The sequence below is a fragment of the Neovison vison genome, chromosome 1, assembly GCF_020171115.1.
Source record: "Neovison vison isolate M4711 chromosome 1, ASM_NN_V1, whole genome shotgun sequence".
Classification (NCBI taxonomy): domain Eukaryota; kingdom Metazoa; phylum Chordata; class Mammalia; order Carnivora; family Mustelidae; genus Neogale; species Neogale vison.
Genome location: NC_058091.1, coordinates 289,752,068 through 289,857,421, shown reverse-complemented (window position 1 = coordinate 289,857,421; position 105,354 = coordinate 289,752,068). Strand labels below are relative to the sequence as shown.

At 41.8% G+C, this 105,354-nt stretch overlaps 4 protein-coding genes across 6 annotated transcripts; 3 read left to right on the top strand and 1 right to left on the bottom strand.

The window, feature by feature from the left end:
* The first annotated feature begins 298 nt into the window (after positions 1-298).
* On the top strand, positions 299-45,887 carry TTC23L (tetratricopeptide repeat domain 23 like). The gene is made up of 13 exons (XM_044232918.1): positions 299-433; positions 1,725-1,799; positions 5,283-5,463; positions 7,383-7,506; positions 17,219-17,375; positions 18,859-18,984; positions 21,443-21,620; positions 23,538-23,646; positions 33,178-33,305; positions 33,610-33,759; positions 35,465-35,547; positions 43,523-43,629; positions 45,813-45,887. The coding sequence occupies exons 1-12, from the start codon at positions 342-344 to the stop codon at positions 43,602-43,604; spliced, it is 1,485 nt and encodes a 494-aa protein (XP_044088853.1). The 5' UTR covers positions 299-341; the 3' UTR covers positions 43,605-43,629; positions 45,813-45,887.
* Positions 45,888-49,013: 3,126 nt separating this feature from the next.
* RAD1 (RAD1 checkpoint DNA exonuclease) lies at positions 49,014-57,054 on the bottom strand. Of its 2 annotated transcripts, none has more exons than XM_044232908.1 (6): positions 56,925-57,054; positions 56,200-56,442; positions 55,232-55,340; positions 53,679-53,937; positions 51,661-51,759; positions 49,014-51,320 (listed from the first exon to the last, which is right to left on the bottom strand). In XM_044232908.1, the coding sequence occupies exons 2-6, from the start codon at positions 56,392-56,394 to the stop codon at positions 51,137-51,139; spliced, it is 846 nt and encodes a 281-aa protein (XP_044088843.1). In that variant the 5' UTR covers positions 56,395-56,442; positions 56,925-57,054; the 3' UTR covers positions 49,014-51,136. The 2 variants fall into 2 exon arrangements, with proteins under 2 accessions (XP_044088843.1, XP_044088838.1); XM_044232903.1 differs by having other exon boundaries at positions 56,200-56,463; positions 56,925-57,053.
* Positions 57,055-57,123: 69 nt separating this feature from the next.
* Positions 57,124-66,776, top strand: BRIX1 (biogenesis of ribosomes BRX1). The gene is made up of 10 exons (XM_044232895.1): positions 57,124-57,397; positions 60,278-60,389; positions 61,608-61,651; positions 63,611-63,681; positions 63,953-64,002; positions 64,111-64,184; positions 64,337-64,387; positions 64,533-64,634; positions 65,951-66,079; positions 66,327-66,776. Exons 1-10 carry the CDS (start codon positions 57,239-57,241, stop codon positions 66,594-66,596), a joined length of 1,062 nt encoding a protein of 353 aa, XP_044088830.1. The 5' UTR covers positions 57,124-57,238; the 3' UTR covers positions 66,597-66,776.
* Positions 66,777-70,273: 3,497 nt separating this feature from the next.
* On the top strand, positions 70,274-91,037 carry DNAJC21 (DnaJ heat shock protein family (Hsp40) member C21). 2 transcript variants are annotated; one of them, XM_044232878.1, is made up of 12 exons: positions 70,274-70,432; positions 76,051-76,144; positions 78,031-78,154; positions 78,445-78,567; positions 78,959-79,263; positions 80,064-80,215; positions 82,196-82,283; positions 84,914-85,072; positions 85,496-85,538; positions 88,747-88,919; positions 89,997-90,072; positions 90,555-91,037. In XM_044232878.1, the coding sequence occupies exons 1-12, from the start codon at positions 70,336-70,338 to the stop codon at positions 90,717-90,719; spliced, it is 1,599 nt and encodes a 532-aa protein (XP_044088813.1). In that variant the 5' UTR covers positions 70,274-70,335; the 3' UTR covers positions 90,720-91,037. The 2 variants fall into 2 exon arrangements, with proteins under 2 accessions (XP_044088813.1, XP_044088819.1); XM_044232884.1 differs by lacking the exon at positions 70,274-70,432 and adding an exon at positions 71,589-71,666.
* The last annotated feature ends 14,317 nt before the right edge of the window (positions 91,038-105,354 follow it).

Here is a 105,354-nt window from a genome sequence, read left to right as displayed (position 1 = left end):
TCCCGACTCTGCCGGCGGCGTTCCGTTCCCATGGCAACCCCATTGTCTCCCGAGCCGGAACCTGGGCAGCCGGCGCGCCAGGCCTACCGCGCAGAGAGCCTCGCTTCCGCCACGCACCTGTGCGGCGGCGCCCTGAACGAGGTCCGCTGAAGCCAGGACGCGGACGCCGCGCGAGGAAGCCGAGCTCTCCGCTGAGGGAGCCGGAAGGCTAGTTCCGGGGCGTGGCTTCTCTGCTCTCGGCCAGCGGGGCGGCCCACCGGCAACGTCGCTGCTCCCCGCGGGTGCGTTTCCAGTTGGAGCCTGTGTGGCGAAGGCACCACCCTCAAGAAGGAAGCCTCGGGATGCTCGCCTGGGCTCAGAATGTGGCGTCTGGCTTTACGAAGTTGCGGGGAAAGGAAGAAGGAAGCGATTTGCATTTGAGAGAGGGGCCAAAGTTTGGTGTTATAATTTATTCAGGGCCATATGGCATGTCAAAGAACAGAATTTAGGAGGTTGAGAACGCAAAACTACTCGCCCTGGCCATAGGGTTTTTTTTGTTTGTTTGTTTTTTTAAGATTTTATTTATTTATTTGAGAGAGAGATCACAAGTAGGCAGAGAGAGAGGAGGAAGCAGGCTCCCCGCTGAGCAGAGAGCCTGATGCGGGGCTGGATCCCAGGACCCTGAGAGATCATGACCTGAGCCAAAGGCAGAGGCTTAACCCACTGAGCCACCCAGGCGCCCCTGGCCATAGTTTTTAAAGTAGAGATTAGAAAGAGAAATTAATCTTCTGGTGTTTGGATTGTGGATGTTCTGGAGCCTGTGTAAGAGCTACTGAGAGCTCAGGTGGAAATGATTCTGCAGGGTGAGATGAAGAGTGACTTGGTGGGTGTTGATGGTCAGTACATAACTATGCATTTGGTTTAGATTTGATTTAAGTGATAGGGAGAGCTGTGAGAACTGAATTTCGCAAATAATTATAAATAGGATTTTTGTCCTGAGGTTTCAGGCATTTCCCCCATCAGCTATGGACAATACCCAAATAGACGCATGTGTGTTCCTTGACTAGGACTTCTTATTAGTAGTGGGATGGCCCTAGGGACAGGGAGAATTTACTGATATCATTCATTTGATGCTTCGAACTGGTTGGTTTGCTTGGCTCCATCTGGCAGAAACAATATCCGACTTGAGTAGGAGAACATAGTCCCGTCCCCCCCCCCACCAAAAAATCTCAATTATTCATCTGGCAGACAGGTCACAAGTAGGCAGAGAGGCAAAGAGAGAGGAGGAAGCAGGCTCCCCCGCTGAGCAGAGAGTCTGATGCCAGGCTCCATCCCAGGACCCTGAGATCATGACCTGAGCCAAAGGCAGAGGCTTTAACCCACTGAGCCACCCAGGTGCCCCAGGAGAGCATAGTCTTGATGAATCGGGAGTTGTAAATATAGTGGCTTTTAGGGGGTAAAAAACAACAACAACAACAACAACAACAAAAAGTCAAGGGTTTTGGAGGTACAGGAATAGGAATTAGGAGAAAGAAATTTAATTCAGAGTTTTAATATGACAAATGCCTTTAATTTCTGCCTTCTAGGTATCTCTGTACATGCGTGTGGAAAGTCTGTTTATTTATTTCAGATGGGTTATATATTTGGGCAGTTTCAATTTAATGTTAATAGCCTCCTACAGAGAGAAAATAGACTTCTAAGTCTTTTTTTTCCCTAAAGCCACTCTGACTTGTGGTTCTTGGCAGTAAGAAGATGAAAGCCAGCCCCATCCGCATTCCAACTGTCAGCAATGACACCGACTGGGACTTCTGCTTCCACCTGTAAGTACCACAGAAGCTTGACATCACCCACAGTTACTGGCCTGGAATACTAGGACCTCCCACTTAAGGCAAACCTGGGCTACGGAGCTTTGCATGCATATTACATTGAAGAGGAATTTGAGCTTCTGTGGTGTGGTTTAATTAACAGTTCTGCTATGTGATTCATTTGTACTTATGCAAGCCATGCAAGAAGGAACATAATTGTTTTTCCCAACCGAAGGGAAATTTTATTTTTTATAGATAGGTTAATTATAACAAGAATGATGAAGTCATGGAGAATTAACTACAATAAAGATAATGAGGAAATTTAAATTGTTTCATGAAATATGTGATAATAAACTAAAACTTTCACATAATAGCTATTACTTACTGAGCAAATACTATGTGCCTGGCACTGTTCAAAGTACTGACATGTATTAAGTTATCTAATTGCCCCAATATCTCTGTACCGGTAGTACTATTATACTATTATAATTTTGTAAATAAGGAGTATGAATCAGAAAAAGGTTAAGTAATTGACCCCAAATCCCACAGCTAGTGATTCAAACTGTGTACCCGGATTGCAGAGTCAATTCTTTAACCATTTTTTTATACCCGGGTTTTTTCTATACCAACCTTGGCACTGTTGACATTTTCAGTTGGCTAACTCTTTGTTGTAGAAAGCTGATGTATGTATTGTAGGATGTTTAGCAGCATTTCTGGTCTCTACCCAGTAGATGCCAGTAGCACTGTCCCAGTAATGACAAACTAAGATGTCTCCACACATTGCCAAATGTCCCCTGGGGGCAATATCACCCTTGGTTGAGAACGATTGATCTATACCAGTGTTATCAAATAGAAATGTAATACAAGTCACAAATGCGAGCCACATATGTAATTTAAGTTTTCCAGGAGCCATAGTAAAAAATAAAAAAGAAATAGGTAGATTGAATTTTAATACTAACTATATTTATCTTAAAATATCTGTGATATTTTATAAAATAAGTAGTGAAATATTTTTTTCTTCTTCTAAGTCTTTGAAATTCAGTATGTATTTTATGCTTATAGCATATCTCATTTCAGATTAGCCACATTTCATGTGCGTAATAGCCAGGTGTGACTAGTGGTTACATTTTAGTAATTTTGTACCACCTCATAAAATATCCTGAGGTTAAAAGTTGTATAACTTCAAAAATTGAAGTTAAGAAGTGGCATTCATGTAGGGTATCTTATACATGAATTGGATAATTCATACTTGATATTACTAGTCTGAATTCATATTTATGATGGCATTATAAGAATAAGTTATAAACCTGGCAAGACAGACCTTTCATTCAACCTGCCTATTCTTTTTATTCTATTATTTTATCTTTCACATGAGCTGACTGGTCAGTATTCTCCAGTTACCTTTCTTATCTTTCATGACAAGATGTTCAAAGCTAGTTTAGGGCTTTGCATTCTCAAGTCAGTAGTCAAGATCTCAATGTTTCTCCTTCTTTTGAGGTTGCTGCTGTTGAAGCTCCTGCCTTTGGAGTCAGCTTAATTTATCGAAGCCTGAACTTAAAATATTTAGGGCTTATAATTTTTAAGATCCATGATTGGCAGTCCTTGGTGATCCCAGGAGACTGAATTTCTGTTTCAGGTCTATGAAATATGAAGCCTAGGCAAAATCTTCTATTGAGGGACTCAAGTTTCTGTTAGTTTTCTTGACTCAGGATCTGTTGCCACAGATTCCCTCTATCTTCAGTATTTTTCAGGTGTTCTAAAGACTGTGTTTTCTTTTTTCATTCATTTGTGCATTTAATAAGCCATTATTTATTTTTATGGTAAGGCAGATGTCAGGGTTTCAGGAACAAATGAGATTTAGCCCCAGCCCTGGTAGAGATTATTTTGCGGAGTCAAAGATGACTCAGAAACAAAACGAATGAATTTTGAACATATGACTATAACGTGATTTGCACTGTAGTAGAAGTTTGGAGGAAATTTTTGCAAGTCCTTTGGAGGGTGTCTCTACTTTGCTACTCTAGTACGGGACTCCAGCAGAGGTGACATCTGAGTTGGGAGCATGGAATTCGCCAGGTGGAAAGGAGGCAAGCTTAGCACCCACCTTCTGATTGCCTTGCATCAGCCATGTTCTCTGGCTTTTCCACTGAGTTTGCATGTCTTCTGAAAGCACACTTTTGTTTGTGGGCAGAAGGTTTCTGGGCCTGGAGAAGTGTTGCTTCCCTTCCATGTGACCCAGTTTGCTCATGTGCCTCTGGGTAGGTTATTTAGAACAGGAATTCTGAATGGATATTAACATGTCATTTTTCAAACCTAGCGTAAAAGATTACACTTGACATTTGTTTTTCTGCTTTTTTTTCTTTTTACAGTAAACATCTATTACTTATCTAATCAGTGGAAAAGGGAAATAAATATTATTCTTAAAACTATGTAGTGGTTGAACTTTTAAAAGTCGTATAACTTTTAAAATTGTGTGTACAAAGGTGATTCATTTGGAAGACTTGTTGATAATTAATTAAACATTCTGTTGCCGCTCTCAAGTTTTCAGAATTCTATTTTTTCGGGATCACTTTGATTTTTCTGGCGATGTTAAGACATGGTTATGCCTTTTTTTCTGTAAGATTACCTCCTTTGACTTTTATCTTTACCATTTCCAATTACCCGTTCATAATCATGTTCAGCATCAAAGTTAGAGATCTACATTGTGTATGTGAGACAGGAGAGGGGGCGGGAAGGAGAGAGAGGAGGGGAATGAGGGGGTGGGAGGGAAGGAGAGAGGTAGGAGGGAGGGAAACAAGTGTGGAGGGGGTAGATTTTCAGCCACTCAGCTCGTTTTCAACACATTTATTTCAAATACAATTGGGAAGGCCATTTTGCTTCGGAATATATTCTTGACCTGTGGGGTTCCTTCCCCTCTCCTTGTTGGGACCATATCCTCTTTAGTTAGCCACTACTTATAAGAAACATGAAAGAGGACAGTGAAGTCTAGTCTCAAACTATTAATTCCCTTCCCATTATTTCATTATGTTGATTTTCTTTCCTGGATTGGATCAGAATTTTAGAATGTAAAAGATCTTTGAGATCTTCCAATTCAACACCTTTGTTTTGTAGAAGAAGAAACCCAGTTATGGAGCTAATAAAATAAAAGTAGCTAATATTAAAATAGTACCTACTAAATAGCTAAGTGATTTATGAGTATCATCTGATTTAATCCAGTCACCTCCTCTGATTGACCTTATTTTACAAAGAAACAAATAATAACTTGCCTAGGGTCATGTGGTTAGTAAGTAGCAGAGTTGGGACTCTGATGGAAGTGGGTGGTTTAACAAATGTTTCATCTGAATCACACATTGCTGTCCTGATTCTGGGCTTCAAGGGGGAACATGAACTTATCTCCAGACTTTATTCCTTCAAGTTTCTGTTAGAGCACATATCCCTACCCCCCTGCTTTGAGATACTCAGAGGTAAATCTGAATCCACATCTCTCTCTGGTATCTACAGGTCCCAGCAAGCCAAGATCCCAGCATACCAGCAAAGAGACGAATTGTGTTCCTCTAGCGGGTCTGGAGAGAGTGAAGAAGACACTACAACCAAGGAGAACGCTGTAGGCTGCATGTCTCTTCCTAAAGAGAAATTAGCCCAATCCCAGAAGAAAATAGCTCAGCTGATTAAGAAAAAGATGGTAAAACAAAAACCCCACGAGGTTTTAGTTTCCTTTTAAAAATATGTCCACAAAGACAGAAGCTCTGCCTTCAGTGGACATTGAAGGACTCAAAGTAGGGGAAGTTGTTGTATTTCTTTGTAAGTGGAAGGGAACAAGGCAGAGCATAGTGGGGGAGCCGCCCTGCCCTTGGGTTCCACACCTGGTTCGCTCTGCTTTCTTCCATGGAGGGTTTGTGCTCCTGGCTTTAAACTGAAAATGTATATTTTGTTTTTTGTGTTGATGTTTGATTACCTTTCATTTTTTAAAAAAGATTTTATTTGTTTTTCGGACAGAGAGAGAGACAGTGAGAAAGAGAACACAAGCAGGAGGAGTGGGTGAGGGGGAAGCAGGCTTCCCGCTGACCGGGGAGCCTGACATGGGGTTTGATCCCAGGACCAGGGGATCATGACCTGAGCCAAAGGCAGACGCCCAATGTGCCTGAGCCACCCAGGCACCCCCTGATTACCTTTAATTAAAAAAAACTTTAAAAAAAAATTTCTCCTGAGAGGTTTCAGAATGAGATTTCTTGGGTAACAGAAAGGTCAGGATAGTGAGGCAGGAGACTGAAAACAAGGGCAGCCAAGCTGAGGCCCAGGCTCGGATGCCAGGGGTTCAGTGGACTCATAAGCAAACTAAACCACCAGAAAGGGGATGTAGCAACAGAGGTCAGAGTCCAGGGGTGCATTTCTCAGAGTGAGGCAGAGACTTGGTAACTTGGACCTCAGGGCAAGTGCTCTTAACTCTGTACAGAAGAACAGGATCAGAATGTTCAAAATCCAGGAGCCTGAGACAGGATGACGGTGGCCATCATTTTTAGAACACAGGCACCAACACGCTCCCGGAGCGTGATTCATCCACTGAGGAATTCATACACCGACTTCCTGGCCAGGGGAAAATGAGCTTAAAGTCGGGTGTGGAGAAAAGGTGTGTAGATGGTTTTGGGAAAGGCCAGGAGACACCTCACAGGCAGATGACAGAAGATGATACCCCTCTTGGGTATATCTATAAATGTACCTTTGTAAATCATCCAGAGGCCTTGAGAAGACAGTTGTCTTGGCCTGTACCCATTCCTATTTCACAGAGCCAGGCTAGAACGTTTGCTTTTAGAAACAGAGAAGTACCATCTGCCATAGAGGACAACTGAGCGTTTTTAAGGCTTGACAAGTCCTCGGCCAGTTTGAATAATGACTAGATGGAGGCGGAACCTACAGATGGAAAGGGATTCAGGAGACTGATGTCAGTGCGTGGACAGGCGGACTGTAAAAAAAAAAAAAAAGATTTATGAGGTAATTATCAGACTTATGAGAGTAGATACTGAACTTTACAGAATTATTGTCAGTATTTGGTGAGAGTGGTTTTCCAGTTATAAGGCTAAGTCCATGTCTTTGGGAGACACTTATGGGATATGAAATGATTTAATATCTGATTTTTCTTCAAAATAATAGAGAGGGTGGTAGATGAGGAGGGTAGATAGGAAACAAAATTGACCATGAGTGGATACCTTATGAAAGTAAGTGAGCCCTTCTTCATGCTATTTTTGTATATTCCTGAAGTTTTTCACAATAAAAGGTTAAAAGAAGTCCCTGTGGCTATGAGGTTGAGTAGACTGGGGGAGGGGCAAGAGTGGGAGCAGTTGGGAACGGCTGTTTTGGTCAGCCCTGTGGAAGGTCGGGCGCTCTGAACCACGTACTCATGGCAGAAGCGAGGAGCAGAGCTTAGTGTGAGGGCCTGGGAATAAGGGACAGCCACCAGGCCTTGCTGGATGGGTCATGGGATGGGAAGGGGAGAGAAGAGAAAATGATAAAAGGTGAATTCAGTCCTATATTCCTGTGAGAAGAGCCTGGGCTAGAGCTTTCTTTCCTTTCCAAAAAGCATAATGACGTCTTTGCTCTCTGCAGAATACCCAAGCAAACAAGGAGCTGATACGCTGTGTCATCCTTTCTCGGATTATTTTTGGGGAAGAACACTGGAAATGTGCACAGGCCGTGGCCAGCCTGGCTTATGGCTACCTGACACTGAGAGGTACGTGGTTCCCCCCGCTGGGTGTGGTGGAGCAGCCCTCGAGAGCCAGACTACCCAACCTACAAGCATGGTGGGGTGGGGATGGCGGGGGCGGGGGACGTGGGGAGGGCCCTTCCTGCCCCCAACTCACACCTCAGCAAAAGGCGGGGAAGTCCGTGGATGAAGCAGGCAGTGTGGCAGGGATCTTAGAAATAAAGGTAATGGTGATAGGTGATTTATTGAGTACTTAGCCTGTTCCAAGCCAGTCTCATTTAGTCCTTATAATATCCCGTGGAGGAAGATAATGTTAATGTCCATAGTGTACACATGAGGCCACAGAGACACAGTGGGCTAGGGACGATATCAGAAGTTCCAGCCACAGGTCCACAGGGGAAGGACAGGCAAGTGTGGACACTCAGCATCAGGGCGAGTGCCTGTAACAGGACCTGAGTGCCCCAGTAACAGGACCTGAATTCCGTGGACAGAACTCAAGTTCCTGGAAGGTGTAGCTGAGGAAAAGAGCAAGCCCTCATCCTAGAGAAATGGTGCTTTCTGGAAGGTACACTGTACGGAAGAGCAAGATGGGGATGCATTTGCTAAAACAGACCCAAGTGTAAGATCCACGAGGGCAGGAACGTGGCAGTAGAGGCTCCATAAATACTTGTTCAGACTGATAGAGGCACGAACATGTTTTGGAGCCAAGGACAGGGTCAGCACAGGGCTTTGTGCCCTGTGGCCAGCCGTGGCATCCCGCACGGACTGCATACACTCCTACCACAGATCTCTTTGTACACGTTCATATGTGCTTTGTTTACATGTCTGTGTCTCTGAAACAGAAGCTCCCTGGGAGCAGGGACTAGGTCTTCCCGATAGCGAACACAGTCTCTGGTACACAGTATGGATCAGCAGATGTCACTGCTTGACAGAACTGAGCCACTGGCCTGGGACTTTTTCAAGTATCCTTTGGACCTGGGTCTTCAGGTGGGGCCTAGCTTACCTAACAAGGAAGTGATTTAAGGGCTTGAGATGGTTTTGAGGGCTACAGGGGAAGGGAACCAGTGTACCTAGGCCATCAGGAACCTAGATATCCGAAACTGGAGCTTTTGAAAAAGTTAAAATGGAATTCAATTTATTATTAATTAAATCTGTTAACTTCTTGCTTAGGGCTCTTTGGGACTTTTTTTTTTCCCCCCCTTGGGACCTTTTGAGTTCATGTTTCTAATGAAATTTTAGATTCACTTGGCCATTGATGTGGCAAGCCCATGAGTGGTTGACGTTGGGGACGGTGAAGCAGTGGGCCACAGTGAGGCCACAGTGAGGTCACAGCGGGGCTCTTTCAGGCCTTAAGAACACATCTGTTGTATTCTGAGAGAAGGCTGACATGGCTAAGGGGAGGCGGGAGTCCTCCCTTCCTGGCGGAACAGGCAACCACTTGTCTGTGAGACTTAAGGGACGTCAGGAAGGCCTTCAGCAAAAGAAAACCTTTGAATGGAGCTACGTTATTCTTCATTTGGAATTTCTCTGTTTCAAACTTGCTGCCTTCATAAGAGTACAAATTTAGCTTTTTGCTAAATTTGCCATTGGAGCACTTCAGGAGCTCCTGTGAAAAGTCTGGTGGCATGATGCTGGACAGTTGTGATGTGTGAGTGAGCACTGCCAGTCCCTGCCCTCTGGAGACACGGCATCCTGTAGTAGGCAGGGACAGATGATCGTAGAGGCAGGAACACAGTTCTGGGGAAGCAAATGAGGGGGATCAGGGGTTCTGCCACTGTCAGGGAAGGCTGCAGAGAGACGGTAACATGTCTTGTCTTTGAAGCATGAAGATGAGTTTACCGAGTAGATTTCAAGGGGAATGGTAGAGAACCCTGCGCTGGGCCTCCACATGTATTGATCTGAGGACTGGGAGCTGAGAGGGCCTCTGTGAGACTCCTCACAGAACACTGTAGTTTCCCTTTGGACCCATGAGGTTAGGGTTGGACAGAAGGCACCTCAGGACAGACTGGTCTTGCCTGGTAATGGGATTGGAAGGTTAATCTGGGCCCAGGTATCCAGGAATTTTAGGAGTTATTAGAAGGTTTTGAGTGAGGTGGTGACGTACTGTGATGTTGTGAAGTGAGAAACTCAGGAGGACGGGTTGGACTGATAGACTAAAGGTGCCGAGCACTCGGGCGGTTATCCTGCCAGACAAGAAGCGCTGAGGGCATTGGCCATGGTGGTTGGAATGTGGCAGAAATGACACGCAGAATTGGTGACCTGTAGTGGAGAATGGAGTGAGAAGCTGAGGGAAGGGCTGAATTGAATAGGGCATGACCTGGAAGGGTAGCTGAAACAGGGAGCTAAGAGGAAGAGCAGGCTGACGGGGGAAGGGAGGAGAAGCTGCAGAGTTTGGGCTCAGAAGACAGGCCGGATCATTGCCTGCGGGAGGTGGCCACGAGCGTCACGGTGAGGTACTCGGCAGCCAGCTGGGAAGTGGAGCCCAAGCTCAGGAAGGCAGCCGGTTTGCAAGGATCCACATACACAGGGGCAAGCTGAGGCTGCAGCAGTAGATGCGCTTGTTCAGAAAAAGTAGAAAGAGAGGGAAAGAGGGTAGAAGAGGGAAGAGGGGAGAATGAGAGCATGAGGATCATGACCTGAGCTGAAGGCAGTCGCTTAACCAACTGGGCCACCCAGGAACCCCACAATACCCCTGGATTCTTGTGAAATAAATTTTTTTGAGGAAGTGAAGTAACTATTTTTTTAAAGATTTTTATTTATTTATTTGACAGAGAGGTAGAGAGAGAGAGCACAAGCCCGAGGAATGGGCTAAGGAGAGGGAGAAGCAGGCTCTCCATTGAGCAGGGAGCCCAATGTGGGGCTCTATCCCTAGGCTCTGGGACCATGACATCAGCTGAAGGCAGATGCTTAATAACTGAGCCACCCAGGTGCCCCTAATTCTAGACTTTCTGAAACCTAACATAGAGTTTTTCCGGAGTAGATTATGATCATGACCTTTTCTTGAGAATAACCTCTTTCTTTATTAATTTATTTGATTTTTTTTTTTAGGATTTCTCTGTTGTTTTTATTTTCAGTTTTTATTGTATTAGGTTAGCCACCATACAGTACATCATTAGTTTTTGATATAGTGTTCCAAGATTCATTGTTTATGTATAACACCTAATCCTCCAAGCAATCTGTGCCCTCCTTAATACCCACTACCAGGCTCACCCATCCTCCCACTCCCCTCCCCTCTAAAACCCTCAGTTTGTTTCTCAGAGTCCATAGTCTCTCGTGGTTTGTCTCCCCCTCCGATTTCCCCCAACTCACTTCTCTCCCATCTCCCAATGTCCTCCGTGTTATTCCTTATGCTTCACAGGTAAGGGAAACCTCGTATTTCAGTTAGAAGACTTACCCAGTCTTTCCCTGTAAGTTTTTTTTTAAAGTCTTTGGTCCATAGAATAAAACAACCCAAGCTTTGAAATATCACAAACCTCCACGAGGGATGAAGTGCTTGCCGAATTCCACTTAGTTTTTTTTGTCATTGATCCTCAACTGCTTTAAAACGGGCAGAACTTAGGAGCCAGCCTTCTGCGTAGACGGATGGATGTGTCTGTGCGTGTTGCTGCCTCCTTGTGCGTATGTGTGTTTTGTGGCCACCAGACCTCCTTGCCTCATTTCCTTGTGAGCCTCTGCCAGCCCTGGGGAGTGCGAGTCAAGCCAAAAGGCTGCTTTCTCTCAATAACCAGTCTTCCAGTGAGTTTTACTGCGGGACTTTGGGAAATACAGCGTACAGAGGCACAGTCTTTGCCTTCAGAGAAGTCACAGCCTCGGGTGGGAGGTGAGCTACATACAGACGGAAGGCACCACGAGGCAAATGCCATGTGATTGATTTAAATACAGGGCTTCGATCTAGATGTATCACAGCTGATGACAAATGGAATGGGTGAGAAGCTAAGGATTTAAGCATCTCGGAAGGACAGATATGTTCATCCTTTATCATTCTGGGAGTTTTTCTTAAGTACACACTTACAAAATAACCAGGGTAAGATCATTCTTTGCAGCATTGTTTATGACCAGTGTCCCCATCACCAGAGGACTAATAACCCACAGAAGACTTTATGCAGCTTTAACAAGGGCATGGGAAAGCACCATATACTAGTAGGGGAAAAACTCCAGAATGCATCGTCAGGCAAAAGAGAATGTACAACACAGTATGGGGTTTAATATGCCTTATTTTATGTAAGAAAGAAGGGGAGAGAATTTATGTTTATATTGACATAAAGAAACACTGAAGGATACATAAGGCAGAAGCAAAAACCAGTTATCTAGTGGGGCCTTTCAGTGAAAGGGAACAAGAGAGGACATGAGACCCTTCAACATTGACCTTGTCATATAATTTTAAGTTCTGAACCATGGAAATGTATTACCTATTTACAAATAACCTTTTATAAAAAAGACTGTGAAGGAAGAATTGGCAGGACCTGATGTTCGATTTGAAGTTGAGGAGAAGTGAGGCCCAACAATGACCATGAAGGTCATGCCCCTGCGGGTGCCATAGAGACACTAGTTAGGAAGGTGGGAGGGCACAGGGGAGAGGAACGGCGGGTGCAGGTTTTGGTGATTTTGAGTTGCAATAGAGAAATCCACTAGCACATTTTTACCCCGTGCTTGGAAATTTGGGACTAGAACTTTGGGACTAGGAGGAGTGTCGCAAGCATGGAGGAATATTCGAGAGCAGAACTGGGGAGGGGAAATGGAAAATTACAAGCATGGAGGCTAAGGTGGGCATGCTAGGGATTGTTAGAACTTCTGAGAGGGAAAGAGAGGAGAAAAGGAAGAAATGGAAAGTCAGACCCTTGGAACCCTCGGAGGGAAAGAACCCTCGGAAAGAGTTAGCAAAGAAGCAATGAGCGAAGGTTCAGAAAGGAGAACCGAGTTGGTGTAGTGTCGTCGGAGCCAAGAGGAGAAGCCAAGCAGGTCAGGGCATCTGACTGAGAAGCTGTGACTGAGTGTATTTAGTAGGAGGTCTCTGGGGGCCTCAGCAGAAGAGTTTGTGCAGAGCAGAGGGAGCAGAAGCCGGTTCCCAGGCGTGAAGGAGGGGAGCTGAGGCCAGGAGGCCAGACTGCGTGCGCTACTTACTGTGTATTGAAAAGAGTGAGGGAAAATAGGGTCACTGGCGAATACAGAAAAGTCACGTGAAGATAATTTTAGGAGAGAGAGAGACTGAGACAGTTTCAGGAGTGAGGAAGGAGCCCTTTCAAGAGAAAGTTTGGCAGTTTGAAGAAATAGAGCAATTGTTGGAATGGGGTTCAGGAGTCAATAACACAAGAGAACATGGGGCCTTTGCAAAGCAGGGCGTAAAGGCTGCTGGTTGCGAACTAGAGGAAGGCAGCGGAAGTGGGACTCGGTGGCCCGAATGAGCCCAGTGCTTCAGTGGCCGAGCAAGGGCAGCTACAGAAACAATAAGGTGTTTTGTCACCTTGTGCCGGACTGTTGTCCAAGAGTCCAGGAAGGACAGAATAGTGACACGGACAAGCAGTCTCCTGGTCTGTGGCTTATTATTAATGAAGCAGTAAATGAGTCAGCCTGTTATTACTGGGAACTTTCTAGGGATCCTGGGCTCTATTCTCAGTGTTGCAAAAGCGTAAGAATCCTATGTTCTCTGTCCACTTGGTTGAAAAGGACAAAATTGGTGCAGGAATAACAGGGAATGATTACACCTGGGTGATCTGACCTGCAGGAAACCATTCATGCTTGCCAGCAAGGAGGTTGTGTGTGACAACTCAGCCTTTTGTGGAGATTCTAAGCAGCTCGATGACAAAGGTCCGGAGTCAGGGTAAATATAATAAATTGCTTAACAGAATGGACCTTAGTGGTGGCAGTAGCAGTAGTAATGATGATGATGATATCATGATGGCTGATATCTACTCAAACTCCTTTCATTCCTGTGTGCCGGAATTTTCACAAATTAATTTTCACGAATTAATTAAATTAATCCTTACCAACAACCTACAGGGAAGAAAGTATCTTCATTACCATTGTACTGGTAACTAAACGGTGACACAGATAGATGAAGTAACTTGCTCAAGGCCACAGGTAGGAAGCGGCTAAGGCAAGATCGGTATCTGGGAAATCAGGCTCTAGGCCCTGCTTTTAATCGCTGTCTACGTGAACTTCTTAAAAATAGTTGACGATCAAAGGTGACAGCAGCATCTCCAAAAACTGGGTGGGTATCTCCGAGCAGATTCTTTCTGGCCTGAGTCAGAGTGACAGATGTCAGTGGTGGGATCTTATCTCAAACTAAAGCAAAATGATTTGATATGTTTGGTGGATGATACCAGGGCCCAGTTTCCAGTTCATCCCTGTCATTTCTGAACCTCAGGCTCCAGACATCCAGACTAGGGCCTGATTTTGACCTCTGTGCTTGGTGCACTCTTGGTGCTGGGAGAAGGTGTCCTTGGCTTGGGAGAAGGGCAAGTCAAGGGAAATGACTTGGTCTCCGAGTTGACACTGGAGCTGGGGAAGTGGGACTCGGAGTTAGGGAATGAGAGCACAGATGTATGAGCTTCTTCTAGAGACAGTTAGTGTGAGACTCGTGGGTATACGTATTTGCAGTGTTATCCTTACATGAGAAGAGCATGTTCTTACAAATCTATTTCAAATGATTACTGATACTGATTCACACTACTGTCTGTCCTCATGAATTTTCTCATGTAGGAAATGCCATAAAAATATCACAAAGTAAGGAATTTTTTGAAACATAAAAAGAGCTCTCTCATACTTGTAAAGGTTGGGAAACATTGTCCAGGGCAGTGATCTCTCAACCCTTGAGAATTAGCTCCCTCGTCACTTCAGATAATTTGAGCAAACTCCATAAATGTGCATTTATTATAAATTATGTCAGTGATACTAATCTATTATGTAATATTATAACTTCATGAAAATAGAAGATAAAAATTGATATGTTTGTCTTTTCTTTCCTACACCATTCTGGCATCTTGCGTGATGTAAGGGGCTATGTGCCCCCCACTTTGAAGACAAGAGTGGATTCTGGGAGCAGTAGTGGAATGGCTTTTTTCCCTTAGGCCTGACTTTGAAGTTTAATGAGCCATTTTCAGTCAAGAGCCTAGTTCTGTTTGCTCAAGCCCAAGGGTCACGAGCTCAGCTTTTTCACCGGAAGGACCAAAGTGTGGGGCGTGATAAAGCAGAGACAAAGAACCCTATAATTCATTAGCTGCTGAGCTTAGGGTAGAAGTGTTCTGCTGGGGGGTCTCACAGCCCAGTACTGGGCACTTGGGGGGTACTTGGTAGGCAGACTGGCAAAGCCTCAGGGCAGCTTTCTCATTTGTTTTCCACTCAGGAGTCCAGAAGCAACATTGTGCTGACTCAGGGGTGGTTTTCAGTGGCTCAGCCAGTTTCACTTTTCTCCTTCCTACAGACTGATGGGAGCCTCTAGACTGGACTCCTGCACTTCTTTCTGACACACTCCCAGGGGCCCACCTCGTTGTGGGAAACAGCCTGTTGGCTAAAAAGTCTTTCTCAGTTTCCTGTCTTATTTTCTTGGTCTGATGTCCTTGGCAACTTCAGTTGCTGCTCCCTTCCTCAAGACCTATAAAGACTCCCCATTACCTAATATGGAATCCAACCTCCTCATTTGGCATCCAGGACTCCATCTTATTTTATTTTTAAAGATTTTATTTATTCATTTGAGAGAGAGAGAGCACGAGCTGGGAGTCGGCGGGGGTGGCAGAGGGAGAAGGAAAAGCAGGTCCCCCCTGCTGAGAAGGGTGCCCTGCATGGGGCTGCATCCCAGGACCCCAAGATCATGACCTGAATTGAAGGCAGACACTTAACTGACTGAGCCATCCAGGGACCCCCAAGACTCCATTTGACCCATCCAATTCTAACCTTACGTGTGTTTACATGTAAACCTCTCCTTCAGTCAGGCTGGTCTCCTTATGCCTTGACACTCCTACATACCCCACCTCCATCCCACCAGTGTGTGTGTGTGTGTGTGCGCGCGCGCGTGCGCAAGTGTGTGCGCACACACAGGGTTTTTGCTTATTCTTTCTTTATGGCCTCAAGCTGATTACCCCAAGTGGACATCCTTCCTCAACCTTCTCCGTCAGTCAAACTACCTGCTCTTCAAAAATAAGATGAGATCTTCCTCTTGTATAGAGATTTTACCAAATGCTTCTCCACACATGGTCCTTAGACGGCCCGCATCACGTCATCCCCTAGAATAGTGGTTAGGAATGTGAATCCTCCGTTCTCACCTCAGAACCTGTGAACCACAACGGGAAGCAAGCCCAGGAATCTGCATTTTATGCGGGTGTTTCTGGTGTGCAGGGCAGTCTGAGGGCTGCTGTTACCTGGTAACTTGGGGCACAGACCTCTCTTTTGCCACAGACCTGCATTTTTCTCTTGAGTTAAGACCTGTGGACAGGCACGTCTGAGTGTTCTACAGTGACTTCCTGGCTTTCAGGTCATTTGTAGCCTCTCCCAGGGAAGCTCTGTTCTTCCTTCCACCTCCTTCTCCCTACCCTGCCCCTTGTGGCAGCTTATTAAGGAGCTCCTGCACATCCGGAATGTATCAGGGCTGGAGGCCTGAAGACTTCAAGTCATCTTGATGGCCATTGACCATACCTGCACTGAGAAACTGGGCTCCAAAGGCTGAAGGAAGAACAGACTGAGGGCTGGGAGTGTGAAGTGGGAATTAGGGGCACAGTGGGTCTCCCTGATAGGACTGAATATGTATACCAGCCTGCAGAGAGGAGAGCTGAACGGGAATACCAGCCATGCCTGTCTGCAGTAGAGTGGAGAACTCCTAGGATCATGAGCTCTCGGCTGACCTTCCTCTTTTCTCCAGGCTTTCTCTTGTCCCATCAAGGATCCCTGGACATGAGCTAAGTTGGAAGATGAAGAATGAGGTCTAGAAATTGGGTGTTGTCAAGTCTACCTCTGTCAGCCAACTGGACAAATAGCAATTCCAGTGGGTGCCCAGAAACTCTAGCCTCAAGTCAGGAAACAAGGGAAAGCATACTGAAATTTCTGTCTGGCTGGAGTTTGGCGTTCCCTTTGTCATCTTAGCGAGGGGCCTCACTGCATTCAGGAATTGGATTCTGTGCATGTGCGTGTGTGACCAATTAGTATAACCAGCCTCATCTTGGATTCAAAAAAATCCCCAGATGGAAGTAATTGTATTCATAAGCCCTTGTATTTTTAGAATGCCTTTTCCAGAAAGCTCAAAGCATAGCAAACACTCTGTGGCATAACCTAGTTTGTTTCTGGACCATCTCCAGGTATTTGGTAAAGGAGCAGCTTCTATAATTACTGTCATTTTACATTTGGCGGATGGAGAAGCTTTGTGGGTTGAAAAGGTCACATGGCATTAGGGGCAGAACTGGGAACAGGACACTCAGCTTCTACTCCTGTCTCGATCATTGATTTCTAAACGGGCCCACAGATTCCTGCTGTGATGGCTGCTTAAGAAGCACGTGTGGAATTAATTAAAAATATAGATTCCTGGACTTCCTTTCTCTAAAGATTCCAACTCAGTAGGTCTGGGGTGGGACCCAGGAATCTATATTCTCTACCAGTATTCCAGATGATTCTGATGCACCGCCAGCTCTGGAAATGAGTACTCCGGACCATATGCCAACCACACTACCCATGTATTTCCCCCCAGAAAGGTCTTTGACTGAAACATGCCTTTTTCATGTTTTTCGTCTTGCCACCCACCCTCCAACTCCCCCAGGCCTCCCAGCTCAGGCCAAGAAACATGCTGAGTCTGCCAGGAACACGCTGCTGACCTGGAAGGACAGCACGACCTCAAACAAGGAGAAGAAGGAGATCCTGGACGCTCTGGTCATGCTGTACTATACCCTGGGGGTGGCCTGGCTCCTGCAGAACCGATATCCTTCCTTTCCTAGTGTCTGGTGATCGGGGCCCGGGGCCCCCTGCGCCTGCCAGACGGGCTGTCTCACCCAGGAGTAAGGGAGATCAAACCAGGCTCCGTGGCTCTGTCCCAACAGCCAGCCGCCTCCTCCCTCGCTAGCCTCTCATCTCCATCCAGATAGGTAGGGATGTCCCTCCTCTGTCCGTTCATGTGAACTTGGAGTTGAGCCATGGGAGGGATCTCACTGGTGACACATTCCCTAGCCAGGTGAAAAGTTTTCGGCATCTGTCCTACCTTTCATTGAGCACCAAGAGGATCAGTATTGGCAGTGAAGACGCAGCCGATGGTGGTGGGAGGAATGGCAGGAAGAGGGAGAACGGGTGGTAATTTACAGCACTGCGGGTCATGCAATCCTCTGGGTCCCCTGAGGAGCTTTAAAAAGTATTGCTGTTTGGGTCGCACCCCAGAGATTGTGACTTAGGAGGTCTGGGGTGCATCCGTTTATTGAAATTTTTAAAAAGTCCCCCAGGCGATTGTAACATGCAGCCAGAAACCTCTGATTTAATGGACTCTTGATCATTTTTGTTTTTCTGAAATGCTGTCAAGAATACTACTCGGGAAGCTGGAAGCCAAGCAAAATAGCCAAAAAAAAAAAAAAAAAAAAAAAAAAAAATTATTCTCTATATCCCAGGGCGAAACGGTTACTCTGCCAAAAGTTTGTGATTTTGACAGCCTTTTGGTACCATCTCTTATTGAGAACTGTTAAGGGTGTTTCATGTTCATGTAAACCACAGTTGGAATGGTACAGAGATGAGCGTGGCCTCTGCGGGGTGGGGGGGGGTGCCACACACATTTGTAAAACATTCCTTATTAAAAAATAAATTAATCATGAATTGTCTTTGAGACCGTGTGTCCCTAGTCTCCCCTCTTTACACATCCCTGTCTCTCTACTCTTTTGGTCTTGATACTCAGCTTTCAAAAACTGATCTCTGGCCTTCCTCTGTGATGCCCTTAGGAGGGGCTACTGAAAATGCGGGAAATAGAAGTATGTTTGGGAATTGAGGGGACTTCCTGTTGTTTGCTTCTTGCCAAAAACCTGCTTTGCTTGGACTTTCTAAATGATCCAGAAAGTCCCTTTCAGCAGACTTCGTTCCTTTCTTTTATCATTCATAGGAACCAATGCGGGAAAACTGCATGGCTCTTGCCCGCGGTGGACGCCTGCGCAGGAAACATAGCCAAGGGTACGGTTTCTGTTCACGCCTCCCATGCTCACCACCCACCCCAGCGCTGGATTCAGGCTACAGCATGGGAAATCCGGGGCTCTGTTCATTTTCTAAAGAATTCTTGACGACATACCATAAGGAAAATAAAGAACACAGTAAAGTGCCCATTTTCAAATTCTGCTTTGTTTTCCCAAAGGGCCCTTTTATTTCCTTGTCACCTGCTGTCCCTGGCAATGGGGGAGTTGGTGTGCCTGGCCTTTTCCTTGACTGTGTCACTGGCAGAGAGGCTTATTTCAACCTGCAGAAGGCAGAGAGAAACATGAAGGAGCTGAAAGAATTATTTAAGGGAGGTGTTCGCAAATCCCAAGTCTCGGAGAAAGACCTGACCATTGCTTTGGGCAGGTAAGATCTGGGCTTTGAGATGCTTAGGCTTTGTGAAGGAGGCCTGGAATTACATGATGGTTCCATGTTCTCTCTATAGAATGGGAGAAAAATACTCAGGATGAAAAAAAACCTAGAGCCTCAAATGTGGTAAAAGAGGCTTGTGTTTCTCAAAAGTACACCCCATGGTCCGAGTTTTGTGGGCAGTGCCCTTTAATCCTAAAATACCACTGAGGTCCGGTCCAGCACAGTCATGATCTCAGTAGACAGAGGGCAGGCTGAGAGTAAACATGCTGTCCACGGTGATGAGCTTTAAGTGTTGGACCCATGGTCTGAACTCAGGGACTCCATGGGATTTCTTTAAGTCAGAACCAGACTTAGCTGTTTTGCAGCTGAGTTAGGTATCCTTAGAGAGAATCATATTTACATACGAGAGTGGGCCCATCAGATTAGCAGAAGAAAAGACTAAAAGGCTTACAATTACCTATACAAATCTATTCCCTAGATTTCAAAAGTATCTTCACACCCTTGAAAGCAATCTGTTTCCAAAACTGTAAGCGCTTGGCATGGTAGGGAAGGTGACTGAAGGGCAAGTATGTGAAATACATGAGTCATGTCTGCCTGCTCTAACCATGAATCTAGAAATCAAATGGGAAATGGAGGGGAGGTGTTGGAATGCCCAGAGCTAATCTAACAAGGGATGTAAGTCCACAAGGCCATAAATTAGAATGCAGTGGATGTCTGCTGCCATCACATGGGTCAGTGGCTAAAGTTTTTGTGCCTCATGGGAAAGATAGCCGTGTTCCTTTTTCAGAGTAAATTCTAGTGCATAGTTCATTCATTCATTCTGCGATATTTACCTAGTATCTATTTTGTACTTGCGCTGCTCTAAGTGTTAGAACATTTATTAGGTATAACTGTATCCAAGACACTAGTTTTTTAAGTGCTTCACATAATTTATTTACTTCAATCCTCTACTATAAGCCCATGAGGTAGATATTTTTATTTTCATTTCACAGATAAGAAACTTAAGGCACAGAAAGAATAAATAGAGGAGACGGCATGTAGATGGGGCATCTTAATCCATAGCTCACCTTCTGTACTGCATCTAATTATGTTTTAGAGTGAACAAATCTGTAGTAAATCCCTCTTCTCATTTTAAAGGTAGGGAAAAATAAATAAATAAACTAAAGGTAGGGAAAATAAAGTGTGACTGTACAGGCCAGACATCTTGGCTAATATCTCCCTACACGCTCTTGGTGAGAGACGTTTTCATTCTGTAACTTCTGCTCTTATGGTCAAGGGGTAGTGGTCTGATTCATAAAATATTTTGGTAAAGAATTATCACATAACAGGCCAGTACTCTTTTGATGGTTAAATTATAAATTGCAGAATGCCTTACCTAAAATAATTTTATACACACATTTTTTTTTCAATTTGGAAATAAAAAGATGGAAGCAAAATGTGAGGGGGAGGAATATTGATTGTGTATCTGCTATATGTTAAGTGATTTCATGTATAAGTTTTAACCTAATCTTGGGTATTCTTAGCCTTGTTTTATTTGGAAGAAAATATAAGCTATTGGGGTTTGACTGTTAAGCCAATAACTATTGAGAAACAGCTTTGAACTATCATGTTCTCCTTGTATCTTACTGTGTCTAGAGGGATAAACCTGAATGGGATGCTATTTTATTCTCATTTTTAAAAATTCTATTTTGTTTTGGAAGCTTTGAAAATACAGATATGAAGAAGAAAATAAAAGTTTTAATTTCACCCCCTAAACATAACTGCTATGGGCATTTTAGTTAGATATAGATATAGATAGATATACATTTTAGTTAGAGATAGGTATATAGATAGATAGAAATATATATCAAGGTCAATTTCTAGTATAATCCTATCACTTTTTTATAACTTAGCACACTTAATTTTTGCCCATATTACTTAGTCTAAAAAAGAGGCATGATTTTTAAAGTCTGAAGTATTTTATTGTATCACATGTCATAATTTATTTAACCACTGCCTTTTGGAAGGGATAGTTACGTTGTTTTCTCTTTCCTTTCTCATTTTTAACTGAGGAGGACTAAACTAAACTAAATCAAACAAGACAAAGCATTAATTTTGCATTGGTTTGAAAGAGAGGGAGCCAGAAGTAATCAAATTTTATTTTGATTTTAGAAAATCTGTGTTTATGAGTAAATTATCCCACCTTTGTGAATTGCTGGAAGCCGTTTTTTCCATTTGTTTTTTTATAAAATTAGACTACAGCATGCTATATGCTATATGAATGGAAGCGAATGGTAGTCAGTGGAATCTGGTTGGCGAAATGCAGGTTAATAGGAGTTTGTTTCTGCAAGACTGGATTTTCAGCTAGCCACTGAGATGATTGGCCTATGAAGGCCAAATTGTTTTGTTCTTAGAATCAGTTCCTTTTGTGACTGGACAATTCTCTGACTTTGCATCTTTGTCCCTCTTATAGGGCCTCCTTGGCCATCCACAGATTGAACCTCGCTCTGGCATACTTTGAAAAGGCAATTGGCAATGTTATTGCTGCGGAGGGCAGTAGGACATTGGATCTGGTCAGTCTATATGAGGAGATCGCTCAGATTGAGCAGCTGAGGAGGAACCACGATCGGGCCATCCAGTACTTGCAGCAGGTTAGTAAGTTGGCTGGACCCCCAGCCTAGAGGCTGTGTTTGGCCCCAGGCCCTAGTCTCAGGGCCAGGGAAGCTTGGGCTTCTCAGAAGAACAAGGGGGTGGGATGGATTTCCTGCCGGATCCACAAGAGCCCTTCCTCAACCTTAACTACAGGGTCAGAGAACACTGACTCGAGGGTGGGTGTATCTGCTCTTTGACCTGATCTGAGACCAGATTTCCCATCCCAGGCCTCCCCTCAATTCTGTGGGTACTAGGAACAGGTAACCAAGTGAGTCTGCTCCAGGGAGAAAAGCCATAGGGGCAACCAAACTTAAGTCTTTAGCAAACACAAAGGGCTTTTTTTTAAATGAAAAAAAGTCGTGATATTTTGGTGTAATGATGTCATTTGTCCTCTAGGCTAGTCTAGCTGTTTGTATCAACAAGTCTAAACTTAAACTGACAAAAATGTTTTTCACTTGGAGATCACTAATTTGACAAATGCTCAGGGGAAAACAAAACAGAACCGGAAGGAATGTTGAATATATTATAATGAAAACAGTGTAAGGCATTTTTACCTATCATGTACTTGAAACTTGCCTTGAAACTGCTTGTTGAACTCACCTTTTCTCTCCTCAAATGAGAATCTGGCCTGTGGCTTCAGGTATCTCCCAAAGTCAAAAGTGGATCAAAATATCTGATTTTCTGTATCATAGAAAACATCCAAAACAATTCAATGGAATATATGAAAACAGGCTGACATTGTAGCAAAGGCATTGCAGGTAATCCCACAATCCAAAGTTACTAGTATCATACACTGGAGAAATGTTAGGGAATGCAGCTCTGTAAGCATTGGTCAGATAAGAATAGACAAAACAACGTATAATCAGTTTCCCAGCAAAAAGTAATAGTTAACATCTGTGGAATGCCTTTACTATGTGCAATTGAGGATGTAGCTGTTTAGTCCATGCAGTAACCCTGTGCTGTGGAGGCACTATTATTATTTTTATCTTTTTTACGGGTGAGGAAACTGAAGCATAAAGAGTCATAGCTAATTCAGCTGAAGTTGTGTGTCTAACAAGTAGGAGAGCAGGGATTTGAATTTAAGAAATCTGAGCCCTCAGAGCCTATACTCTTAACAGCTCTGAACTGTCTTAGCTCCATAGTGTTGTCTGATAATCACTGGAGCTTCTGAAATACCTCATGGTGTTCACCCTGTGAACTGTGAAGCTTGGGTGGTTTTTGTCTTGCTGGTGGAAGCGGACCAGATGGTTTCTCTCTTCTTTCTCCTTCCATTTTAGTATGAATGATAATAGTAATAAAATCACCACTTCTCTCATGCTTATGACATTCCAGGTGGTATTCTAAACACTTCACATATATTCATTCATTTAATCTTTTCAGCAACTTTTTGCAAGAGTCATTTGCGAAATTCCTATTTTATATTTGAAGATATTAGTGACTTGCCCGATGTCATAAGTGGCTGATGTGTGAAAGGAACCCAGGCAGGATGGCTTTCCCATCCACGTTCAACTCCCCTGCACTTCCTTTGATAACAAGCCTTTGAGAGGCAGAACTAAAGTTGTGATTGTAATTTTGCTATGAAACTTAAGAAATAATAATAGCTAATGTTTATCGAGAACTTACCATGTGATGGTACTATGTACGCCCAGTGCTTTGCATGTGCCGTCTCATTTAGTCTTTTCCAAACCCTAGTCGATGGAAGCTGTGTATTTCTTCTACGTGTGAAGGTGAAGTTACTTGTTCAAGACTCACAGCTCACAGTAAGGAAGTAGCTGGGATTCAAACTCATCTCTCTTGTAACTCCATGATTGGGTACATGCAGCTCTCAACTAGCAATTTCATGAGAGCTATTAGAAAATCCTCAGTAAAACACTGTTGTTTGGGTACTTCCTTGATCATGATTTTCTCTATTCCAGGCCTATTCTATCTGTGTTTCTTTATTCACTGAAGTCAGCCCCCAAACTGCAGAGGCAAGCGCGTTACTAGCCAAGGCTCATGCCATGTCTGGAGAGGCCCAACACCGGGGTAGGTGGAGGGGGTAGTTGGCAGTTATCCTCATTTCCCTTGGGAGGGAAGCACACTGGCAATGGTCTATCTATCAATATTGACAGGTTATAATCAGCTATTTATGACTGTGATGGAAAATTAGACTGGATGCCATTTTGTATGAAATCATTCACACATGGATTTAGGCACAATATCTCCACACATTAGTTGGAGCATCAAAACCAATAAAATCATCTGATTTCTATTTCCTTTATTCCCTTAGAATCTCAGCAGAATTCGCCTGCATAAAGAGTAGAGAGCTCATACATGCTATGAATGTGACCTGTGGCATATCAGTTGATGAGGAAATCTAGTGATAAAAGACAAAAACATGGGCTCCTTCTCCCTCCTCCTCCGTTCTCCGCCTCCTTGACTCTTTTCCTCTGGTTGACAAGAGAGAGTGTTTGTAGCAGATAGAATTTTCATGACCTATATTCAAAAGTGAGGTACTGGGGGTTCTGGAGGAAAACTAAGGCATGAATTCACCCATTGGCAGTAGTCCTTTCTCAGGCAAGGTCATCCTTTGGAAAGTTAATAGCTTTGGGAAAGACACAAAAGAACTGGTGAGGAAGGCCTGCAGCCCTGCTTAGATGAGGTGACTGAGTCAGATTAATGATGCTAATGGATTCAGTGGCCCATCAGGAGAAATTTGGGATTTCTGAAGAATATGTGAAGAACATTTAAAAATGTTGATTTTCTCTGCTTATCAGAGGAATCCATTTAGGTGTACATTATTTTCCAGTTGTGTATGAAAAAGAAACAATTATAGGAAAAGTTTTTCATCCTACTTTTTTCTATTCTTTATATTTCCCCATGCATTAAACAATTTTGTTCAATTTTCAGAAGTTATTTGATATTTTGGTTATTCTTTTCTTTAACATAAGTGTTCATTGAAGACTTTCTGATTCTGTGTTTTCTAGCTAATCATCTTCCTTCTTTAAAAAATTTTCTTGTGTATACTAACAGTATTTGTACTCTATCTATATGTTTAAATTTTTAAAAATAGTCTTCATGGTTAAAAACACGTTTAGTCTCTATTTGAATATTGAGTAAAAATTGATGAGTAAAAATTTTGTTCAAATAAGAAAATTTTATGCTTCTGGAGTTGGGAGATTCTAAGGCCGCCTTATTATTTTCTTGTATACTGATTTTTAACTTTAAAGAAGATTTGGATCTTCACTTCCTATCATTCACTAAATTCCAAATGGGTCCCATTTTAACATCAAAACTGAAAATGTTAATTATCCAGAAGGAAACACAATATTGAAATCAAAATTTCTAAAACTAAAAACTGGAAAAAAACTGTCTGAGCACATGAAGTTATACTAGAAAAGAGGTTGGTAGCTTTAAAAGATCTAAAACTTGTGTCTGTCACAAAATACCACAAATAAAATGAAAACAAATAACATAATCCAAGATGAACAGAAAACTCGAATAGGCCCTTACTTATTTAAAAAAAGAATCTGTAGTTAACTTTCTGAGAAAGAAATATCAACGTCCATATGATGTCACTGGGTAATTCTACTTAACATTTAAAGAAGGATTAACATCCATCCTACAAAATCTTTTCCAGAAAATTGAAGAGGAGGGAACATTTCCCAGCTCATTTAATGAGGCTAACAGTACCCTAATACCAAAACTGGGTAAAGACACTACAAGAAAAAATGAAAACACAACTATAAATACCTTCATGCACATAAATGCAAAAAGTCCTCAAGAAAATATATAGCAACGTATAAAAAAGAATAATATACCATGATCAAGGGGAGCTTTTTTCTTGAGAATATCAGGCTGGTTCAGTATTTAAACCTGAATGAATGTACTCTACCGTATTAACAGTCCAAAGATGAAAAGCATATAATCTTATCAGCTGATGCAGAAGAAGCATGTGACAAAATGCAACATCCTTTCATAATGGAGGGGAAATTTCTCAATCTGATAAAAGGCATGTGCAAAAAACCTACAGCTAACATCATGCTTAATGGTGAAAGAGTGAGTTTTTTGCTCATAAGATTGGGAACAAGGCAATTTCATTCTCATTTCTTTTAACATAATACTGGATGTCCTAGCCAGTGCAATAGGCAAGAAAAAGACATACAGCTTGATTGATCTTAAAAATTTTGAAGTTTATTTAAATATGGGGATTGAACTCATGACCCGAAGATCAAGAGTCCCATGCTCTACTGACTGAGCCAGGGAGGTACCCCTGAGACATATAGCTTAAAAGAAATAAAATGGTCCACATTTGCAACAATACAGCTGTTTCTGTTGAAAATTCCATGAAATCTACAAAACTCCTAGAACTTATAACTGAGTTTAAGGTTAGCAAGATCACAGGATATAATAAGGTCAACACATAGAACCCAGTCATATTTCTATATATTGGCAATGTACAATTGGAAACTGAAATTTTTGGAAACAATAGCCACCTCCTCCCAATGGAACAGTTAGATGTAAATCTAACAAAATATATATAGTATATGAGTGCTGAAAACTACAAAACCCTCATCAAAGAAACCAGAGATGACTTAAATAAATGGAGATATAATATATTCATTGATGGGTGACATACAGTAAAGTTGTTACTTGTATAAAAATTGGAGTATTGATTTAACATAAATTAATCAAAATCCCAGCAGGAATTTTTGTAAATATAGACAAGCTGAGTCTAAAATTTATACAGAAATGCAAAGAAATTAGAACAATTGAAACAATTTTGAAAAATAATATAATTGGAGGACATACTACTTGATTTAAGGTTTACTATAAAGCAACGGTAATCAAGAGAGTTTGGTATTGATGAAAGGACAGAGTTCAGAGTCACTGGAACACAACAGAGAGTCTAGAAATAGACTGAATAAGTATGGCCAATTAATTTTTTTTTTTTAATTTACTTGACAGACAGAGATCACAAGTAGGCAGAGAGAGGAGGAAGCAGGCTCCCCGCTGAGCAGAGAGCCCGATGTAGGGCTCGATCCCAGGACCCTGAGATCATGACCAGAGCCGAAAGCAGAGGCTTTAACCCACTGAGCCACCCAGGTGCCCCTGGCCAATAAATTTTTGACAAAGATGCTAAGTTCAGTGTGGAAAGAGTATTTTCAACAATGGTATTGGAACAGTTGAAACAATGGTATTCACATGCCAAAAGAAAAAAGAAAAGAAAACCCACTTTCATAAATATATACAAACATTAACTCAAAATGGATCATTGTCCTAAATGTAAGAGGTAAAATTTGCATTTATTTTACAATAGAAAAATAGGGGAAAAAATAAGACTGAACATTACATAAAGAAAACAAATGGCCAATTAATCACATGAAAAGTTTCAATCATAGTAATAATGAAACAGCAAGGATACCAAGTTTCTTGTCAACACTGCAAAAAATGATAACATTTAGGATTGATGAGAGCAATTTGATACAAACTCTCAAATATAATTTGACAGAATGTTACACATCTTAAAATGATACATACCTTTAAAATCAAGTTTTCACCCGTCCTTTGTAAAAAAATTTTAAATATGAAAATGTCTATTGTGGGAAAACAGGTCTGTTCATTCATAGATGGTGGGAGTGATAGTATAAATTGATAGGAAATTTGCAAAACAACCTGATAATACCTAGTAAAATCAAAAGAAAACCTATATATGGATGTTCACTGTGGCACTGTAATTATTAAAAAAAAAACTGGAAACAACCTAAATCTTTATCAGTGAGTGAAAGGAATATTTGGTATGTTAGTGAGATGGAATTCTATAGTCTTTAAGAGGATTAGACTATAAATAAAAAGGATTAGAAACAACAACATTAAGGAGAAAATACCTTGCATTTGTAGGACATATATGTGGATATATATAAGCATGACATCCCTACTTCAGAGTAGGCGAAACTGCATCAAAATGTACATACAATGGTAGAGACTTTGGGCTCTGCCTTCACAAAGAGGTCTGTGAATCTTTCAACACACACATTAAATAAAATGGTCAAAAACAATCATTTGAGGGCACTGGAAATAAATAAGCATTTGACAAATGGCAAAACATTCTTGAAAAACTGCTAGAGCTTTGTGTAAAGAAAGACTCTTCTTGGCCTTTCTGCCTGAGGCTGCTCGCACCCACCCACTGCACCCCTGCTCTCCCAATCCCACCCCCAGTCCATGAGAAGACCAGTTTTATTAGAATGGGGCTGCGAAAAACAGCAGCTTTGTGGTAGAGACCTCAGACTCAGTTCAGAGCAAGGGGCAAACAGATTCATCATCAAAGCCTGAGTATTTGGTAGCCCAAAGTTGCTGTCCTGGTTTTTTAGTAATTAGAGGCCACTCAGAAATGTTAACAGGAAAACCTGGAAATGAGAGCCAAGAAAAGGCCACATAAGCCCTGAGCCCACTGGAAAATGACATATATGGGCAGAGGAGATGTGGAAAATCATGAGCGAAGGAGACTTGAAATGCAGCAGAGCTTTGAATGCACACCTCAGTCTACATACAGATCAATTGATAGAGGATAGAAGACAAACACTGTAAAGGTTTTTGAGCACAACCTCTTTCCGAGTTAGTCAGTTGGATCAACACTAAACTGGGCAGGCAGAGGGGTAATCCCAGGAATCCAGATCAAAATTTTAAAAAATAAGCATTAAAACACAAGCAAAGATTCTAGTCTGGCATGTAGGAGCTTGGAAGCTGTCGCTCCATCCTAACGAAAAGTAAAAAGCTGAACAAACTGGAAAACCAACCACTCTTCTTAGATCTGGCAGAGAGGTGAGGTCACAGGGCAAACTGCTGCCCCTAAAACTAAAGAGAGCCAAGAATCCAGAGAACCCCAGTTTGCCTGAGTGGATGCCTATCTCTACTGCAACCAGTACTGGGGTAGGAATACCTGACCTGTAACTGATAAATTTCTGGAAGCTCAGTGTGGACAAGACGGAGAGTTAAAAATTCCAAGTACCTGGTCATAGAGGAGGATTCCACACGTTTGTGAAATTTACTTCCAGAAGCTTGACCAGGTTCTCAAAGTGAAAATGGAGAAAAATGCCCCCTTGCTTCCAACAGGGAGAGGGGATAAGTAACCAATTAAAAATATGCTAGAGCTTGCTTCTCAACAAGGCCTGTCCTTAAGACACTATTTCACCAGAGTCTAAAGTATTGGGCAGGTTGTTCAAAGCCGAACGAGACTGGGGGAAGGAAATACCCAACTTCAGCCTCCTCTAGCCATCCTATCTTACCCAAAGGAAAAAGGGACTTAGAGGGCCTTGTGAAGTTCACAATTCAGAAGCAGAGGCTCACTGAAAGACAGAGCTAATCGTAAGACTAGAATGCTTTCTCGCCACTGCCCTCCAGCCCCAAATCTTACCACCAATTACTGGAGGCCTATTTGGAACAGTTTGTTTTACCCAGCACATCATGTCCACCTATTAAGGACAATTATAAATCATGGTAAACAAAAACAAAAAACAAAATCCCAAAACAAACAAACAAACAAACCTAAAAAAGCACACAGTTTGAAGAGACACAGCAAGCATCAGAACCAGACTCAGATATAGTAGGGATATTTGAATGATCATACTGGGAATTTAAAACAAGGATGTGATGTCCAAAGGCAGGAGATAGGCATCCCAGCTCAAGATTAGGAAGAGAGACTTCACCCTTCTACCTTTTTTTGGTTTCTTTTTAAATTCTGTTTGAACCCTCAATGGATAGAATGATGGCCACTCATACTGGTGAGGGCAGATCTTCTTTACTCAGTCTGTGGATTCAGATGCTGATTTCTCTTAGAGACACCCTCCCAGATGCACTCCAGAAATAATGTTTTATCAGCTATTTGGGGATCCCTTAGCATGGTCAAGTTGACACAAAATGAAACATGACAAGTCCACTCCTTGTCAGCTTGATCCTTACAAGCATCTCCTCAAACATACTTAATTTTCAAATAGAGATATAATTGTGTTTAATATGGTATAACTACCCTGGGTACTACTGGAAATGTACTAGTTACCCTTTCCCAGAAGAGATAAAGTCCTTCAATGGTGTTTACTCTTCTGATATCCCATAACTTGAAAACTATGATTAAAATGAATAATACTTATATAGTGATATAATATCACTATGTCTTCTGTTCCATGAAAAGGGAATAAAAGAAGAAAAATAAGATATTTGCTTAAATGGGCATATGTACACACAAGCGTATTTATAACAAAATGAGGAAATACTCACGACAGTTACAGTCCTCAGTTCTCTAAGCGGTCATCTGGTTGTAACTGCTGTAACTACCATTTTGTACTACCTATCCTTGTTCTCTTTGCCTTTAACAACCACCTCACCTGGTAATGATTTTTTACTTTGGTGGGATGACCGAAGAAGCCTTCATTCCTGAAGTGAGTTCCTTGATCCAAAGCAATGCTGTGTGGAAAATACCATGATGGTGGGTGAGGCATTTGTGGGTTATGGATGGTAGTTCTGGTGGACGCATTGCACACAGGGAAGGCAAATTTATATCCAGAGTAGATACCTCTTCTACTTAGGACCATGAAGAAAATGGTTCAGTGTAATCAGCTTGCTACCAGGTAGCTGGCTAATTACCTTAGGTAATGGTGCCAAAACAGAGGCTCAGTGTTGCTTTCTGCTGCTGGCTGATTGGGTACTCAGCCATGGATTTGGCAAACAAATGTCTTTGTTTTCAAGCTTGCTCCTGGTATCAAAATCTGTATTAGTCAGGGTTCTCCAGAGAAATATAACCAATGGGAGTAAAGGGAACACTGGTAAGTCTCAGAGTCCAAAGGCCTAAGAACCAGGAGCTTCAATATTTGAATTGTATATTCAGGAAAAGATAGGTTTTCAGCTGAAGAAGAAAATTCACCTTCCTTTGCCGCCCCCCCCTTTTTTATCAACTTGGTGAGGACAGATCTTTACTCAATACTAATTCAGTTGTTCATCTCTTCCAGAAACCCCTTCACAGACACACCCAGAAATTGTTTTGGCAGCTGTCTGTATGTGGGCAAGGACATATGGGAAATCACTGTACCTGCCACTCAGTTTTTCTGTGAATGCAAAACTGCCTTAAAAAATAAAGTCTACTTTAAAGAAATCAAACATCTGAGCAAAGACATTAACATTCAGACTCCATAGGAGGAGGTAGACTACAGTTAAGTCTAGGCAACTCATTAAAACCAAACCAAACGGGGCGCCTGGGTGGCTCAGTGGGTTAAGCCGCTGCCTTTGGCTCAGGTCATGATCTCAGGGTCCTGGGATCGAGTCCTGCATCGGGCTCTCTGCTCAGCAGGGAGCCTGCTTCCCTTCCTCTCTCTCTCTGCCTGCCTCTCTGCTTACTTGTGATCTCTCTCTGTCAAATGAATAAATAAAATCTTAAAACAAAACAAAACAAAACAAAAAACCTCACAAAAATATATCAGAATCTGTAGTTGCTACTATATAATGTCTAAAATGTACAGTTTTCAACAAAAGAGAAGCATACAAAGAAAACAACCCATGGTTACATCCAAAAAAGAATAGTCAGTATGTCTTAACTCTGAGTGGGCTACATGTTGGATTTAGCAAAGACTTAAGAGCAGCTATAAAATATCTTCAAAGGATTAAAGGAAACTGTCCAAAAAATTAAAAGAAAATACAATGAAACTAGGAAGTCTCAACAGAGAAATAGAAACGATTTAGGAAAAAAACAACCAAATGGAAATTCTAGAGTTGTAATATACAGCAACTGAATGAAAATTCTTTAAATGGTCTCAACATCAGATTTGAGATGGCAGAGGAGAGAGTGAGATAGCTCATAGGTATGGCACTGGAGATGATCTCCAAAGAGCAGAGAAAAAAGGTATTGATTTAGAAAAATGAACAAAGCATAAGAGATCTGTGGGACAATGCCTGGTGTATCAACAGACACGTAATAGCCTCAGAAGGCAGAATGAGGCAGCAAATTATCTGAAGAAATAATGACCCCTAACTTCCGGGGTTTGTTATCTACAGATCCAGAATTCTCAATGCCAAGTAAGATAAGCACAAAGAGAATCACAACTAGGCACATAGTCAAACTGCTGAATGACAAAAAGAAAATCTTGAAAACAGCAGTGGAAAAGCAGCTCTGTTCAGGGAAACAATGATATGACGAATGGCTGATTTCCCCTCAGAATAATGGAGGCTAGAAAGTAATGGAAAACATTCAAAATATTGGAACAAAATTCAACTAAGAATTGTATATTCAGGAAAAACTGCCCTTTGAAAATGAAGGTGAGACTGACTGGCTGACTGACTCAGTCACTCTGGCTCACTGACTGGCTCAGTCAGAAGAGCATGTGACTCTTGATCCTGGGGCTGTGAGTTTGAGCCCCACGTGGGTGTAGAGATTGCCTCAATGATACTTTACAAAAAGAAAAGAAAATGAAGGTGAGATCAATATTTCCTGATAAACAAGATTTGTTGGTAGCAGTCTTGGCTTAAAATAAATACTAAAGGAAGCCCTTAGGCCGAAAGAAAATGGGAGCACGTGTTAACTCAAATCCACAGAAAGGAACAAAGAGAACTGGAACTGATATGTGGATAATAGGGTATAAACACAACCACAAATATTTATCAACTTGTGAATGGTAAACAAAATGTGTATCTACTCCGCAGAAGGAGGAATAAAGTACTAATTCACGCAAGAACATAGATGAACCTTAAAAACAGCATGATGCATGAAAGAATCACAAAAGACTACATGTTATATGAATCCAATCATATGAAATTTCCAGAAGAGGCAAGAACAGAGATAGAACAAAGATCAGTGATTGCCAGACAGATGAGAGCAGGCGTTGCTTGCAACCAGCCATGAAGACACATTTTGGGGGTGATGGGTATCTTTTAAAACTGGATTTTGATCATGATTATGTAACTACAAATTTGCTAAAACAGCTTCAGACTGTGTACTTACAATGGTTGAATGTGTGGTATGCCAATTATATCTTAATACAGTGGCAAAAAATGTTAACAGTGCCTGCTTCTGAGTAGTGTGCATGGAGATGATTGTCATTTTCTTTTTGCTTCTATTGTATTTTCTAGACTGATTACATAAACATCTGTTATGTTTGGAATAAAAGACAACATTAAAAGTAAATTTTTAAACAATAACAACTCTATTTAAAATACTTTTTGAAACAAAAACACACACACACCCCGTTAGCAGGAATCCGAGTAAACAATACTCTCAATCAGAGTTTAATTTAGCTAAATATATAGTCTTTCATTGCCTTGGGAGTTTAATATGGTAGTTATTTGGGGTCTTAGGATAAGGCATGAAAGACATGGCTTTCTTTTCCTACAGAAAAATCCATACCCTTCATCAATAGAATAAAATTACATCAACTGATACCATCAAATTATATCTCAGACTTTTTGAGGGTCTTTATGAGACCTGGAACAAAAACAGGCAATGACTTTAAATATGAAATGTCTAATTGAGCCAAAGCTGTATTACCTACTTGTAAAGGCTAGCGGCCTGCCTTCAATGTTCTCCTTTTTTGGCAGATGCTGTTGAGGTATATTTTATAAAGAGTATCAATGCATATCAAGCAACATTGGGCCCAACGGATTATGAAACACTGACAACCATTGAAGAATTCTGCAAATGGCTTGTCCAGAATGGGGAAAAACAGGTAAATCTGAACAGGTAAATCAACAAGAGGCAGTGCAATCTTGAGCCAGGGCCTTAGATTTTATTTGTGTCCATTCCTTCATCTGTAAAACAAATATGATAGGCATGCATGAATTAACTGTTATTATTAAATGTAAGCTCAGAATGTTAATTCTTCACAGAAGCACATGGGTCACAGTCACAACATCCTGATCCTGGTCAATCACATCAGTGTATCGTATAATGCCTCCTCCATAGAGTTAATGGACTAGAACTCCTTCAGAATTGCCAGGATGATTATAAAACTCTTTTCTTTAACTCCCCAGGAGGCTTATAGACTGCTAAAGGCTGCACTGAAGTCTCAGGTCATCAGCTATGGTGACTGTAGTGAAAAGGTGGCTGAAACTTTTTACAACATGGGCAGGATCTGCTTTGCTAAAGGACAGCTCAAAAAGGCGATTCAGCTGTTAAGGAAGGTGAATTCTGGCTGCCTTTTACATTTTCTCCCAGACCCCTAAGCACAACGTGTGGAGTGATGCGCACGTGCACGAACGCGCGCGCGCGCGTGTGTGTGTGTGTGTGTGTGTATTTTCATGCCCCTCCCCTCCCTCCTGCTTCCCTTTGCCTCCCTCCCTTTCTTTCTTTCTTTCCTTCCTTCCTTCTCTATTCCTTTTTAATTTTTAAGTAAACTAAAAATTCACTTTCTTAGATGTGCTAAGGGAGAACATCATACACAAACTTGTTGTGCCCATGCCTGGACCAGAGTCTTTTATATTTATTTTATTTATTTTATTTATTTGACAAAGACACAGTGAGAGAAGGAATGCAAGCAGGGGGAGCAGGAGAGGGAGAAGCAGGCTCCCTGCTGAGCAGGGAGCCCAACATGGGGCTTAATCCCAGCAGGACCCTCGGATCATGACCTGAGCCAAAGGCAGCTGCTTAAACACTGAGCCACCCAGGCGCCCCTGATTTGGGTCTTTTAAAAAAATGTGTTTTTCATGTCTCCCCTTAATTTTTCTAATACATGATTAAAGTTACAATAACAGTTTTAATATATTTCTCTGCTAATTCTAACATCTGTATCAGTTTGGGGTTGATTTTGGTAGATTTCTCTCACTATACTATCTCATGTGAATCACGCTTTCCTGCTTTCTTACATGCCTTGCTATCTTTGTTTGGATGCCAGACATTGTATATTTGACCTTATTCGTGCTGGATATTTTTGTATTCCTGTAAGTATTTTTGAACGTTTTCTAGAAGTTAATTTATAGTTTGGTCTTTTTAGGTCTTGCTTTTTAAGATTGAGTAGATGAGACGAGAGCAGCATTTAGCCAAGGGCTAATTATCCCCCATTCCTGAGGCAAAAGACTTCTGAGTACACCACCCAAAGGCCCGAGAAAGATGAACCTTTCCAGATTGGCTGGTTGGAAAAAAGCACTGCACCAAGCCCTGTTCCCTCCAGGCCCTTCAGCTGATTGTTACCCCAGTGTTGGCAGTTTTCTCACATGGATGTGCTCATCAGGACTCTGCTGAATACTTAAGGGGGACCCACTGCAGATATTCCTGGATCTTTTTCTATGTAGCGGTCTCTTCTCTTTTACTGTGTTCTGAAAGTCTCTTGGGACTCCCAGCTCCTCCTCCTCAATCTGTGGAGTCTGCTGAGCCTCACTTTGTTCCTTTCCCTGCATCATGGCCTGGAAATGCTCTCAAAGCAATAATCTGGGGGCAGTCATTGGCTTTATCTCACTTGTTGCCCTCTCTCAGGGACCACTGTTCTTTCTTGGCTGATGTTCAGCATCTTGAAGATGCAATGCAAATTTAGGACCCTACACAGATTTCATTTATGTCCATCCACTTGGTCATAGCTATTTGGAAAATCCTCATGGAAACCATACTGCAGCCATGCTTTGGCCCTGTCACTTTGGTGATCCGTAGCCACATATGGCAGAGGGAGGTGCAATGAAGTAGAATGATACACATAGAGCATGGAAGTGTGCACAGCCTTCAATTTAGGCTCTTTTTCCTCCATGGTTGGGAACCAGGAGGAGATGCTGTGCAGAAATTTGAAATGTAAACTTGTGATATCTCAGTTCTACTAGTGCTCTCCTGAGTTTGGTTTATCATGAAGGTGCTTGTCTCCTGATACTCTTTAACCTGCTATGTTTCTCAACTTACCTACAGTGTCTGATGATTCAAATCCTCTTATATGGAAGTGAGCACAGTAAAAGCAGAGACACAAGAGACCTCCTTACCCTATTGCAGAGGTGAGTTCTGGCTCTGGTCATCTACCAGGCATCTGTGTGGGTATGTGGGTAGTATGGCCCAATTCATTCAGTTAGGGGCGATCACCTTTTTTGTTCTTGCTAGTAAGGCAAAATGCCAACTTGTACTATGGATTTGGCTAAATCCTTTGGAGGTAGCCAGTTGACTTCTAGTAGTGCCTCAGGAACCAGTTTATGGGGGTCTGCTGCAATAATACTTGGTATTTATAATATCTCTTTCAACACTGAGCCTTGGAACCAAATCCCACAAGGTAGTGTCTCAGCTGACAACTTGTGACAGATCCAATATTGACATATACAATGTAAATGAATACATTAAACTTGTTTTTTTCTTGCTGAACATACAAAATCTAGGTCCTTTGATATAAGGCAAGTTTTTTGGCAGGGGAGATTTAATTATCTCCAGAGTTAGTAATAAAATAGTGTTTTGTGTAGACTTGCCCCCTTCTTTATCTTTGGCATATCATTGCTTTTTGTTCATCTCAGAATAATGTTGACCTTGAACTATCCTTTTCAAAGAAGGAAGATAATTAAAATTTGTTGGGTGTAAGCACCTATAACTGAGCTAGGTCATAGTCATGAAGTACTTAATCCTCACAAACCCCTAGTATGATAGCTCTCATCTGACAGGAGGAAGCCCAATGTTCTGCAAAGGAACTTGCCTGCATTCACTTAGTCTTAGAGGTTTGGGCCTAGGCAAGTGTGGCTCTAAAGGCCATGTGCTTTTCTCTTAGCACCTCTAATAAGGAGGGGCATTGCTATGGAGTAAGAGTCAGGACCCTGACTGTAGTTCACTGGAAATGGCTCACAATGAATACATTTCTCACCAGGCTGGACTGGTGAGGGACAAGATGAGCAGAGAGAACACAGTCAGTCCATCCTATCCCCACCCATGAGTCAGAGCCACACTTAACTAGGCCCAACAGAAGACGGTGTCCTGCTCTATTAGTATCCAGAAGAGGGTTCTCTAGCCTCTCTAGTAATGCCTACGTAAGGACGGTATATGGGGAACTTTGCCCCCTTCCTGCTAGTGGGTATGAAAGTATATTTTCCTGGTCAAGAACCATAACTATATATATATATATATATATATATAGAGAGAGAGAGAGAGAGAGAGATGTATTTATATAATTCATTTCAGAAATGACCTTTCAGAAAATAATTATATATAGTTATATAAATATTTAAATATATAAAGTTCAGAAGTGAACTTTCAGAAGTTCATATGTGTGTGTGTGTGTGTGTGTAGTATATATATATATTTTTTTAGGAGGGGGAAGGGCAGAGAGAGAGAAAGAATCCCAAGCAGGCTCTGCACCCAGGATAGAGCCTGACTTGGGGCTTGATCTCACAACCCTGAGATCATGACCTGAGCTGAAATCAAGAGTCAGATGCTTAAGACTGAGCCACCCAGGTGCCCCCATAACAAAATAATAGGTGTAATATAGAACTCTTTCCAATTCCCTGGCATTATAAAATATATATACTGTTTCTAACCCTCAAATAATCCTGTTAGGTAGGTGTTTTATCTCCCATGTTCAGGTGATAGAAACAGAGTCAGAAAGTTTGAGTATCTTGTTTAAATCACCTAGCTGGTAAGTGTATTAAGATTTGAACGCACATTTATCATAGTTCAAAAATGCACTTCTTTTTACTACGGAATAGGGATTCTGACTTTGATGCATTTGAGAATACATATGGAGACACCTGGTTAGCAGTAAGTCTCCAGAAGTGCATTTTACATGAGGAGAAACTGAGGACTGGTATTTGCCCAGGAAGAGGCGGAGCTGGGATTTTGAAACTCTAACAGCGGAATGTGCTCTTTGTAGGCAATGTAGCTTACTGTCTGAAGGCAGACTGTTTGGATTTAAAACTCGTGCCCCAACCTCAGCTCTCTGACCTGGGTGAAGTTTTTAAGACTTTCTCGGCCTCTGTTTATTTATTAAGAAAATAATAGTATCTTGCTCAAAAGGTGGCTTTTCGGAGAGTAAGTTTATATATACTATAGCATACTTAGATCAAGTCCTGGCAGACCTTAAATTCACAGTGGATACTAATTATGATGGTGATAATCTTTCTGAGACGCTGGAGGTAATAGGTCTGAATGTTTAAGTGAGAAGCTTTTGTATGTCATGCAACTATTATTATTTTATTTTATAAGTAGTGAGTAAGGAGTATATATTAGTGGATTCATCCCTATCACCTTAACCTGCCTCTGCCACTTACAAAGTATGTGGCCTGGGGGGAATTACTTAACCTCCTTAAATCTTGGTTTCCCCATCATTAAAATACAGATAATGATATACCACAGCCGGTTGTTGTGAATTTTTGATAAAATAATGTGTAGGACTTGCATAGGATGGTGCCTGGCAGAGTCTGTGCTCAGTCAGTGTCTGCAAAACAGCCTCCCCTGACCCCTTCTCCCTCAAAACTGGAGCTAAAGTTCTACTCAGCTTGTATTTAACAAGAGAAATTTCGAAGTAGCTGAAGTGACTGTACTTCCTCAGTAGTCTCAGGTCTTCCTTCCAGTCTCTCACTGTTCCTTGTTCCTTGTCTGTGGTTTGAAAAAAACAAGAGGAGGAGGAGAAATTAGGAGGGATTGGTCTAACCTAATTCAGACCCCAGGTAGTATGAATTTCTTCAGGTGCGTGGAGACTGATCCTCTCTGTAGATGACAGTGAGACCAGGACCTGCCAAGAAAATCTATTAAAGAGGAAAAGTCTTTTGAAGGATCCTGCTGTAGGAGAAATGGAGTCAGTGGAGGTTTTTCTTCCACAGAAACAAGCCCATATCTCATTCCTCAACAACTGCTGAGCAAAGCCATAGGAGTAGCTGCCAAAGTGCAGATGTCAAAAAAAACCAGTACCAAAATCATTCTCTTTGCTCGAGCATCTTGCTGGAATAATTAATCCCAGATGTCCTGGAACTCTGCTCATTTTCCAATGTGCTCTTGTGCTTTCTACCCCACCTCCTCCGGAAACCCCATGACAACACTCACTGAAAGTTTATTGCCAGGAGCCCAAATTCTTGGCTTTTAAAGTCTCTGCAAAGAAGTGAAAGCAGACATGGCCCCTTGAAGTAGGAGTTAATTCTAAGATTAAATGATAGTTGCGGGGCGCCTGGGTGGCTCAGTGGGTTAAGCCGCTGCCTTCGGCTCAGGTCATGATCTCAGGGTCCTGGGATCGAGTCCCGCATTGGGCTCTCTGCTCAGCAGGGAGCCTGCTTCCTCCTCTCTCTCTCTGCCTGCCTCTCTGCCTACTTGTAATCTCTCTCTGTCAAATAAATAAATAAAATCTTTAAAAAAAAATGATAGTTGCAAGCCTCAAGTAAGATTTTAGTGTCTTAAAAAGGCAAAGAACATCTCAGATTTGGGAGTAAACTTTTACCTAAATCACAAATGTACCTCAGTTTTAATTATTTACACATCAAGCTCCTCCTAAGCACTAAAAATACTGATATGTTTCAGATAGAGTCCTTTCAGAAAAAGAGACACACGTACCTAGATGACTAGTCTGTAGTAAAACATTAATAGAAATGTAATAAAGAGGACAAGTAATAAATTGGGAGACCAGAAATATGGGTGGAAACTGTGCACACCGGGGGCAGGCTGCTGGGTTTTCAAAGAATAGTAAAATATCAGCAGGTAGCAGAGAAGCCAGGGGAGGGCATTTATGTAGCATGAATAAAAGCAGGGGCATGGAGATATCTGATATTTCTGAGGAAACACGAGTGACTGAGGGTGGTTGTGTACATGAGTAAGAAAATGCTGGAGATGAGTTTGGAAAGATAAATTAGGGTCAAATTATGTGATTTTTCTGTGCCATGCTAAGGAGTTTAGAACGTATTTAGTAGTTAGAAGGATTTAAGCAAGATATGACATCATCAGTTATTGACTCTACAACATTAACTCTAACAGCGATGGAAGAAGAGATGGGACCTAGGGAGATTTTAGAAGTAGGGAGATCAGTTAGGAGGCAGATACAACAGTTCAAGGGGGAGGTAGTGGTGGGAACCTTAATTATCTAAAGCCATAGTAGGAGGAAGTTGGGGAGGAAGGATTGAAAAGCAATTTATGATCTGTTCTAACAAGACCTTAGCACCAATTAGATATGATGTGTGATGGAGGCAGGAGTTACAGAAGGCTTTGAAGTTTCTAGTGTGGACCATTGGATGAATGGCAATGCTACTAAATGAGATAGTGCTGACAAGTGGAGATCATCCGGAGGATGTCTGGAGGGTCTGAGGAAGATGATGATTTCGATTCTGGATATGTTAAGTTTGAGGTACCCACAGTGCATCCACTTGGCAATGTCTGGTAGGCTGAATGGTCCAGGAGCCCAAGAAGATAGATTCTGAAGTGAAGAGAATGGATAAGAAACCCATGGAATATGTATATGTGAAATGAAAGGGCTTGGGAGGGAACACTTACACTTATTTTAGAGATAATATATGCACTGTGATTTAGAATCAAAACAGGACTCAAATTTGAGCTTTCCCATTTGTAGTGAGACTTCCTGTGTCTTCCTTTCTTCATCTGAAAAAAACAAACAAACAAACAAAAAAACTGAAGGGGCACCTGGCAGGCTCAGTTGGTAGAACCTATGACTCTTGGTTTGGGTATTGTGAGTTTGAGTCCCATGTTGGGTATGGAGTTTACTTTAAAAAAATTAAAAATTAAAAAAATAATCTTAAAAATGTGAATAAAAAGAGCACTCTATTTAAAGTGTTTTACTTAATGTTTGGCATTGTGAAATGTTTGGCTTCTGTGAAATGTTAATTATTGTCATGACTAATATTATTTTGGAGTCATACAGAAGGAAGACCTTCTGTCTTCCTTTTAGATTTTACTTTTAAGATTTTGTTTATTTATTTATTTATTTATTTATTTAGAGCTTTGGGGAAAGTGGGGACAAGCAGAGAGAGAGGGACAAGCAGACTCCGTGCTGAGCAGTGAGCCCAATGCAGGGCTTCATCTCATGAACCTGAGATATGACTTGAGCTGAAATCAAGAGTCAGAGGCTAACCTGGCTGAACCACCCAGGTGCCCCTAGATTTTTTCAATGATAACAAAACAGTAGGAAAAACTTAAATGTCCACCAGTAGAAACACTAGTACATGTTTATGGTCAATATGATGAGGTCCATGTTTATGATCATATAATACAGTCATTCAAAAACATGAAGTAGAGCTTTGAAGAGTTGTAGAAAAATATTGCAGATATATTATTGGGGTAAAAACATGAAAAACACATATTAATGAGTATTATATGTAGTATCCCCCCTAAATATATATAAATATGTAGTTAGTAAAGGTAACAGGAGTTATCTCTGGAGATAAGATTATGGGGAACTTTCAACTTCTATATTATATATTTGTGTTACTTGACTTTTTTTTTTTTACAACAAATATGTATTATACTTGTGATAAAAAGATATATTTTGGGGTCGCATGGGTGGCTCAGTGAGTTACTCTGCCTTCAGCTCAGGTCATGATCTCAGGGTCCTGGGATCGAGCCCCACATCAAGCTCTCTGCTCAGCGGGGAGTCTGCTTCCCCCTCTCTCTCTGCCTGCCTCTCTGCCTACCTGTGGCCTCTGTCAAATAAATAAATAAAATCTTAAAAAAAAAGATAAATTTTAATTTTTTAGAGATTTTATTTATTTGACTTTGAGAGTGAGTACAAGCAGGGCAGAGGGAGAGGGAGAAGCAGACTTTTGCTGACCAGAGAGCCCAATGTGGGACTCGATCCCAGGACCTGGGATCATGATCTGCGATGAAGGCAGATACCCAACTGACTGAGCCACCCAGGTTCCCCTAAAAAAGATAAATTTTTAAAGTGTACGGCATGTGTGTCAAATATTAAGAGACAAGATAATGTAGTGTTGAGAGAATGGACTACAGACAGATGTGTGGATCATAGTCCCAGCTCTGTTATTTATTAGTTGTCTGACCCTGGACACGTCACTTAACTTCTCAGTTTCCTTATCTATAAAAATCTATACAATGTGACTAAATAAATTAATGTTAAGTAAAACTGCTCAGAAAGAGTCCTGGCAGTGTATGTGCTGATTAGAGGTGATGACGAAAATGATGATGATGGTAAGAGAATGAGGACTAATAAGAAGCCATTATGCTGGCAGATAGAGAATCACTAGTGTGATTAGAGCAAGCTATCCTGGTAGAGCAGATTTTTGAGATTACCCCAGTAATCCAGTACCTGATTAAACATCTCCCCAAATCAGGAACTGACTCATTACCTGTCAAAGTGGCCCTTTTCAATCCTAGACAGTTCTAATTGTTAAAAGAATATAACAGCCAAGGTCATGGACTTTAGAATTAGACAGACCTATCTTGGAATCCAGGCTCTGCCATTCTAAGTGTCGTTCTATGTGCCATTCTATGTGTCATTAGGCAAGTTATCCTAAGTCTCCGTTTCCTCCAGTGAGGACTAGAACAGTATCTGTAATATGGAAATGTAATGAAGAACAAATAAGATTTTACATAACACACTTAGCACAGTATCTGGCTCATGGTTAATAAATACTAGCTCGATAAATAAATAGTCAATAAATACTAGCCACTTTTACAACTCGAGCTCGTCATCCAGACATATTGGAAGGATGAGACTATGGAGCACCAATTTCATTTTTGTTATTTTTAAATGTTTCTAGGACAGCCACATGGCAAAAAGCTATTTCAGGATTACTTTTGAAGGGTCTTAAGATGTAGAAGCCAGGAGAAGCAGCAGGGAGGGCCATCCTTTTCTCTTCACAAGAGGGGAAAGAAGGAATGCTCACTGATCAATTAGTGGTCTGCTGTCCTCTTGGCCATATGACCAGACCAGAACAGCCTCTTCTGGGCTGAGGGGCTAGGGAGGGAAAGCCAAGGAAAGTAGGATTTGGGGATATTATCTCCAGAGAGAAGTGCGGCAAGGCAGAGAATAGCTCATGTGCTGCGTCGGCCAGACCAGCCTTGGTCAGGCCTTTCGTGATGAACTTTATGCTGCATCCTCTGGTTTCCTGGCCACTGCATTCCTATTCTTTTCCTATTGTTTATCAATAAATGTTCCAACATTGCCCCTACAAAATTAGGGGGCAAATATTTGGGCAAACCTTGGTGTATGAATGGGTGGGAGGCAAAGCTGCTCTTGCATCCTGGTGCCAAAGGGCAGTAGCTTGTCCAAATCAGGGTGCTGGGAAGAGCTGGGGGCATTGGGGCCAGTGGGGAAGTGAGCCTATAGCTCCTCACCTCAGGGCCTCCCCGAAGAGGAACAGAGGCTGCTAACTGACAGAGCGCTAGTTTGGGGAACCTTGTCTGTAGCAAAGCAGGGGAAGAATTCTACAGTCTACAGCCTTCTGCCACGTCCACAAATATGGATTGATAGGAAGATATAGTGTGGAATAGGGCAAGGAGATCAAATATTTTTCATCTCACGGGCCCACTCTCTCAGTCCTAGAGTGATGCTTGAGGTTCCTGACCAAAAGGCTGGGTTTGGTGAAGCTGATTTATCAGTATTGTCTCGGTGTATGGGCAGGGGAATGGCTGACCCACTGTCACACCTTTGCTATTTGGGCATAACGACAAGAGCAGGATACTCTTGAGTGAGGGGCACCTCATGTGTGAGGACCAGCTCGGCTGTGAAAGAGTCACGTGATCTTTGGTTCCCTGAACATTCTGAGTCTCTGTCCTCCTCTTCATTCATTCCTTCAACAAACACCTCATGAGCACCTGTGAAGTGTGAGGTGCGGTTGAGATGAGGGCACTAATAACGATAAATAAAACACGGTCATTACTCTTGAGACAATAATCAAGTAGGAGAGGCAACCATGAGAAATAATGACAATATGAGAGAGTCCTGTAGTAGAAATCTCAGTACAGTGCAAGTGGAAAGGAGAGACAATCTAGGAAAGCTGGAAAAAGACTTCACTGAGAGGGTTACATCTGAGTTGTTTCTTGAAGGGCGAGTAACAGTTCATCCAGGTGGAGAAGAGAAACCATTCCAGGAAGAAGGAACTGTATATGCAAAGGCCCTGAGGCGTGACAGAGGACAGTGTATGGAAGCAGTGGTAAGTTCTTTGTGGCTGCCATACAAGGTAGTATTTCCTGGAGGGTCTCCCAGGGACTGTTGATTGTAAGGGATGAGGCAGGCAGTGGCTTTGAGGGGGAGGGAGAAAGACTCTGGAGCAGATCAGTTTAGGAAAAAACAAACTAGGGTAAGCAAAGTGACAAACGTTCATTTCCTGGATTTCTCAAAACTTTTAATATACTAAGGTTCCCTACTGGCATGTTGAGAACAAATTAACTTTTAAAAAAAAACAATGTATTCATACCTACTGAAATGATCAGTGACTTAAATTTTGGCAAATAAAACACAGTCTCTAGAACCAAAATAGCAAAATTATCTAAGATTTGGTTTTATTATTTTTTATTTATTTTTAAAAGATTTTATCTATTTATTTGACAGACAGAGCTCACAAGTAGGCAGGGAGGCAGGCAGAGAGAGTGGGGGAGGCAGGCTTCCTGCTGAGCAGAGAGCCCGATGTGGGGCTCTATCCCAGGACCCTGGGATCATGACCTGAATCAAAGGCAGAGGCTTTAACCCACTGAGCCACCCAGATGCCTGTAAGATTTGGTTTTATTTTAAAGCAAGGGTACATGTAGCACATGCTTGAACCGAGGGTACAAGAATGCTTTTGTAGTTTAGTTAAGAATTTGGGCCCCACTTCAGGACATAGTAAAGTCTGTGAACATGGCTAACCTCACCAATGAACTATTTTATCTGACGACAGAAACATGACCTCAATACGTCCCTATGAACCAATTTTCCTTTATGGTTCATGGTGGTTGAAAGCTGAGTCTGGAGACAGACAAGCCTGGGTTCAGACCCCAGAAGCACCACTTTCTAGCTGTAGGTAACCCTGGCATCCTCATCCACAGAATGGAGATGAGAATAGTGCCTGTCTCTCAGTATAGCAGTGAAAATAAAATGTATGCAAAGTGGTTGTCAGGGTGGCCCGCCCTTCAGTACTCATGTAATAACAACTACTTTTACTTTTACTGAAGTAAAAATAAAAATAAAAATAGGCTTTGAGTCTATTACCCTCCAGTTACACCATGGGTGCATGGCACAAAACGAGAAGGTTAATAACTGTTGTTGGTGAAAAGCTACTACCAAGCTGGAGTGGGAAACATTTTTCTGGTTAACATCTCAAAAATGAGCTGAAGCTTATGAGCCCTTGGAAACAGACAGTCTGACACCATTACTTAAACCCAAAGATAAGTGTGTCCTGTGGATGGAAGTCGTGTCCTTTCAGTGACCTGAAGATTTCAGGCAAGGAGAATCCTGCCACCTTGTGGCAGGAGGGGAGCAGGCCCAGGCCGACTTCTAGTTCCTATCACGAGCAGAGGTCTCTCAGATTTTGGCCCGCCTCTGAGTTTATGAGACCCTGGGCCATTGACTTAATTTGCGCCTAGTTCTTCTTCAGATTTGAAATCACATTATCTCGTGGTTTACTAAGAAGGAAGTTAAAGTGCCAGATAGCTTTCTGTATTTTATGCAGTCAGTAGTAGAGAATGAATCAGTCTTTAGTGGAACTTGCATGTAAGAAAAGTCTCATAAAATTTTGCATCTCGTGTTTCTGTGGAATAAATACTTTTTTTTTCAGGCAAATAGGGGTTATGAAAACCACACTTTGCACGCTTGAGGTCTAAATAGAAGATGACTGAAGAACACTTAATAGAAACCAGGTTTCTGGACCACATTTCTTTTGGACCAGATTACTTCTAACTCCAGCCTGACTTCTTCAGTATTAGGAAATCAGAGTGTGGGAATCTTAATGGCTGGATATGGGGAAGAAAGATCCTCTTTGTAGCACTTAACAGGGCTTCTGAGCTCTAAGATCTGTGTATTCACAGGAAGAGACCACCTGAAAATTATGAACAATATAAAAGACCCTAAATTCTACAAATTTTTCAGCTGTGATTAAAAGCAATCCAGATATCTAAGATATCCTTGGCTGCTATCTGAACTGAAGGAAGAGCTCTGCTCTTTAGGGAGAAACACCAAGACTCTAGAATCATTTTAGAGGCCTATTAGAAGAGTCAGCGTTTTAGGGGGATGGGCACATCTTGAAATCGTCCATTGCCTCAGACTCAGTCTAGACTTCTAGCTTAATAAATTAGTGATCTGGGTCTGGAAGAGATGGCAAAAACAAAGAAAATGCACAAATGCTTTCCTCCCTTCCTTTAGGTCTTCTGTTATCGTTAAGAGAAAAACCTCATACTAAGATAGCCAACAATAAAGCCAACCTGTTGATAACAAAAATTCTGGACCACAAGATATATTTATTAACACTGATAGCAATGACAGATCAAAGGTGGAACTAAGGACTGTAAAGAAAAACAAAAACAAAAACAAAAACAAGAACCAGTCTACCAAGCAGCAGCATTACAGGTAAAATACCCAGGGGCTGTTAGAACACATGATCCTGATCGATAACTTGGGGTGGGGAGGCGGGGGTCAGAAATCTTTTTTAGCCTGATGCTTTTAGTTTCTTAGTGACTGGGATTCCAATACTCTTCTTACTTCCCTTTTATAGCTCAAATTTCATTCTTTTCAGTTATGGCTTTTAAAGAAGATTCTGCAATATCTAAGTTGTTGGTGGATATTTTAATATACTGTTTGGAAGTAGTTTTAGTCATAACCTGTTTCAGGTCACTAAAACTGCCCTGTGAAGAAACAGTTGATCTTCTGGAAACATTCGCCCTGGTTTCATGCCACGTGAAGGGTCAGAGGGTTGTTTTGTGTTTTTTTTTTTAATATTTTATTTATTTTTTTGTCAGAGAGAGAGAGAGACAGACAGACAGACAGTGCACAAGCAGGCAGAGGCAGAGAGAGAAGCAGGCTCCCCAGCGAGGAGCCCGATGTGGGACTCGATCCCAGGACCCTGGGATCATGACCTGAGCCGAAAGCAGTGGCTTAACCAACTGAGCCACCCAGGCATGCCCAGAGGGGGTTTTTTGATTCTTATTATAAATGAAGAAACTAGGGATAAGAGAGACTGATTTGTTCAAGGTCAGCCTGGTGATTATAAAGCTGACTTCCTGAATCATAGATGATTACATCTTCTATCCTATTCTGCTGCCCTCAACCCCAAACTGGATTTAAAGAGAAGGAATGTTCAAGGTGCTTAAAAATAAAAATCCTTACCCCCTGAACAAATGTGTATCTAGGAAAAGAAATCAGCAATCTCAGATTATATTCTTTACTGTCTTCTTCACCTACTTAGGGAGAAAAATCAGATTCCTGTGAGTTTACAATATAAGAAACTTATTTTCCCTTTTCATCGATTCTCGGTTATGTTGGCAGATTTAATGGAGCTCAAAGACTGTCTTTGGGGATCCAAGTGTCTTCTAACAACATCTCTCCTTCACTCAGTGCTTATAAGAACATTTTGATTCTTCATTCAGAAAATTATTATTTTTAAATTTCAGTCCTTTGTTCAGTCTGACCTCACAATCAACCAGACCCCGAGCAAGGTATAGTAGAGAGTAGTGTGCTACGGCCTAAGCACACGTATAGCAGTTGATCCAATGACTTGTCTATCGACTGGTAGTCTCCCTCCTGCAGCTGTGTCCTCCTTTAGCTGATTCCCACAGAGTTTTCAGTTTGGCACTCAGGACTAAGGCCTCAGACTGCAGCCCTGGCTGGAGACGGCTATCGCCCACTGACCTTTACCGCAGTGCTTGTGAACTGGTCACACAATCTGTCCTTGCTAATTTTAGTCCTGTCTGGAGACGGGCCTGCTGTTCGGACCCAGAATATTCTGGACTAAAGTTGCCTTAGATGAGTCGCTTCCATTTTTACATATCCAGATGAAAATGGGTTTACAACAATGACTGTGATAAAAAACAAAAGTACCAGACAGAAGTGGCAATTTGGACTCCATTTTGCATGTCACTAAAATTTTTAGAATTAATATTTTGGGAGACCCCAACATCTTTTTAAGATCTTGACTGACACACCTGTATCAATAAAACATTAGCATGAAGTGTAACACTGCAAAATAAAATGTTATGGTGCAATCCTGTTATTGCGTTTGAAATTAGTTTTAAATATTTAAATATTTCCAGTGTTTACTGTCAGTGTAAAGTTGCTAGTAGTCCATTTTGTGAGATTTTGATGTTAAAATGTTTAATGAAATGGTGGTGATAATGAATGGTAGCTATAGTTTTAATTCACAACTTTTAGATTCTTTTAAAATTAGCTAACAGGCACTGAAATTTTTGAGGTGGTTGGGGGTTAGCTATTTCCCTACTATCTCTGCAACAAATTAGAAAAGGGAAAAAAAAATGAAACCCAGATCAAACTGCCCCACATACAGATTTTAATAAACATTTACCAACAAGCATACATGCAACCTATTCCTTGAGGTCAGTAAAGCCCCACTTCTCTCTTTTGGTAGCTCACCCACCAGTTTCCATGGAAGGCCCACGTAAGGCAAACTTGACAATATTCCAGAGGTGAGACTGTCCTAATCCAGGCAGCAACAAGCAGCCAGAAGTGTTTGGACAAGATGTCAGGAAGCAAGACCCTTTAGGGGTCAAGCCTTAGGCACCAAGCCTAAACGTACAGGCTACAAGCCTCACTAGATTCTTATGTGCTTTCCATGCATGCATGGGCAACTACTCTGGGGGAATTTAATCATTCCACACTTCCTGGATATCTCTAGTTTTGCCAATGAGAGCCACTACTGTTATCTATTATGTTGATCAACAAGATATTAATTTCAAAAGTAACACCAACTTGAAACATTTTACTAATCATCAAAATCTCTGGAAGGGACTGTGCTGTGGACAGCACAAGCACGCGGACCAGCTGCCTAAGGCATCTCTGAGCAGGACACTAGCTGTCACTGCTGGAGATGGAAATGCATGTGAGAGCTGTCTGCTGCCACCGGCTGTGCGTGGAGCCTGACCTGTGTGTGCAAATGCTACCCATGACAGAATTAGGAGAAGAAAGAATATACCATTTCCCCAGTTTTTCTGGATCCAGTAGATTTTGTTTCACATGGGGAGAAGGGGAAGTCAGTGTGATGACATGGAAGGGAAGAAGGGAGAACATCGTTCAGAAAGATTCCCCAGCCTAAACTGTGAACACCTGCCAGACGCCGCCCTCTCAGCAACTAACGAATTCTTACCAGCACTACCTGATGCACTACAAAAACTCTGTGGCTTCTTATACAAGTGATTGTGTTACAAGATCTATTTTTATTAGAAAATCAGAATTTTAAAACTCATTTTTATTTTGAACCATTTCATCAATTCCGGGTGGAAGCACACCATCATCAAACAGGGAAAAACATTAAAAATAGAGAAAAAGATTAACTACTCATTCCTGTAGTAAGCACAATTTAATAAGAAAATGAGATAAACTTCAAAAAGGCAAAACTAAAGGTCTTAAAAATAAGATTTTATTTTTCTGTGTGTGACACATGAAACGAATTTGCCATCACCCACGCGTCCTGGTCGGGCTGCAAAAGCACCCCCCCTAGCGGACCGTCACAGGAATTTGAACAAGTTAAACTAGTAAATTCCTAGGTCAGAGGGAACACACTAAATAGGAAATTGTTAGATCAGTACCTTTCCGTCAGTGTGAGAAAAAATTACATTCCTTAGCTTATGAATTCTAAAGAGCTAAAGAAATGTGCGGCTAAAATGATGGTCTTCAATGTATTAAAAGTTGATCTTTCCCTATTAAGCCAATATATATTTTAAATCCTTCACAGGTCTAACTTTTAAAACATGTTGGATTAAAATCAATTCAAAGCTAAATAACTGAAATGACAGAGACTAATAAGATGCTAAAAGATAATCTGAAATGGAGGTTCTTTCATCTAACAAGTATTTGTTAAATAGGTTGCATACAAGGCCTGTTGTAGGTACAGAACATACCAGTGAACAAAACCCAAAAATAACTGCCCTATTTTAAAAGAAAATTATAGTCCTTGAAATTGACTGATTAAATATTTCATAACTAGGTTTTTATATTTGTCCTGTTCTTGATGTTCATCTAAAAAAATGTGTGCACAACATTTAGTAGATTCATCCATTTTCTTCTTGAACATGTACCATACTTTATAAAACTCCCAACTCTTCTTGCACCTGCCAGTATCCTGAGATGACTTGGGGGGCTCAGAAATTATCAGGGAGTCACTCTGGGCTCAAAACCCAGAACTGTCCATGTGCCGGGGAGCAGAGCCCACAACTGTTCTGGGGGAGCGTTTCCCTGAAGTGCTTTGCTGAACTACTCTCCAAACCAATCTCCTCTCATGCCATGTGGCCTATTTTAAGGTAGGGCATTCCAAATATACCCCTTGATGAATGTTTTCGATGAATATTATTCAATGGTTCTTAACCATCAATAGCCGGGATGGGGATCACAGGTCACAAGGATTGGCATTAGTGGATATGGGCCAGGGAGGCTAAATAAATCCTACAATGGGGTGAATTTTTTCCCCATGAAGAACTGTCCCACCCACAAAGGCCAACAGCGCCTGCCCAACACTGAGCTGTATCACACGGTACAGGACCTTTATTTATGTAATTTTTTTCTACTAGAAATTAAGCCAGATAATTTTAGTATTTCATTTTATTAAATATCTACATGCCATAAAAATTGATGGAAAACTACCCAAGAAAGTGCAAAATCACTTATTAACTGGTTTTCTCCATGTTGGTTTGGATGAGAAACTTTTATAAGCTAACAGAAGATATCTAATAAGTACTTACTATAGTACTTACTGCACTGAACAGTTGCAGAGAACAAGAAGAAATCCTCTAACTCTGGAGACTGTTTTATATCTTGTTCATTGACTTGAAAATGTATACTTTAAAACTAAATCATATAATTACTCAGACTTGTTTGGCAAAGCCTAAACTTCAGAACATCAGGGAAGAAATCACATGTAAAAGTAATCACTTCAGTGCAATTAAATATTAAAACAAACAAAAAAAGCATCCTTCAAAACAGTGGTTCTCAAACATTAGCATGCATCAGAATTTCCTGCGGGAAAGTTTGCTTAGGCTACAGATTGTTGCCCCACCTTCAAAGTTTCTGACAAGCTTCCAGGTAATGCTGAATGCTGTTCTAGGTGCCACACCTTGAGAACCACGTTTAAGATACATTCTTCGGAATTCAAACTAATAAGCAATGCCCATACGTTGATGCTTTTTCTAATAGTAAATAAATAAAAGAATATTTCCGGTATGGATTCATCGAACTTTAAATTTTTAGACTCTTGAAATGTCTCACTTAAATAGATTATTCATCTTGGCTCATGATGAGAAGTTCAAAAGACAACCCCAGGACAGTCCAGTAGTGGGTAATCTATGATTACATGAAAACATTTACTTAAAAAATATACAGCAACTCTTAGAGTACATGAACCTTATTCCCATCTCCTTCATGCTTCTTTCCTTTAGAAAACCCAGTCTCCTGGAGATGCTATATACCCAGAATGAGAAAGTGACCTATCATGAATGTTCGGGTGGAGGTTACAGGGAAGGCCATACTTAAGACTCTGATTCTGGAACTTCCTCGTCAGGGCAGCAGTAATATTCCACAAAACATATCTGTCCGTCTTCATTTCTAATCATATACTGTAATGAGAGGAATCCTCGGTTATCTGTTCGAATAGATACCTTACAAGACAGGACTAAGGCCTTTGTAGAAGGTTTCAGTAAAGAAATCTTGTATCTGTAGAGGAGTAAATAAAAAGCAGTTGTTATTCGGACACGTTTGAAGCAGTGCTCATAACTCCAAGTAAAGGACAAAAATTAGCCAAAAACTACCAAGTAACAAACATAAGGATAAAATCAAATACTTATCCAATTTGCTAATATCTTTTGTTTATAATCTTTTGTATATATCTTTTGTCAATCACTGTCACGACCCCAAGTCCCCAAGTAAACCCAGTACCCTACTATTTATATCTTTAGGATGTTATACCTTTAGCAACAGATTGAAAGTTTTACGTTTATTTAATAGATAAGTGATATTCAACCTCACGTTCACCACCAATATATTAAGAACTGACCTGTTGACCTGGGTCTGGTTACAATGAAATGATTCCATCAAATCAGAATCTTTGGGATAATCAAGGTGGGAGCTTCCTGCATTCCCAAAAGTAGATAATCTATAGTTTAAAAAAAAAAAAAAAAAAGAAAAAAAAAGAGCAATTCATTTATTCATTGGTCCAACAATAAGCCACATTAGGATCTCAGTAAAGAAGACACTTCCTTAAGAAGCATTCTGGTGAATGAAAGAGATACATAAACAAATGCTCACAATACACTACCAATTATAGCAATAAAGATTCCCGCAGGATGCTGTGGAATTCAGAAGATCTAGCAACTAATAAACAGCTTTGGAAAAAATCAACCACCAAAGGAATCCAGGGGTGTTTGCCTCAGTTTCATTAGCTTAATTCTACTCTTTACACTCACGTTTCTTCATCCTTAAATCAGAAATACGTAAAAGGAGAGAGAGTTTGAGGAGTGATGGCAGACCCGGAGCGGAATCACCGGCAAGCCTGGGGTCCTGTTCGCCATCCTCACCACCACACCCCAGAATTCTGGCTCTTCTGTATCTTACACTGCTCTTTAGGCTGTTGCATGCTTTTCCTTGCGTGGCAGGATCAGCAGTTTGTGTTCAGCAATTTGTTAATGTTTGTTTGTTTAATCTGCAAGAATTTTTCGATCATTTTTTATGGGGTTAACACATTGGTAAGTACCGTGTGAGCACAGTGACAGAAGACCTCGGTGCTGGTCTTCCTCAGGTTGCACCTTTTCTCTCCTCTAACTAACCTCTTCTCTGAGCCATCTCGTCCATAGCCAGCTTGGATGATGCTCCCACATCTCAACAGCCATCCTAGACTGACGTCCTGAACTCTGTACGTCCAAGTACTCCCTAGGGTCTGAGACACCTCAAATTTAACAAATCCAGAAAAAAAATGGCAACTCCTAGTTCCCCACCACCAAATCATTTCCCATACGGGAGATGAAAGATACCAAGATCTATCTAGTTACCTATGTGGAGAGATATCCCTTAGGTGGGCATCTCTGAAATATACTGTTTAAGTGCCCAACATTTTAATTCCCATCAGTGCTTAAGTAGAATTTCCATTTTGTTTAATATTTTAACCAGTTTTGAGCCAAATTTTTAACTGCTGCATGTCATGATAAGGGCCTGCTGTTTTTCTAGAGTACATGTAAAAAGAACACACCTCTCATCCCTTATGTATTTTTAGCTCCTTTATTCTTATTCTTTATTCTTTAATATTCTGATGTAATTCAAAAGAAAACTATTTAAATCCCCTTTCCAAATTGACTCTGATCCTGAAAATTTCATAACTTCTTGGTTCAAAACATTAGGAGCAGCTTGAGAGTTTCTGACATTGTATTTCTGCTGAAAATTGCCCTCCCTTAGGAAGCCTGTAGCGATCAATTCCCCCGTCAGTACTCAGTACTGTTCTCTAAGCGTCTCTGTGCATTATTTTGGTACTTAGTGGCACACAATTCCGTTCCTCCTATGCTGTTTCACTTATATTCTCTTCACCTTGATTTTAAGCCATTCCTTTCCAAAGTGCTTAAAAAGGTAGCTATGCACACAGCAGGTGACTAATAGTGAATGAACCATGTATAGAAAACATTGGCTTCCTTTTGCATCCTATACTAACTTGAAAGGGAAGAAAAAGATACCACATGATACAAACACCTTTGCCAAAAGTTTAACCCCCAATTTTCCTCATGACGTCAATCTATAAGCAGTAAGCGGTAAGCAGTACAATGAAAAGACCACTAGTTTATGAAGTAGGAGACAGGGCTATTCACCTACCAACCAACACTACCTAACTATGAAGCTTTAAATACTGAGTTAATCTTCCTGGACCACAGGTTTCCTGATCTATAAAAGTATGAAGTAAGAGTAAAAGCTCTCTAAAGATCTGAAAACTCTAAGAGCCTGGAAAATAAAAGTTCTGCATCCTAAGCAAATGTGTAAGCAGGGAGAGAGAGTAGACTACGTATTAATTTTAATTGCCTTGTGTTCAAGTACCTGAAATAAGGCTTGTCGGGAGACATGGTGATCTGTAGCACCTCACTTGTCATATCCAATTCAGAAAATGCTTCACGGAGCCCCTCTGACTGCAGAATAATCTTATTGATAACATTGGTGCTGCAGAAATCAAAATCCAGAGTCTCCTCAGGCTCCTGAGTATTGATTTTACAGACTGTCACCACTCCGCCTTCTTCCAGAAATAGCATCAAAGGGTAACCATAACCTTGGTAACACATCCGAAGTGCAGTTAAAGTCCCTGCAGTGGAAATAAATCATATGTTGGGCTCAGCTTTATAATGCAGGTTCCACTTCTTCTTAAATGATACATAAAACTCCTGAAGATTATTTTACTCTGCCCAATTTCTAGCACATATGTATGCATCTCTTTCTAAAAAGGGATCATATGTAGACAGTTACATGTAGACAATTCAAACAATAACTAATAAAACTGGCAAAGAAAACAAAACACAACTCTTTGAATCATTTTCCAGCTTGCCAAAACACCTCAGAAATAGCTTACTGATTTTATATATGTCCAATTTCCAGGATGAAGATTCTACATGGACCAATATTGCAAGTAACAGAATTACTGCAGAACAAGCTATGCTCTTTGTCAAAGGTGCAAGGTGTGCAACAGTGGACTACTTTGATATCGTCAGTCCGATAATATCAGTGTATTCACTGTGATAAGGATCCTTCCAATCTTTCCTATTGGGAGATATTATGTACATTTCCTCCAACTAGGAGAAAAAGACAGGGTGGTTAATGGTGGTATGGGTTTTAACACTACAAACCACTAGAGAGGAGGAGGAATAGGACTAGACATTCTAGCTCCTTTTCTCCTATTGGATGGAGAGCCACCATGAGGAATGAGGGAAAGCAGATGCTTTTATGAAAAACCAGCTAGGGAACGCTGCATTAGGAAAATATAAGATAATGGGATTTTCAGTACAAAATTAAAATATATTTTCTAAAGAACCATACTGAGCTTTCCCTAGCTAATGTCTAGATTCCTGTGAAATAAAATCATTCTTTGGGGGATTCCTTGTAGTTTTATATCCATAGCAACTGAATTCACTATTCCTAAAAAAATGAAACATATATTTTAAACATTTCAGGAAATAGACAATTTATAAACAGGATTAAAGAAATAACAGCAAGCACATTCTGAACACAGTAAACTAGGTGTGAGGAGAATTGGTTTCTCTCTTTCTTGGCCACTAAACTGTAATCCTGAACAGGTTAGAAAAAAAAACCATTTAATACATATTTTGCAATGTTCAAGTTAACACATATTCAAAGTCTTCTCTTGGTCAATTCAAATTTAAAACCCCCAAACTTTGTAAATTATAAAAAGATTACTATAAATACTTTTGCAAATAGGAAAAGAACTATAGTTTCTACTATACTTTCTATTAATGTGAAAAGTTAGAATCCATGATTGTAACCAGTGAGAAATGAATTCCAAGATATGTTTCTTACTTCTAATAACCTTTCCTGTATTTTTCTGAGCATTTGCTTTTTGTCATTATGATAATAAAATGGTTCACCTGGCATAGGACTTGATCCGAAAATTGATAAACAGTCTAAAAGGACAGTTAAATTTATTCGAAAAGTAACAGACTCTTCCTGAACTATAAACTCTTGAAATATTCCAGCCTGTGAAGAAAAGTAAACATGAAAGTGCATATATATTAATGAAAACTCACAGACAAGTTTCTAGATTTCACTTTGTTTTAAAAATAATATTGTGCTGACCCCATGAAAATAATTTCTGATTACCCATCAAAACATCTTCAGCTTTTTCAACTATTACCATTAGAATGCTACTACTCAGTAGTTAAAGGTGTAACTGACTTCAGTACCATGCAAAACTTTATGAAAGGTCTTTGACCTAGCTTCTTGATCTAAACTGTTGCCCACAGGACTTTCCCTTGTCTCATCTTTTGCCTGTCAACAGTGCTAAAAGTCATCTGGAAAATAGCCAAACAATTTGATAATGCATGAGTGATACTAGTTTTCAATTTCTTTTGAGGACAGGAACCATGTCTTATCTATCCCTCTATACCTGAGGGTACACTGTGCACTTTGGTGTTCAAAAAAATATTGGATTAGGGGCGACTGGGTGGCTCGGTTAATAGTGGCTGCCTTCTGTTCAAGTCATGATTCCAGGGTCCTGGGATTGAACGCCCCCATGGTATCTGTCTCCCAGCTTAGCAGGGAGCCTGCTTCTCCCTCTCCCTCTGCCTGTCACTCTACTGCTTGTGTGCTCTCTCTCTCTCTCTCTATATATATATATATATCAAAAAATAAAATCTTAAAAAAATTTTGGATTAAATCTGAAATCCTATCTGAACCATACATATATTGCTTTGTAAGGGCACATTATAACCAATAAAATGGAAATACTGGTCACGAGCATATACTGGAAACAAATGTTTGGGTTCTTATCCCAACTCAGCCACTTGCCAACTGTGGGACTGTTGGCAAATCACTTAAAAGATGCCTATTTCCGTACCTGAATGAAAGCATTTGCTTGCACACACTTTGCATTTTCCACTGTAACCTTGATTCCATTTTTAGTAGCGAAGCACGTAGCATGCTCTCGGAAATGAATAGCCTTCAAGATAGTGGAGAGATTCCTAACGTTGTCAAGGCTGGCCACTAAGCTGTAGTCATTCTCGTCTTGGATCTGTGGGGTTAGGAGGGGCATCGTCCACTGCACATTGGTCCCAAAGGATGCTCCCGGAGCCAACACTTGCTACCGAGGAACACGAAACACCTGATGAGATTCGACAATAAAGCTCCGGTCAATGCGGGTAAGGCCCGCGATGTCAACCCTCGCTGAGGCGAGGCCTGGGCATCGAACTCCGCCGGTGGCACCCCATTTCTGCCTCTTCAACTCTCTGTAACTTTGGGGGGAAATTACTCTTCACTCTAAGCTACGATTTCCTCGCCTTTAGTAAGGGGCCAGTAACACAGAAAAAGTTGTGAACAATGAGAACAGGTAACTAACGAGGTAGCTCTACTGGGGGGGCGGTCCCCCCAAACTTGGATTACGTGTCCCCGCTGAGTCGGGTTTGAGCTGTCCGGCACCCCTAACCTTGCCCCTAACAGAACAGGCGGCGGAGGGCGGGCCCCCATTCTTCGGGAGATCCTGGAGTCCCACACAGTCCTGTTCCCCAACCCGTCAAGAGACGGCATCTATTTCCTGACCCCGGGCTCCGGGCACGGAAACCTTACCTTTCCAGCGGGATCCGGACGCCCGAGAGCCCTTCGCAGCCAGGCCACCGAAGAAGCCAGCCGCGCCTCTCAGGTAGCTTGGGGAGAAAATGCAGCGGATCCCGCCACTCTTTTCAGACCAGACGGCCGCCTCGGCCACCGTCACCATAGAGATAGAGACGGCCTAGAGAGCCGCGCATGCGCCATCAGAAACCGGAAAAAGGTACCATCGAGCCGGGGGACTGCGGAGCCGAGCGCTCTGTACGATAGAGATCGGAAAGGGGAGCGAGCGGCAGAGCCGGAAGGAAAGCCAAGACCTGAGGCGTTCAGGCAAGATGGCGGCGACCAAGAGGAAGCGGCGTGGGGGCTTGGCGGTTCAGGCGAAAAAACCAAAAAGGAATGAAAAAGATACCAAGCAGCCAGCTAAGCTGCGCGACATGGCAGAAGAGGCGGAAGAAGAAGAGAGAGACCGTATCCCAGGCCCCGTTTGCAAGGTAGAGCTTACATCCAGGTTACACCTGCGGCTCTACACGCCTTCCCTGGGGCTACCTCCCTGATAAGTGCTTTGGTAATTTCGGAGTAGCCTGTTACCGGAGCTCGGTTTCAGCTCTCGTCCGGGTCAGACAGGCTACCGCGCTTAGAGCTAGCTCTCATGCACGTGGCCGTCTTCTGGAGGCAGCGGCCGAGGAAGCGGGCTGGCTTCCGAACGGTTCACAGGGAAGCAACCTTTGGGGTATTCAGTCCCAGTGTTGTGTCTTCTGATTACTCCATTTCCCCCATTTGGGGTGGTATTACTTTTCCCTAAAGTTAGTTCTCGCTATTGAGTATATATCTTCCAATGGCTACTAGTCCCCCTATTCCGCCATAGTTAGCTTCTGTCATTCTGTGATCCTGAAGCTTGTCAGGCGGTCCTTTTTTAAAAATTGCTGCCCTTGGGATAATGGCTTTGACTTGTCTGATCAGGTTTTTAACTCTTAAGGGTTGATGAAAGCTAGACGAGGTAAAATGAACTTTTTTTGTATTCAAATATTTTTATATATGTCAGGTACTGTCCGAAGTTAGGTTTCCTCTGGTTTTGGAATTCTAAACTAGAATAGGACTTTCTTTCTGAAGTGTTGGGAGATTAGAAGAAAACTCAGAAATGCATGTAAGTTCATGGTTTGTATTCAGAAGAAGGTGAACACAAGTTGTTGGGCCTAACTTCCATTCCGTAAGCTAGATCCAGTACTTTGGAGACAGAGGTGGTCTTTGATTTGTTTCTGTTTTTGATTCTATTTCTACTTTCCTGGCCCTTAGCATAGTACTCTAGCAGGTAGTAGGTGATAAATGACCATCTGTGGTGGAAAGCACTAGGAAAGGAGTTAGCTCTGAGGAATGAAAGATGAGTTTAAATTCTAGCTTTACTGATGGTTAATGTCCATGTTTTGAGCTCTTTTGTCATCTGCAAATTAAGAGGAAGAAAATGTGCTTTACTTTTTGAGAAGAATAAGCTGGACTGCTAGAGGATTTTTAGTAAATGTTAGTGCTCCCACTCTTCCCTTAACCTGGAAGGAAATACAATAGTATCTATGACCTGGGTCATTGTATGAAAAATTTCCTGGAAGTACAGAAGATAGAAATTACTTTTACCCTTGGACAGTCATGTAAGGGATCATGAAGGATTTATTCCTTGAGTGGATTTCAAAGTAGGGGCACATTTCCAGTATTCAGTATTCAAAAATGAGAGGGAACTATATGAGGGCAAAGAAGAAAAAGTGATCAAAGGCATTGATGTGGAGGGAAAAATGCTGAAAATCTAAAAAATAGAGCCAGATTAGCTAAAAGGTAGGGTTGATTTAGGGCAGTAGTGAGGTAGAAATAGAAATATATTTTAGAATCCAGTGTTAAAGCTATGTCATATTGGAGTGTGTTTAGAAAATCCTGGTGGGTTAAGGATGTGATTGAAACAGTGCTTTAAAAAGACAAAGCTGGTGCTAGTCTGCCAGACCTATTGGAGAAACTCTTGTCCAGGAAGGCTAGCCATTTTAGGAGATTTAAGAAAATAAGAATCTGAATGTGGGCACTGTGAATAGGAAGGCATTAAGAGAAATTGACGGCATTTAGTAGTGCTTATGATATAGGAGAAACAGGCAAATAGATAATTCAAAGCCAGGGGGATGGAAATGATGGTTGCATCATTAGAAAAACAGGAAACTTACTAGATTTAAGATTTAGTATTCTAGAGTTGAATTTGAGGTATTAAGTCAAATACTTGGATTATTAGGAGTGGAGAGAGTTCCTTACCTTTCTATAGATTTGGCAATTAAAGTTACGGAATGATTATGAGAACTCTGTAGTGAGACTGAAACCAAAAGAGGACTAGGAAAGAGTTTTTCAAGTCAGGAGGAGGAATCGGAGAGGTGGAAGAAGAAAAACCAAAAATGAAGAAAGTCAAGGAAGGTATTTCTGGGAGGGAGCCGTGGTCAGTAAATACCACTGAGAGATTGTCAGAATTGTTTAGCCTGTTACCTGGAAGTTTGTAATGAATATTATTGTGTCTCTACTTACTTACATACAAGGAGTTAACTTTTCCATTGGCTGTGTTATTTTATCAGAACCATGGGCTATCTTTAGCTTGTTTTTTAGATAGGGGATCTAAATTTTGAACATTAAGATAAAATGGGAACTTTTCAAGTTTCCTTTTTTGCATCATCACATGTTGCCATGATGCTTTACCATTTCTATCCTATCCTATATGACAGATATGTTGTATTATCTGTCATGTAGAATAGAAATGGCAAAGCATCTCAGTAAGGGTTTTATGCGGTTCTTGCCTTTGTGTCTTTATTGATTTGCTTGCTTGTTGACTATCTTCCCACATAAGAACAATGACTGACTTCTGGTAGGAACCTAGTAAATATTAAATTAATATTAAAGTTTTCTTGTGAAAGGAATATTGACTGAGGAGTTTGTTCTGGGTTCAGGCGTGGAAGAATTCTACGTATAGTGAAACATCTCAGTTCTCTGAATTACACACATGGGAGAGAGGCAGAATTAAGGATGTAGTCTTGATACATTAGAGGGTGATGGAGTATTTAAGAATTAGATACTTCTAAAACTATCTTTAAAAAAAAACAAGGTATGGGGTGCCTGGGTGGCTCAGTGGGTTAAATCCTCTGCCTTCGGCTCAGGTCATGATCCCAGAGTCCTGGGATCAAGTCCCGCATCGGGCTGTTTGCTCCTCTCTCTCTCTCTGCCTGCCTCTCTGCCTACTTGTGATCTCTGTCTGTCAAATAAATAAAATCTTTAAAAAACAAAAACAAAACAAACAAACAAACAAAAAACCAAGGTATGAGTATGAGATTTTAAAATCTTAACATTTTCTTTTTCTTTAGGGCAAGTGGAAAAATAAGGAACGGATTCTTATCTTCTCTTCTAGAGGAATAAATTTCAGAACGAGACATTTAATGCAAGACTTGAGAATGTTGATGCCTCATTCTAAAGCAGGTGCCTTTATATCATATACTTTTAAAATTCTTATTTATAAACTTGTCTCTATATTCTCACTTTAAGTCATTGTTTAACCTTGTCACTTGTTCAGCCTAATCAGGTAAAGAACTCTTTTGCCTCAGAACAATGACAAGATTTTTTCAATTAATATTTTGTTAGAAATACTTTATTCACTAAACATTCCCTTCACTTTCTTAGATATCCTACTGTTATCAGAACATTTCCTGAAGGTCCAGGAATGCCTTAATTGTAATGTTCTCAGAGGTCATGATCTGGTTGTTCTTCTAAATAATTGAGGACTTTGTGTATCTGCATTTTCTTTTTCTTTTTCTTTTTTTTTTAAGTTGGCTCCATGCCCAGCATGGAGTCAGTGCAGGGCTTGAACTCAAAGCCCCAAGATCAAAACCTGAGCTGAGATTGAGTGTCAGATGCTTAACCACTGAGCCACCCAGGCACCCCACTATCTGGCATTAAAAACAAAACAAACAGAAAAACCTGTTCGTATTTAAAAAGTTAGTGGGCTGGAGTGGGATTTTAAGCACCTTTAATTTGGGGCTCAACCTACATCTAAATGCCAAGATATTCTCTTTAGCAATGGTGTATCTTGCAGGCAAGTGAAGTTTCAAGTTTAGAACTGTGGCAGTACCATCACACAGCTGTTTTTGTGCCTGTGTTGGGAGGAGCTTTTGGCTTTCATTCTAGGTTATAGCTTTGTTCCTTAGAGCACTGTTTCTCAAACTGGGGTCTGCTCTTATATCTTCATATCTCTGAAACTCAGAAGAGATTTAATTTATATTGTTGCTTTTTTTTTTTTTCTGTGATAATCTGAAACAGTTTTTTCAATCCATTTCCTTTGGTTCTAATTTTAGTTTCTTCAGTGAGTGTTCCTTAAACTGCAATCCTAGAACATAGTTCAGTTTGTGAAAATGTTCCCATATGTGAAAGGGACCTACACAATATGTAAAGTTGACGAGAAACACTGCTTAGATCATACTTTATGATTCTTGAGAACTATTTTCTAGTCATTTTTATAAAAAATGAACAAGATTTTTAAAGAGGTCATGTGTTTTTAGGTCTAATAATTTTGAAAATTAATTAAATCTCTTTTAAACTGAAGATTGTAAAAACATTTAAAATACTTTTTTAGAAAGCATGTGTGATATGTTTGAAGTAGCTTTGAAATCTTTTATCTACTTTCTTTTTTTCTTTTTATAGATACAAAAATGGATCGTAAAGACAAGTTATTTGTCATTAATGAGGTAATTTTAGATCGTAATTCAAGTAAAATATTCTAAGAACTCTACTTAGGAATAAAATATTTTGGAATACTAAAGATTGTTCATTTAAACAATAAGTCAGTTATTCAATGACTTTTAAAAAAATATCTTTATTTATTTATTTATTTATTTGACAGACAGAGATCACAAGTAGGCAGAGAGGCCGGCACAGAGGGAGAGCGGGAAGCAGGCTCTCCGCTGAGCAGAGAGCCCGATGTGGGGCTCGATCCCAGGACCCTGGGATCATGACCTGAGCTGAAGGCAGAGGCTTAACTCACTGAGCCACCCAGGCGCCCCTATTCAGTGACTTTTAAATTGTTTTGTAAAAGATAACTCAAATTTTTCCTGACTCCAGTAATCTGCCTTATAAATTTTTATATATATATACTCTCTATATCTTACAGTTTGAATACTGACAGTTTATATACTGTCTGTATCTCACTATCTGAGTCTCACAGTGATTCAAAATATGTTATTTCTTGATCATTCTTGTATTTGTCTTATTTCACCAAACATTGAAATTTCTGGAAGACAAGGATTATATCTTTTTTTCTCATTATATACAATACAGTGCTAAATTTATAATGGGTACTTAATATTTTTTTCAAAGATTTTTTTTTTATTTGACACAGAGAGAGAGAGAGCGAGAGCGAGAGAGCACAAGTAGGCAGAGAGGCAGGCAGAGAGAGAGGGGGAAGCAGGCTCCCTTCTGAGTAGAGAGCCTTATGCGGGGCTCTATCCCAGGACCCTGAGATCATGACTTGAGCCGAAGGCAGAGGCTTAACCCACTGAGCCACCCAGGTGCCCCTATAATGGGTACTTATTAAAAACTGTCAACTTGTACAAAATAAATAAAAAGTTCATATTTTTAAAACCACACATTTTAGAAAGTATTTTGTCAGTATTAAAGGTGAAACACATGGTAATTGCTCTTAAGATACTACAAATTATTAATAGGCTAATTTTCAAAGTGTTGTTGAAGATACTAAACTTATATTTTAAAGCTAACTTTTAAAAATTTAGAGGAATTATTTAAGATCGTTTTCTTTCGTGATTAGCAAGGCTTCTTTTATTCATTTAGCATGAATTTTTGAACTTCTGTTATAAATGGCCTTACTCTACTACTGTGGAACCTGTTTAACAGAATAATGCCCCCTTTCATCCAGTGGAGCTTACATACTAATGGGGGATTCAGTCCATGAACAAGTATAATTTCAAGTGAAGATAGGTGAAAAAAAGTTATGAGTTTCTAGCAGTTGAAGCTTGACTAGAAAACAACCAACTTAGTGTTGTTGTTTGTTCTAAGACCAATAAGAAACAAAAACATTGGACCTAAGAGTTTTTAAAGCTGTTAGGTTTAAAGTCTCAAGTGGTTGAGGTTGATGAGTACTATATTAGGTAGTTTATGAATGTTCTAGTAGTATAAGCTTTCAAGATGTTGAAGTTTAATTCAACTTGAAATATGTTTTTTATACTTCTGCCTTTCACCAGTCCCTTAGTGATTTCACAGAATGGAAATCACAGAAATGATAGTACAGATTAGGAAGAAAAATCTCAAATTTCTTGAGCTTAAATGCGAAAGAGTTAAAAATAAAAATAATCATTATAATGGATGTAGTTGGCTCTTGAAGGACTCTATTTTCCTAAGATTGATAAGGCTAATTTTAGTGTGCCTTCCCCCTCGGGTATCTTTTTTTGCTCTTTGGGGATTGTATGTGGGAGTATGGTTGAAGATAGAGGCTCCCAGTAAGCAGAAGAGAGACCAGAGTATCTAGTTTACTTTAGAATACCTAAGGGAAACTTGAAATGTTTCTTTTTGTGAAATTACCTAGATTTAGACCTTTGTAGCCTATTAGCCTGTTTTAGTATTTTTGGAGGAATATAGGTATTGCTTTGGTTCTCATTTTTACTATCTACTTCATTTTTCCATACTTTGTTTAGGTTTGTGAAATGAAAAACTGCAATAAATGTATCTATTTTGAAGCTAAGAAAAAACAGGATCTCTATATGTGGTAAGATAATGTGTTAAGGAAGATTTAGGGGAACTGTTCTTGTAAATGGACTTACTCTTTAAATCTCTTAGGGTATAGACTCCTTTTAGTCTTACATAAAAAGAAGGGGCCAGGGGATGAAGCAAATTCATTTGGTTTCACAAAAGTTGAAACCTTTAAAGAAAGTTAAATGTGTGGATGTTACAAACATGTATGGTGTCTTTTAAACTGAGGTAGTAAGAATTTACTACATTCTAAATTCTAATTAGTTGAAAAATTTCATATTTTTTAGGCTTTCAAATTCACCTCATGGGCCATCTGCTAAATTCCTCGTTCAAAACAGTAAGTTGACTCAGTTTAAGATTTTTTTTTAATGACAAAATTGAAAATGCTCTTTTGGGACAATTGTGCTAAAGTTATAACTACTTTTATTGGTATATTTTTTTCTAGTCCATACCCTAGCTGAACTAAAGATGACCGGAAACTGTTTGAAAGGTTCTCGGCCCCTTCTGTCTTTTGACCCTGTAAGTTCCTCATTAGTATATGAGGTCTAATTTTCTTACTCTGAGTGGCTGTTTTTTAGTGAATATGGTTTGTAATTCAATTTACCAAAAAATCCACAATTTTAAACAAAACACTGCTGTTGTCAAATAATATGTTCACTTTATTTTTATAGGCTTTTGATGAATCACCACATTATACTTTGTTAAAAGAACTCTTAATTCAGGTAAATAACTTTTCTAGAAAGTATTTTCAGTAATATAAATGTGTGTCTCCTTTGGACTTTTTGTTAATTTAGCTATCTAAAACATGCATGATATGTGCTAGAATAAGACATTAACTTTTCTTTTTTCTTTTTTTTTTTAAACTAGATCTTTAGTACACCACGATATCATCCCAAAAGCCAACCGTTTGTGGACCATGTATTTACTTTCACCATTTTGGATAATAGGATATGGTTTCGGAACTTTCAGGTTAGCTTTAATTGATTTTTAATTATACTTTGAAATGAAGTGGGGTATATAGCATCTGTAAAAGATGCAAATAATAAGTCCTTTTGTTTTAAATAGTTATTTGCCCCCACAGACTTGTAGCAGTTAACTGCTGTCTCATACTTTTCCTACTTCTCTACTTAGTTTTTTCCAATGGCTATCAGTTGGTTTTGGAGTAAGGGTTTGCTAACAAGCAACGATATATTCAGTAAGATACAAATTTATCTCTAAAAAGGTTGGAATCTATAGGTGGAGGTTGTTAAGACTTAGAAGAACATGATCTCTGTAGAATGCATTCAATGAGAACTGTGAGATAAGTCATATAGTGACTCGTTTAGGAGGAGAGGTGATTCTTAAATCTTGAAGCAGGAGTTTGGCAGGATAAGAAGTCAGAAAGGTAGAGAGGCGTGCTTGCTTCGGCAGCACATACACTAAAAAAAGAAAGATAGAGAGGTGGAAGGAACAGCTTGTGAAGTAATCTGGGCTCTTTCCTTTATGTATTATGTTGGATACCCTGCAGTGTGACTTAAACATAGCCCCGCAGCCTCTGAGGGCAGACATACCTGAACCAACAATGTTGTGTTTGTATTTGTAGTTCAGAAGTTGCCTCTTAATTCCACAATCAGAAGCCATTCAAAAGTAAATTTGGCCATATATCCTTTTATATACCATTTAATCTAATTTGAATTAGACATATAAATACAATTTGGTGGGGGGGCGCCTGGGTGGCTCAGTCCTTAAGCATCTGCCTTTGGCTCAAGTCACTGATCCCAGGGTCCTGGGATCAAGCCCCGCATCAGGCTCTCTGCTTCTGGGAAAGCCTGCTTCTTCCTCTCCCACTCTCTCTGCTTGTATTCCCTTTCACTCTGTGTCTGTATCATAAATAAAATCTTTAAAAGAAACAAATAAATAAATACAATTTAGGGATTGACTTACATTTTAAAAGGGTTATCCATAGAGTGCTTTCATACATTTTGTTACAGTGGTAGCAGTTTTAAAAACTCATTTAACCACAGTTTTTCAAGAATACGTGTGCTGTGAGAAGCAAGAGAAGGACCAAGTTGAAATTACTAAATTTTGAGAGAACTCCCTGAAAAAAGTTAGTATTTTCTTGTGACAACTACCTGTAACTAGTAATATATTTCAGAAAGTACTGAGAATTTGGCACTTGCCAAGTTTCACTTCCCCCTTAATTTAATTGGTTTTCACTTCTTTTAGGCATATTTGTAATAAGGTTATAGCCAGTTTAACTTTAGCGAGTAGTATACCCAAACTAAAATGTTTCCTTTTTATTAAAGATAATTGAAGAAGATGCTGCTCTTGTAGAAATAGGACCTCGCTTTGTCTTAAATCTCATAAAGATTTTCCAGGGAAGTTTTGGAGGACCAACTTTATATGAAAATCCTCACTACCAGTCACCAAACATGGTAAGCTAGTTTTGTTGTTCAGTGGTCCCTTGACGCCCAGAACTTGCTGGCCAAAGCAGTTCTGTCAAGTGATTTCTGTTAACTGTGAAACTAATTTTTTTTTTTTTTTTTTTTTGCTGCATACTGTCTTGCAAATTACTACTTTTTTTTTTAATGACAAGAGTGAAGGGAAAATAGGGCTCACAAGTGAATGTCCATATGTAGTATGTTTTTATTTTGAAAGCATCTGATATTTTGTTGTCTTTAGCATCGGCGTATTGTAAGAAGCATCACAGCTGCAAAATACAAAGAGAAACAACAAGTGAAGGATGCGCAGAAAATGAAAAAGAAAGAACCAAAGACTATTCTTCCACATGATCCCACTGCAGATGTTTTTGTTACACCAGCCGAGGAGAAGCCAATAGAAATACAGTGGGTAAAGCCAGAGCCCAAAGTCGATTTGAAAGCAAGAAAGAAAAGGATTTATAAAAGGCAAAGAAAAATGAAACAGAAGATGAACAGTAGGAATGCAAAATGAATCAGTGGATAACTAACTTTTCAGTAATTTTATATTTATTTTGTATTCAATGTGTAAATACATTTTATTATCCAGGACTACCTTATATCTTACTAGTGTGGCAATTTAGACAAAGAGATATCAAATTAAAATTTGTGGCTTCAGTGGTGTGTATGTTTTTCTGAATGTCACAAAAACTCATCAGTTCATTTCTGTTTTTCTTTTCAAAGCTTGTTTGGTATTACTGAAAATTCAGCACACTTCAGGTTTAGGCTTGCTTTCTTGGATTAAAATTTTGGGTTTAGCGAAGCTGAAATTCAAACATTTATTGGGTCATTATTACTTGTAAAGCAATGAATTAGGTACTTAATTTCGGATGATAAAGTGCAGATAGATTGGTAGAAAAAGCATCTTACTGAGAGTCTCTGAGTCCCAATGAATGAGGCCTTGGAAAAGCCAGACCTTGATCTTGATTTCTCACCTCAAGAAAGTACAATAGGGGGCGCCTGGGTGGCTCAGTGGGTTAAGCCGCTGCCTTCGGCTCAGGTCATGATCTCAGGGTCCTGGGATCGAGGCCCGCATCGGGCTCTCTGCTCAGCGGGGAGCCTGCTTCCTCCTCTCTCTCTGCCTGCCTCTCTGCCTGCTTGTGATCTCTCTCTGTCAAATAAAAAAATAAAATCTTTAAAAAAAAAAAAAAAGAGAAAGTACAATAGGATGTCTGGGTGGCTCAGTCAGCAAAGCGTCTGCCTTCAGCTCAGGTCATGATCCCAGGGTCCTGTGGTTGGTTGAGTCAGGCATCATTGGGCTCCCTGCCCAGCAGGGAGTCTGCTTTTCTCTGTGCTGCCCCCTAGAGTAGGTGTGAGCTCTCCCTCTCTCTCACAAAAATAAATAAAATCTTAAAAAAAAAATTTACAATAAATTTTAGGTTCTGAGAATCAAATGAGTTAATACGTTTGGAAGTATTTGTAGGTTACAAATTTAATTTAGAAGCAGTGGGTATAAATGATAATTTAATAGTAAAAGGAAGAAAAGTGGAACAGTAGTTGGAGGGCACTGGAATACTGAGTTGATATTTGAGTTACTTCCCTAATGAAGGAACTGAAGTGAAGAGCACAGGGCTTACCCTCCTAGAGGTCAGTTAGTAGGAGGGAAAGACAAGATTCTGGGTGCCAGTGGCTGTGGACAGGTAGGTGGCCGCTGAAGAGACTGAGAGATGTGCAAATGTGTATATCGTGTGTGGTGTTCTGTCCTATTAATCACTTCCCCATGTCTTTATTATACATGACTATTGCATCGTGTTCTACTCTGCTATACTGTACTATCTGTCTCTTATGGGATATTACAGTATTTCAGGTATGGATGCTTATGGCAAACATTTCTTGACATAAATTATTTTGTACCACCTTGTGGTTTCCTGTAAGTGGAACTCGAGTGAAAAGATGCCCCCCTAAATACTGTACTTCACCAGAGGTCAGTGTTCATCTATTTACTTGTACCCTTGTATAGTGAAATAACTTTTGTCAGTTTGGTAGGTTAAAAAAGAATACCCTTTTTTGGGTAGATACTGGTTTTTCTTTTGTGACTAATCTTGGTTTTGTGTGGTAGTTATCTTTTACTAATTTGTAAGAATTCTTCTATGGCAGGATTACTCTAGGTATCCTAGTTCCTCACTTGTATTTTAAATCTGTAGGCAGAACAATCAATTTTCCATTATATTTCATTTTTTCTTAATTTCATTTTTTCTTGAATGTAAAATTAGGCCACTTTATTCTGAAATAGTCTATATCTTGAAATCTATACTAAGCAGGTAATTCAGTTCAGAGGTTCACTTTAAATACTTGTGCATAGCTAGTGAAGGCCAATTTTGGCTAAGTGCAGGGGGAGAACAAGCTTATTTATTTAAGCAATTGAATACAGCCCGGGATGAAAAGAAGCTGTATTCAGGATTTGTATTTAAACACCCACATCCCAAGAAGTTAATTATAGGTTATAAAATAGACTGGCTCAACAAGTTGTTTGAATGAAGACCGAAACTTTTAAGATTTTCTGAGGTGTGTGTCGTAGAGTTTTAGTGGCATTTCTTTAACGATTTTGATGATCAGTTTCTACATATCTTCCTGTCCCAAATTACTTCCCTTTCATGATGATTTATATGTGTACCTCATTTGAATGAGAATTCCTTTTTTTTTCAACTCATGTTCATTGAAAAGTCAACTTGTTCAATAAAGATAATCCTTTAAACTGAAATTTATATCCAGTGTAATTGTCTCTTTATTTCTTTAACTGTTAACAGGCAGAAACAATTTACTCTTCTCTCAGGAGGAAAAATGCAAGTGACTCGGTTTTTAAGCAAAACCAGATGCAGTTGGAGGAAGAAAAATTCTATTGTCACTTTTTATCCCCCTACCCCTAACCCCATTCTCAAATGGGGAAAGTTTCCATTTTCACCTTTATTCAAACTTCTCAGTCCCTATCCATTATCAATTTACAAACTAAGATGGTGTATAGTATCTTCTTTGAAAAAGAGGCAGGTGTGTAAATTTCGAGTATGAGTTGGTTGAACAGTGGTGTGTGGAGACTTGATGAGGTTTGGGGTTGGTTTTGATTGTGCAGTGGGCAGGGTATTAGGGAAGCAAGGAACCACCTTGTACAATAAGACGTTAGCAATAGAGCCAACCCTTCTCTTTACACATGGTTGACAAAACCTACACCTAACAATTGACCTATGTAAACATTCCACATTACAGTGAAATATATTGGTGTATCTATTAAACCAATGTATTTTAAGGACAGGATACTGTTTTGACACCTTATCAAATTGGAACAGTTGTACGGATCTCCCATGCTGTAATAACGGTGTGTCGGTTCGATCAACAAAAACAGGTTAAATTAAATACTATCCCCTAACAGCATTCTTAACAATCTAGGAAATGCAGGCTTAGAAACCAGAAAGTGTTAGTGGATGGGTCAGCACAATTTTTTTCATACTGGTGGTGAAACATTTGGTATGTTATTTTTAAATGTGTTGATGGTCTCTCAAATTTTCCACTTTAAGGCATCCTATTTACTGTTACTTGATTGCCTATTGGAATGAGCAGTATTAGAGATCGCGATAAGTGGCAGCTGAAGAGAATTGAAGTTAAATCCTGCATTGGTTCACCTGAATCCTGCCATTGATCATTTGGGGAGGCCTGAGCAAAACACTCGACTACTTCGAACCTAAGTCGCCTCACCCGGAAAAACGGGGGTCCACTGAAAAATCGTCTTCAGAAGACAAGGTGCTTTCCGGAACCTTCTATCAGACTCCTATCAGCCCTCCGGTGGCCAGCCCAGTTAGTGCTCCTTACACAGACCGGCTACTGTGCCCCTCACAATGACGCCCGCCGTGGCCCCGCCTCCCACCTGTCGGGGCCCCGCCTTCATCTCGCCGCGGCCCCGCCTCCCACCCACCGAGGCCCCGCCTCCCTCCCGCGCAGCTTTTCCCGGAACCGAGCCCTCCCCCCAGCCCATGAGAAGCCGCGGCCTCCGGCACCGCCCCCTCCGCGCGCCCGCGTGCCGCAGCCCGCGCCGCCTGTCGCCGCCGCGCGCTTCCGCCACCCCGCGCCGCTGCCGCCGCCGCCGCGCTCGCTGGCTGGCCGGGTGTGGGCGCCGGACTCCCGCTGCCGAAGAGGACCAGCAGCGCCGCCGCCACCCCTTCGGCCCGGGCCCGGGCCCCGGCCCCGCCCCGGGCCCCGGCCCCAGCCCCTTGCCCGGCCGGGCGATGAAGTGTCACTACGAAGCGCTGGGGGTGCGGCGCGACGCCAGCGAGGAGGAGCTCAAGAAGGCCTATCGGAAGCTGGCCCTGAAATGGCACCCGGGTAACTACTCCGCAACCGTCGCAGCCCTTGCAAAAGCCGGGCCCCCGCCACCCTTCGCCCCCCTCTTCCCGGAATAACTCCGGGACCCTGGCCAGTCTCAACCCGCCCGCCCTGTGACTCGCCTCGCTCTGGGAACCCCGTTCGGGTCCCCGGCCAGGTGCCTCTGCGCAGTGCTCTTCCCGCCGGGCGTCCTTCCCGCCCGCATCGCTCATCCCAGGCTTCCCTAGAGCCCCGGGCAGCCCGTCCCTTCCCAGACGTTCCCCCGGCCCACCCACCAACCCCGGCGCTACCCGCAGTGGCACTTGCTGGGGAGGACACATTCTAGCGACTTCAGCGGCTCCTCCCACCCCTAAGCAGACAGGAGCCGGAGCCGGAGCCGGAGACCTGAGCTCTCGAGTTTGGCCCTTGCTTGAGTTTCTGCCGCTCAGTTACCCTTAACTTCATCACGGAATCCCAGCTACCCAAGTGTAATTTATGGCCCTTTATTGAAATTAAGGCAAAGAAGCTGGTAAACTGTCTTATATAGCTGTGCTCCCCGCCCTTTCCCAGTAAGCTGTTGAAATACGGACCCTGTACTCCACTTCAGATGTTTTGCAGATGGAGAGTTTTAATTAGGTGTCTTCCCTAGCGAAGTTCGTATGTATACTTAGAAGTATGCTTCCTTTGGATGTTTGATTTGGTCGTAGTTCAGGCCTGTGTGACTTCTATGAAGTAATCTGATCTTTCAGACTGGGAAACTAAGGCTGTAGTTGAATATCAGCTTTTTGAGTTTATAAGAGGTTTACATATTAGCACTAATCAATAAGGGTGTTTCTAGAATCTCCAGTATATGCAAGTCACCATAGTAAGATTCTGAAATGCTAAGATATCCCTTGGAAAACATGCTGTAAACCATGGAAAGTTAAACACAAGCGCAAACAAAATAGCACAATATACATAATTGGTAGTTGGATTCACAGAACAAGTAATAAATGCCCCAGGAAGCCAGGGGAGGGAGTTCTCACTATGTCATGAGAAGCAGTGAGGTTTCTCTTTGGCAGAAGATCCTAGCTTTTTAGCTGGATCTTAGGGAAATGGAATTGGGAAAAGTGAGCTGAAGAGTAGACGGAAGAGCATCATGGTGGACAAAAGGTGGTCCAGGGGACGGTTTGACTGACGGCAGTATTTATTGGAAATCTGAAAATATGGTTTGAGAGAAGAGCTGAAGGAAGGGCCTACAACCCAAAGTCAAAAGGTAATGTCTGTAGTTGGTGGAACAAGAAATAAAGGTATGGGTTTGTTACTTAAAATGGTAACGATTACCAACAGAGGAACTAAACAAATATATATATTGGAAAGGAAGAAGTAAGGTAAACATTCATCAGAAATTGAGTTATGAATTAGAACAAAGTTAGGAATTCCTTGACTCTTCTGGCTGGAAAAGTGTGAGGAAGAGGATTAATGCTTGTGACCAAATGCATATATAATTTTGATGATAATATTAATATGTATTTGAGTGTAGTTTTAAGATTAGATCATAAAGGGTCTTGACTGTTAGGCTAAGGACTGTGAAATTTGTTTTTCCAATAAGAGAGGGTTGAAGCTGGTTTTATTAAGATGTCTCGAGGCAGTACTGGGAGGGTGTCTGAGTGCATTGAAGAGGGACGGGGACAGAAGTCAGGTAGCGTCTACTATGGCAAGGAAGGGCTCACACCAGGTTGGGGGTTAGTGAGAGGGAAGGGCAAGGCCTGGTAGAAGAGATGCTATGAAGGAGAAATGATCAGATTTGGTGATTAACTGGAAATGAGTGCAGAGAAGGAAGAAAGAAGTAGGCAAAAGTTACTAAAACATCAGTTAACTATTTTGAAACCAAACCAGTTAGAAACGAAGTGTTTTCTCTGAATGTCATCATAATCATAGCATCCTAAATATCTTTTGTTTGAACATGCCTATACATTTAAAGGATACATACTTTCCAGGTAACACATGATTTTGATATATTTTGCTGTGCTGACTTGTTAATTTAAGTCTGTCAGTCAGCAAATGTTCAATTCAATCTCTGTGTAAGGTCCTGTGTTAGGTGTTTCTGAGGTTAACATTTGGGCTTTGCTTCAAAGAATAATTTGTACTTCAAGAAGAAAGGCTGTTCATTTTTCATTGTTAAAGGTATTTCTTTGTGTTTTTTTTTGTTTTGTTTTTAATTGAGCAACTGAAAATAGTTTCAGTAGGGTCAATGCTACTTCCTAGTGAGATCACTCCTCTTGAGGGGAAGGCTTTTATTTGATGACTGCTGCGAGCACTTTACTGTGTGAATGAGGCAGGAATGGTCCTTGCTCTGCAGGCAGGTAGAGTCCTCAGGGAGTCCCAGGGAAACAGGCAGTTTCAGTCTGGCGAGAGAAGGGTGGTCTGAAGGCAAGTACAGGGTGGTCTGAAGGCTTATGAGCATACGTGCCTGATCTGGACTGGGTTTCTGTGTGGTGGGACAGATGTGTATCCCTGAAGAAGTGACCTCTAAGGTGAGACTGAAAGCCAGAAAGCAGGGAATACAGGGGGAGGAAGGCCAGACCAAGCATGGCAGAGTACAGGAAGGGCAAAGAGGGGGGTATAGCCAGGTAAGCAGCAGCCAGGTCTTAGAGGTTGGGGTCAACTGGACGAGGTAGATTTATTTTAACCTAAGGGCAGTGGGAAGCAGGGGAAAAGGTAGGTCTGTGTTTGTCAGGTATGGAGAGAGCAGATTAGAGCAGGCAGATTGGGAGGAGGGCGACCGGGAGGTCAGAGTACATTGAAGTTACCCATGGTGACCATAGGACCCGGGAATGGAAGCTCTGAGCCAAGGGCTGGAATTCTCAGTAAGTTAAGGGGGAGTGGTTGAGTGATATGTGGACAGTGAGAAGGGGAAGAAGGTGGGGTTGGCCAGTGGTTTGAATCTGGATGGAATGCTAGTGTGCCCTTGGGGATGAGGAAAGGACCAGCAGCCCGGAGGATGCCGACTCCAGCACCAACCCTGCCACATGAGGCTGTGACTGAAGGAGCCCAAGAAGGAAGTCCTGCAGGGAAGCGCTGTTCTCTGCGAGCCTGGTTTCAGTCAAGGCAGGACTTAAAAGGCTCAGTCCATGGAATTTTCCAGAAGGTGGTGTAAAAAAGTTTGGGAGGGAGTAGAAGAGTGTGTGAGTGAATGGAGAGAAAAGCACAGAGAGCAGTGTGAGAATGCCTCTTAAACTTTGATGACTGGCTTTGCAGTGCCTGCAGCCTTTGGGTGTGGCTGATAATAAATGTGGGCTTTTTCTTTATTATTGCTTTTTGACTTACTGCATTTACGTGCTTAGATCTCAGTTTAACATTATAGTCAGCCAGTTCAGGTATATTTAAGTGAAATAAGCCATATGACAGACTGAAAAAAATTAAGAAAGACGTGTTAGTAAGAGGCGAGATCTTATTTTCAGCTGGTACATTGATGGACTTTCTGTGTTTCAAAGCTTGAGCTTTCTCCAAACCTCTTTGGGGGAGGAAGGAAGGGTGTGGGAAGAAACAGGACAACGAAGTACAGAACTGATTAAAAGGTGAAGAAGAACCACCCACATACCTCCCCCAGTCACCTTTTTTGTTTTATGTGGGAAGATTTATTTGCTGGCGTTTTCTGCCATTCTGCTTTAATTGGGACTGTGCTGTTTTGTTTATGACAGGAAGTTTATGAATGGCTTGATGAAGATGTAGAAATCATGAGTATTTTTGAATCGTGAAAGATACAGAAATCGTGATTCACACCTTGAAGGCATAGCTGGCTGTGTTCAGAGCTGCATGTGACAGGAAGGTGGGGACAGTAACTAAAGTGAATCGTTGTGTTTTTCATACCTAGCAAGAAATCCAGGGGACTCCTGTCCTGGTAGCTCCAACTCTTGACCAAGCCCTCAAAGCCTTGCTCCATTGTCCTGATCCCGAGGCTTGAGTGCTTGCACCTAGTGTAAGCGATTAAGCCTCAGAGTGAAAAGCTTCTTGCTGTCCCATGTTGTGGTGCAGAGACAGGCAGGTGAGCCGCCATGAAGCAGTTCTCCCCAGCACCTCTCAGGTGGGCCCTCACTTACTGTCCAGGGTGGCCTTTGGCCGGGGAGGGGGAGGGAGACTGTGAATGGTTGGCTTCTTGATTATTGGTGCCTGTCTTTGTTGAAGACCTCTTGAAGTAGAGGATTACGACGTGCCATGAGAAATGGGAATATTTAGTCCCGGGAGGAGGAGGACTCAGAGATAACCATCGGCCGTCTTCAGAGGGGCTGCACTGTGGAAGGGGATTTAGACCGGCAGATCGCTTGCCACTTACAGCTAGGCTGCGGGGGTGGACGGTTTTTTCCTTTCAAGTTAGAGTTACCGTGATTCTAAAATAATATCCAAAGCTTTTTCTGTGAAAGCATCTCAGCAAAGAAGGGCTATGGCCAGTGGCTGCACTTGAGAAAGCATTGTCCGTGATAGTGGTTGAACAGAAAACTCCCTGAAGGACTGGACATCCCGGATGATGGTACCTAGAAAGAGGCGGCAGGATGCCCTCGAGGGTCTTGTGCTAAGGCTGCAAAGTTATTCCTAGGAAGTATGTTTCTGGCCTATTTTTCCTCTGGCCTCTTAGAGGGCAAATATTGAGTTGTAGCTTATAGAATTTTGGTATGCTCCAGAGTGGTCCGAAAATATTTTACTTTCTGAGTATATTAGTTATCTATTGCTATGTAACAAATTACCAAACACTTTGGACTGAAAACAATAAACACAGCAGACATCCATTATACGGACTCAGTTTCTGAGGACAGAGTGTGGGGATGGCTTAGCTGGGTGGTTTTGGCTCAGGGTCTCTCGTGAGGTGGTGTCCTCATTGGGAAAACCCGCTTTTCAGTCTCCCTCCCATCGTATCAGGCCTGTTTCCTTGCTGGCTGTGGGCCAGAGGCCTCCGTTCTCCACGTGGGCCACCCGAGTGTCTTCTTGCAGTGGCAGCTGGCTACTCCCAGAGCGATCCGAGAGAGCGAGAGCCCGAGGTGGAAACTGCAGCCTTCTATAAACTAATCTCAGAAGTAACTTAGCGTGCCATCACCATTTTTGCTGCCTTGCTGTTGGCCACACAGACCAACCCTGGTGACCTGTGAGGGGGCGCCACAGGGTGTGACTGCCAGCAGGTGGGGAGCCTTGGAGGCCATCTTAGAAGCTGCCCGATGCTCTCTGAATTCATAGTTAAGAGAAAAGTAATTAGTATATATTTTTAAAGCTTTACAAGATTGTGGGGTGTGTGTTGATAAGAAAGAAAAAACATAAAGACTGTACTAAATAATAACATTCCTTCCATGACTGATTTTACATATATATTTTGCTTTTTCAAAAAATAAAATGTGTGCTACTCAGGGTTTTTCGTTTGTGGATACCTAGATTGAGTGCTCAGTGACGCACCAAGGCTCAGGGGAAAGCATACAGTTTCTTCTCAAGTAGATACTTCTCGCATATCCTTATTATCAACTCTCACTAGGACCGCTTTGCTTTTTCCTGATTGTTTTTCTTTGTTTTGCGAACTCCTCATCTATTTACAGCATTTGTGACGGAAGAGGTCCCTTTTAGATTCTGTCCTCTACTTGTTTGATGACTGACTATCTGGAACTTTATTTTAACAGATAAAAATCTGGATAATGCCGCAGAAGCAGCTGAACAATTTAAATTAATCCAAGCAGCGTATGATGTGTTGAGTGACCCTCAGGAACGAGCATGGTGAGCATCGCGCCGTCCCTCCTACCGTGGTGTATTTTGTCGGGAAGAATTATCAATAGAAAATTTTAAAAAGTGGATATTTGTCAAATGTTTCAGTGTGTTCTGAGGCATCTGTCCCCTACTCATTATAGAAACTGCAGTATTACAGTTGGAAGGAAGCTTAGAGGTGAATACTCCAATTATTTCATTTTGGAGGAGGTAGAATAAAGCTTGGCAATATTAGATAGATTGAACCTTGACCCTTGGGAAGTAACTTCTTATTAAACGGGATCTCTTTGGTGTATGACAAGTTTACTGGTGTTAGGAATGCTGACGTACCCTTAAAACAGTGTTTCAGAGCTAGAATTGCAGGATTTACCCAAGAACTACTTTATATGAAGAAATGGAGTTAAGCTTCTATGTCTATGACAGATACTTTTAGGTATGATAACCTGATAATTTAGTAGCATTTTCAGACAAAAAATTCTTTTTTTAAAAAAGATTTTATTTATTAGAGAGAGAGAGCATGAGCAGGGGAAGGGGCAAAGCAAGAAGCCAAGTCCCTGCTGAGCAGAGAGCCCGATGAGGGGCTTGATTCTGGGACCCTGGTATCATGACCTGAGCCAAGGGCAGATGCTTAAAGGACTAAGCCACCCAGTCACCCCCAGACAAAAATTTCTATGTTTAAATTTAAGTTCTCAGATTTTTTTTGAAGATTTTATTTATTTATTTGAGTAAGAGAGATCACAGGTAGGCAGAAAAGCAGGCGGGGGTGGGGGAAGCAGGCTCCCCGCTGAGCAGAGAGCCCAATGCGGGGCTTGATCCCAGGACCCACTGAGCCACCTGGGCACTCCGAGTTTTCAGATTCTTGATGAACTTTTTGCTACCAAGGAGTAAGTTTTGAGCCCCGACATGTCTGTGCAAGAGCCTGCTGTTACAAAGAGCAGGTAGGTATGCAGGGCTGCTGCCCGAGTCTTGTGTGTGTCAAACAGTGTAAAACACGGCAGGCTCTCAAGCGAGAAAGGCTGTAAGAAAAAAAAAAATTCTTTAAAAATTGTCCTTTAGGTGAAAATCAGAGAGAGAATCCCACATTTTTCTCCTCCTGAAAAATTTGGATATCTGGACTTAGGAATGCTTTTGCTTTCCTTTAGGAACTTTGAAATTCTTTCCTGCCTCCCTTGGCTCTGTGCCCTTCTCCAGATCTCAAGTGGCCTTCTAGTTCGAAGGGCTCTCTTGTCCTTTTGTGTAAAGGCCCTGCTGTTCACTCTCATGTTGCCTGCAGGGCAGACTGCACAGTTACTAGGAGTATGGTCCTTCTGGTGCAGGAGGCCTGGTTTGGAATTCTAGCTCTGCTGCTTACCGGGTTTGTGATTATGGATAAATTATTTAGTATCACTGAGAGTCAGTTTCCCATTACATCTTTGGGGTAAGAACTGACATTACAGAGTTATTACAGGGAGTAATTGTGTGTATATGAAACTTGTAGATTGTTTATATAAACCTAGGAAGACCAGTTTTGGTCTTTGTTGGTAAATCTGATCACAAATATATAATCTTAGTCTGTGGAGTAGATTATGTCCCATGCTGACCAATTTAGTAGTATTTCTTACCTGTAAAAATGCAGCTACCTTTCTGGAGGAATCATGGAAATTCCCTGGCTTGTTAAGTTCACTGTTCATGTGGGCGAGTAGTGTACAGTGCCTGCCTCGTCCTTGAAGTTGTAGTCGTAGTTTTAATCAGCTCTGTGAAGGATTATCAAGTCTTTTCAGGTTGATATTTAAAAAAAATTTGAGTGTAGGTTGGACATATTAAAATGGCTAATAATATTTCGGCTGTTTCAGATTCAAGAGTCCTTCTGAATTCTCATTTATTCAGCGATCACTAATGACGCTAATTTGTTTGTTTAGGTATGATAATCATAGAGAGGCTCTCCTTAAAGGTGGGCTTGATGGGGAATATCAGGACGACAGCTTAGATTTGCTTCACTACTTCACTGTGACCTGTTACTCTGGTTATGGAGATGATGAAAAGGTAAATGAACTCACTCTCAATTTCCTGTCAAGCACGAGACTTTCAAACACAAAGAGAAATCATGTTATTATTGGTGAAAGCAATGTTCGAAAACTGAAAAAATACTGCCTTTGTATTTAAACTGTTGGCATAAGAAAACTGCAGTTTTCAGAAACCTGCATGTTCTGTCATGACAGAGCTTGGGCCTGTAATTCTTTAACATTAAAGTTTTTCATGTACGTTTTAAAATTGTATTCTGTGATCAGAGTATAAAAGTATTAAGAATTTGTTTTCCTGCTGCTGTTTTTTAGGGCTTTTATACAGTTTATCGTAACGTTTTTGAGATGATTGCGAAGGAGGAGCTAGAATCTGTGTTAGAAGAGGAGATGGAGGATTTCCCCACTTTTGGAGACTCCCAGAGCGACTATGATACGGTAAAAGAAAATTGCATTGCCATTTTATAATTAGCATTTACCAGTGTGTTTTCTCCCCATTTTTTAATTTGAGAAGAGTGGACCCTGGTTCTTGGCCCCACACTGTAACTAACTCTGCCCGTCTCCCTTCCTGGAGGGGCTTGTGGCGCCCTCGGAGTGTCCTCCTTTACTTTTCCTGTTTATTGAGCAGGTCCCATCCCATTCAGCACCCCACTCAGTTTGTTCTTGAGGGCAATTTATTCTGTAAAGCCCTGAAGGACTGTCTTCCATTGACTAGTAGTGATGTGATGTGTGTGAAAGAAGAGATGTGTTGCGTCACTGATAATTTGCTGCCTTGCTGGAGAAGAAGAATCTTAAACCTCAGCATGTTACTGGTTTTCTTGGTCTCTAGGTCGTCCATCCTTTCTATGCCTATTGGCAGAGTTTCTGCACTCAGAAGAACTTTGCATGGAAGGAAGAATATGATACGCGACAAGCTTCAAACCGCTGGGAGAAACGAGCCATGGAAAAAGAAAACAAAAAGATTCGCGACAAAGCGAGGAAGGAGAAGAACGAGCTGGTGCGCCAGCTGGTCGCGTTCATCCGCAAGAGAGACAGGAGAGTGCAGGCGCACCGGAAGCTCGTGGAGGAGCAGAACGCCGAGAAGGCCAGGAAGGCGGAGGAGATGAGGCGGCAGCAGAAGCTGAAGCAGGCCAAGTACGGGAGGCGCGGCCGGGCCCCTGGCTCTGAAGAGGTGTGGGCCCTGGGACCGGGCCTGACAGGGGGGCACCCCCCCGTGTCCTGGCTTCATCAGCCACCCTTGCACTGCATGTTTGCCTTCAGAGGCCCTCAATACTTGAGATCCTTTCCAGACTCTTCTGAGACATAATAATAATGACCGCCCATTGATGTCCTCCTCTGGACGAGGCCCTGTTCCAAGCACTTTTGTCCTAGCAGTGCTGTGAAGTAAGTTCTGGCTTTTTCCCTCGTCCTTTTGAGGAAGCCAGGCAGGCAGGCCCGAGATCCCAGAGCTGGGAAGTGGCAGAGGTGGGCTTCGGCCCGAGACGCTGTGCAGTGTGCCCACTGTGCCTCACCTCACGGTCCCTCCTCTTTGATGGCACGCTCCAGGGCTTTGGTTCATTTTTATGCCTTTAAAGCTTTGTCACTCAGAGTTAGTATAAAAGCATTGTGTCCAGAGCACTGTAGCATTCTTTTAAAGATGATTCACTTCTTCTAAATTCTACTTACCCCACCCTTCATTTTTGGAAAATTAGCACTCTACTTGCCACTTAGGACTTAAAAACGCCTCAAGACTTTTTACTAACTTGCTAGGAGGTCTAAGTTTCAAAACCTAGGTGTCTACTAGGGGGGTTAAAACCACCCACATAACAGATAAGCCGCTCACCCCCACTTGAACTCAGCACTAACAGTGCAGGGGGAGCAGCTCTCCAGGGCATGGGCTGGAGGCCTGCGGGGTAAGCCAGACCAGCGTCAGTGGGGCTGTGCTGTGTGTCTAGACTGGCCGAGCAGTACAAAGAACAGAGCTGGATGACTGTAGCCGACCTGGAGAAGGAGCTCAAGGAGATGGAGGCGCGCTACGAGAAGGAGTTTGGAGATGGATCAGATGAAGATGAGATGGAGGAATCTGAGCTCAAAGATGGGCACGATGGTAACTACCTTCATTGGGAAACTTGAGAAAGGGAATGCTGTGCTCCGATGTCATGCACTCAGGATGCTTGCAGGTGGCAGGCAGGGGTGGCGCGGGGGGGGCAGGGACGTGGCTGCATCCTGGGGACTCCTGTGCTCCCTCGCTCCCTCCACTGCTGCCAGAACCGTGTTGCCAGGGTGTTCCTGTCTGTTTGCCTTCTAAGCAGAGCTGGAAATCTGGATTTTTATGGGACGTCTTCTGGTTTTGAAATGTGGCAGACAGTTAAAATGAAAATATTGTATAGGCCAAGCAAAGGTAGTCCATTGATGTTGATTAAACCCTAGATGATCAGAATAAGAAATAAGAGTTTCTTTGATTAATAACCTCTTTTCTGAGCGTGCTTTAAAGAGTCTGGGCTTCTGGCTGCATAAATAAGTTGGCCGGTGGGTATATTGACTGCTGGTTACTTAAAAACCTGTGATGAAGCCCGGGAGATCAAGTTTTTATAGGTTTTCCAGAAAAGCCGATATTGTACAGGAGTCTGTGTGGTGTATATAAATTCTTCCTCTCATTTCTGAGAGTTTCCTCCCACTGTGCTGGGAAGTGTCCTTTCTGTGCATCTCTTGTGAGAGCACAAGGCCTGTGACTACCTGAACACGCGAGGAGTAGGCATCATGGAGAATAACCTGACCTTCCGCGTAGTCTCTAGCTGTTGCGTGAGGAATAATGTGGAAGGATCAGTTCACCTTATCTATAAATGTGTGGTTGTAGACTAGTTGGCGAATGATAGAATGGTGGACTTTTATTTACTCAAAATGATTATGGAATGAAATTTTTCAAGTAGTATGTGTGAAAGTCTTGAAAATTATAATGCATTCTGGAAACGTGAGGTGACATAATTAGAGTTTTATGTAAAATTTATGAAGTGCTTTCACATTCAAGAAGGAGCTTGCTTTCCCCTCACACAATACCCCGTAAATTTATATTTTGCTCATAGAATGAATTTCCTTTTACTGAAGAGGAAAATATGACTCTGAGAAGCTTTGGCATGTAGACCTGCCATATGACCATTTTTAGATCCAGATTTTAACTTCAAAGCTAACATTCTTTATTAACTATTTGATGAATTGTTTATATATAATGAAAGGGTACAGGTAATTGCATACTAATACCATTTATTAAACATTAATACTAGGTAGAATGAGTTTTGAATATTTGTAATTTCAGTGAGAAAGTGTCTTTCGAAATTATGTTAATATCACTTACAAAAAACCAAAATGTAGACTGTAGAAGAGATACCTTGGGATCCTTAGTGATCTCATTGCATGATCCCTTTTATTGATCTCTGTGGCAGTCAGTTTACTTGTTTATTTCTTAAGAAGACAGATGGGATTTTACAAGGACTTTCAGTTCAGCATTTTAGTTGCTTAGATTTGGTGGACTATATTGATAGTAATTATTTCACTGTAACAAAGTCCCAAGCTTATTAAGAAAACAAGGGTGTAAAGACATGTTGAAGTTTATATATAACGGGCTCTTTTATGACCACCCTGTCAAATACTGATGGAGTGTTTCAGGCTACGTTTATTTAAGCATTTAAGAGTAGATTACTGTTACAAATATGTTTGCATCGAATCTTGCTCAAGGGGTCAACTGAAAAATCGGTTGAAAAAACTGCTTTGTGGTAGAACTCTGAAAGTGGCATCTGAAAGTGGCATCATTCGCTCACACTGAGAACTTGGAGAGACTTTGAGTCTTCTCAGTAGACTTAGGAGAAGAACTGGAAAGATAAAGTGGTGATTTGGAAGCCTACCTTTATAATTCAGGACTACTTTTGAAAGGTCAGCTCAAACCCTGGTAACCTTATTTGGTTTTTGTAAGGAAATACAGTTTCTACGTTGAGTGCGAAATTCGTTTGTTACTAAAGACATGTGATTTGCTAACACATTTCAGATTTGGGTTCTTATTGTCGGGTTTTTACTGTTGGCTTCCTTCTCGTAGGCAAAGACAGTGATGAAGCTGAGGATGCTGAGCTGTACGACGGCCTTTACTGCCCAGCGTGTGACAAATCTTTCAAGACAGAAAAGGCGTAAGTTTAAGATCTTTGAACTCCCCTTTTCTTCGGAGGTGAACCAGAACACTGCAAGTCCTAAAAGGAAAGTGCTCATAGCAGGGGTCACCAGCCTCCTCTGTGTTCTCTTGGGGGTTTTCTTTCCCCGAGAGGAGGACGTAGGATTTGTGCCAGTGGTTAAGCGCACGGCACTGATTCTCGTGCGCGCTGGCAGTCCTCCGTGAGAGCTGCTTCTTAAAACATGGACGTGTCTTCACGTCACTGCTTGTTGCGATGAAGGCACAGTCACAGACGAGGAGGCTAGACCAAAGCGAGTCTCTGTTGTTGATGGCAGAGTCCCTTCCAGCTGTCACTCTCCCGTGCAGGCCAGTGTCCCGTTGCAGCCTAGGAACTTGAAATGTGTCCTGCCTGAATTACATTTGCTGAAGCAGAGGGACTTTGCCTTTTGGAAACGAGGAAGAGAGAACTATTTAAGTATTTACGAAGAGAGGAGAAAGAACAGGACAGCAACAAAAGTAGACCCAGCAAGGGACAAAGAAACACAACACATGCAGGGAAGGAGAGGGGAGACTGGAGCGTGCGAGCTGGGGTGTGGGAGGCGCGAAAGGCCTTGGTGTGGAGCCCCGCGGGGAAAAACTGTTGAGTAGTAAGAGAAGTGGCAAGGGCAGAAGAGTTAGAAACGGGAAAACAAAAGCAACAGTGAAGGAGATTTAAAATTGATTTTTTTATTTAAAAATAATGTCAGACTTACAGTGAAGTTTCAAGGATAGAATAAAGCACCCGATTCACCTGTGGCTGATGTTTTGCCCTATTTGTGTTCACCCCTTCTCCCTCCCCCCACCTCCCCTGCGCCACACAGTTTTTCTCGGAATAATCTGAGAGTAGATCACATACCTAATGCTTGTCTACGTCTTCATTACTTCTGTATATAGTCCTAAAGAAGAAAGCCGTTCTGTTAGATGATCGCAGGACAGGTGTCAGCTTCAGGAGGCTTATAACCAGGCTGTGGTCCTTTCTTCTCCTTCACCACCTGTATTCCGCTTCTGTCTCGATGTCCTGTCCAGTGTCTCCTCCACTCCGGTCAGGATCCGGTCTAGGATCAGAGGTTGTGTTCATTTATTTGGTCTTGTTCAATCTGGATCAGTTTCCTTGTCTGTGCCGTTGTTACTCCAGAGTACAGGCCCTTCAGAACGTCTTTTTTTCCTGGAGTACTTACCATCTTGAGTGTCGGTCTCCTCATGACTGGATTCTGTGTCTGGCTGGCTGCCGTGTCAGCATGCGGTGCTGCTCTTGGGCCTTCAGTTCTGGAAGCATACTACGTCTGTCTGCCCTTCCTTGGTGGTGAGAGTTTTGATCACCCAGCCAGGACGTCTTCTCATTTTTCCACTGTAGAGTTAGTATTTTTTTCCATTGCATCAGATTTTACTTTATAGTCCATTTAATCTGTGGGGAGACACTTTCAAGTTAGACAAGTGCCTTGCTCCTCATCAGTGTCCTAGATTTGGCATTCATTGATGATTTCAGCTTATCCCACTTGTCACGTAATGGTTCCAAAGCAGGGCTTTTCTGGAACCAGTGCTCCTTCTCCGTTATTAGTCCTCAGTAGGCCTTCTTCCATCAATAAGAGCCCTGCCTCTCCTCTGTCTAGCTATTACAAGTATGAATTTGTGAAGTTTTTCAGTGTTCTGTGATGTCTTATTGTACTTTTCATGTTCAAACTTTTCCAGATACAATTAGTGAGAGTTCTTTTAAGGTGGCTCCTATGTCCTTTTGACAAGTCCCAGTCATTTTTTTGAGCACTTATTTTCTGGCACACCATGTTCCTGTTTCTCTAAGAAACCATGGTATGAAGGAGAATTTTAGTGGGTGGGAAAAGTAGCAACTGAAGCTAGAAAACCCAAGTCTGAACAGATGAGTTAAGGTTGATAGTACAGATATAAGTTTCCTACTTTCTTGTTCATCCACTGACTCTGGTACTTCTGTCTTGTCAACCCTATTTTGTGGACTGTTACTTCATGGCCCACAGATGCCCTGAAAGAGGCATGGCTCGGAGAGTTTTAGGCAGCGGGGTGTAGATGTGTCTGAACTCACATTTAGGATGGTGGGAGTGAGAAGGGAGAGCCCTCTTAAGAAGGCGAAAGACAGTTATTGAAAAAAGCAAAAGGGGGCAAGCTACTCTGGTACCTGAGGCCCTCACGTCATAAACCAAAGTGGTCTTCTCTTCAAGTTGGAATCCTGTCTTATAAATTCTCGGGATCTTCCAGAGCCCACAGTGCAGCCTGGAACATGTATGCGTTAGGCTAATACTCAGTGATTAAGAGGAAACAGTGGAGAAGACTTGAACTTTAAGATAATAGAGAATTTGACCAAAAAGAAGAAAGAAAGAAAGATTGGAAGCATATATGTAGATAGAAGGACGGAGGGAAGGGAGGGTGCTGGGATGGAGGGAAGAAGAGCTCAGGCATGGGCTGACTGTGTGCTCCTGCCTGAGAGGTCCTGACAGGGTTCTTCGGCTTCTCTTTGCAGGATCCCCAACATTTGCTTCCTTATTGGGAAAAATAAATTTTACCATGGTTGCATTTATTCAGCCACGTAGTTGGGCACATGTGAGTCCTGTTGTGGTTACTAACGTCCGATTGTTTTTCCAGCATGAGGAATCATGAAAAATCAAAAAAGCATCGGGAAATGGTTGCCTTGTTAAAACAACAGCTGGAGGAGGAGGAAGAAAATTTTTCAGGACCTCAAACTGATGAAAATCCATTGAATGCCAATTCTGAGGAAGAAATCGAAGATGCACCAAAACAAAAGTACTTCTAACAATGCTTCTAGACTTACTTATCACATTAGAGATGAGATTGCACTTAAATGCTGTTTTATCTAAGAAGTTATTCTGTTATGCTAATATTTTCCACATTTTTTTCTATGTAAGGGAATTTACAATATTGAAACATGTAAAAACATGATGTTAAGTATAATTTTACAGAATATATTATGATTGTATTAAAAGCAGTTTTATACCAAGGGACTTGATATGCTAATTACCATCAATGGAACCACTGTTCTAATTTTCTAACAATAATGTGAATATTTTCTTTTTAAGACCTTATGCCATTAACTACTTTTAAAATTTTACTTCTCTCTGTATCAGTAGTGTTTTAGTATTTTTTTTTTTTTACTTAGTAAGTAGTCACAGTTAAATATTTGACATTTTTATTTATATTTATTCTTAGGCTTTCTAAAAAACAGAAGAAAAAGAAACAGAAACCAGCACAGGTATGTTAAAAAAGTTTTATTAACATTAAATATCAAACATAAAGTTGGACTGCTTTTGTTTTTTTAGTATAGTTCATATTAAAGAGAGGAATTTTCACTCCATATTTTATGTTGATTATAAAACACATTGAAGGAAGTTGAAAACAATTTCCTTTTTTCATCACTTTCCTCTATTAATATGTATGTGGCTAATTTAATTAATTACTGTTGTTGGTGTGTCTTCAAATATTGCAAGTGGAATGAATTCCCTGATACTAATTAACTGAGTGATCATATTAAAAATCTGGACACATATGATGACTGGGTCTTTAAATCTCTAAGACAAGAGTTAAAATCAGAAATATATGAAAATCTGAGGGTTGATTTTTGTACATCTAGGGTTTTTTTGCCAACAACATAAATGAAATTTTGCAAAAGGAACATTTGACTAGAAATGTGTAATGTTTATGATTCTTGAAAAAAATGTTTCTTAATATTACTCAGAAATGTAAGTAGTTTAAATACGTCACACTGGCATCTAAATCCAATCTCTCTTAAGAATATTTTTAAATTGGGGGGCGCCTGGGTGGCTCAGTGGGTTAAAGCCTCTGCCTTCAGCTCAGGTCATGATCCCAGGGTCCTGGGATCAAGGCCCACATTGGGCTCTCTGCTCCGCGGGGAGCCTGCTTTCTCCTCTCTCTCTCTGCCTACCTCTCTGCCTGCTTGTGATCTCTGTCTGTCAAATAAATGAATAAAATAAAGAATATTTTTAAATTGGGGCACCTGGGTGGCTCAGTGGATAAGCCTCTGCCTTCAGCTCAGGTCATGATCTCGGTCCTGGGATGGTACCCCACATTGGGCTCTCTGCTCAGCAGGGAGCCTGCTTCCCTCTCCCTCTCTCTCTTTCTCTCTGCCTACTTGTGATCTCTCTGTGAAATAAAATCTTTTTAAAAAAAGAATATTTTTAAATAAAAAGTTATTTTGTTGTTATAGATGCATAACAATCCTATAGATGTATAAACACACAGTGAGCTTCTCCGTTTTACTAAGGATATTTGGTGATTCTAAAGGAAGTGGAATTGATTTCTGCACTACTTTAATATAATCTAATTATATTAGCTTATATTAAGTATTAAATGATACAGGTCTTTTTGACAACTGAAAATATTTTTAAGAAAATTTAGTTAACACATTACTGATTTTTCATAAAACTTTAGATTTGGCTTATCTATTTAAATGGTTATATATTTGAAAGTAGTTTTTATCTGTCTCATGTTCCAAAAATGATACATGACACATGAATTTATCACTTAAAATTTGTGACTTGGAACTTTTGCTTCAATTATAAAACCACATAGCAAGTTCTGTGTTTCTTTATAAAATGACTCAAACATACTGTCTTCTACCCAAAGACTCAATAATCATTAGCTTAGAACATTTCCCTCTCATTTTTGTGTGCTGGAACCACTAGAATAAACACAAGATAAGAGAGATTTATACCTAACCCAAGCCTATCCTGAGTAAGAAGCATAGGTCTTATAGATTGCAGTAATAAATATATTTGTGTTTTCTTACCAATGAAAATGCTTCATTTACTACCCCATTTTTTCCCTCCAAAGCTATATTCCTTTTTTTTTTCCCAATTTATTTATTTTCAGAAAAACAGTATTCATTATTTTTTCACCACACCCAGTGCTCCATGCAAGCCGTGCCCTCTATAATACCCACCACCTGGTACCCCAACCTCCCACCCCCCCCCCGGCCACTTCAAACCCCTCAGACTGTTTTTCAGAGTCCATAGTCTCTCATGGTTCACCTCCCATAGTAATACCTCTTGTTGATGATTTCTGATTCTGTCAGGAGGAAAATCCCACTTCAGATCTAGTTTTATGTAGCACTTTTCCTGACGTTTCCTCAGTTCTTTTTAAAAGGAGGGTAGTGTGGAGATGTGAACTGAAGAGTAGCAGGCAGCAAACACAGAGAATCAGGAAACTTCAGACTGGGAGAGTTTTCTGTATGGGCAGGAAAAAAAAATTTTTGCATGACGTAATAAGATGGTAAAAGGAAACCCAGAAAACTGCAAATGAATGTAAACAGAGGACCCTGGCTGACAGAAAGGAGGAGTCCAAGTCACTTTTGAGGACAGTATTCTGAACACCCTCCATGAGAAACATTCCAAAGACAAAATTACTTGCAAAAAAAATAAATCTTGTGCTTAGTAGATATTTTGGTCTAATTGTAGCCTAAGTGTAGCCTGAATCTAATCATAAGGAGACAACCAGAGGAAGCCAAACTGTGGGACAGAATAGCCCGCAGATTGTCAAAATCATGAAAGACAAAAAGTAGGGCTGTGGGAGTTCTAGGACAAAGGAGATTCAATGGGCATGACCACGACACACAGCATGGGGTCCTTGATTTCTCAGGGTCCCCAAGGAGAGGTTGTTACTGGGTTGTGAATATGGATTATGGAGCCCACACATCAGCCTTAAATTCTTGAGTACAAAGGGCATTCTGGGGATGTAGGGGCAAGCGTCATGATATCTACCTGCCATTTATTTTTATCCTTCTGGGCTTGGGAGCGGGGTGTGTGTGCAGAGGGAGGAAGGGAAGGGAAAACAAATGTAGCAAAATGTTGCCCCCACCCAAACCAACAAAAATAAACACTCTTCACATAGTGAAGGTATGCCTTTTTCATAATGCTTATTTGCTTTGCCAAGCTTTGCCTTTTTCATAATGCTTATTTGCTCTTTTTTTTTTCCTAACTATAAAAGTAGTAGGTGCTCATTGCAGATCATTTGGAAAATATGGAGAACTATAAATATCACCCCTTATTCTGCCTATAGATACTACTTAGTATTGAATTAGATTGTAATCAGACATTATGTGTAATTTTCTTTTATATTTTAGCTAATAATTTGTAGGTACTGTTCTACAGAATTGAATCAGTGTCTTTGCAAACATGATTTTTAAGAGCTTCGTAATTCCCTTCATAATTCAACCATTCACTTATCGAACATATAGATTGTTTCCACTTTTTTCCTACTCTAATATTTCTGTAGTGAGCATTCGTGTTTTTAAATTATTATTTGCTTTTTCTTTTTACTTCCTGAAGATCTCCTCATCCAGAGCGTACCCAACATTATAATTGTTTAGTATAATTACTTGGTATCCAAAGAAGCTGGGGTTGTTACTGTAATTATTTTGTAATGCATACATGTTTTATTACTAGAAGTATGATGATAATTTCAATGAAAATGGAACTGGAGAAGAAGTAAAGGTTGAATCAGAAGATACCAACTTAAATCAAGACCGTGCCAAAGAATTAGACGGGAGTCCCCAAGAAAGTATCAGTGTCACTGAGACTGTCGAACTCTGTGATGATCCAAAAAGTGAAGCTAAGAAGTAAGTCAGGTTGATGGCGTTTTCTAATTACTGTTGGTGGGAAGAATATCTTTTCGGATCTCAAATAACATCTTTCCCATGGTTGATGAAGCAAAGCAGGTCTGTCGGTGACCTGTACATTTATCCAGACAGACGTCCCAACGTAATACAGACAAGGCATGTTGGGAAGAGGATGCCGGAGGAAGGTGCTAACAGACGTTTTAGCAGCATGGCCCAAATCAGAAAGTCATTTTGACCCAGTTTCTATCCTGTTGAGGTTCTTATTTTATCCTTGAGCAGTAACCCTCGAACAAAGAATCCAAGAACAATTCTCCTGATGAGGCCACGTCCCACTTGCCTGGAGCGTCTGGGACCATGTGTCCACGCTCAGGGCTGTCCTGTGTTGGGCCTGCGCTGCAGGTCACCAAGATCTGCATCCAGAGCCTGGAGCCTTCCTGCTGGCAGGGGCCTGGAATATGGTGCCCCATAGGGTCACAGTGGCTGGCCAGAGGAAGGTGTCTTTCAGCGGAGAGAGCATTCCTGGTCCTCTCCTTCCTGCCATGTCTTACTGTCTTGGTCTCTGGCCTCCTCTGCTCCTCTAGAGCAGAGAGTAATTTCTTATTCCTTGAGGGAAAATCTGAACAGTGAGTAGCCTCCCTGTCTAGGACCACAAGAAGGAGTTCAAACAACAAGAGTCAAGTGCATGTCTACGTTGCCAGCATTTAGCATCGGAGCAGGGGCGAAGGGGTAGGGCAGCGCCCTTAGGGGTTTGGGAGCTGAAGGAAACACCATGATGCAGCCTGGGGTAGGCCTGTAGCTTTGGGGAAGGAGGGCAAGGACATGTGCAATCCTGTAAGGTGTGGTAGCTTGTGTTTCAACAGTTTTAAGTAAATGCCGTAGCTTTTGTGTCACATTCAACATCTACTGTGGTCTTTAAAGTTGCTCAGGAAAGCTATTTATTTGAGATGTGAAAATTAATTAGATTGGCCATTAAAATTAATGAATTAGCCTTTCACTTGAGTCTTTTTGGGAGCAAAATAACAATTAAAAGGGATACATTATTACTGGATTGTAAGAACTCTATAATTTATTTTCCAGTGCTCCTAAACCCAAAGGGAAGAAAGCCAAAGACATGAAAAAATCTGTCAAAGTACCTGCTGAACCGCAGACAGTGGTAAGTCGAAACCATATTGACATTTTTCAGTGGACCTAGTTTCAGCAATACCATCTAAATTCTTAATTCTGATTCTAAAGCCATCTTTGGTGAGCCCTTGTGCACCTACGAAATAGGTGTGGATCTGTCAACAGTTTTTCTTGATGAATGTAGAATTTATATCTGTGCTGCTGTCCCTGTTGTTCTTTAAAGTAAAAAGGCACAGTGGGAATACCAGCTCCAACAGAACAGCTGCTGCTGTTTTCCGTTCCTTTGCAAACTGAAACGTCGCTCGGTGCATACCGTGGAGTGGCTCATCTTAACGTTGATGCTTTTGGTTGATGGGACTTAACTTCTCACTCTTTTGAGCCTGAGTGGCGGTAATTTTGTTAAAAAGATTTATTTTGAATTACTTGATACTAAATCTCAACATGAAAACCTAAATTATTGCTCTCAGGGAATAACATTTGCTCTTAACTGATATTTTTTTTTCCCCTCTTCAGAGTGATGTTCTTATCAGCTGTGCAACCTGCCACAGTGAATTTCCATCCCGGAATAAACTTTTTGACCATCTGAAAGCCACAGGTCATGCAAGAGCGCCTGCATCGTGTTCTTTAAACAGTGTAACGAGTAGTCGAAGCAAGAAAGAGAAACGTAAAAACAGATAGAAATCCTGCCAACGTTTTTTTCTTTTTGATTGTCTCTAGATTTTGAAACCAAAAACTGAACTGAAGTCATCTAAAGAGTTAAAATTTCGGTGATCTGCAATTTATTGCATTGTGGAAGATTACTTTTTATCTTGTAAAAACATTTTTTTGTTTAATATATATTTTTTAAACATTTCATTAGTGATTGAATTCTACTTTGCCATCTGGATTGACTTGAATGTTTCAAAACAGGTACATATTGTAAAGTGTGCGTTCTTGACTTCTGTTGGCTCACATGGACAGAAATGTACAGGGAGAATTAAATTATTTTAACACACACAAATGCTCCTTTGTGTTTTATTTTGGGGATTTCACATAGTATTTTTATATGATTCCGTGCTTTTTTATTCTTTTAACGTTTCATGATCTGTCAAAGACTCAGTTTTAAAATCATCGTAGTTTTTTTTCTTACCTGATACCATGACTCCAGCTCTGCTTTTAAAATTATTTCTAAATAACCTATTGTTGATGACTGTATTTTTTTTCCTCAAGGACAGGGGTTGGTAGAAACTAATTGAACATATATGGTTATGTTTCAAGACTCGTATCTCAAGGTATAACCATGGTGATTTGAGATTTTATAGGTATTTCTCAATAAGATGTATCTTTTGATGTTTTGCCCTGATTTAAATTGTGGAGGTGGAAGCAAATCACTGTGTGGCACTTCCTCCTTGGCACGGTGACGGCCGTGAAGCATGACGGAACTGGGGCGGGCGGTGCAGAATTTGTACTGACTCTTTAACAAAGGATATTCTTCTGCCTTGGGCTTTTTTCCTTCACTATTATCAGATGTTTTTACTTTTTTTTTTTTTTTCATCATTTAATGGAAAACAACTTTTTGAATAAAAGTTTTTTCATAGGGCTGGTATTTATGCCACCCATTCTGTAGCAAAGATGAATATTAACTCAAAAAACAGAACAGTTGAAAGTGAGTGTGGTCACGTATGTGGATCAATGATGAGTCAGTTTTTAGGGTGAGGCTGGATTAAATAGGCAATTCTTACACTTGGTCTTGAGAGCAACTTTGAACTCAGTGGCTTTAAATACATACGCTGTGTTTAGTGAAGCTCTCCCCTTACATCCTTGAACCTTCAAGTGACGGAATCTTCAGTTAGTTACGGGCTCTAATACTTGAGTCTCTTGGCAAAGACTTATCTGAACGCCTCATGGATAGTACTGAGCGTGGGGAGCACACTGTGTGATAGACTTGAAAATATGCATTTGTATTTTAATTTTTTCTTCATTTAGAAATATTAGTAGTATTTTAAAAAGATTTTATTTTTTGAGAGAGAGAGCACAAGTTGGGGGAGGGACAGTGGGAGAAGCAGGCTCCCCACGGAGCAGGGAACCTGAGACCGGCTTGATCCCAGGACCCTGAGATCATGACCTGAGCCAAAGGAAGACGCTTAACCAACTGAGCCACCAAGGCGCCCCATAAGTTTTCTTTATTGTCTTCCTTTCTGTTTCTCTACTCTCTTTGCTAATTCCTCTTAATTGTTATGCACTACCCCCTCCCCCCACCTTGTCCCTTTCTTGTCGCTTCAGGGGAAATAGAGCCAGTTCTCTGGGCTCTTCCTCCCAGGCTTCGTCTGAAAAGTTGCCATCCTCTGCTAATTAGAACTAGGTGAATTGGCTGTAATAAGAATAGGAGTACTGGGGGCGCCTGAGTGGCTCAGTGGGTTAAGCCTCTGTCTTTGTCTCAGGTCATGATCTCAGGGTCCTGGGATCGAGCCCTGCATGGGGCTCTCTGCTCAGCAGGGGGTCTACTTCCCCCTTCTCTCTGCCTGCCTCTCTGCCTACTTGTGATCTCTGTCAGTGTCAAATAAATAAATAAAATCTTTAAAAAAATAGGAGTACTTATCAACAAGAAGGCATACTGCTCACATATTATTGTACAGAAGAATTATGAAGTCCTCTGGACAGGCAGAGAATGTCCTTGCTTTCCCTTGTGCCCACCAGGCAGGTGTTTAGTTTCTGCTTCATGTGCGGATTGATTGGGGTTTACCGGTAGCTTTTATTCTGATTCACAAAACTCAACCATATTTTGAAAGGATCTTCATCAGTTGTGACTGAAAGCTAGATCTCATTTGTAGTCCTGTGCATATGTAATGCTGACAAATCGTTTAACTTCTCTGAATTTCTTTCTCCTTATCTCTAACACAGTTCTCAGCATCGTATTTTTTCTGTTTATCACACAGGATTATCAAGAAGAGCAGATAAAACAGCAGTTTTAATCTCTGTACCCATCATGGCGCTCATACTCATGACCCCAAAATCAAGAGCCGGGTGATCTGAGCAGCCAGGCGCCCCGGGCAAAATAGTATTACGAAAGTGCTTTTTAAATATGAAAGCTTTATACAAAATGTTGAATTTAAAAGAGTTGAATCTTTTTCAGTTAAGATACTTGCAGACTGAAGTGTACATGCTGAATTAAACGTGTATTAAGTTTTTATAGGAATGTCCTTCCTCATCCACTTCTGAAGAGGGAAACAGAAACATGTATTATGCTGAAGGTAAAATATTTTTGCTGAATCACAGACATTTGATTTCATTTGTCTGAAGCAAAACAGAATAGTCTAAAATATGTGAGCACATATGACCCTCATTCAGGGTCAGTTGTGAGCGCCATCCCGACTGAAGGAGGCCGAGCTGTGGAAGATGCAGGGAAGGCGGGCTCTGCCAGGAGAGGCTGAGGGGAAATCCTGTCTTCTCTCTGCACTATGTTCAGTGGTGCCAGAGCTGGGCTTCCCTAGAAAACCCGATGAGACTTCGGTTTCAAAACAGGAGCAGTATCCCTAGCAGAAGTACACTAGAGAATAGGACTGTGTCAAAATTAAAGCTTTTGTAGGACAACAGGCACCCTAAGTAGAAAGCTTCAGCCTGGGAGAAATGGTTAGCAATATTTATGTAATGGAAAGGATTAGCATCCAGAAGACTTGAAGAAGTACCTCTTACAAATCAAGGAGCAAATGACAGACACGCATTAGTAGAGCAGTTCTCAAACTTTTTGGTCACAAGACCCCTCCACACTCTCAAAAACAGAACTCCAGACAGTATTTGTGGGTGGGGCTTCTATTTATTGATATTTACTCTTAGAAATCAAAATGGATTTAGGAGTATTTGTTAAAAAAGAATATATGTTAAGTAACAAATACAAAAAATAACTTTTGAAATGGAAGTTTAATGAGAAGAGAGGTATTGTTTCACATTTTTAAAAATATTTATTAGCGAACGCAAGTTGGGTGAAAGGGAGAAGGAGAAGCCGGCTCCCCGATGTGGGGCTCAATCCCAGGACCCTGGGACCATCACCTGAGTAAAAGCCAACCAACTGAGCCGCCTAGACAGCCCCATTGTTTCACGTTTTTTGAAGACTTCTTTGTCTAGCTTGATGAAATTAAGGACTCTCATATCGGCTTCTGCAATCAGTCTGTTGTTCCGTGTTTGGTTAAAGTATATGAAGAAAATGGAGCTTCATCTGGGTAGGATACTGGAAAAGGAAGGACTTTGTGGGTCCTTCTGGGTCTCCCAGACCACAATCAGATTAACTACATTAGAAAAATGGGTAAAATATATCAGAAAAAGCTGGATTAGTTAAACAATGAAAAGATGATCGTTGTTACAGATAACCAGGGAAATACCGCTAAATAATTGTTCTGTGCTTTCAGATTGGCAGAAGGCAAAAAGTCTCACAAGGTCAAGGAGGAATGTTGGTGAGGATGAAGAAATGAGGACACACTCATTTCTTTTGGAGTAAAATCAATTGAATTTGATGATGTGTGTGAAAGTTGAAGATAAATAGTATAGCCTCTGACCTCGGGCTCTGTAACCTGAGGCACAGGACTAGAGTCTCGTTCCCAGTGCCCGCACTGCCGCAGCAAGGCCTTCCCCTGGGAGCTCGCTCCTGAAGGCGGTGCTCAGGTCCCACCCTGGACTCGCCCAGTGAGAGTCTGCAGGTAAGATTTCTCAGGTGATTCATCTGCTCCTTAGAGCCTGAGAATCAGGACTGTCCAGAACCCCAGTACTTGTGTGCCAGCCTTATTACACGGGTGCTCGTAGCTGAATTGTTTGTATCTAGGAAAAGTGGGAAACAGCCTAAATGCATGAACAAGAAAATGGAGCAATTTTGGCCCATTTTAAGATGGCAGACAACGGAGCAGGTAAAACGGGTGAACTTGATCTGTAGTATCAGTGGAGAGTTGTTGGGCAAAACAAACAAACAAACGATGAAAATAAGTTGTCAGAAGATGAAAGATGCCATTTATGAGTTTTTAAAAGTACCGTTGTTAGTGGTGAATTGAAAGCAGGGTAGCCTCACTGGGAAACATTGTTCTGAAAAGTAATAAAGTGATCGCCTCCAGAAAGGGAGGGAGTGCAACGGAAGGGGGGTGTGCCGGTAGGAGCGGCCTCGTCGGAGTCCACTTGATTTTAAGGCCAGAAGGAAAAGGTTGGCATTTGTTTGTTCATTCTGGATGCTGGCTAGGGAGGGTTTGTTACTGGTTTTCATGAAATAAACATCCAGGGAAATACGGGTTAATGATTCCCTTCTTGCCAGCAAGATACACCCTTACAAAAGGGAATTTAAAGGGCTTAGGATGTACATCTGATCCCTGATGTGTTCTGTAAGGACATGGTCGCAGAGGCCATCACTAGTGTCTCAGTCAACTCTGATCTCTAGTTGGGCACAAAGCCACTTAGAACGTGATTACCTTCCAGGCCGCATGGCAGTCCGGTGTCACTTCTAGCCAGTGACTTGAGCGACTTTTGGGAAATGTCCTTCAAGATGTGGACTTCCTTATCCCTTCCTCTGGCCACTTAAGCAAAGAGGTGGTGGCTGGAACTCTGGCCCCGGTCTGGGACCCCACGTCCTCCCAGGGCTGAGCAGCAGGTGCACAGCATCTTCTGTTCTTGACACATTGGAGAAGACCCTGCAGGCCCTAGACCGGCTCCCGCTGCACCCCAGAGAACTCAGACTCCCGCATCACCAAAGCCTTCGTTCTGTGCTCAGGGTCCCAGGTGGCTCAAGCCCTGACTGATTCAGGGTGTGCACCCGAAGGAGAGGTGTGGCTTCAGCAGTGCCAAGGACTTGGGCTCTGGACTCTGAGAGATCTCCGATGAAATTCCAGCACCAGCATTAACTAGACAAACTTGGGCAGGTCATTCAAACTCTTCAAGCCTTTTCTTTTTCCTTAATCTGTAAAATAGGGGTGCCTGGGGGGTTTAGTCAGTTAATGTCTGCCTTCAGCTCAGGTCATGATCCTGGGGTTTGGGGATCGAGCCCCACATTGGTCTCCCTGCTCAAGGGGGAGTCTGCTTCTCCCTCTCCCTCTGCTGCTTCTCCTGCTTGTGCTCCCTCTCTCTCAAATAAATAAAAATCTTTGCCAAAAAAAAAAAAAATCTGTAAAAGATGTGAGACCAACCTTGCAGAACTGTGAAGGTTAAAGTCTTCAGGGGTGAGCATGGTGCCTGCACAGGGTAAGCATTCAATAACTCAGATTTCACTTACTATGAATCATCTCTTCTGCTAGAAATTTTCCTGCTTCAGCTATTTACTTTGATTTCTGGAATAATCCGAACAGTGAAGTGATGACGTGGAGGGAAATCCATGAGTATATTGATCCAAGAGTGTATTAAAAAAGTACTATTGTATATGTTAAGATTCCTGCCGAACTGCAGCAAAATCTGTATAGGCTGAAGCTGAAAATATGCTATTTCAGTGTGGTGGTGTGACGCCAATGGAAACTGTTTCACAGATCAGTGATCTTAATTATGTTAGAAGGCTTGGCACATTTGTACACATAATTGTCATTGAAGCCACTCAGGGCCCCAACATCATTAATGTCCTTTCAGATATAATGTGCCTTCTGAAAATAGAAAAGGCTCACATTATCCTTTGCATTATGGATCCTTCGAATGTCACTCTTAGAGAAAGCTGCTAACTATTTCTAAAAATGAAAAGATCATAGTATCTCTTAGCATTTGGATAACATGGTATACAGTTTGTACAATCTCTTCAGGTACTTTTATTCAAATTTAATAAGAACTCCTGCTCTTGTGAGTCCAAAGGTAACAGTGGCCTCAGCATGTTATGAAGCAGAATTTCCAACAGAACTCACTCTCAAAAATGTCTTGTTTTGGGGCACCTGGGTGGCTCAGTGGGTTAAAGCCTCTGCCTTCAGCTCAGGTCGTGATCTCAGAGTCCTGGGATCGAGTCCCGCATCAGGCTCTCTGCTCTTCGAGGAGCCTGCTTCCTCCTCTCTCTCTGCCTGCCTTTCTGCCTACTTGTGATCTCTGTCTGTCAAATGAATAAATAAAATCTTAAAAAAAAAAAGTCTTGTTTTCAGGGCACCTCTGTTGGCACTCATTTTATTGTTCTTGATTCCCCAAATGACACTTTTGTTCTAACCTCCCAGCTGACCAGGCAGGAAGTACTTTTTGAATGGCTTACAAGTCTGCTCTTGCTGGTGAGACCTCCAGGGACAAGTTTTATTTCTGTTCTGGAGTTTAATCTGCATTTTTTTCCCAGAAAGGAGCAATAGTTTTCCAGAAAGTGTTTGAAACTAGGGTGTTTTAGCCATAGGATGAGGAAAGGCTGCTTGAAAAACGTTCCCAGAATGCTAAAAGGAAGGCAGACGTCACCTGAGATCCCCACATGTATCCACATTTTAATGAATACTCCTAAGACTATTTCCAGGCAGATAAAGATTCGTAAGAACTGAACTTGTCCTCTCGATACTGTCTCATAACTTCCTTCCCACTTACACACGTGTCCTATGTCAACTATTATGTATTATGTCAAAGACTGCACGATAAAGGATTACATATGGTTGATAGAACTGATCATTTAGGTCTTAAAATTGTTCACCACGACACTGGGACCGTTATATTTAGATTTACCTTTATGCTGCTTGTATTTTTCGCCCTTCAGATAAGCTCCTGGAAGGGGAAATGTTGAGTCTAAGGGATTACCCGCTTAAAACGTTGACCCGCATTCCTGGGCGGCCTTCCCCCAAAAGCCTATCTGCTTGTTCTCTTCATGGTGCGTCAGAGGATAACACGGCCAGGCCAAACCACAGAACCGTCCACAACACATCTTAAACAGAAACTGAAGTGAAAGAGTTGAACGTTTTGAGTGAAGTCATTTTCCTCTGTGACAGCCACCATTGGCCTGTGGCTGAGAGTCCGGCGGGTGGCACGTTCTCACAGCAGCGGGTGACACGGCTGCACCGAGGCTCACAGACACCGCTCTCACCCCCAAGACCACCCAAATATGTAGGCATTTAATGTAATTCCCGAGTTCTCACACAGATGAGGAGAGATCTTAATCGTTTCTGGTTTTGATCTGCTTATTTTTGGTCTGTCTTGGGACCTTCCCGGAACAAAAAGCAAGGCGGCATCAGCCAGTGTGGACAATCTCTCTCGAGGTCTCGGTGGTTCTGCTTTGAGCAGTCCGTTAAGTGGAGCATCTCACTTCTCAGGAAGCTTCCCTGAAGAGACTGACGACGCCCCTGGGTCTCCTGGAGAGGGACGGTTGATCACACAGTACTTCACGCATCGGCTTTCTCCTCAGACATGAATCATGTTTTGGAAAGGTAACGTGGAGGAAGATGGCAAATTGCTGCACGGAGTTTTGAGGAGAAATCCTCTCAGCCTGAGAGAAGGTTGTGCAGCTGGACAGACACATCCTCGGTGCTCTCCCTTCTACTCTCTGGAGGTTCCTTGACCTCAGGCTCCTTGGTTTCCAGTGTTTGACCCCCTCAGGGAGCTGGACATGGGGCTGGGATCCAGTGTCCACTCCCTAACCCTGGTACGTCCCTCACGGGTCCCACCTCGCCCTGCTGTTGGTGGCTGCCCGGGGGCCCTCCCTCCTTGTGTCCTGGATAACAGTGAGGAGATCCTCAGAGATGGTGACAGTTGAGAATCAAGCAGGGAGGCAAGCATCCTTTTGAGGCACCTCAAAACCAAAAGATGGGGATAGCTATTTCCTTCACTGAGGACCAGATTGGAGAGGGGATAGGTATGCAAGTTAGGGTCATGTGGGTTTAGATCTCAGCTCCAGACTTTACAAGGTCTGTTAACTTCAGAGTAAAATAGAAATGAGGGCTGCTATGTCCTGGCTTAGTGGTTAAAATCACAACATCTCATCTACGAATGGTGTAGCAGAATGCATGGTATGCAGGTGCCCATGAACCCTGCTTCCCAGTCCTGTCCCTGTCCCCCGGAGGGCCCTGAGGATCACAGATCTTATTCCAATCGATCTGCTCCCAGAGCTGCCTGAACAGGGTGTTTTCTTCCCTGGATCTCCATATATTGCCGTTTTATGGGGAGGCAGAACCATGATCTTAATTTCATGAGTTCTCGTGTCCTGGGGCCACTGCCAGGGCCAGTAACCACTACCTCCAGTCCTGGGACTCCAAGTTCACTTCCTCAGTGGCCCCCCAGAGGAGATGGGCATGACAGAAACACATTGAAAATGGGGGCCCTCTCCTCCCAATGGAGACCGCGAAGCTCTTTTACTCTGGAAATGTCACCAATTCCCTGGGATCCTCAGCGGAGAACAGGCATATGTGAAAGCCACAAATTGTCTATTATCACAGCAATGCCTGCAGCAAGGCTGCCGTGTGTCATCCTGTAATTTACTGAAATGTTCCATATCGGATGGAGGACCGTGTGTTTCCGAGAGCCTGGGCTCTGCAAGGAAACAGGCAGGTTTGAGTCCCTGCACTGACTCTCACCAGCTATATGACCTTGAGCACATTAACCTCACTGTGCTCCAGCTCACCCATCTGTAAAAGGAGGGTGAGGGTATCATATTAGTTTCCTCTTCTGCTGTAATACATCACCACAAACTTGGTGACTAGGAACAAAACACATTTATTACCTTAAGATTCTCGAAGCCAGAGTCTGTAGTGAGTCTCCTTGGGTTGGAATCAAGGCATCAGTCCGCAAGAATGGCCCCTTCTGGAGTCTCCAGGGAAGCGTCTGGGTGCTTGCCTTTTCCAGCTTCTAGAGGCCGCCGCATTCTTGGCTTGTGGCCCCTACCAATTTCAGAGTCAGCAATGGCCCCTTGACTCCTCTCCTCTGATTCTGACCTTCTTCCCTTTATAAAAACCCTTGTAATTACAGGCCCACCTCCCAGGATGATTGCCCATCTCCAGGTGCAAGTTCCCCTGCCAAGTTCCTTTTCCCATATGAGGAAATGTCGGCATGGGTTTGGGCATAAGGAGGTAGATGTCTGGGTGCGGGGGTGGGGGGCGGGCGGGGAACACAACATGTTGCCTGCCACAGGACCCGAGCTCAGCGCTGCCTCCGAGATCCAAGCAGTCATGTCCACGAGGCAGGAAGCACTAGGCACTCAGCCTGAACACAAAACCATCCAGGGAGACGGCTCTTCCCTCCAGCCCCACAGGGCAGACCCTCACTGGCTCTCTATTCGCACGTGATGAGAAGTGGAGCCATCGAAGCCCCCTGAACAGCCAGGCTAGGTGGAGGTTTGCACGAGGCTGGAGTTCTCTCCTGCCTCGGGTTTGAATGCATTTCCTCCATCAGTACCGCCACGGCCCTTCTAAAGTGAAATCATGTGCAGCTTGGAGTTTTTGGAAGCAAAAGATTGCAATTTTTTTTTTAATTTGAAATTTACCAGCTTCCTAATATTTTTCTCAAACCCTCCTGTTCTTTGTAGGAGACAGACTCAACGCAGCATTATACGCAACAATCTCAGGGGACAGGGCGGGGGGCAGGGGCGTGTGTGTGTGTGTGTGTGTGTGTGTGTGTGTCTGTGATTCACTGTTCTCCCAATCCTGCTGAGCGTAACTGTCCAGCCTCTCTCCGCTCCTATTCTCGTGCTAGAGGGGAGTGAATGGTTATTTGATTGGTGGGTTTGGCAGAGGAAGTGGGTGTGGGTGGCTTGGCCCTTTGTGCCTCTTCCTCTTTGGGTTGGCTGGTGTCCCTGTGGAGTGGGAATGTTCTTGTCTGATCCAGGTCCACAGTGAGGGCAGCCAAGCGGCATGGGCTCTGCTCCCACGGGGTAGCCGGCAGGGAGGGCGCGTGGAGGGGTGGCAAGGCCCATGACTGTGAGTGCGGTTGTGAGTGGGTGAGCCACTGTAGCCACACATCTTCCACGGATGGATAATAAAGCTGGTTTTTTGATGTTCATTTGCTTTGGTCCATTTTCTCTCAGTTGGGAAAAAGAATACTATATCGTGGGTTCCCCCTTAGGCTCAGAAGTGCAAGGATGCCTTTTGCACTTAGAATTCAGCACACCGTTGGCTTTTGGGGACCTGGGGGAGGAGAACAAATGGGGACCCACATACCAGATGTCAAAATATTTCAAAGTTATAAATCAAGCTAACAAACTGTTAAGTTAAATAAGCTTTAACCTCCTACCCTGCTAATTATAACTTTATAATGACCCCAAACGTCAGGTTCAGATTGTGAGCCCTCAGATTTCTTGCATTCCTTACCAGGGAGTGGTGGCATGGGGACACCGACCCCTGACTTCTCATGCCCCTGTCTTCCCAGCCTCAGCTCTGTCCAGCTTTGTGTAGACAGCCCAGGACCCCTTTCCAAGTTCCTTCTAAACGCCTACAACCAGCTCCTGGCGCAGGGGGGTAGGGGGGATGGATGGTGGGGAGAGGGATGGGGGGCTGGTGCCCCTAAGGTTGCTTTGGAGCCATGGTGTTTAAATGACTCTTTTTCCATGAAGCTTCCCCAGTACCTCCTCAGTGAAAGTTTTTCTTCCTCTGAATTCCTCTGACACTTACATTCCTCCTCCAGAACCAAACAGTGGACTTTCGGAAGGGTACCCTCCATTCACCACCTCCGGGAAGCTGCCTCCTGAAGTCACCCTGCCCAAGGCGAGCAGAAATACTCAGGGAGGGCTGTCGTCTGTTCCGATCCTCTAGTCCATTTCCGAATGGAAACTTCAGCCTGTTAGACCCAGGTCTTATTTTCTTTAAAATTTAATTAACATTTAGTTTAATTCTTTGTCCTCGTCAGTATTAGCACAGCCTCGCTTCCTGAGAGGATGAAGTAATGACCTCTCTCCATTATCACCCTTTGAAGGGGGCTGATAATAGCATTATACATTTTTAAATAGTCTATTTGGGAATTTTAGGGGTTGATTTGTTACTTCTGTGGAAGCCTTAACATCCAAACCTTCATTGCTATATTTTTTAACACACGGTTTACCTTATTAAGCACAGTCTCTCAATCTCTTGATCGATTATCATTTGTGCCTGACACTTTCCTCATGCGCCATCAGCTTCATCACAGGATGGAAAACAGTGTCACCTGAGAGCAGACTGGCCAGGGGGGAGGCCGAGATGCCCCAGTCAGTGCAGATTCATGGAGGCAAGCCGTCAAGGGAAGCCTAAGGCATTTCCTGATGCCTTCAAGGAAAGAAAGTCTTCCATAGTCCACATTCTCACGTCCTTCCAATTTCCCACATCGTTAGCGCCACTCACTTAGAAACATGCCTGCTCTCCAGGAGGCCTTGGAACACCGGACTGAGCGAGTCTGTGACAAGCACATCCCGAAGTCACCGAGCCCAGACCCTTCAAAAATCCACTTCAGCTCTGTTCCTAGGAAAAACTATACTACAGTCCTCTCAATGTACCTGCTACTTGTTTAAAATTTCAGGGAACAGCAAAATGCTAGCGCCGATATGGATCTTAGAGTTTATCTATCTAGTTCAACCTGCTCATTTTACCCAGGAGAGCGCATGCTTCAGGGAACAGAACGTCCCGTGATCACTGCTGGTGTTTACATCTACTTGCAGACGTAAAATTCCAAGAGGCCTTGCAGACCCAGGGTCCGGTATTGAGAAACCCAGACACAAAGAGGAGTCATGTGTCCTCTGTGCACCAGTGAACATTTTTTTCTCAACCAGATACAGAGAAGTGGCTTTAAATCCGCTGGCTTTAAAGCAACAGATTCCCTGTGTCATTGCATTGCTTTATGTAATTTAAATCTCTATGTTAATCCTGCATTCTGTGCTTGCTGGAGAAAATGTTCCCTACAAATGAGTATCTTTGCAAAAATGTTTAAGCTCATAAAGTTTACGGTTTCCGTCATTTCCGAGTGCACAAGTCCATGGTGTTAAGCACATTCACAGTGTTGCACGACCATCATCGCTATCCATTTACCCATTTTTCATCACCCCACACAGAAACTCTGGACCTGCTAACCAGTAATTTCCCATTCCCTCCTCCCCCAACCCTTGCTAACCTCTATTCTACTTTCTTTATCTAAGAAGGTGCTGGTCTGGGTTCCTCACACAAGCAGACCCATAGAATAGTTGTCCTTTTGTGGCTGGCTTATTTCACTTAGCGTCATGTTTTCCAGGTTCAGACAGGAGGTAGCACGTGACAGGACTTCCTCCCTTTTTAAGACTGAATAACTATTCCATCGTTATGCATAAGCCGCAGTTTGTTTATCCATTCATCCAGAAAGCACTTGGTAATTTCCACCTTCTGACTTTTCTGAATTTGGCTGCTACAAACACAATTGTACAAATATCTGTTCAAATCCCTGCTTTTTTTTTTTTTTTTTTAAAGATTTTATTTACTTATTTGACAGAGATCATAAGTAGGCAGAGAGGCAGGCGGGGCTGTGGGGAAGCAGGCTCCCTACTGAGCAGAGAACCACCCCCCCCATGCGGGGCTCCATCCCAGGACCCTGATATCATGACCTGATCCCAAGGCAGAGGCTTAACCCACTAAGCCACCCAGGCACTCCCAAGTCCCTGCTTTCAATTCTTTTGGAAATGTACCCAGGAAAGGAACTGCTAGATTGTATAATTCTGTGTTTCATTTTTGGGGGAACTACTACACTGCTTCCATAATGGAAAACATTCCCACCAGTAATGTACAAGGTTTCTAATATCTACATATGCCCTCCCAATACTTGTTACTCTGCGTCTGTATGTGTCTGTATGTTTGGGTAATAACCATCCTAACAGGTATAAGTGATATCTCATTGCGGTTTTGATTTGTATTTCCCTAATGACTAGTGACGTTGAGCTTTTTTTTTTGTTTTTTTTTTTTTTTGTTTTTTTTTTTCCCAACGTGCTTATTGGCCATTTGTATATCATCTTTGGAGAAATGGCTAGGGAAGTCCTTTGCCCATTTTTGAGTTGGGCTGTTTTGTTGTTGAGTTGTAGGAGTTTTTTTTTTTTTTTTTTTTTTTTTTTTTCTTTTTTTTTTTTTCCCAATTTATTTATTTTCAGAAAAACAGTATTCATTATTTTTTCACCACACCCAGTGCTCCATGCAAGCTGTGCCCTCTATAATACCCACCACCTGGTACCCCAACCTCCCACCCCCCCGCCACTTCAAACCCCTCAGATTGTTTTTCAGAGTCCATAGTCTCTCATGGTTCATCTCCCCTTCCAATTTACCCAAAAGCACATACCCTCCCCAATGTCCATAACCCTACCCCCCTTCTCCCAACTCCCCTCCTACCAGCAACCCACAGTTTTTTTGGTGAGATTAAGAGTCACTTATGGTTTGTCTCCCTCCCTATCCCATCTTGTTTCATGGATTCTTCTCCTACCCACTTAAGCCCCCATGTTGCATCACCACTTCCTCATATCAGGGAGATCATATGATAGTTGTCTTTCTCCGCTTGACTTATTTCGCTAAGCATGATACGCTCTAGTTCCATCCATGTTGTCGCAAATGGCAAGATTTCATTTCTTTTGATGGCTGCATAGTATTCCATTGTGTATATATACCACATCTTCTTGATCCATTCATCTGTTGATGGACATCTAGGTTCTTTCCATAGTTTGGCTATTGTGGACATTGCTGCTATAAACATTCGGGTGCACGTGCCCCTTCGGATCACTACGTTTGTATCTTTAGGGTAAATACCCAGTAGTGCAATTGCTGGGTCATAGGGCAGTTCTATTTTCAACATTTTGAGGAACCTCCATGCTGTTTTCCAGAGTGGTTGCACCAGCTTGCATTCCCACCAACAGTGTAGGAGGGTTCCCCTTTCTCTGCATCCTCGCCAGCATCTGTCATTTCCTGACTTGTTGATTTTAGCCATTCTGACTGGTGTGAGGTGATATCTCATTGTGGTTTTGATTTGTATTTCCCTGATGCCGAGTGATATGGAGCACTTTTTCATGTGTCTGTTGGCCATCTGTATGTCTTCTTTGCAGAAACGTCTGTTCATGTCCTCTGCCCATTTCTTGATCGGATTATTTGTTCTTTGGGTGTTGAGTTTGTTAAGTTCTTTATAGATTTTGGACACTAGTCCTTTATCTGATATGTCGTTTGCAAATATCTTCTCCCATTCTGTCAGTTGTCTTTTGGTTTTGTTAACTGTTTCCTTTGCTGTGCAAAAGCTTTTGATTTTGATGAAATCCCAAAAGTTCATTTTTGCCCTTGCTTCCCTTGCCTTTGGCGATGTTCCTAGGAAGATGTTGCTGCGGCTGAGGTCGAAGAGGTTGCTGCCTGTGTTCTCCTCAAGGATTTTGATGGATTCCTTTCTCACATTGAGGTCCTTAATCCATTTTGAATCTATTTTTGTGTGTGGTGTAAGGAAATGGTCCAATTTCATTTTTCTGCACGTGGCTGTCCAATTTTCCCAA

Coding starts and splice junctions, on each gene's coding strand:
- TTC23L (XM_044232918.1), top strand. CDS start 342: ATGCTCGCCTGGGCTCAGAATGTGGCGTCTGGCTTTACGAAGTTGCGG. Junction 434..1,724: donor CATTTGAGAGAGGGGCCAAA/GTTTGGTGTTAT, acceptor GGTTCTTGGCAG/TAAGAAGATGAAAGCCAGCC. Junction 23,647..33,177: donor TGGAGAGGCCCAACACCGGG/GTAGGTGGAGGG, acceptor CTTTTTTGGCAG/ATGCTGTTGAGGTATATTTT.
- RAD1 (XM_044232908.1), bottom strand. CDS start 56,394: ATGCCCCTCCTAACCCCACAGATCCAAGACGAGAATGACTACAGCTTA. Junction 51,760..53,678: donor CCCGACAAGCCTTATTTCAG/GTACTTGAACAC, acceptor TTTAAACTATAG/ATTATCTACTTTTGGGAATG. Junction 51,321..51,660: donor AACCAGACCCAGGTCAACAG/GTCAGTTCTTAA, acceptor ACTCCTCTACAG/ATACAAGATTTCTTTACTGA.
- BRIX1 (XM_044232895.1), top strand. CDS start 57,239: ATGGCGGCGACCAAGAGGAAGCGGCGTGGGGGCTTGGCGGTTCAGGCG. Junction 64,185..64,336: donor CCCTTCTGTCTTTTGACCCT/GTAAGTTCCTCA, acceptor TTATTTTTATAG/GCTTTTGATGAATCACCACA. Junction 66,080..66,326: donor ACTACCAGTCACCAAACATG/GTAAGCTAGTTT, acceptor TGTTGTCTTTAG/CATCGGCGTATTGTAAGAAG.
- DNAJC21 (XM_044232878.1), top strand. CDS start 70,336: ATGAAGTGTCACTACGAAGCGCTGGGGGTGCGGCGCGACGCCAGCGAG. Junction 78,155..78,444: donor GTTATGGAGATGATGAAAAG/GTAAATGAACTC, acceptor GCTGTTTTTTAG/GGCTTTTATACAGTTTATCG. Junction 85,539..88,746: donor AGAAACAGAAACCAGCACAG/GTATGTTAAAAA, acceptor TTTTATTACTAG/AAGTATGATGATAATTTCAA.